At 43.0% G+C, this 116,356-nt stretch overlaps 4 protein-coding genes across 6 annotated transcripts; 3 read left to right on the forward strand and 1 right to left on the reverse strand.

The window, feature by feature from the left end:
* Positions 1-11,802: 11,802 nt before the first annotated feature.
* On the forward strand, positions 11,803-48,180 carry Efcab14 (EF-hand calcium binding domain 14). The gene is made up of 11 exons (XM_090334917.1): positions 11,803-12,877; positions 14,657-14,805; positions 21,083-21,228; positions 32,518-32,616; positions 35,192-35,302; positions 35,642-35,746; positions 37,836-38,027; positions 39,803-39,886; positions 43,044-43,155; positions 44,494-44,619; positions 47,667-48,180. The coding sequence occupies exons 1-11, from the start codon at positions 12,693-12,695 to the stop codon at positions 47,840-47,842; spliced, it is 1,485 nt and encodes a 494-aa protein (XP_090191043.1). The 5' UTR covers positions 11,803-12,692; the 3' UTR covers positions 47,843-48,180.
* A 3,825-nt stretch (positions 48,181-52,005) lies between these two features.
* Positions 52,006-54,396, reverse strand: Tex38 (testis expressed 38). 2 transcript variants are annotated; one of them, XM_090333759.1, is made up of 2 exons: positions 54,326-54,396; positions 52,006-52,741 (listed from the first exon to the last, which is right to left on the reverse strand). In XM_090333759.1, exon 2 carries the CDS (start codon positions 52,614-52,616, stop codon positions 52,140-52,142), a length of 477 nt encoding a protein of 158 aa, XP_090189885.1. In that variant the 5' UTR covers positions 52,617-52,741; positions 54,326-54,396; the 3' UTR covers positions 52,006-52,139. The 2 variants fall into 2 exon arrangements, with proteins under 2 accessions (XP_090189885.1, XP_090189884.1); XM_090333758.1 differs by lacking the exon at positions 54,326-54,396 and adding an exon at positions 53,194-53,381.
* A 2,109-nt stretch (positions 54,397-56,505) lies between these two features.
* Positions 56,506-82,793, forward strand: Atpaf1 (ATP synthase mitochondrial F1 complex assembly factor 1). 2 transcript variants are annotated; one of them, XM_090334918.1, is made up of 9 exons: positions 56,511-57,121; positions 59,897-60,005; positions 63,292-63,342; positions 65,530-65,592; positions 68,480-68,530; positions 70,923-70,970; positions 73,432-73,527; positions 76,126-76,233; positions 81,859-82,793. In XM_090334918.1, the coding sequence occupies exons 1-9, from the start codon at positions 56,793-56,795 to the stop codon at positions 82,051-82,053; spliced, it is 1,050 nt and encodes a 349-aa protein (XP_090191044.1). In that variant the 5' UTR covers positions 56,511-56,792; the 3' UTR covers positions 82,054-82,793. The 2 variants fall into 2 exon arrangements, with proteins under 2 accessions (XP_090191045.1, XP_090191044.1); XM_090334919.1 differs by lacking the exon at positions 68,480-68,530 and having other exon boundaries at positions 56,506-57,121.
* A 14,578-nt stretch (positions 82,794-97,371) lies between these two features.
* Positions 97,372-103,304, forward strand: Mob3c (MOB kinase activator 3C). The gene is made up of 4 exons (XM_090333994.1): positions 97,372-97,505; positions 100,690-101,158; positions 102,762-102,997; positions 103,275-103,304. The coding sequence occupies exons 2-4, from the start codon at positions 100,741-100,743 to the stop codon at positions 103,302-103,304; spliced, it is 684 nt and encodes a 227-aa protein (XP_090190120.1). The 5' UTR covers positions 97,372-97,505; positions 100,690-100,740.
* The last annotated feature ends 13,052 nt before the right edge of the window (positions 103,305-116,356 follow it).

Genomic DNA, 116,356 nt, shown 5'->3' on the forward strand with positions numbered 1-116,356 from the left:
GTGCCTACAAACAATCCTTAGAAAGCAGAAAACCTGGTTCAAACACCAGGAAAACCATTTACCAAATCCATGGCCTCAGGCAAATGACTTAATCTCTGAGACAGTTTCCATCTGGAAATGGTGCCAATCACCCAGCCATGCAAAGTTAAAGTCTAAAATAATACACACTATAATTATTCAGTATGAAATAGGTGTTTGGTAAACAGCTACCATTGTTATTTGTCCAGAACTCAGTTGAAGCTCTGATCATGTCTGGTAAGGATGAGCATAAACCAGACCTAAGCTTTACAAGTTTCTGTATTTCAGTGCTTCCCTCTACTGGCCAAAAGGGGTCAATGTCACTGGCAAAAAACGATGCCAGACTAGGAATCATCCTCATACCCAGACTAGGAATTCACAGGCGCGGGCGCGCGCGCACGCGCGCGCGCGCACACACACACACACACACACACACACGCACACTGAGAGTATGTGCAGAGTACCACTCAACAACAGTATGAAACTACAAACAATTCTTCACATCTCTGAGCCTGTTTCCTTGATGATAATCCCTGCCATTTTTCCCAGACTCCCTGTGAAGCCTGAATGAGATTATACTTACAGAGTATCATGGAAAAATCTGAATGGTACCCCACAAATGTTAGTGACCAAACACTTTTGATTTCCTTTGCCCACCATTCTGGGTATTAAGTACCCCAGGAAAAACTAAGGAGCTGGCTCTGCCCTGAGGAATTCCAAGGACAGTCACACTTGAGGTGGGTGTGTGTCCTCGGGGGAGCAATGGAGAGGCCTGATGTTTGTCATCCTGTTCTAATGTTTCATCTTTCAGTGTTTCACCTCTCAAAGGCCCTTCATGCTTCAGCTCTAAAGGTCAGATGACAAGTCTTAAAAGGACCTGGTGGTCTCCAATCTCTTTTGAGGAACCTTTTCTGCTCCTCAAACACATCACCTCCAAAGCAGGAAATGGAAATGTGGAAAATGGTAGCTAGAGCAAACCAGGTGAAACCACAGTTGGCCACAAATACACACAGCATCCGATTTGGGTGAGTTTCTCTAAACTCTGTTGTACTTTATCCTAAGACTGGATTTTCTGAGCCAACTCCTATTGGCCTTCCCAATTACCCTCACCTCCAAAGCTTTACGTTATTTAACTTCACTAAATTTAATAGATCACCACAGATGGATTTCAAACAGGAGAACTTTTCCTGGAGGCCTAGCCTCAGGGGCCATGGAGCCCCAAACTTGCCAAAGCCTCTGTGCACATGGACATTGACAGAGAATCCAAAGGTTCAAACAGACAGGCAGGAACAAACTTTCAGGGCGGGGAGGGGAATTATATACTTAGATCTTCCTTTGAAGTTATGATCAAGAAAATGTCTGATGAGGTAAACTATACGAATATTTTCCGAAACACCAGTTTCTTAGATGGGCATGGTGGTACACACCTATAATCCCAGCTGCTTGGGAGACTGAGGCAGAACGGTTACAATTTCAAGGCTAAACAGAAAGTTTGAGATGGACTTGGGCAATTTAGCAAGACCTTGTCTCCAAACAGACTTTTTTTTAAGCTCGGGGCCTGAGCACTGTCCTTGGACTTTCTCAGGGCTAGCCACCTCTTGAGCCTCAGCACCACTTCTGGCTTTTTTTTTCTACGAATGTGGTACCGAGGAATCGAACCCAGGTCTTCATGCATGCTAGGCAAGCACTCTACCACTAGGCCAAACTCCCAGCCCCGAAACAGACTTTTTTAAGGACTAGAGATATAGTTCAATAATATAGTACTTGCCTAGCATGCATAGGGCCCTAGGTTCAATTGCTAGGGCCACCAAAAAAATGATATTTTTTGAAAGATATATTCTTGGAGAAATGAGCTCCATAATGAAACTTAGAGAACTGGATATTTAAAAAATTGAGTTTTGCTGAACAATATCTCAGAGCCTTCATTATCTCACATCATTATGAATCTTCAGATAGGGTAGATTATAATATATGCAGCGTTCACCAGTTTTACTTAACAAAGGAATTGGAAATTCAAGTCACTCTTATTTACAATGCCTTATGGGACTCAATGAGTTTCATGAAATGAAGTTCTGATAGCCACAGTAACCATTTGTTTTGTTTTGTTGTTTTGCTTTTCACTTCTAGGGCAAATGAGTATTACTATAATGCTTATGAGGTATCTAGCTTAGGTATGAAATGTAATTATCTCCCCCGCCCCAGAAATATTTCAGAACTTCTGAAATGAATTTTAGCTGTCCTTCCATAGCAGTAGAGAACAATGTTGCCATAGATGAGGAAACATTTCTTCTTACCCCTGATATACCCCTGAGGCTCTAGACCAGACTCACTAATCCTAGGTGGGGCTAGTCTCTGTCATGGCCCTGAAGCTAGGCGCCTAGGGCTCATCCTTAAGGAATTGCCTCCTGAGAATAAGTAGGCTGAAGGTTTATAGGCCTCTGCTGCCAAGTCTGTAACTGAGGCAGTAGGAACCATTTGATCCATGAATACTCAACTCCCTGTCACTCCTTGAACCTAAGCAAATAGCCTAGCTCACCTCTTAAACTGCCTGAATAGGTAATAGCTGTCCTAGGATAGCAGCCTCTATGTTGACCCTAGTATAACACAGCTGTCAAGGACATCTGGGGAACAGGAAATGTAAAGTGGACCTTGCCTTGTTGACAGGGAGACTTCTACCATATCCTGGAATAACCAGAATCACTCTCCTGTGATCACACTTATCAGAAAAAAAAAAGAGATCTTCTTAAGTGTTGCATGGTGGGAGATCAAAGTTGAAGAAATAAGAAAGGAGACAGAGGATAAGAAAGTGGGGTACCAGGGGGTCCAGCAATCACTGGCCTCTGAACCCAAGCTCCCATAAGTGAGTTTATTTACTCAGGTCAGTACAGGGAAGGTTACTATAGGTTACATTCTGAAAACAAGGTGTCAACCTATCTTGTGGTTACAATCATTAACATAAGACATAATTTGTGTCCATAATAATAACTCCCTATAGCTAGGGAGCAGTGAGAAATAGCAGCTGTAATGCATTCATATTATTCCCATTGTCTCAAGTGTCATAGGAGCCAATCAACGGTGACTTAGAAATCATTGAGTATAGTTAGTTATAACTTGTACATTTATCTTGCCTTGCCTGTCTTTACATTTCCAGGTTCCAGTTCTCAGCCTTCTGAGTACTGAGGAGGTGGTGTTACAACCTCTTAACCCTTTTCTGGCAGCTCCAGCCTCATAGAAACTGAGGGAAATACTCTAATCCTTCTTCACACCAATTCACTCATCCTTTCATTGGAGAAGCAATGAAGAATAGTAATTAAAAGAAAACATTAGGAATTAAATCTGAGTTCAACTCCAACTCTGCCTCCTTCTGAAGTGGGGAAGCTGAATCTAAGTAATTTCCCATAGCCATGGACTCAAAGGAGACCATTACATAGATTTGGGGAGCTCTTTTTTTATTGTTAATATCTTTTTTATATCTAGTATTCATTTCCAAAAGTTCTAGTGTCTCAGTTTTCCAGATGCCAATGTCTATCTTCAACACAAGAGATCCCTCTGACGCAGGAGCCAATGGCTCAAGCCTGTAATTCTGGCTACTCAGGAGACTGAGATTTAAAGATCAAGATCACAGTTGGAAGCCAGCCTGGACAGGAAAGTTTGTGAGACTCTTGTCTTCCAAAACACTGGAAGTAGCAGAGTGCGAGCCTTCAGCAAAAGGAGCTCAGGGACAGTGCCCAGGACCAGAATTCAAACCCCAGGATGGACAAACAGAAAAAAGAAAAATATCCCTGTGCGGGAGCAGGGTATGATAGCCCACATTTGTAGTCCTAGCTACTCAGGAGATGAGATCTGAGGATCAAGGCACTAAAGAACATGAGACTCTTATCTCCAATAAGTAGAGAAGTCATGCTGAGACTCTAGGGGTAGGGCATAGGGCGGTAGCCTTGAGCTGGGGACAGGACCCAGGCCCAGAGTTCAAGCCCCATGACCCCCCCCCCCAAAATTATATATATGTCCCCGTTCAGATAGGCCAGAAAGTTCCTTCAGGCAGAAAGCTTAAGTGATCAAGGGCTGCAAGGTAGCTGCAAGGTAGCTCAGTGGCAAAGTGCTTGCCTAGCAAGTGTAACTAGGTTTGATTCCCCAGTACCAAAGAAACATCCCCACAATACTCCCTGGCCTGCTTCATTCTTTCCCTTCTTTCCCTTAATATTTATATCAATTGTGTGTCTCTTACTTATTATTTCCCTTCATTTTAGAATGTATGAAAGCAGGCAGGGTATCTGTGTCCAATTCTTCTCTTCTGTAGCTCCAAAAAGATTAGGATACAGAATACATTAGGTGCTGAATAAATAAATGAATACAGGATTTTTAGTAAAAGACAATCACCATTTGAAAACTTCTCTAATGCCATCTATATCTTTTCTACATTTTGCATCATGACATTGAACATTCTTATTGTTCTCTTTAACTACATGCACACGCATGCACACACACACACACATACACAATCAGAAAAAATATGATGCTGTCTATCTCTGCTGTACAGAGCTCAGATATGAGTGATCATTGAGTGAATTACAGTCCCTAAGAAGTGCTGCTGCTCAGGAAACCAGAAGAGGGCAGTGCATGGCTAAACCTGTCTCTCCCTACCCCATTTTATTCTTCCCTGGTAAAGAGGCTGAAATCATACAGAACAGCAGTTACCTAAGACACACAACTCTTTTTCCACAAGAGAAGAACTCAAGAATCCCAGGTAGTCTTACTTAGGGTTGTTCTCATGGCCTAATCCATTCTGATTCCAGGCTTGTTGCACACACACACACACACACACACACACACACACACACACACACCTATGTACTCCCTCTAGTAGAAAAGCCCTCTTTTTGGGATCTAATGGATCTAATCTCCTTCCCAGCCTGTGCTGTTTTCTTTTCAAATGGGATTTCTCTGAGGTCTGTTTCCTGGTCTCCCAGTCTACAGTAAGGCACTTAGCAATCCTCTAGAAACACTGTAATGCCTATCATTTAAGTCCTTGCCACAGGCACAGCCAGAGTGTGAACATTGTTAGTTCTAACCTAGAGGCAGAAACAAGCTCAGAGGAAAGAATAATTTGCCTTAAGATCACACAGATGTTGAGTGAAGAGCGCTGCTGCCCCAGGGCTTTTTCTTGGCCATTTATAGCCTCCTTTCTAGCTCAGGAGCAGGAGTTGAGGGCACAAACTGAGAACAGTGCAGGTAGGTTGGGGGCCCCGTTATAGGTTTTTTGCTCTAAGGATTATTATTCTTGTCCTAAAATAAAGCCTGGTCACTACTGGCCTACTCCCTATCCCCACCTGCAGCTGTATACCTGTGGTACTCACCTGGAGGTGGCGGGGCTGGCATTGTCTGCTTCCTGGGAGTGTTTACAGGGCAGGGTCTGAGTATTACTGGTATACTTGGGACAGCACACAGGGATTCATTCACAAACAAGTATAGACTCACTCAGGATTAACAGACCAATGGGACCACCAAGATGAAGAAAAATGCCTATAAAAACTCTTTAGAGGGCCAGGAGTGTGGCCTAGTGGTAGAGTGCTTGCCTAGCATGCATGAAGCCTTGGGTTCAATTCCTTGGTACCACATATACAGAAAAAGCCAGAAGTAGTGCTGTGGCTCAAGTGGTAGAGCTCTAGCCTTGAGAAAGCTCAAGGACAGTGTCCGGGCCCTGAGTTCAAACCCCAGGCCTGGCACATATACATCTGATATGTAAGTGTTAAAACATATTTAGTTCTGTCCCTTCCTCCTCCTTCAAATATAGCAAAATATTGAAAGGTAAAGTCAAAGAGGAATCTCATAGCAAATGGAAGCAGCGTGTGTGTGTGTGTGTGTGTGTGTGTGTGTGTGTGTGTGTGTACTGGAGTTTGAACTCAGGACCTTTCACTCAAGACTAGTGCTCCACCACTTAAGCCATGCTCTATTTCTGACTTTGCTGATAGAGTCTCACAGACTTTTCTGCCCAGACTGGCTTCGAACCACAACCCTCAGATCTCGTCTTCTACTTATTTATTTATTTATTTATTTAGCCAATCCTGGGGCTTGAATGCAGGGCCAGAGCGCTGTCCTTGAATTTTCTCAAGGCTAGCACTCTACCACTTAAGCCACAGCACAAGTTCCAGCTTTTCTGTGTATGTGGGACCAAGGAATTGAACCCAGAACTTCTTGTATGCTAGGTGAGCACTTTACCACTAGGCCACATTCCAGGGCTAGATCAGTCTTTGAGGATTACAGGGATGAGTCATCAGCTTTTGGCTTGGAAGCTATCTATACTTCCTATTAAGTAAACGGATGTCAAAATCACATTTAATAAATGTATAAGAAGTCATAGTAATAATTTATTATCACAGTAGCAAGTAGTTGATATTTATTGAGCACTTACTACTTTGTTTTTGTACAGCTAGGTTCTATCAGGACTAGCTTGACAGGTATGTGACAGCACAGATGCACACAGACTCCTGCTCAGATGAACACTCCACACTTGAGGTTTAGTGTTCCATACTATTCATCTCAAAAATCTGAGATCTGGGCTGGGAAGGTGGCCTAGTGGCAGAGTGCTTGTCTTGCATACATGAAGCCCTGATTTCAATTCCTCAGTACCACATACAAAAAAAAGCTGAAAGTGGTGCTGTGGCTCAAGTGGTAGAATGCTAGCCTTGAGAAAGCTCAAGGACAGTGCCCAGGCCCTGAGTTCAACACCCAGGACTGGTTTTTAAAAAAAGTCTGAATAACTGTATCTCTGAATTTGTGTTTTACATGATATGTCTCATGGAACAACAGAACATACAGTGGATATTCGGAGCCTCAGCTGGCACATGGTCCTGCCTCTTGTCACCTCCCACCTCTCCTCTCTGAAGTAGGCTCTGAGATGCCTGTTGTTCTCCTCCCCAGGAGGCAGGAGCCCTCTGGTTTTGGGTCTAGATGCAGGCACATGGAGAAGGGACAGGGTTCTACACCCCTGCAATAGTGTGAACTCAGGACTGCCAGGCCCAAAGAAGCACAACATTGATGAAGGAATAAACAACATGATAGGGAAGGGAAGTTAGGTCACTTCAGCTAGGAAAAAGATGGCAATGGAAACTAGTTCCTACAGATTGGGGAGAGTGGCTGAGAAAGATGCACAGGAGATAAGGGAACCAATCATGGAGAAACTCCCTGCAACACATGTCTACCCCTCAACCAATCAGACCAAGAGCGTGCCCTAAGTGCAAAGAGGCAAGGGACTATGTATATATATATAGAGAGAGGCCAAGGGAGTGAGACTGCTGGCTCCTGGACTGACTCCTTGTACAAGGAGAGTCTCTCTCTCTCTCTCTCTCTCTCTCTCTCTCTCTCTCTCTCTCTCTCTCTCTCTCTCTCTCTCTCTCTCTCTCTCTCTCTCTCGGTACCGAGGAATCAAACCTGGATCATTGTGCATGCTAGGCAAGTACTCTACCACTAAGCCAAACTCCTGACCCTCACTGTCTTTTTTGCTGCTCCTTTGGCTATTTCTTTTCTTAAAAATAATCACAGAAGAAATGAAAATAGAAAAGTCTCTTCCTGGTTTTTGAACTTGTCTCCATAAATTGGATAGCCACTACTGACTACCACTTTACAAAAGCAAACACTGAGCTCCAAACCGCTTAGTAATCTACCCACAATCATACAGCTACCAAGTACAACATTTGAAGTCCAGAAAAAGGATTCCAAGATATTAATGAGCTTCAGCCCATATATTAGGACACCTGCATCCAACTTCTGGCCATGACCAACCCTGAAGGAGGGAGAGGGAAGAGGCAAAAAGAGAAGGACACTACAGATCGGGAGAGACTGAAGCCCAGTGGAGATAATGCCCCTCCTCTTCCTGGGAGATTCTGGGGAATGGAGATAAGCCCTGAAAGAAGCAATGCCCCTGACCCTGGAACAGACTCCAGGACACAGGCACACTTCCCCTTGGTACTAAGTGGGCAGTGACCCAACAAGGTGCCTGAACAGCTGAGACTAGCTCAGAAGGGTTTTAAAAGGGAGATCTCATGAACACTACACCAGACTACTGATTTTCAAACCCCACTTCTCACCCTCTTACACTGAGAAATCTGGACCCTCGAGTCTCCCCTCTTCCCCCTTCTTCTCTCCTCCCTCCTCTTCTCCTCCCCTATCCTCAGTTCTCCCTCACACTCCTTCTTGGGTGATGGGACCAACATGTCAGTAGCTGAGGCCTTCCTCTGTTTTCCTGGCTTTACCCACTTTCAAATAAACTTTGCCCCTGCTCCCCCTTTTCCTCTTCATAATTATTTGGTGGAGGAAAAAAAAGACCTAAGGTATCTAGACAGTGTCAGCCCTGGGATAGCTACACACCCGGTGTCTCCTTTTTCCCACATGAATGCACTACGTAGAGTCTCCTTATGTAGCTCAGATCTCAAAATTTGGCTTTGCCATTCACACCAGATGTTATTCTGAGCACAATGAAATCACCTTTGCCCTTCCTTCACCCAGCATGCCAGAAGCATTCAGGAGATGATAATCACCTACTCTGCAACATACATCATGACATATATGGCATTTTCGTGCCACTCCTTCTCCCAGACAACACTGAGCAGAAGGCCAGCCAAAGAATGTTATATATCCCCATTTTACAGACAGGAGAGCAGCATACCTCTCAGAAGAGGAGCTCTGGTGTGGGTGGCTGGGGAGTATTAATCTCATCCCTGGCCTTGAGAGCCCTGGTTTGAGGGAAGAAAACAGAGAGGTAAGTAACCAAAAGCTCACAATAGAAAAGAAATAGAGGGCAGTAATATTCAAACGGTGACTCAGAATCCTGAGGGATGTTTACCCAACCTAGGAGGGGCATGTTTTCCAGAACAGAGACCAATAGGCAGAGAGATTCAGAGATAAACCCAACAGAAGCAGCAACCCTCTAACCAGTCACTACCTGCAGAAAGGGCAGCGTCTGGCTAACCAGAAGTCATTGCCACTAGATGGCACATCCTTGGCCCTTCCTCACACCTCTGGGGCCCTCAGTCTTAGGTGCCCTTGATAAGGATGTACCACGAAGGAGGGTCACCCACCTTGACCAGCCACCTCTCTGGCTTGCAGCTTTTGGGGCCACAGCATGTGTCTGTGAAATGGTCCTTGAAATCAGGAACCTCACTTGTCCATTCCCAGTCCTCCAGAGAAGCACTAGTTCAGAGCCGTCCAGTAAAACCAGCTGTGAAAGTGGGATTGTATTATTCTGTGCTGCCAGGCAGCCACTCTTCATCTATGACTGCTTGGAAAGGAGCCGTTGATACTGAGGGGAGGATTTGTATCTCATTTTAATGACGCCAAATAGAAATGTTGAATGTAACTCTATGTTGGCAATGGAGCTAATGGCTACTCTATTTGGGTAACACAACTCTACAAACACAAAGGAACAACAAAATGGAACAACCTTGCCACACTATGACTTGAAGCATCAATCATCTGTCACGATCATCTCATTTGTATTATGAAGTGGGTGCTCACTCCCCTCCCCCATTGAACAGAGAGGGAAAATTAGAACTCAGGAAATCAGCTTCGGCAGAGATAGAGCTGGTCTTAGAGGTATGTGTTAATACCACGTCTCTTGATTCCAAAACTCACCCACACAGCTCTATGTAGTACTGACCACTTACATAGTTGTTACATATTTATTGGGTCAGTCATTATTATTAGGTTCATACTTGTGAGCTAAACATTTAAAAACAAATCAGACGTAGGCCCTGACTTCAGGTAAGAATACCTGATGGAGGCAATAGAATTAATACAATAAGAATGTGGAATATAAAAAAATTTGAAGTGACTTTCTTCCAGGTTACTCGATATACTTTGCTTCACTCATATCTGATAACTCCACAGTTTATATCTTAGGCCCCAGTCTCCACCCAGAAGTCCTAAGAGGTAAACCAAGCAGCCTATTAGATATCATCAAGTGAATATTAAATTGGCTTCTCAAACTTGCTCCCAAATTTCCTCCTCTCAGTAAATGACAACGTTCTGCTTGTTCCACCCCCAAGTCTCTGGGTCATCCATAGCTCCTCTCCTCTTAGTTCTTGTGCCTTTTACTAATCCGCCAACAATATTATTAGTTCTGTCTTCAAGAAGCATCCAGAAAAGTGAATAATATCAAAATACATTGTGTCAATGTATGGAAAAGGTGTAAGAAGACTCAGAGAAAGCCGTTAAACAATAAATAGAGCATGAGGAAAGAGATAGCAATAGAGGGGATTTTTCTAATTTATACAGGTATGAAATACCATAGTGTAATCCCTTAGTACAATTAGTTTATAAGACAAAGATGAATGACAAGAGAATAAAACAGACTCTGTTGGTGGGATGACAGGAGCGGAGAGGATAAATGGAGATAGTGAACAAGGGTGACTATGCTCTTAGTAAATTGTATGCATGCATGAAACTAGAACAATGAAATATGTTGAAATGGTTTTAAACAGGGGGAGAGGATATGGGAAAATGACAGAGGGATAGAGGTTGAGGAAGTGCATTGAATACATGTATGGAATGTCACAGTGAAAAACTGCTCCGACAACTAATATATGCTAATTAAAAATCTTGAAGAACAAGAACAAGAATGCAGAACATTTGCCCACCCCACTGCTGCCACCCTGGCCTGTCATCATCATCATCATCATCATCATCATCATCATCATCATCATCTCTAGCTGGCCTGGAACAGACAAGCCTTGGTGTTCTTCACTTTTCCTTATTCTTTTTTTCCACGCAGTAGGCAAGTGATGATGTTTTTTAAAACTAAGAATTTGAAGTATTCTCTTCACTTAAAGCCCCCAGTGATTTTCCAGTTTACTTAAGACCCTACAAGATCTGGCCTCAGATGACTCTGACCTCATTTCCACTCTTTGCTTTTTAAGCTCAGCCTCAGCTCTTGTTGATTGGGCCTTCCTGAAGCCATAGCTCTCTCTGCTCATGCTTCATGCCATCAGGAACTCTGATCCAAGGTGCCCTAATCACAGAAGCCTTCTCCTTACATTTTATCCTCTTTCAATTTTCCTCATCACCACATTGCCTTCCCACATTTAGTATGTTTGTGGGTTGCTCTTTCACTGGAGTGCAAGCAGGTAGATGAAACCCAACTAAAGTTGAATTTCAGAGAAACAATGAACGACTACCCAGAGGTTGCCAGGGAGCCACTTAAAATAAGTTGCAGTTTATCTGAAATTCAAACTTGACTGCCATCCTCTATTTCTATTTACTAAATAAAAATTACTCTTCAGGAAGGCAAGACAGTGATTATTGTTGGTTGCTCTGGTCTCCTGAAATGCTACCTTCAATATCACGTACTGAGTAAATGAATGAATAAATGAATGAATGTGTTCAGCCGTGTCATAAATTTAAAACGCGCCTAAACTTTTAATAAAGAGCCTACAAAAGTGAGAGAGGCGGAGCCTCTAGGCTGGTTGACAGCGGGTCCAGGCAGCAGTCGAGTTTTCCGAGCAGATCGAGCAGCTCTGCAAATAAAATTTCATTCCCCTCCCCGCCCCGCCCCGCCCCGCCCCGCCCCTTTCTTCCAAGAGCTGCCAATCTTCGGCGGCTCTGCTGGGGGCGGGGCCTCCCAAGCACGGAGGCGGAGCCCAGCCCTCAGCAGAGTCTGGGTCCCTTTAACGCCCCGCCTCCCCGGCGCCTCTCGCACTCCCTCGCCATGACGTCGCCCAACGGCCGACCAATAAGGACGCGGCTTACTGGCAGGCGGTGCCGGTGGCCGCAGCCAAAGGGGAAGTGAGCTGCCGCCGGAGCGATGGCTCGGGTCCGGATCCCGCGGCCGCCGCTGCCGCCACCCTCGCGTCGAGAGCAGCCGCGGCCGGAGCTGGGGCCAGAGTCGCGGCTGGAGAGGGAGCGGCGCGCGTGAGTTGCCGAAATTGCCGGAACACCTCACACTCGGCTGGAGCGCTCCGGGCGCGCTGAGCGGCGGCCGCCCCTTCAGCGCCGCACCCCCCCACCGCCGGCCCAGACCGCAGGGCTGGCGTTTACCCCGGCACTGGACCGGCTCCGAACCAGGCTCCCTTCAAACTCAGGACGGGAGCCGGAGAACGCCATCATCCCAAGCTCCAGCCGCTTCCCTGACCTCAGCGTTCTCCTGGCGTCCAGGCCCCCTCAGGCCGCCACCTCTGGCCAAGGACCAGCGAGTTCCCACTGTGCTCTGCGTCTCCTCCTGTCCTCCCGTTCACGAACAAGTTTCTTTTCGCTTTCCATTGCGAATCCCGTCCCGGAGATCCACAGTCCTGCTCTGTGTGCCCTTCCCCAGCTCCTACAAATACTGGCCGCTTATCAGGGGTAACTGGCTTAACGCTTAGTTTCTCTTTAGAAAATAAAAGTTGCCCCCTTTCACCCTAAACTGACACTCCATGCCCAGCGTTTTATCCATTTGGATCACCAGCTCCTTGACCAATCTCTATGTGACTTCCCCTACCCATCTGAGTTCCAATTTCTTTTGGGCTCCCATTCTCCAGTCCCCAGCGGATCTGGTCAGTCCCACCTCTGGGTGGGAGTGATCAGAGGCCTCGGGCCCAGGATTTCCCACCCTGGAAGGCAGCTCCAAGGTAGCGAGAGAATTGGGGGTCGGGTACGAACCTGGCAGCTCAGGAGTGGGTGCTCCACTCACCCCACACAAGAAGATGAAAAAGCGCAAAGAGCTCAATGCACTGATCGGCTTGGCCGCGGACAGCCGCAAAAAGAAACCCAAGAAAGGCCCAAGCAGCCACCGTTTGCTTCGCACTGAGCCTCCTGATTCCGACTCAGAGTCCAGCTCAGAAGAGGAAGAGGAATTTGGTGTAGTTGGAAGTCGTTCTCGCTTTGTCAAGTAAGTGATGCAGCGGTGGAGGTCAAAGATAGCTTACACTTCATAGGGGAATAGATGGTAAAGAGGAGGGAAGTCCTTAGGAAGAAAAAAGGACGTAAAACTTGGAAGTCAAAAAGAGAAAGGTGTTATAAGTTGAACAGTTCAGATCCTGAGTAAAAAGCAAAGATTTTAAGAGGTCAGTCTTTAGGTACAGAAAGAATAACTCGGTGAAGGGTGAACACAGGTCTGGGGGTTGTCTCAGGAGCCCCGGGAGTAATAAGTCTTAAGAATAGAGACAGAAGTACAGACCTTGTGACTAGGCACATATGTATGTGTGTGAGCACATGTGCCTGTATATGTCCATGTATAGATAGATTATATATATATATATATATATATGTCTCTATATAGTATGAACTTGGAAAAGCTAGGCGGTAAGGAGCAAAACGGGCAACATTTTCCCAAACTTTTTACTTGGAATAACCACTAAACAAATCAAGTAGTGAGCTTTTCTCGTGTTGAGAAAGAGCCAAAGGAAATCTCAGGATGCCCTGTAAGAACACACTAAAAGAGGAAAGTGTTCTGCTGAGGATGGGGAAACTAGGATGTAGCAGAACATTGGTGTGCTCAAAGATTTTTATATCCTTTGTGTATTTATGTGTTTAAAATGCTTGAATGTGTCCTTTTTTTGTTAAAGAAGAGTCTGATTGGGTAGTTAACAAGGAATCTTGTATTTGAGGTATGAAAGATGAAGTTTCAATTCTGAAATAGTTAACCCTCCTAAATTAGTTTAGACCTTAAAGACTGGGTGGAGTTTAATGTGAAATCTAGCTTGCTTCTCTTTCCTTCCTTCTGAACCAGTAAGTTAGAGTGCACTGAAATTCTTCAAATCTACAGATCGTATTTCTTTTATTCCATTTAGAATAAAATATACTGAAAAGTTTATAAAGTTTCAGTAAACTGAAATGTGGTCTTTAGAGGGAGCAAATATTTGATAGAGACAAGTAGGTAAAAAGAAGGCAGTTATAGGCCGGGAGTCTGGCCTAGTGGTTAAAGTGCTTGCCTAGCATGCATGAAGACCCGGGTTCGATTCCTTGGTACCACATACATACAAAAAAAAAAAAAAAAAAAAAAGCCAGAAGTGGTGCTGAGGCTCAAGTGGTAGAGCCTTGAGAAAGTCCAAGGACAGTGCTCAGGCCCTGAGCTCAAGCCAAAAAAAAAAAAAAAGAAGGCAGTTATAGAGTTACACAGAACCACTTTTTTGTACATTTTTTTTTTCTCTGTAATACTGGGACTTGAATAGTGTCTAATGCTAAGCTAATACTCTACCACTTAGTGAATTTCCCCAACCTGTTAATTTTTTTCTTTTACTTTTATTTTGAGACAGCATGTAGGTAGATTGCCTCAGCCTCCCAAGTAGCTAGGATCATAAGCATGCACTGTTGCATCTGGCTTGATTTTTATACTTCCTAACTGAGCTTCTCTCCAAGGACCACCTCCTGAAATTATTAGGATGGCAGTGATCTGTAGCTCTCATAGGAGTTTGTCATCAAACATAGGAACTTCCTGGGTTTTTGCAATTTGAAAACTTTGTAACCAATAGAAAGACTTTTTATAGGTCTTTTTTTATTTAGTAATTTTCATCCTGTTACTCTTTAAATATAAGTTCTGTCTCCCCTGGTAAATTCACTGTCTATTCATTCACAAAGATAATTGCAGTACAGGGAACATGTACTATTTCTCATAAAACTGCCTTAGTAATCACTTTCCCACTTATGGTTGAGTTTGTTCTTCTGACAGAGGAGACTACTTACGCTGCTGCAAGATCTGTTATCCCCTCTGTGCTTTTGTCATCCTCGCGGCCTGTGTGGTGGCCTGTGTTGGCTTGGTGTGGATGCAAGTTGCTCTCAAGGAGGATCTCGATGCCCTCAAGGAAAAGTTTAGAACAAGTAAGTGGTCACCCTTTTCAGGGCATTATCTTGGACCTTTTCCAGATTTTAGGACAAATTGGCCTATGCAGAACTAGGAGTTCACCCATGAGTGAAGCAATTGTACATTCCATTCAGCTTTTTTATGCTCTTATCTGAGAGGTATAAACTTGAATGGTGTTAACGCTTATTTTTAAACCAATAAACAAAATTCAGACCTTATGTACCAAGACAACAGCTAGAATCTGAAAAGTGATACTTCAGTAAACAGTTAGATTTCAGAAAAGGAGAGCTACATTTCAGAAGTCTAGAGCCTAAACCTTTCCCAAGTATAAAGTGACAACAGCAGTGCTGGGCTGTTTCCCCCTGTCTCACAGGGCCAGTTAAGAAAGAATGTCTATTAAAAGATTTCTTGAGAAACACACAGGAACATAGGAACAGGCAATAATAATAGTGATGACCAATATTTATGGATATGTTCCAAGTCACCAATCATTCCCAAAGCATCCCTCTGAGATGAATATTATTTTTGATATGTATATTTACATATCTATATAAAACATATATTTTTTTGCACTACTGGGAGAGGAGTAGGTATTATTTTTGTGCTCCTAAAAAAGAAAAAAAATGGGAAGCTTAAGGCTGGGTGTGGTAGATCATGTGTGTAATCCTAGCTACTTGGGAAGTAGAGATTGGGAGGGTCAAGGTTCAAGACCAGTTCAGGCAAAAAGTACAAGACACCTTATCTCAACCAATAGAAATTGAGAATGATGGCATGCTCTTGTCGTCTCAGCTGTATGGGAAACATAAATCAGAGGGTTATAGTCCAGGCTGTCCTTGGCATAAACAAAGTAAAGTGCCTGCCTAACAAGCACAGGCACTGAGTTCAAACCAAAGCACTTTAAAACAACAACAAAAACAGAATTATAAAAAGATTCTATAATTTATTCAGATTCTGTTTGTGTTTACAACCACTTTCCATATTGCATCAGTATTTCCAGTGCCCAAGGAAGCCTATGTACATTGTTCCAAGTGGTCAGAACTTTCTTTGGTATCAGTGTGGGTCAGTATTCTGAAGCTTGGTGAAAGTTTCAGAAGAGCTGTAGTTGCTTTGTTTGCTTGTTTGTCTGTTTATCAGTGTTTAAGCATAGAGCAAGAAATAATAGATTTCTTTCCTATCTTTAATTTTGCTTGTTTATCAGTCTGTTTTAATGGGAAAACTTTTAAATCCTATTGATGTTGTCATTTTAATAGAAAACTTTTGTGATTTCTAGGGTAACCTGCATATTATGAAGGATTTGTAATTATCCAAACAGTGCCTACCTTGAACATAGTACAAATGACAGAAGTACTTTGTCTCATGAGTGAAGTTTATTGTTTAAGGGACTATTTTTGGATGAAAAGGTGTGTTTTACAGCAATCTGATTGGATTTAACTAATTTTTTTCCTTTTCTAGCAACAGTGACTTTTTTATTTTTTTTTTTTTGGCAGTAATGGGACTTGATCTCTGGGCCTGGGCACTGTCCCTGAACTTTTCATTTTCAGCTCTAACCCTTGAGCCACAGCGCCACTTCTGGTTTTCTGATGGGTAATTGGAGATAAGAATCTCATGGACTTTAGTGCCCAGGCTGGCTTTGAACCACCATCCTCAGATCTCATCCTCCTGAGTAGCTAGGATTGTAGGGTACGAGCCACCTTACTTTGCTAACAGTGACATTTTTGTCTCTAGGTTTCAAGAGTTAATTATTTAATTAATTTTTTGTGTGTACCAGTCTTAGAGCTAGAACTCAGGGCCTGAGCACTGTCCTTGGGCTTTCCTCAAGGCTAGTGCTCTACCACTTAAACCACAGCACCACTTCCATCTTTTCTGTGTATGTGGTACCGAGGAATTGAACCCGGGTCTTTGTACATGCTAGGCAAGCACTCTACCACTGGGCCAAACTCCTGGCCTCAGATATCCTAATCTTAATAGCATTAGTATATCAGAAAACTAACCATAAGCTTTCTCAAGGTTGTAAAGAGTTATGTCTCCGGAACTAGAATAAGAGTTCTTACTTTCCATCTGAAGCCTAGAAGATCACAACATTCTACCTTTCCTTCCCAGCTCTCCTCTTGGCTGCCTGCATTATTCAGGTCCTAAACCTGATCTAGGGACAACTAATCCTCATTGTGTTGATAATATCTCTCTAGTACTTGGAAAAAAAGGTAGTTGAAATGCTCACTTTGGTTTTCTTTTAGTTTCTGGATTTAGAAAATGGGATTGGGTAAGCCACAATTCTTCCAGAATCATCCTGACCTGCATGTTACTTCAAATGGTTGAATCAGAATAGTACAAGGAAGAATGAGATTCGTAGCCTACTTTTTTTTCTGCTAGTTGTCTTTGTAGTATTATAGGGTGTCTGAAAGGCCAGAAGTTTCTTTTCATGTAAGTAATAATGGTAATTGGAAAAGAGGTCTCAGAATAATATTTACCCATAAATAACCATTGAACATACCTGTCTGTGCGATCGACTTTCCCTAATTAGTTGGTCTTCCTAGGTTTATGTCACACCTTGATGTGATCACATATAACAATTGTATATACATTTAAAAACATGGCTCAGTTTTCCCATTTATGGGGTCCTTTTGCCAGCCATTCTGTGCCAATTTTATGGGATACCAGATAATTTATACCTTGGCTAATTGTCATGGAATTTCTTGGTTCGGAAGATGTAGAATATGTAGCAGGCCTGACAGCCAGTCAATGAATATTTTTGAGCACTTAATGCCAGTCTCTACACTGAATATATTCAGGAGATGGCAGGGGTTAGACCCTAAACAAGGAGGCCAACTTTCAATCACTGAGCATCATCCTACCTTGGTTAGCCAGCTAAATGAAGCAGGTTTGGAGTTGTCATTCTAGTTTTCCTTTTGGATTTGCCACCAAAATATTTTGGGCGTTTCTGTGGTTTTGTTTGTTTTTGTGGGTCATGGGGCTTGAACTTGGCCTGGGCGCTGTCCCTGAGCTCTTCAGCTCAAGGCTACCACCCTACCCCTGGGCATGTCCCTGTGCTCTTCAGCTCAAGGCTACCACCCTACCCTTGAGCCAGGCTCAAGATAGGAGTTTCAGGTCTTTCTGTGCCCAGGCTGGCTTTGAACCTTGATCCTCAAACCTCAGAGCTCAGCTTTCTGAGTAGCTAGGATTACAAGTGTGAGCCACTGCGCACGCGGCTTGGGCATTTCTGTGTTCTAACATTGGACCACGCGGCTTGGGCATTTCTGTGTTCTAACATTGGACACACTGTATATTACTGTGACTACACCTCACTTCTACTCTAGACTAAGAGCTGCAGAGTCTTTGGGGTACACTGGTACTCAGTACAGGACTGGCACTCAGTAGGGGTTAAATAATATTTATATAAGTTTATTAGAAATTATAAAGATACTATATAGATATGAAGAATTGCCATTGTCATTATATATGTTGTATTTGAAGACTATGCAAGAAATTACCATTTTTCTAACCTTAAAGAAAAATCAAAAGAGCTAGAGAAATTCTTTTAAGAGTTAACGTATTAAATTTTCAGTGAGTTGGTTTCCATGTTGAAAGAAGATGAATTAGAAACTATAAGTTGTTTCTTTGCTACACTTCCTCTCATTTATATAATAAAAGTGCCTCTATTTGACTTGTCTCTCCTAAAAAGCCCAAATCAGATAATGATTATAATCCCCTCTTGGCTCATAAACTCCTCAGCATCCAGAGTGTTCTCTGAGCTTGTCAGTTTTATTATATTTACTAGTTAATAATTCTAACCCAGGTTATTTATGTGTTTGTCCTATTTCCTTTCCTACTTCTACCTTCTTCTTCATGCATACAGATTTCAAGAAAATAAGAGACCATCTACCACCACCCCTTGGGAGGTTTGACTACCTTAGTATAGCACGCATTCCAGCAGTTTTCTTTACAACCCAACTGAAAATGTATAAGGAAATTTCATACATATTGCATTAGTTTAGACTGAATAGTATAGGTCTTGCTGTCAGATATGGATAAAAAACTATGTATGCCAGGTGTGGTGGCTCCCACCTATAATCCTAGCTACTCAGGAGGCAAGATCGGAGGATCTGTTCAAAGTCTGCCCAGCACTAAAGACCATGAGACTCTTATCTCCAATTAACCACTAGAAAATGGGAGGTGGGGCTATGGCTCCAGGATAGCGCTATAGCCTTGAGCTAAAGAGCTCTGGGACAGCGCCCAGGCCCAGAGTTCAAGCCTATGACCCCCCCCCCCAAAAAAATATATACAATTTCAAAAAAGAAAAACCATGTATAGCTCAAAAGTTATACTAAAGCCCTTAGGAAAGTGTTGTTTATAATGAAATCCATTGGCAAATATTTTTAAACAATGAATAAAAGTAACATTTCTTTTTATTATTTAAAAAATTTTATATAATAGGCTTGCTAGACCACCCTCAATTTCTGGGCTTGTATGTATCTTATCTGTTGAGTTTTCTTTGCTGGATTGAAGAGAAAGGTAAAGTGATAAAAAGCATGATAGACGGGTACCAAAAAGCCGGATTCATTCATGTAACACTTGTTGAGCATCTATATCAGGTATATTATAAGAGCAGATCATACAGAACTGAGCTAAACCAAGTCTGGGAGCTTATATTTTAATAAACTGTTTTATATTATTCTTTTTGCTTTTAAAGGAAGTGCATAATAGCTAATCATGTACTCTATGACTTGTGGGTGGGATGATGATGTAGGTATTTTTTTGTTGTTATTTCCTCCAGGAGAATCAGCCATTATCCATATCTTGTTTCCTTTTTTTTTTTCGTCATGGGGCTTGAACAGGAAAAATACTTTTAAAGAAAGAAAGAAAGTACCCTTTCAGGCCTCTACCTTCTGACCGACAACCTCTAAGCCATTCAGAAGTACTGTTTCCCAGAGCAAAGGCCAAACCGCACCTAGCATATTTCTTTGTCTTCTATTTAACCTTGTTTGGGGTTAAGAAAATACAGATCAGAGCTGGAGTTTGGCCTAGTGGTAGAGTGCTTGCCTAGCATGCACAAAGACTTGGATTCAATTCCTTGTTATCACATACATAGAAAAAGCCGAAAGTGGTACTATGGCTCAAGTGGTAAAGTATTATAAGCCACTTAATGAATAATCAAAAGTCCCTTAAGTTAGCTGGTCAATACCTGATATTTATTTGTCATTTATTATATGTCTGGCCAGCTGTGTTCTTTCTTCTTCTTCCTTCTTCCTTCTTCCTCCTTCTCCTTCTCCTCCTTCATCTTTGTCTTCGTCTTCTTCTTTTTTCATTGTCCATGGGGCTTGAATTTAGGGGCTGTCCCTGAGCTTTTCTGCTCAAGGCTAACACTCTACTGCTTTTAATCATAGCTCTACTTCCAGATTTCTGGTGGTGAATTAGAGATAAGAGTCTCACAGTCTTTGAACTGCAATCCTCAGATCTCAGCCTCCTGAGTATCTAAGATTACAGGCATGAGCCAACAGAATCCAGTCTATGATAAGTTCATTACAGTTATTTTCTCACTTAACTCTAACACTCCTGGGAAGTATAGTTTAGCATTACAAAATAGTGGGGCTGGGAGTTTGGCTTAGTGGTAGAGTGCTTGCCTAGCATGCACGAAGACCCGGGTTCGATTCCCAGGTACCACATACATAGGAAAAAAGAGCCAGAAGTGGTGCTGAGGCTTCAAGGACAGTGCTCAGGCCTTGAGTTCAAGCCCAGGACTGGCAAAAAAAAAAAAAAAGCATTACAAAATAGTTTAGTATTAAAAGTAAAGCACTACAGTAGTGCTAAAGTAGCTTAGCACTAAAATAGTTATATTACAAATATGGAAATTGAGTTAGAAGAATTTGAATAAGTTGCCCCCAAGTCATAGTTGTAGAACTGAAATTTACACCCAACTCTTTCTGCTCATGTTCTTTATTAAGAATTCTTAATCGTCTGCTTTTTTGTTGTTATTTTCTGGTGTTGTAGGAATTAAACTCAGCTCCTTGTTTATGTTAAAGCAGGATTCTGCACTAAAGTCATTCTGTAACCTATCACTTGACTTTTAAGTTTCATTGCCAGTAGTGAAATAGTTTCAGTAAAAAAAGTGGTTTAGTGTTGAAGATGTATATTTACATAAATAAATGAATAACATAGGTGGTAAGTGTGGATAATATTATCATCTTAGAATTAACTTTTAAGACTCCATCCTATTTTGTAGCTAATAATCACTTTTTCATTTGGGGACGATGAGGGAAACTTACATCTATTTATAATTGTTCTTATTTTTGCTTTTAGTGGAATCTAATCAGAAAAGCTCATTCCAAGAAATTCCCAGACTTAATGAAGACCTACTCAGCAAACAGAAACAGCTTGAGAAGATTGAATCTGGGGAGCTAGGCTTGAACAAAGTCTGGATCAATATCACAGAAATGAATAAGCAGGTAGCAAAAATACGCTTTTATTTCTATTGAAGTTATAAGTAATTTATGAGTTTATAAGTACTGCAAATTCACTTCAGGTAGTTTGACTTTTTATATTGCTGTTTTTGCATATGTAAGGTCTCAGTGTGTTAAAATAATGGTTTTTACCAAAATTTAAAGTGCACTTACCAATGGGAGTTCTTATGTACCTCAGAATCTATACGTCTATCTACTCAGGAAATTGAGATCTGAGAATCAAAGTTTGAAGTTAACTCAGACAGACAAATCCTAAAGATGCTTATCATCCAGTTTACCAGCAAAAAGTTTGAACTGAAGTCACGACCTGTGAACTCACCACTTAGGAGCCAAAAAGCTAGCAAGAATTCAAAGCCCTGAGTTCAAGTCCTAATGGTAACACAAAATATACTTACCAAATATTTTAAATGCTAAATCTTTCTGCAAATGAACAATTTTCTATCAAGTTAGAAGTTAGAAATTCTTTAGTCAGTTTTCCAAGGCCCAGAAAAATAGATACTCTATTGTTACTAGATAATGAGGTTTATTTTGTTAAAGAATTTACAAACTGCTGAGTGCTAGCAGCTCACACCTATAATCCTAACTACTTAGGAGAGTGAGATCTGAGGATCATAGTTCAAAACCAGCCCAGGCAGAAAAGTCTGTGATAATTTTGTTGTTGTTTTGTTGTTATTTTGTCAATCAACGCCTTTGTTGAAGTCAGGACCTTGGTGCTGTCCCTGAGTTCTTTCACTCACTTCTGGTTTTCTGGTGGTTAATTAGAGATAAGAGTTTCATGGACTTTCCTGCTCCTTTAGACTTTGAATCTCACTCTTCAGATATCAGTCTTCTGAGTAGCTAGGATTACATACATGAACCACTGCACCTGGCCCTGTGAGATTCATCTCCAGTTAACCACCAGAAAACTAGAATTGGAGCTGTGTCTTAAAGTGGTGGAACACTAGCCTTGAGCAGAAGAGCTCAGGAATAGCACCCAGGCCTTGATATGTAGTTCTGTACACTCTGCTAAAAACAAATCTGGAAACCATCAATGGGTATAGTAGTTATTTAAGAATAGCTTAGAACCAAGTGGAAGAGTTAGTTAAGTACCTTGGCCAGGCAAAAAAACATGGAGCATAAACTTTTCCAGTCCCTATATTGTCAAGAGCCCTGTAAACTTTGTTTCCAAAGGAAAGAATATACTGGAGAAAAGAAGCTATTCTAAGGATGTTGATGAAGCATTTTGTAGATAAAAGGGGATATAGTTACCCCTGTATTCAGCTATAGACCCTGTCTACCGCAATAGACCCTGTCTACCGCAATAGACCCTGTCTACCGCAATAGACCCTGTCCTCAGTTTGTTTCAGTTTAGTTGAAAGATAAGGTCATTGGAAAGACTAAATGAATGATGTAAACACAAACTACTTGAAAACAGCCAAGTTATCTATTCTCTTCAGAACAGAGTTAGAAAATTGAGAATAACCAGTAAGAGGGAGAACTGTGCTAGAAGAAAGTGCTTGCAAATATTTCTGAAGCTACCCCTTTCAGTAATGATCTAGAGTGGGGCATTCAGTACCCCACTCATACTTCTTTTTTTTTTTTTTTTGGCCAGTCCTGTGCTTGAGCTCAGGGCCTGAGCACTGTCCTTGAACTTTCTCAAGGCTAGAGCTCTACCACTTGAGCTGCAACACCACTTCTGATTTTTTTTCTAGGTATGTGGTGCCAAGGAAACAAACCCAGATGTTCATGCATGCTAGGCAAGCACTCTACCACTAGACCAAACTCCCAGCCCCAGACTCACACTTTTAATCCTAGCTGCTTAGGAGACTGAGATCTGAGGATCGTGGTCTGAAGCCAGCCCAGGCACAAAAGTTTGTAAGATTCTTTTATCTCCAGTTAACCAGTCCCTGAATGGTGTGGCTCAAGTGGTAGAGTGCCAGCCTTGAGTAAAAAAGCTAAGAGAGATCATGAAGCCCCAAGTTTAAGCCCTAGTACGCACAGACACTCACATATACACATGCGTGCATATGTAAGCATTCACCAAAGATTAATGGACAAGGAAAGTGGCTTTCAAACTTTTGCCCAGAACAGTGAGGAATGTTTTGCCTAGAACAGAAAAGAATGTTTTACATCATTATCCAGTAAACATGTATGGTATAGTTTAAATGTGTCCTCCAGTTTAAGTCTTAGAAATTTAGTTGCAGACTCATATGTTAATTGTATTTGGAGATGGAGCCTTTAGGAAATAGAATTAAAGGAGGTCCTGTAGGTCAAGTCCTCTTGATGCTACAAAGAGAAGGACAGACTGGAGCCTGCACATTTGTTCTATCTTATCACATGTACACGTTGCCCTCTGATATATTATGATAAAGCAGAAATGTTTTCAGCACATACTGGTACCAACCAGGCTCTTGGACTTCCCTGCCTATGGAACCTTGAGCTAAGTTAACTCATCCTTTGATATTCAATTATAACAACATGAAATAAACAAAGACATGATATGTAACTAAAAAGTTTCTAAAATCAGTGGCTCATTGGAAGTGGCGCTGTGGCTCCAGGGGCAGGGCGGTAGGTAGCCTTGAGCTGAAGAGCTCAGGGATAATGCCCAGGTTCAGAGTTCAAGTCCCACAACCAACAACAACAAAAAAAAAAAACCATGGCTCACCTCTAAAATATATTCATTTCTTTTTTTTTTTTTTTTCTAAACCAGTCCTGGGGCTTGAACTCAGAGCTTGGGCCCTTGTCCTTGAGTACTTTTGCTCAAGGCTAGCACTCTGCTACTGAGCCACAGCACTGCTTCCAACATTTTCTGATATGTGGAACTGAGGAATCAAACCCAGGGCTTCATGCATGCTAGGCAAGCACTCTTGTCACTAGACCACACTCCTAACTTCTCATTTGTATTTTTTTCCATATATTTTTTATTGTAATTAATAGAAGGGTTACATTACATTCGCCAGATGGAAGGTGCATTACTTCACATCATTTGTATTTTTTTTAATCATACATGAAATAACTGATAGGTTTTTACCACCTAGTATTTATTTGTTGTCATGTATCCTTATACTCTGAACAATTAGGGAAAAACAGATATGCATTCACTTTGTGCAAAAATAATAAGATAAATCGTAGCCTTGCTTACATTCACACAGCAAATGAGTAATTTGGCCAGCAATTATAGCGGGATGGGGAAAAATAGATCACACTGAAGTGCTGAAAGATAATTAACATCTCTCCTGGAGCGATCTAACCCTTCTGTGACAAAGATAAGATTGTTTAGTATGAAGAGGCAAAATTACCTATTTCCCATTTCTCTCTGTCTCTCTCTCTTTTTATTTTGTCAGTTATGGGGCTTAAACTCTGGGCCTGGGCACTGTCCCTGAACTCTTCAGCTCAATGCTATCACTATCCCTTGAACCACAGCGCCATTTCTGGTTTTCTGGTGGTTAATTGGAGATAAGAATCTCACACCTTTAGTGTCCAGAATGGCTTTGAACCTCAATCCTCAGATCTTAGCCTCCTGAGTAGCTAGGATTATAGGCTTGAGCCATTGTGCCCGGCTCCCATTTATCTTTTTAAAAACATAGGAAGAGCCAAAGAAGAAATGGTACTTGAAGACACATACATTTTCACATCTTTGGTTTTGGTTCCTGAGTTCTCTTAACTAGAAATCTAGACACCAAAGAGTAATTTTGTTCTTTGCCTGCCCATTGATTTTAATGTAAGATGTACTTCAGTAGGCATGTACATAGGGAACTTTACTTCACTCCTTGGGCTTTATGTATAAAGGATGGTTGAACTGAATTGCTTTCCATTTAGCTTTAATATAGCTTCAGAGATTGTAGGAGTAACTTAAAAAGATAACCTAATACAGAGGAATTCTTGCTGGTCTGGGCCCAAAGATAGGCAGTGGTGAGGCAGAGCTCATGTGGTTTACAAAGGGATTTGCTCAGCTCTCTGTCTAAGTGGTTTTTTAAAATTAATGCTACACAACCTTGTCATTTCAAGTCAGAAGTATCTGTACTGAACCAAAATAGCTATAAAAGTAAAATTAATATTTAACTATGTTTCTATATCTATAAGTAACTTTAAGATGCTTTTAGTGGCATTTTAAAAGCAATTCAGAACAGCTTAACCAACAAGAAAATGTATTAATCACATCACTTAATAAGAACTTGTCCTCATCTCAAAGTGAGTTGAAGTTAAGCATTTGGGGGAGGTAGGCAGGGGAAACCATCAATCTGTTTAAGAAAATTAAAATAAATTTTGCTTTGAAAAAATCTTCACTAGTTAAAACCTCATTTGTATTTTGTATCTTATACATAAAATCTCTGATACTGTACCCATTCCCTCTTGATCATTTAGGGAGTCTTTCCCATTCTTTGAAGATTTTAATTCAACAAATGTTTATTGAGCTGCTTTGAAATATGTCTTAGTCCATCAGGCTGTTAGAACAAACAGCCTTATACTAGGTAACAAACAACAGAAGTTGATTGCTCACAGTTGTGGAGGCTAGATTCCAAGATGAAGGTGCCAGTGGATTTAGTAGCTGACAAAGGCCGATTCTCTGCTTCATACACTGTGCTTTCTTACCATATCTTCATGTAGCAGAAAAGGCAAAAGAGTTTCCTTGGACTTCCTTTACAAATCTCCTAGTTCCACTCATGACAGTATTGTCTTTGAAAATCACGCCTGAAAGGCTTTGTCTCTTCTTTTAGTGTATGTATTGCTGAGGTTTGAACTCAAGACCTGGTACTTGCTGGACAGGTGCTATATCACTTGAACTACAATCCTAGCCCTTTTTACTGTTGTTAATTTTTGGATAGGGTTTTACTTTTTTAGGGCCTTGCTCCTAACATGTATGCTTTCCACATACGTGGAATGATAGGCACCCTCCACTGTACCAAGCTTTGTATTGGTTGAGATGGGATCTCAGGACTGTTTTGCCCAGGATATCCTTCAGTGACAGTCCTCCCATCCTCAGCCTCAGAAGTAGCTATGATTACCACATCCAACTAAATCTATATTTCTCTTTTCTTTCCTTTTGGCTTTACTGATATTTGGATTCAGGGCCTCTTGAAGACTGTCTCATAATGACACAACTTTCGGACTTAGGTTTCAGCATGTAAATTTTAGGGAGATAAGAACATTCAGGGGCCGGGAGTTTGGCCTAGTGGTTAAAGTGCTTGCCTAGCATGCATGGAGACCCGGGCTCGATTCCTCAGTACCACATATAGAAAAAAGCCGGAAGTAGTGCTGAGGCTCAAGTGGTAGAGCTCTAGCCTTGAGAAAGTCCAAGGACAGTGCTCAGGCCCTGAGCTCAAGCCCAGGACTGGCAAAAAAAAAAAAAAAAAAGAACATTCAGACCGTAGTAGATTTCAAATCAAATTATTCCTCAAGAATTTTCAGACAAATGAAAGAGATGAGAAAGTAAATAACTGGCAGTAACTTGACAGTCAATAAACAGTATGTAAGTAGGAGGGCATACTTCCATACATAGCTAACCCAGGCTGGAGTCAAGGGAGATGTCCCAGAGATGCTGAGTCCTGGAGAGAAAATAAGACTTGGCCAAGTGAATTCTGTAGCAAATAAGAAGGTATCTAGGTAACCAGAGGTGGAGCTACCCATACAATTTGGTAGTTACATGTTTGCAAATTTACCTACTTGCTAAGATTTATGATCCCATAATCTACATTTGAGAGGCTTTTGCATTTATTCACTGACATGCAGAGCTGCAAAAAAAAAATGAGTTTCATCTAATTGTTTGAGATCTTGAACTACAAACAAGTATCATTTTGTGGTATATTTAGTGTCACATTGTTCACATGTTTATCCTTTTTGTGGATGATTTCTCTGTTTAAATGTTCCCAAGCATCATGCTAAGTACTGTCTAGTGCTCTAAATGCAGGGAGACTGATGTTCTCCCAAAGAAAATACATATATCAGGTAGACTTCCTGTAGGCACGACTTGTAGTGCTGTTGGCTATGAGTTTGATGCTAATGAATTAACAATATACATTTAATAACAAACGCACATAACAAGGTTATATATTATATTGATAGATTAATAAAAAATGTTGTGACTAGAAGGCTCACCAAATCCTAACTCTGTTTCCCCTAGGAGCAATAGTTTAGCATTCACTAATTCAAAGTGCCTTTTACACAGTAATTACCTAATCAGAAAATATGGACTATAAAAGAATAGATGAAGAATATACATTGTGGTCCAGTGATTTTAGTCCTTCCTTTTAAGCTCTGATTTTGGGAATAAAGAGACTAGATTTAAAGTCAACAAGAGCCATTCTGAAGAAAGACCATCACTTTGTAGGCAACTCGGTCCAGATAACTTTGTGATTTTTTTTTTCCTTTTCTTTAATGTTTTTGCCTATGCATCTAAATCACCAGAAAGTTGTACTGTGCTGATGATGACAAAAATGGCGATTGTAGTGCCATTTAGCACTTGCTAAATGTTTTCTTTGTGCAGGCCACTGTTAGATGCACATGTGTGGTATCCTTTGTTTCTATAGCTGTGTGAAGTAGGAAGTGGCATCTCCATTTTACAGATAAGAAAATGGAGCCTTGATAAGTTAGCATAGTTTGTCCAAATTCACACAGCTACCATGGAAATTTTCAAGTCTTGGGAGCCTATTTTCTTTCCAGGTTCCCATTCTGTCTCCCACCATTATATCTCTTTCAGGATTCACTTGGTAATCCTCAAAGATTACATTGTTGGGGGCCAGAAGTGTGGCCTAGTGGTAGAGTGCTTGCCTAGCATGCATGAAGCTCTGGGTTCAATTCCTTGGTACCACACATACAGAAAAAGCCAGAAGTAGTATTGTAACTCAAGTGGTAGAGTGCAACCCTTGAAAAAGCTCAGACAGTGCCCAGGCCACGAGTTCAAGCCCCAGGACTGGCAAAGAAGAGAAAAGAAAAAAAGATTATACTGTTGGGTCCCTGCTAGAGGGAGGGGTCCCTACTTGTGATTATTCACCAGTGATGATTGTTTTAGTAAGTCTTATTATTTAAAGAACACTCAATTTTATCCCCAAAACAAAAAGTAACATTTCTCATTTTATAGTATTAAATGATGTATTAAGCAAATGGTCTCCAGTAGCTATTTTTAATAAAGAATCATGTGAATGAATGAAAGTCATGTCTCATCTTTTGGCTGAAATATGATTTTTTTCTTAATGGTTTCTAGACTCTTCAGATCTCAAAATATGACTTTTAATGATAAGTTCTGTAATACTTAAATCTAATCTGACATTCTATAACGTGCCTGCTTGAGGCCAGAGCAGTTTTAGAAACAGTAATGGGAAGATGCCCCTCAGCTCTTCCATCTCACTACATAGTAGCTGTCTTGTAGTTTTCCACAGATTTGGGCATTATGCTACTGTGAAGATGGGAATCTAGTTTTATAATTTACAAGAATATGCCTACATCCTGGTCACCAGATTTGTGATCCAGGTCTTCAAAGTGAGCAAAATGCCCTAAGTGTGTTAGGTAACTGCAGAATTGATGGTTACCTCTCCAGAGCATCCTCTTTTAGTTATCCCAACTAAAACCCTACAACTAGAGTATTTTGTAACACAAAGGGAAGGTGAATTGGTACCTACTTTACCTATTCCTGCTTCCATTTCTTCTCTGATTTGGAGTGAAATAAAAGCTTGTCAGCTAGGCACCAGTGGCTCACACCTGTAATCCTAGCTACTCAGGATGCTGATATCCGAGGATTGTGATTCAGAGCCAGCCCAGGCAGAAAAGTCTATGGAACCTTTATCTCCAATTAATGGCAGAAAAAGCTGGATGTAATACTGTGACACAAGTAGTACAATGCTAGCCTTGAGCAAAAGGAGCTCAGGGACAGTGCTCAGGTCCTGAATTCAAGCTATAGGACTAGCAGACACACACACACACACACACACACACACACACACACACACACACACACACACACACACACACACACACACACACACACACACACACACACACACACACACACACACACACACACACACACACACACACACACACAGCTGCCATACCAGCCACACTGGCCTTTTACAAGGTCATTGCCATTCCTGAGATACTTCATATTAGCTCTGCCATGGCCTCAGAATTCTACCTGGTAGAATAGGCTACCCAGTGCTTGTTGTTCCTTTTGGTGCTGGCCAGTTATTATCAGTAGGAATTCAGTGTCCAGGCTGAAAGGTAAACCACATAATTGAAAGGGTCTGTGGAGTAACTATATCGTCCATTAAATTGGCTTTGGGCCTATTGGGTACATATTATGTAACTGTGCAAAAATATACCTGGCACAAAGGAACTCCCTTCCAGCCTCTTTATCATTAGATATGCTCTGATGGTTATGGAAGGCCTAGTGGAGGACATAAAAGAAAGGGGGAGTCAAGGAAATCTTTCCAACCTTTTCCCAAGTTACGTGATATTGTTTTCCTATGTGTGTATATTTTTGTCACTTTGATCTTAAAAATTTGAAGCTGGGTGCCAGTTGCTCACAGCTATAATCCTAGCTACTCAAGAAGCTGAGATCTGAGAATCACGGTTCAAAGCCAGCCGAGGCATGAAAGTCTCTAAGACTCTTATCTCCATTTAATCACCAGAAAACTGGAAGTAGTGCTGTGGCTTAAGTGGTAAGAGTGCTAGTCTTGAGCTGAAGAGTTCAGGGACAATACCCAGGCCCAGAATTCAAGCCCCTTGACCAACCAAAAATTTAAAATAAATTGATGTGAATAAAATATTTAAATAATAAAACATACAGAGCATTATAGGACATAGAGAACATGTAGAAATCCTATTCAGATTTACCTTTCATCCTCATATAATTTTATTCACACATACATACATGCACACACTTGTGTTTCAGTCTCCATAGTTATTTAGTGTTTTTAAATAGATGAGGACATTGAATATGTGTTGTCCTGCACCTTGCTTTTTTGTTTTTGCTTTTGTAAATTTTTCTAGACTCCAACTGTGCTTGTTTTAATTAAAACTGAGTTTTTATATCATATTTCAGATATGTTCTACAACAAGTATTCAAGAAAAATATGCAATAATTGGCACATAAATTTAAAAACAAAATTAAGCTGAATCTTTGTCATAGATACATATCAATCTATATAATATATCAATATATGTCTATAGAATATATATGCTATCATAGACCTATATATCTACATTGATATGTTTATATCTCCAAATTCATGTCAGTGACCTGGAATACCGAGTATTGAGTCATCGCTCTTGTATTGTTTAGATCTCAGACCCACATATCATTCCTTTGGTCTTGGCTCATCTCACTCAACATGATTTGCTCTAGTTCCATTCACTTCCCAGCCAATGCCATTATTTTATCTTGTCGGGGGGCTATGTAGAACTTCATTATATATATGTACCACATTTTTGTACACATTGATCTATTTGGGGGCTTCTGGGTTTTGTTTCCATCTTTTGGCTATTGCGGAAGAGTGCAGCAATGAACATGACTGCAGGTGCCCTTACCGTACCTTGGGTTATTAGCTCAGGGTAGATGCTTAGTATGGCTGGGTCATAAGGAAGGTCGATTTTTTGGGGGGAGGGGGCTCTTGGGGCTTGAACTCTGGGCCTAGGCACTGCCCCTGAGCTCTTCAGCTCAAAGTTACCATCTTACCCCTTGAGCCTCAGCCCCACTTCCCATTTTCTAGTGATTAATTGGAGATAAGAGTCTCATGTTCTTTAGTGCCCGGGCTGGCTTTGAACTGCAATCCTCAGATTTCAGCTTCCTGAATAGCTAGGATTACAGGCATGATCCACTGTACCTGGCCTGTCTGATATTTTTCTTGTATCAAAATGTCTGGTTCAAAGCCAACCTGAGTACAAAAGTCCTTGTAAGACTCTTATCTCCAATTAACCACTCAAAAAATATAAGTGGAACAGTGGCTCAAAGTGAGCATTGAGCAAAAGAGCTCAGGGATAGCACCCAGACCCTAATTCAAGCTCCACAATGAGGGGCTGGGGGGGCGGGGAGAATCCGCTTACACTGAAATATAAGCACCGTAGTGTTGACATTAGTGGAATTCACCAGTGGTCTATGATAGACTAAGTAAATATTTGTTACATTAATAAATAAATAAAATGGCCTTAAACCTCTGACTTATGCCTCCTAACAAGAAAAAAATAATTTTCTGTGTTCATAGTTCCTCACTGGATTCTTGTCTAGATGAAGCTGCTCCTCACTCCAACAGTTCTGTTTAAATTCTGTCCCCTTTTAGGGTGTATATTCCATGAGAACACAATCCTGTATCCCTGTTTGCCCTGACTCTACAGTGCCTACTAGAGAGAATTCCAAACACTTGGTAAAAGAATGCTAGGAAATCCTATTCTGCTTTCTCTGATACCCTCCTACTGACTCTCACAGTGCTCAGCCTGTAGTAAGTGCCCAGAAACTTTGCTGATTACTCTTTGAAGCCATTCTTAATGGGGCTGCTGTTGGTACCTCCTAGAATTTTAATAGGAAAGCAGTTTGGAATCAAGGCTCTTTGAAGAGTGGTTTGAGTCATACCGCAAGCCTTGTTAGAATATGATCTCTGCATTTTGAAATGGAATGTTACACAGATTCCTCTGTTCTCTATTTAAGATAGAAGTCCAAGTATTTAGAATTCTGTTCCTAAGTAGTTGATGGAAAGCCACATTTTATTTTTATTTACTTATTTTTCATACCTTTGTTGCATTAGTCAGTGAGTCAGTGGGTATTTATTGAACCCCTTCAGGGTACAAAATAATGCTTTGGTTGAGCTATTGTGTTTGAAATATTAATCACATTATTAAACCAAATCCCCAAGTAGTTGAAAGTACTATTCATGTTGTTGGGGTACAGTTCCTGTAGACTGTATTTTGTGATGATGGGCTTTTACTTTATAATGTATGTTCCCACCTGGACAGGAACAAAAGTTCAGTTAAATAACTGAGGCGATATATTTTACCAAAATGAAGCATGAAGTGGTCCTTGATTATTAGCTTTTTTCCTGTCCAACTGTTGAAAGATTTGTGATGATCACTGCATCTTTTGGACCTTGCAGCTTGCCAGGACTAGGGTAAAGAACAACATTCACCTTTTCCTCTTTGGCATTAGTTTAAATTGGACAGGGTTATATCGCTGATTCCTGAATCTTAACCTTATCCAAGGTACTCCTGTGAGCTGACAGATGCTTTTGACATCTCAACCACAGAACTTAGGAAGGAAGCATCCACTTCATGTTCTGTGTTTTCATTTATTTTTACTCTTTTTCCTTTCAGATTTCTATGTTAACTTCTGCGGTAAATCACCTCAAAGCCAATGTTAAGTCAGCTGCAGACCTAATTAGCCTGCCTACCACGATAGAGGGACTTCAGAAGGTATGTGCTCAGTATGGGTCCTGAGATTAATGTACTGATAGGATTCTAGCTCCTTACAAGTTTTGTTTGAAAGCTTACCCTTCCCAGGGGTCAAGTAAGAAAAGGGCAGGCCTTTGTGGCCTTCAGTACCTAAACAACTCTGACAATATTTCTTTAGAAAAGGAAATTGATCTGTCTTTGCATTCATTAATTGAATAAACATTTGTAGAGCTTCCTCCAGTGTGTACCAGGCACTTTGCAGATAGTGAGATTAGTTTCAGGATCTCATTGCCGAATTTACATGGCTCTGTCAGCTGCTGCTTTAAAAAAACAATTCCTGAACAAGAGCTCACTATCTTGGTGCTGTTCTAATGGGCTCATACATCCAGCAAGTGAGAATTCTCTAACAGTAGGTGTCTGTGAGTGCTTGTAGCTTTTGTAACAACAGAGCTTGCACAGCATCCCAGCTTAGAAACTTCTACCCTGTACATTGTCTCTTAGCAAAACCTCATATTAATAATGCTGGGCACTACTTTTTATGGCTTACAGTTAAGTATTGAAGTAGCAAATCAGACCAGATATCTAACCTCAATGTATGTCATTTTTTTTCTTAATACTGAAAATGTTACCTCTTGTTCTCTTGGATTCTTAAATATCAGAAAAGAAAAAATTACCTTGGTTAAAAATAATAATATGAGGGCCAGGAGTTTGGCCTAGTGGTAGAGTGCTTGCCTAGCATGCACGAAGACACGGGTTCAATTCCTCGATACCACATACATAGAAAAGCCGGAAGTAATGCTGTGGCTCAAGTGGTAGAGCGCTAGCCTTGAGGAAAAAGCCAAGGAGAATGCTCAGGCCCTGAATTCAAGCCCCAGGACTGGCATCATCATCATCATCATAATGTGATGCTGTAAATTATTAGCATATCTCAATAAAAGGCAACAACCCATGGGACCAGGAGTTTGGTCTAGTGGTAGAGTGCTTGCCTAGCATGACGAAGACCCAGGTTAGATTCCTTGGCACCACATATATAGAAAAAGCTGTAAGTTTGTTGTGGCTCAAGTAGTTAAATGCTAGCCTTGAGGAAAGCCCAAGGACAGTGCTCAGGTCCTGAGTTCAAGGCCCAGGACTGGCAAAAAAAAAGAAGGCTGCAACCCATCATATAGTAGCACTCATTTGGATGTTCTTTAGGACAGAACTTTAATAAATGACTTCTCAGTGCACTTGGATTTCTTAGGTCTAACAAAAGCAAAGTAAATTATTCCTCTGCTATCTAATTCTGCCCAGTAATTGCTGACAGAATTCTAGAGTAGAGAAATTACTGCCAAGTAGAATTTGTTCTTAATCTCTGTAATACTGAGTTTCCTAGAGTCAATATTTGTTACCTTATTTTGGTCAAAAGTCGTCATTCAGCCTGGTGCCAGTGGCTTACACCTGTAGTCCTAGCTACTCAGGCAGCTGAGATCTGAGGGTCACAGTTGGGGCAGGAAAGTCCCTAAGACTCTTATCTCCAATTACCACCAGAAAACCAGATGTGGTGCTGTGGCTCAAAGTGGTAGAGTGCTAGCCTTGAGCAGAAGAGCTTAGGGGATGGTGCCTAGGCCCTGAGTTCAAGCCCCACGACCAATAAGAAAAGAAGTCATCATTTTTTTTTTTTGCTCCTCACCCAATAAGCAGTCTACAGACTTGGCTCTGGCTATCTGTGTTTCCTGCAGGACTTGACAGAAGTAGTTTAAGGGGAAACTTTTATCTATAGGTTCTAAATTTATGACCTTTCTTTAGGAAGGATTTTGTTTTCTTCTGGGAAAAATCATTTAAACCCAGAAGATAGCTTGGATTTTTACATATAGTGAACTAACTATACAAGTGGAAAATGTGTGTTTCCTATTCCCACTCAAATGGACATGCTGACCAACACCTATGAGCCTAGCTACTTAGAAAACAAAGGCAGATCACAAATTCAAGGCCAACATGAACATAAGTACATGTATAAAAATATCACAATGAAACCCCTTTGCACAAATAATTACAATAGTAAAAATAAAAGCACAGGAAGGCTGGAGATATTTTCTCAAATGAGAGAGCACTTGAAGGCCGGGGTTCAATCCCTAGTATCAAAAAAATAATAGTAATTAGAAACACTGATTAGATGAATGTGTACATTAAAATTATAGGATAGCAGTACACTTTACTAGACCAGTATTAGTGAATATAAAACATTAATGAATCTCAGTTGTACTGAGTGAAAGCAAAGAAAGAAAGAGTGGGAGTCGGGGAAGGAAGAGAGCGAGGGAGGAAGAAAGGAAGGAAATTGTCAGTCATTGATTGTATTTAAGTTCTAGAAAATGAAAACTGACACCTAAGTGACAGAAAGTGGATTAGGGTTGCTTGGGGTCAGAAAGAAAGGAATTAGAAGGAGTGTGAGGAGATTTCTAGAAGTGACAGATGCTTGTTGCCTTGGTTGTCATAACAGTGTCACATGTATGTTTGACAAATAATCACATGGTACAATGAATGTGAAGTTCAGTGCATGTCTGTCGTATCTTAATAAAGCTGCTACAAAGGGAGGAATTGACATTCCTATATATGTCTGCAGAGTGTAGCTTCCATTGGCAATACGTTAAACAGTGTCCATCTTGCTGTGGAGGCAATGCAGGAAACTGTGGATGCGCACAAGAAAACCCTGGAATTACTGCAGAATGATATGGTAAGGAGATCTGCAAATGCTACTTAAAAGTGGATACTCCTTCTTGCACTTTTCTATATGAGAGAATTGGTACCACCTGCTTAAGAAACATATGCCAAGTGTTGTATAATCCATAAATTAAACAGTAGATACAACTGAAAGCTGAGTGTTTTGCAAGCATGAAAACATGGTACTAGAGGAGACACTGATAAAACAGTTTCTGAGGGTGGAATGAATAAGAAGGAAAATGGAAAAGGAAAGACAGAATTATCTTGCTTGCACCCTGGGAGAGGGGCCACTCCAGATGGTTAAGTAGATCTAGCAATTATTACCTACATCACCCTCTATTTGTATTAACAGAATCAGCATTTCCTAAAGGAAATCAATGGAAGCAACCAGATTGTTCCATCACCATCAGCTTCATCAGAACTTGACAATAAAACTCACAGTGAGAATTTGAAAAAGGTACTTTTTATCTCTGATCCATGGTGGACAATAGAAGCAGCCTGAGGCTTTTCACTTAGTGTTACGCTACCTCAATTAGCACCTGTGTATCTGTTCACCTACTGAAAGCTGGCAGAAAAGGATGTGTGCTGGTATCTGAGGAATCGAAAATGCTGTCCTGTGTTATCTTTCCCACGTTGCTTTTCCTCTGCATGTCAGTCAGTTAGGTAAATTCCTTTCACATCTTGTTTTGTTTTGTTTTGTTTTGTGCCAGTCCTGGGGCTTGAACTCAGGGCCTGGGCACTGTCCTTGGACACTTTTTGCTCAAGGCTAGCGCTTGAGCTGCAGCCCCACTTCCAGCTTTTTCCTTGTGTATGGTACCGAGGAATTAAACCCAGGGCTTTGTGCATGCTAGCCAAGCATTGTACCACCAGGGCACATTTGAAAGACATAAAATGATTGTTTTCCTGATCTATGGGAAAAAAAAAAAAAAAACGCAAAAAACACCCCATTCTTGGCCTGGAGCTGAACCTCCATTATAGAGCACATGCTTTGAATGTGTGAAGTGTCCTGCACTGCCAAAAAGAAACCAAAAATAGAAAAATAATAGTACTATAGGCAAGTCAAAAATGAATGGATAAGCCAGGTGTGGTGGCTCACACCTGTAATCCTAGCTACTCAGGAAGCAGAGATCTGAGGATCAAGGTTCAGAGTCAGCCTGGGCACTAAAGTCTGTGAGACTCTTATCTCCAATTAATCACTAAAAAATGGGAAGTAGGGCTGTGGCTCAAGAGGTAGGGAGGTAGCCTTGAGCTGAAGAACTCAGGAACAACGCCCAGGCCTTATGATCCACACACACACACACAAAGAATGGATAGATTAATCTAGAGAGATGATTATTTTGAGCTATAGTATCTTCAAAGAACATTAGGAAGCATTCATTTCTCTTTTTTTTTTTTGTCAGTTGTGGGGCTTGAACTCTGACCTCTGACCTGGGTACTGTCCCTGAGCTCTTCAGCTTAAGGCTACCGCCCTGTCCCTTGGGCCACCGAGCTGCTCCTGGTTTTCTGGTGGTTAATTGGAGATAAGAGTCTCATGGTCTTCAGTCCCTGGGCTGGCTTTGAACCTCGATCCTCAGATCTCAGCCTCCTGAGTAGCTAGGACTACAGGCATGAGCCACCGTGCCCTGCTCTCCTTTTTTTCTTTCTTGTGCAGCTACTAGAGCTTGAACTCAGGGTTTCTCACTCTTCAGCTGTTTTTCTCACAGTTGGCATTCTTCCACTAAAGCTATGCCTTGAGTTTCAGCTTTTGGCCAAATGGAAATAAGAGTCTCTAGGGTTTATCTTCTTAGGCTGGCTTTGAACCTCAATCCTCAGATGTCAGCCTCCTGAGTAGCTAGAATTATAAACACAAGCAGCCAGTGCCCAGCAGGAGGCATTTTATTGAAAATTGGAATTTTCTTAAATCTAAAGACAAAAGTCAAGGAGGGAGTTAACAAGAATACTGAGTTCAGAATCACATTAACCAAAATGAAGGAAATCTTCACTGAAAAGACTTTCTGTCCTGAGTTTAATGCCCTTTGAAACCTATAGGCATCATTTCTTTTTAAATGGCAATCAGTACTAGCAAATGTCAATAAAAATAATTGAATCTTGTACTAAATAATGCACTCCTTGTTATGGTTTTGTTACATGAACCAATTTTAGTCATTGGTATTGTTCCTAAGGTAGTTTTGTTCTGACAAATTAAGTTAATGGGATTTTAAGTTAATAACCCAGCCAGCCTTCCTGCCAGCAGGTGAGGTAAACACTGGAAAATCAATTCACAAACTCTGCCTTCTGGAATCACGGGGGGAATCACATAGGTTTTCTTCTTCCCTCTTCCCCTTCTGTCCAGCGGAGGTCATACCATTTTACGGGGAGTAAATTAGGAACAATTTCGAGTTGGGGGAAGGACAAGGCAGGGACAGAGGTGGATGGTTACAACTGGGGAAAGGAGTATACTGTTACTTCAATAATTTGGTGTAGAAATAGTTGTTCCATGTCTGTGGCCTGCTTGTCTAATAGCAGTCTTTAGCTGCATTTTGCAACTTGATTTATTTCTACTCTAGGATATCCTGTACCTTCACAAGTCTTTAGAGGAGGTAAACAGTACCATAGTGGAGTACCAGAGACAGAATGATCTTAAACTCCAGGGGATGAATGAGACACTCAGTAATCTTACACAGAAAGTCAACCTGATAGAAAGTGATGTGGTTGCTTTCAGCAAAGTAGAAAAGAAAAGAAACCTGACCACCAGCATGGTAAGCATTTTTTCAGATCTTATGTGACTTGGTCTCTGTTGCAGTGTATTTTGTCTGTGTGTAGATATGATTCCACCTCCTTTTGAGAACAGACCTGTGCCTGTTTTTGAGCACATTTGTATTGTGCTTAATCCCTGCCTCCTTTAGTCCTTCCAGCTTTGTGATGCGAATAGCAGAGGCTATGCTAGTCCATTTGGAAAGGGAGTTGTGGCCACATTAACTTGTTTTCCAAGGCCTTACCACCACAAGTTGTTGGCAGAAATTACAAGTTTCCTGTTCAGTTACAGTGACCTGTCTGGTATGGATGCTTTAAGCACCTATTTCCTTCCGAAGGAGGTCTTCCTGATCTTTTCCAAGATCTTAAACCTAGGGATGATGACAGTTACCAAGTAGCTTTTGCCATTTCTTTAAGCCTGGCTTTAGCTTTCTTCCCTGGGCATATCAAGGGGAACCCTTTGCAAATAATGTCAAGAGAACCATTTAAAAATAAACCAATTCAGGCCAGGAGTTTGGCCTAGTGGTTGCCTGGCATGTATGAAGACCCTAGCCTTGACAAAGTCCAAGGACAGTGCTCAGGCCCTGAGCTCAAGCCCCAGGACTGGTAAAAAACAAAATAAAAATAAAAAAGAATAAAAGAGTAAACTAATTCAATACATAAGGCCAGTGACTCTGACCCCTCATAAGAAACTGAGTTGCCTGTGATGCTGGCCAACCCTCCTGTTTATAAATACTTTCATATGGACTTTTTAAAATCACCTTTTACCTATGCATCGTCCACATGGATTATTCTCTAACTGTTACAGACCTTAAAGGTGTCATACAGCAAAGACACAGGCATCTAAAAAAGTGGAAACCAGACACAGGAAATTGTACTATAAATTTCAAGTAACCCCTAAAGCAGGAAGCAAGCTGACAAAGTTGAACTCTGGCACAAGGCAAGAGCATTTGAAATGCTTTGCCATGGGGGAGCCTTGGCAGGTTGCCCAGACATGGCTTTAAAGGGTAGAGTCAAAGACCTATCCCCCTCTACCAGCGCCTCCTGATTTAGAGGAGTATGTAATTTAGTACAAAGCTGTGAAAATTAAAGGAGCCCTAGTTTTTAAAGCCCTTTTGAACTTAGCTAAGTAGACATCTTGGGGTATTTTGATGAATATAGTAAACCCGGAAGGTTTTCAAGGCTTATTGTAAAAACTTAACACCCTTGATCTCTCCCCACTGTCCCTGCCCTCTCCTACTTTTTTTTGGGGGGGGAGGGTGCTCAGTCATGGGGGTTGAACAGCCTGGGCATTGTCACTGAGCTCTTCATCTCAAGGCTATCACCTTACTATCCCTGGTAGGTTTTCTAGTGGTTAATTGGAGATAAGAGTCTCACAGTCTTTAGTGCCCACCCAAGCTGGCTTTGAACCAAGACCCTCAGATCTCAGCCTCCTGAGTAGCTAGGATTACAGATGTGAGCCACCTCACCAGTGGTGAAAATCAGTAATAATATCCATATGCCCTACTGTTTCTCCCAGCAGCATCATACCCAATCTGGATCTGGAGAAGAGTTCTCTCACTTTTCATGCTTCACAGTTTTCAAGTTTGTAAAGTCCCCAGCTTCTACTTTGACTCCCCATTGCCTTGCTCCCTTTCCATTCTGCTGCCACTCTGGTATTCCTGTTGCAAGCAGTGCAAGATCCTTTAAATAAGCTTCAGTTTGTTTTGAAATGCTAAGTGTTGCCCAAGTTTTAAGGTTTGTCTTCAGTCTTTTCCTCTTGTCCTTTTTGCCCACCAAGATGGGGAACACTGCCACTCTGAAAAGAAAATCTGTGGATCCAGAGACCAACACAACCGTTATCATGAAAACCCAAAATGTAAAGGTAAATGGTCTGGGAGTTTGGTCTAGTGGTAGAGTGCTTGCCTAGCATGCATGAAGACCTTGGTTCAATTCTTTGGTACCACATACAAAAAGCCATAAGTGGTGCTGTGGCACAAGTGATACAACTCTCTAGCCATGAGGAAAGGCCAAGGACAGTGCTCAGGCCCTGTGTTCAAGTCACAGGACTAGCCAAAAAAAAAAAAAAAAAGGTAAATAACAGGGTGTACCCAAGGTAAAAATAAATTCATCCACATTCGTCTGCCTCCTTCTCAAAAAGAGCAGTTTGGTTTCATGTGCTAAAGCTTCTCTACCATTTAAGCCATGTTTCCAACCCTTTTTGCATTAGAAAGGGTTTTGTTTATGCTTGGGTCAGCCTGGACCATAATAATTATATTTATACTTCCCACACAGCTGGGATGACAAGATTTTTATTGACAGAGATAGAGATAGGTCTCACTGACTTTTTTTTTTTTTTTTTTTTTTTTGGTGGGTCATGGGGCTTGAACTCTGGGCCTGGGCGCTGTCCCTGAGCTCTTCAGCTCAAGGCTACCACCCTAACCCTTGAACCAAGCCCCACTACCCTTTTTTTTTAGAGGTTAATTGGAGATAAGAGTCTCAGGTCCTTTTGTGCCTGGGCTTTCTTTTTTTTCTTTTTTTTTTTCTTTTTTTTTGTTGTTGGTGGTGGTCATGGGGCTTGTACTCAGTCTGGGTGTTGTCCCTGAGCTCTTCAGCTCAAGGCTACCACCCTACCCTTGAGCCACACCCTACTTCCGTTTTCTAAAGGTTAATTGGAGATAAGACTCTCAGGTCCTTTTGTGCCCAGGCTGGCTTTGAACCTTGATCCTCAGAGCTCAACCTCCTGAGTAGCTAGGATTATAGGTGAAAGCCACTGCACCCAGCTTTTTCCTTGGCTGGGCTCAAACCATGATTCTTTTACTCTCCATCTCCTGGGTAACTGGGATTTCCAGTTGTGATCCCTTAGTGCCAGAGTGATAGAATGCTTTCTATCTTTATTTTTCATCCTTCGCAATTTTGTGTTAGAAAGTCACATATATTTAAGGTTTTGCTATATTATAACTTGGGCTTTTATTAGTTTTTTGAATTGCTTCTGCAAAAATTGTTTTAAACCTTAGAAAGTAAAAAAAAATGTAAGAGCCAGATATAAGCATTATGTACAAAAAAAAACAGGCTGGGAGTGTAGCCTAGTAGTAGAGTCCTCACCTAGCATGAAAGAAGCCCTGGGTTTGATTCCTGGGTACCATATAATCAGAAAAGGCCGGAAGTGGCATTGTGGCTCAAGTGGCAAAGCACTAGCCTTGAGCAAAAAGTGTCAGTGCTCAGAAAGGACAGTGCTCAGGCCCTGAGTTCAGGCCCCAGGACTGGCAAAAATAAATACATAAATAAATAAGTAAATAAGTAATAACAGAAGTCGGCAGGTGGCGTAAGCGACCTAGCTACTCAGGAGACTGAGATCTGAAGATCAAAGTTCAAAGCCAGCCTAGGCACAAAAGTCTGTGAGACTCATCTCCAGTTAACCACCAGCAAACCAGAAGTGGCACTGTGGCTCTAGCGGTAGGGAAGTAGCCTTGAGCTGAAGAGCTTGGGGACAATGCCCAGGCCCAGAGTTCAAGTCCCACAACCAACAAATAATAATTATAATAGCAGATTGTTACTATTAGAAAGTGATAGTGACCAGATGCCAGTGGCTCATGCCCATAATCCTAACAGTTCTGAAGGTTTGTGGTTCAAGGCTAACCATCCATAAGACTTTGTTTCCAAAGTAACTAGCACAAAACAGGCATGGCTTAAGTGGTACAGCAGAAGCCAAGCAAGTATGAGGCCCTGAGTTCAAACTTTCAATACAACTAGAAAAAGAAGAAAGTGGTAGTGATGTCTCAGAGGTAAGAGAACATGCCTGGCAAGTGCTAGGCCCCGAGTTCAAACTCTAATACCAAAAAAAAAAAGAAAAGAAAAGAAAAAAGAGGAGAAGGAGAGAGCAAATGAGATTTCATCAGGACAATATATCTGTATACAGTTGTACCCAAATTTCTTGACTTTACTTTCAGACTCCTTTCCTATTTCATCAAAACATCCTAACCACACATAATTTCTCCTTACAGTAAGCATTTCATACCTATTTTTTGTTAGATGTGTCCATGTTGGAGCTCCTTAAGTAAACTAAATAGCCAGCTGTATAGTAATATCAGAATAGAAGTAAAAGTAGGCAGGTAAAAAAGTGTTAAAAGAAATATGAGATTTCTTGCTATTCTAATAGACATAGGATCAGGCCATTTCACATTACCAGGAGCAGTTAATTACACTGATTTGGACTTGCCATTTTCACTCATCCTGGGAATGAGGTGTAGTATAAGGGAGGAACTGTAGCTCCTTGTTCCTGATGATTTTCCCTCCCATTTGAGTCATCACCATAGCAGGATGGGTGGGGGGAGTACTTCCACTTTGAGTTTAGCTGCTTTAAATAAATGGGGGTGGGGGGCGGCAGGGAGCACCAGTAGCATGGCTCACACCTGCAGTATTATATACTCAGGAGGTTGAATCTGAGGATTCTGATTCAGAGCCAGTCTAGGCAGACAAATCTTTACCTCCAGTTAACCTGCAGAAAGCTGGAAGTAGAGGTATGGCTCAAGTGGTAGAACATCAACTTTGAGAGGAAGAAACTAAGAACAAGAGGTCCTGAATTCAAATCCCAGTTTCAGCACAAGAAATAAAAATCCTGTGCCTCAAGTGGGCTGGTCACAGGTGATATGATATAGTCCAGACAATTATTTAGTTAGTGTGAAATAGCATCCCAAAACACTATCCTCATTTAGGCAATGGGTGTTGCACAGGCACCTGAGCAAATGGTACATTTCCTCTACGGCTGATGCTTGCGTGCCTTCCTCCATCAGCCAAATAGTCACAGTGAGTCAGTGAATGGAGCATAATGTTTCCTTAATAGTCCAGCCTCAAGTCCAGTTGGAGACTCATCAGCACTGAGCAACAAAGGTATGTCCAGTGTTCATCCATTCATTGACAAATGGCTTTTATGGGAAATCTAGTAAGGGTCCAGCATTGCATGCTACATGTGCTATAGACGATAGTGGAAGCTCAGTTGAGGCCTCCTTCCTTAAACTTCCTGTGATCTTTGTTTTGAGCAGAAAGAAGATAGCCAAAATTCTCAGGTATCCAAACTACGAGAGAAATTGCAGCTGATCAGTGCTCTCACAAACAAACCTGAAAGCAACGGGCCTCCAGAGACTGCAGATGACGGTGGGTACAGAGCTGGCTTCTTGAATATTTCACGCAGGCTTGGGCAGTTTGCCTCCCACACAGAGTGGGAAAGGTGTTCCAGCAGCACTGATCGAACCGAGTGAGTAATGCCTGAGCGCACTGAGATGAAGCTGATGCACTTTGCTTTCATTTAGTAAAAGCCCATTTTGTACATGATTTGTACTCTAGTCTATTAAGGGAAGAATGGGTAATGTTTAGCTGGAAATAGACTTCTCCATGCTGTCTGCATCCAATTATAGGCAAAAATGTTACTGTTGTAGTGAATTCTAAACTAGGCCTAAATGTTGTTCATGAGGCTTTCCGTTTTGTAAGTGCATAAAACTTACTTAAAAATAAATATTAGCCCTTTGGAAAATCATTAGCATACAGTGATGGAACTATCGGGATGGGAGGGCACTTGGCTTGAGGTAGAGATACAATTAATCAATATTAGCAAATGCATTAATTAACCTTTACTAATTTAGGCCCTTGGAGGAAATTATGGAAGGATTGTTCTGCATCCTATAAGCATTTTTTGGAAAAATTAGCTTTGGAAGAGCAGTATATTCCCCCTTTGGATTCTCACAAGTAGGAAGCAGAGCCACCATAGAGGCCTCACAACACCATGCTACATAATCTTATAGTACAGGTCTTCATACCAGCCCAGCTGATAGCACATACTCCAACACCAGGCTTATTGCACATCTCCTAGGAAGTCAGATCATCCTTAATATGTAGCCAATGGGTTGTCTTACCATCTAATGGTGTTTTGCTATCTGCCTTAGCCTCCAAAGGTGTATAATACTAAACTGTACTACCACTTGAATATTTTATCTGAAAATTTTGAGACCTCGAATATTTCCGATTTCAGATTTTTTCAAATTTTGGAATACTTGCATATACATAATGATATAGTACTTGTCTGAAAATGGAACTCGTGTTTCAGCTACACCTTAAATACATAGCATGATGGCAATTTTGATTGTGACCTAGCACATACTACACATGGACTTGTCCAGTTATGTCAGCACTCCAGGATGTTTGGGTTTTAGAGCATTATAGATTTTAGATTCTCAAATTAGGAGATATTTAACCTTCATAGCATCTTTCAAGGTACTGTTGCTTTAAACCTTCCTGTAATATAACACTAATTCATCTTCACTTTCCCACCAACATATCTCACTCTCTCTAAGCTTTTAACATGACATAATCACTTGTACTTAATTTTCAGTTGTTTCAAATGAAGTACATATGGAATTTCCCTAAGTGGTGACCATCAATGCTGGTTTAATTTGCTGTTGGAATTGAGTATACTAAACATGTGTATATTTGTTACAGATCAAGTACAGAATTTTACATCAAAGCCACCAGCATTGCCAAATTTTTCACAGTTTCTTGAAGACAAAGTTGAGAAATCTGCCCAATTAAAACCTATCTCCCTACCAGGAATTTCTAGGATCGAAGGTAAATTTCTATACTGTGAGGTAATGTGGATTTTCAATGTCATAATTTTTTTTGTATGGTGTTGAAGTTTGAACTCATGGCCTCAAGATTTCTAGACTCTTGAGCCACACCTCCAACCCTTCTTTTTTCTGGTTATTTTGGAGATGAAGTCCAGCAATCTTTTATGCCCAGGCTAGCCTCAAACCGTGATCCTCCAGATCTTAGCCTCCTGAATAACTAGGATTACAGATAGGAACCACCTGAACCCAGCCAAAGTCATAACTTTGGTTTTGCAAATTGTATTTTAAAAAAAGCTGGGCACCAGTGGCTCACATCTGTAATCCTAGCTACTCAGGAGGCTGAGATCTGAGGATCGTGGTTCAAAGCCAGCCCAGGCATGAAAGTCCATGAGATTCTTATCTCCAGTTAACTGCCAGAAAACCAAAAGTGGTGGTATGGCTCAAGTGGTAGAGTGCTAGTCTTGAGCTGAAGAGCTCTGGACAACACCCAGGCCCACAATTCAAGCCCCACGACTAAGCAAAAAAAATTAAATCTAACACTTCTTGAGTACTTACAGGCCACATTATTTGCATCACCATCTTGTGAACATAAGTCTGGGTATTCATTAAGTGGTTGAAGCAGAATTCAAACTTAATGAAAACAAAGCTAGCACTCTTTTTTTTTTCTTTTTTTTCTTTTTTTTTTTTTTTTTTTTTTTGCTGGTCCTGGGACTTGGACTCAGGGCTGAGCACTGTCCTTGGACATTCCACAAGGCTAAGCACTCTACCACTTGAGTGACAGCACCACTTCTGGCATTTTCTGTGTATGTGGTACCAAGAAATTGACCCCGAGTCTTCATGTATGCTAGGCTAGAACCAGGGATTTTGATGTTAACTATCAGTGATTTATTTGTTCACTCTACCACTAGGCCATGCTCTCTGCCCCAAAGCTTGGAATCTTAAGCAGTGAATGAAGACAGTACTGTGAGGTTAGCAAAATGATGACCCACCAAAAATGAGAAGCCCTTTGCTGAAATCAGCAAGAGAAACATTATAGGAAGATATGATTCACAAAGAAAGCATATTTGCTTTCCAATAGTGTGTTCTGCTCTTTATTGTGATATCAAGACCTCCTGGCATTTGCTAACTACCTGGAAAATCACCCATTTCTCTTCACTTACCTTTCTCTGACCTTTTCCTTTAGTTTAAATACTATGTCACCAGGAAGTATTATATCCCAACAGACATTTTAAATCTGCATACTGCTAGCAAGAACATAGCATGAGGTATGAGTTGCATAAATTATCACACACACACACACAAAACACACACACATATGCACACATGAGCTTGAAATCTAGCACTTGGTGATAGACATCTGGATAAAGTTTCCCACCTATTTTTCTGGCTCTCAAAGAGCTTTTAAGGTATTATTAGCTGCATCACCCAGCCTGTGACAGACTAGAGCCCTATTTAGAAACCTACAAGAATTCTTAGATTCACTTCCCCAATCCATTTTCTTTCCTTTTTCACTCTTCTTGAGTACCAGACAGTACTCCCATTAAATCTAAGTGTGGCATTGAAGAAAGGAAAAATAATTTTAGATTGTTTTTAAAGAAACGTCATCCCTATTGACCTTCTTCAGCATTAGAATCTAAATCATTCAGTTGATTATGGGAACACAATCAAGTTTCTTTTTTGTAAATCTCCTGAGTTTAGGCATAAGCCATCTGTACCCAGGTGTCACCAACACTTTTTGATGATGGCCATGCTAGTGATTATGAAGTGGCAGCTCACTGTAATATTCGTGTTTTGTTTTGTTTTTTTAATTGTGTTTGCCAGTCTTGAGGCTTGAATTCAGAGCCTGGGCACTGTCCTTGAGCTTTCTCAAAGCTAGTGCTTTACCACTTGAGCCATACACCATTTCTGGCTTTTTCTCTGCGAGTAGTACCAAGGACTCAAACCCAGGGCTACCACTAGGCCATGTTCTTGGCCCCAGTTCACTACAATCTTGAATCCCTGGTTCTTAAGATGACACCTAGTAGAAAGAGCACCAGACTACGTAATGATAAAACATTTCTAAGACTCTTGCAATCTTAGGCAAGTTACTTTCACTTTTGAGCTTTGGTTTTTCTATCAGAACTGAGTTTTGATCAACTCATAGACTCCTAAAACATCCCTCCACTCAGCCATCCAGGAGAAATCTCACAGCCAGGCGCAGTGGTTCATGCCTCTGATCCTGGCTACTCAGGAGGCTGAGATCTGAGAATCGAGGTCCAAAGCCAGCCCAGGCACTAAAGTCTGTTAGACTCTTATCTCCAATTAACCACTAAGAAAATCCGAAGTGGCGCTGTGGCGCAAGGGGTAGGAAGATAGCCTTGAGCTGAAGAGCTCAGGGACAATGCCCATGTCCAGGGGTAGGGAGATAGCCTTGAGTTGAAGAGCTCAGGGACAGCACCCAGGCCCACATTTCAAGCCCCACAACTGACCCCCCCCCAAAAAAAATCTCACAATATGCCATGGTCTGCTTTACAGAACTACTTCCTATTAAATAAGACTCTGTGTTTTTGTCCCTCCCTTCAATGTAAAGGGAAAGAAATCTAAAGGGAAGGCCCTGGCTAGGGAGAAAGTCAGGCCATGCATTTCTCGAGCATGTCATTGTGGGAGGATAGTGCCATATGGTATTCATCTTGTTTTAAAAGATTGAAAGTTAGTCTTTATCATTCAGTGAGATCCTGAACATTGGTTTTTTGAAATAATATCTTCAAAGTAGCTTTTCTTTTATTGCTTTAAAGTCATTTGAGGTTACTACTCTTTTCCTGGCACTGGGGCTTGAACCCAGGGTCTTGTGCTTGCTTGCTCATTGCTGATTCTCTACCACTTGAGCCATGCCATCGGCCTGGCTTTTGAAGGATTAATTGGAGATGGAGTCACACAGACTTTTGAACCATAATCCTCCAGGTCTCATCCTCCTAAGTATGAACTACTGGCTTGCCTGGCTTGAAGCTGCTTTTAGCTAAACTTAGTTGTATGCCTGAACATACACATTTTTGCAATTTCTTTTGACAGATCTTCAAAATTTGTTCCACAAGACTGGCCAGGATATGAATGGGAAGTTGACCTACCAAGAAATCTGGAATCTCCTAGGCTCTTCCATGCCAGAACAAGAAAGCATGAGAGCATTTGATTCCAATGCGGATGGAAGATACTCATTTCTGGAGTTAAGAGTAGCTCTAGGTGTCTAGCTTCATCAAGCATACTTGGAAATGGACATAGACCTTAAACTATCTGAAATCTACTTACCCAACTAAAAAACAACCCTTTTTCCTACCCAACTGCCCCTCATGTCCTCCAAACTACTGTAGCAGACACATTGCCACCTTTTAACTTGTTGAAAAAAGCTATATAAAAAGTATTTTTTTAAAGAAGAAAACATATTACTTATATGATAGTCAGAAATCTATGGTTTCTTGAAACCAGTAAGCTCTCTTACATTTTAAAATTACCAAGAAAAAAAATAATAAAACCCTCTGTCTCTGTCTCTTTCTCTCTCTCCCCTCCTTCCTCTTTCTCTCTCTCTCTCTCTCTCTCTGTCTATCTCTCTCTCTCTCCTTTTTTTAAAGTGAGGAAACCTTATCTTTTAAAACTGGAAAGTGTATATAGAAAGAGAATAGCCACCTTTTATATTTCATATAAATTTGCCTTAAATTAGCTGCACTTTATAGACTCAGAAACTGTCTTTTCTTTAAAAGATAGACCTTTTCTGCCTGTAAATATTTAAAATGAAAGATTGTGCATATTGTGTGGAAAGTAGGAAGATTTTGAACAGGATGTGAACAAATGACTTATTAAAGATGTTAATCTCATCTGCATAGCAGTTAAAACTGTGTCCACATCTCCTTAAGGTATCCCTCAGCCCAGGTGCTGCCATGGGGTTTGGCCTGGGAGCTGGGGGCATTGATTCAGGGAATGGACATGGAGACAGCCTAGCTCCAAGCTCAGGAAAGTCAGATTCTGGGTCTTTGTTCTTGTTCTCTCAGTTAACCCCAACCTGGGAACCAGAAAAGCCCTATTAAGGATCTTTCTCATTTTTAATCCTCTGTTAGCGTTTTTGAGTATAAAAATTTATCCAGTTGGGGATCTTTATTTTCCTCCCTAGTAAGCTAGGTTATCTCTCCCTACCCACCACTCAAGTCTGTCTTAAAGCTATCACTAATTGGCTTCTACCTTTAGGGTGCCCTCTATTCTTTATTATGGCAGAGTCCAAGTCCCTGGTCACTGTCACAAACTGACCACCAGAATATTGGAAGAAAGCTATGCTTCTGGTTTTAACCCCAGAAGCTATACCCCCTTAATCTAGGGGCTAACTGAGAACATGATAAACTTCTTGGTAGGATGCCTAATGCAAAAGGTATGAAATGAAGACATGTGAAAATATTACTCATCAGCTCAGAACTTGTTAAAGGGTCTCTGCTCAGAAGATGCTAAACTATAGCCAGCAGGCCTGGAGCAGGAGCCTTCACAAGATGGTAGAAGCCCTTCCTTAAGTGCTTTTGTGGACCTGCCACAGAAGGTCCCTGGGCTAGAAGGATGATACCTATTGAATGATACTGAGTTAGACTTATGAGTTGGTGGTGTTCCTGGAAGCAGTCTTCTAGCATTGCTAAAGGAAAATCTAACTTTACCAAATTTAATTTTGCTGTAGCCAAGTCAGGAAGACACTAGAGAAGCTTTCTTAGTAGAGAAAGAACATTTCCATTTAACTTGTCCAAATTGCTGTGAAGCCATGGATGCAATCCAGCACCTTAAATATTTAAAGGTTAGGTTTTTTTTCTTTGCATGATAGTCACCTTTGAGTTGGCTAACTTTTTTTTCAAGAAATATTAAAGTTTAATTAAAGTGAGACAAAGTCTTTCCATGAATATACTTATATCATTATGATTTATGTTTTTTCCTTTTTTAAGTTTTTTTTCCCTTTAACATTTTCCTTGCCTATTTATGCTATTTCCTTTTCTTGGAAAGGGTAATATATAGTTTAAAAGTAACCTGGCACTTTAGGTAACTTGAAGATGACTCTTGGTTTAATAGCTGCCTTCCCTGCTTTCTCCCACACATACTTTTTTTTAATATATACACTCTTACAAATTTTGTAATAACCAAATAAATTTCTAGCAATAAATTGAATTATACTGCTATATTTGTATACATTGTACCATAAATAGTGTGTCTGTACCTGGAAGGTATTTGTTTGAGAACTGATTTATATGAAATATATTGAGGGTAATGTAGCTTGTCCTTTTTAGTTTGACTTTTTATTCATAGGCAGATACTTTCAGGGCACCTTAACTCTTTGTGGTGTGTGTACTTTTGTTTTGCATCTCCTAGCTATCCATATGGAAAAGTTTTTTTAGTTTTCCTTCTTCCCAGCTGGAGCTTGTCTTCCTGCATCACCCCTGAGCCATGTGTAGTGCCATCCCCTCCCCTTCCAAGTCAGCAGAGTATCCGTACTACACTCGGCCCCATAATACCCTTGTCATTTGACCCTGGCAGAGGTAGGTATCTTGACACTACTTTGTTCAAAGTTGAACACTCACTGGCTTAAGAACCACAAAAGCCTATCATACAATGTTGATTTGAGATGTTATTTATATGTTGTTCTAACTTACCAGCCTGTGCCTGCATTGAGCTATAGTGAAGCCTCACCTGCCACATCTCAGCTTGGAGAAAAAGATGGGGCAACAGTGAGTTTGCCTTTGGTTTCAAATCCTTTTTATCTTCAGAGTCTAGTGATTCCAAGTTCTTCTCTCCTAAATTTCAAAACACTCACTTATTGAGACTCATACTTTCTGGAGTATTGTTTACTTAAAGAACTTCCTCAAGTCCAATAGGGTGGCTCACACCTGTGATTCTTGCTCTGGGGAGGCTGTGGCAGGAGGATTGAACGTTCAAGACCAGTCTGAACTCATTGAAAATCAGACAAGTCATGTGGAAGGGGAACCAAAGGAAGAGAGCCCCTTGCTTCATAAGATGGCTTCAGTGTTGTGTGACAGCAGAGAGGTGCCTGGCTCTCAGGAATGGGTCCTGTGCAACAAAGCTAAGTAGTAGGTACCTCGCCCTGCTTCTGCGTTCTCCCTTCCTTGTGGTTTCCTTTCTTTGCCTTTGCTGGACATAGCTCCTCAGCGCCCAGCCTGCCAGTAACCGTGGAAGGTTTTGATTATGATGGGCTCCTGTTCACAATGCCTGTTTTTAGTGACAGCTTTTGCTTGCTACACACCTCATTGGCTTGCTTGCCAACACCAGCTAGATTCGGGTCCTTTCATATCCAAACCAGAACACGTTTGAACATTCCTGTGACTTGATAGAGCATGTATTTGTAAATGAATCTAACCTACCTTTGTTTTCTCTTTGTTTTCTCGTGTTAAGAAATGTAAATCTGCTTTTGTTTGGGGAGATCCATTTTGGAAATGTGTAAATGACTTTGGTTCTGATTAGGGAGTGAATCAAGGTTTTCATGACTTGAGCTTTGCTTATTTCATATCAGTTATAACATCATTTTAATGTATCTAAATAAAATATTTCCTTTCTCTCAATTGTGTTTTACTAAAGAGGCTTCCCCATCCCCTTATTTAAAAAAAAATGGTTTGATCCTAGTTTTATGAACTTCCTCTTGAAATCAAATACTAATAGATGGTAGAAACAAAGCAATGTTCAAAAATCTACCTTAAGAATTACAGCGTTTAGTTGGCTGAGAATGTGGCTTAGTGCTAGAGTGCTTTCCTAGTGTACACGGAGAAAGTAGAGAGTGGCACTGGGGCTCAAGTGATAGAGGACTAGCCTTAAACAAAAGTAGTTCGGGGAAAGTGCCCAGGCCAAATTCAAGCCCTGGGACTGACCAAAAAAAAAAAAAATAGTTGCAACATTTGGCCTCAGGCAGTGAGCAGAGCTCAGGCTTTCATCACATGCAGAATGGCATGGGGCAAGGTGATGCTCATTGTGAGAGGCTCAAACATTTACGTCTTTCGTATTTTGAGATTCAATATAAAAGGCAGACTTCCCAGGCAGATTCCACCACGTAAGGAGCAAATAAAGATTTAATGCCCATTGCTAAAGAGAGGTGATACAGATGGGCTTGGGGTTTTCTACAAACCTCCACTTATTTACTAGGGTCTGGGAATACATACATGGTCAGTGACCTTTCCCCTTGAGGAAATCCATGCATAAAGCTTAGTTTGAAAATAATGCATTTATAAATATGGCCATAACGAAGGAATATTGAGTCTGTCCACAAGTACTAGCACATCGTGCCTCCCCATAGCCAGCCTCCACTTCCTGTTTTGACCAAGTTGTTTGCAGAGTGTTCCCACCCAACAGGAAAGGAATTGCCCTCAAATGAGCAAAGGAGACACAGAAGAGTTTTAGACTTTGTAATTTTTCATACAGTGACAGCCAGATGGGCTCTGACCTCTGTCAATACCACCTTGAGGTTCCTTCCATTTTCTGCTCCATCCCTTGGTCCCAAAGCTCCAGCCTCAATGGAGGAAGCTACAGCTCTGAAGCAAAAGGCTTGGTGTTGAAGCAGTTCCCCCTATGGGCCAATGTGGGTAAGGAATGGAAGCGGACATTCCTTTCAGGACAGTTGGCCAAAGGGTAGGACACAGAGTGGTTCAGCATAGGAGGTAGGTTGCAGAGCGATAGGGCAAAAGGCACCTCCTGAAAGATGGGAACTGGGAGGGGGGAGCTGGTCTGGGGCTGCAGTGGAGAAGAAAGGGGCTGCTGTGGGGCCACAAGAACAGGTTGTGGGGGACCAGGAGCCTCGCCCCTGGGGCTGCTGTCTGGGACAGCATGGGCTCTGCCTTCAGAGATTTCCGTCTCCCACAGAGGATCTGGATTCTGGGCTTCAGTCTCCATCTTGGTGGCAGCAGGAGGAGGGCCCATATTAATGGCTGTATTCATGCCATAGTGACGTCGCTTGTTTATCCAGTACAGCAGTGGGCTGTAGGTAAACGTGGCAGCTCTCATCACCTCCACCCACTGCTGGGCACGCTCTTCCCGCCGCAGGTTCTTCTTCCAGTGAAGAAAGAGAATGCAGCTGCCCGTGACCACCGAGCACAGCCCCAGGAAACCAAAGTACAGCAAGACCCACACTAAGGAAGAGAAAAATACAAGGAGGCAGGCTAGCTGATGATGCTGTAGGTCGGGATCTGAGTTGTTCCTCATCTATCTCCTCGAACCACTCATTAATCAACCCTTCTCATGAGACCTTCCCTCCCTCCTCCTAGGTTTGTGTCATCATTCTCTAATTCAGACAGGAAATTCTAAGGAACTTAAGGACGATAAGGAACACTAGGTCTAGAAGAGGCATAATCTTGGTCAGGTTGTCAAGCTGTGGCTCCCAGCCCAGGAACCCATCCAATCCACTGGACTGAGAAATCTCATCAAGGACAAGACTATTAGAGAAATGAATCCAGCAGTGGACAGGGACGTCCTTAGTTTTCTAGAAGAGACTGTTTCCTCTTAGCACCCCATTCATGCAAAGTCTTGTTTGGCCCCACACCTAAGGATACAAAGTGAAGGGCAGAACTGGAGATATACTTACTGCCAGGGAGGCTCAGGTCCTGTTGGGAATCCATAGGGATGTGCATTGGTACCCAGTCTACTGCTCTGGGGTGAGGAAACTCATCCACTAATCTGCCCACCAATGGGAGTCCTCAGAAGGCCTAGGATCTCATTGTTGCCTAAGGGAGAGGTCACCAAGTTCTGACCACTGAGCATTCCAGGGGGCAGTGCTTATGAAGTAGTCTTGAGATCATGCAACAAAGGGACTCCATCCACTGGTATCTCATGAGCCCAGTGTGTCCCATTACTTTTACCCGAGACCAGTCCCTCCCTCCCCGCCCCGTTGTGGTGAATCCATACAGCAGCCCCCAGGCTAGGGCCTCACACTCTCAAGGTGAGAGTGACCCATGTTGGTCACTAGGAAACCATGGCCAGATACCTCTGCAGTGGGAGGGGGGGTGGAGGAGCACATAGTGTTCCCAGGAGAAAATCTGCTCAAGAGAATGCCTACTCAGTGGTCAATGCTTCCCTCTTTGGCTCCTATAATCTCTCTTCTGTTTCATTCTCTTCCTTCCAATAAATGCTGGCAAAGGTTTCCAGGACATCGAGCCCTGTGGGATTTACCCTTTATCTGGTCCTGTATCTCTAGCCTTCCGTTTCCAATCATCATACTCCTTTCCCTCTGGCCATCTTAGGCTCCTCAGCAGACTCCTTTTTATTCACCTTTCTGGAGTCTTGCTCCAGCTGTTTCTTCAAGAGTGGCTCTTCACTGAATACTTGATTAGCCTAGCCTCACAGGTTCAGCTCAAATGCCTGTTTTGTGGCAAACAATTCTTGCTATTGTCTTCCCAGAATCACATTATCTTTAATAGAAGAAACTAGAAAAGTGTGGAATCCAACTGACATCAGACACTTAAAGTCCTGGGGGGCAGAGGCGGGAGCAGGGGTAGAGGGAGGCAGATCCTTCTTTTTCAACCAATCCCTAGGACTCAAGTCAGAGACATGCTTAACATCTCCCAGTGAAGCTTGAGCCATTTACTAAACAGCTTAGGCCTTTCTAAAACTCCTGGACCTAGCTTGGTTTCTGAACATTGTTTATTCTTTTCCTGCTAGTTCCCCAATGAGGGACTCGAGGCACTCTTCACACGGAATTCTCCCCAGGGTCCACTTACCCCTGCTTGTTAGTATTCTTTGATGGCTAACCTCATTTCCCCTGGTGTCGGCAAGCTCCCAGGCTCTCGGGCTCCATCTTGAATTCTATCTACATTCAGCACCCAAGTTATCTCTAACACAACTTGCAACGTTATGTCTCCAGCCTAGGACATACCTCAGACCTTGAGACTCATACCCAACAGCCTAGATGGCATCCTCTTTTCTGGTCAATTATGTCTCAAACAAACACCTGATCATTCTTCCTCCTATCTACCTTTCTTCCCCTCTGTAAACAGAAACTCTTATTTCTAGTAATTCCGATTCAAACCCTGTAAGTCACCTTGACTCCTTTCACGCTATCATATCTGTTTGTGCAGCTTTAGGCTTTTCTTTCAAAGATATACCTGAAATCTGACCACTTTTTCCCTCCCATCATTTTAGTCCAAGTACTTCTCTCAGTTAAATCACTGGTTTGACTAAAGGGGTGTCTAGGACATGACACTTTAAATACGAAAACCAAGAGAATTCTGGGTAAAACAATAAGTCACCCTTGTGGGCATTTCAATCTTTGCTGCCACGTATCCTAAATTTCAGCGGCATCTGTGTGTGTGTGTGTGTGTGTGTGTGTGTGTGTGTGTGTGTGTGTGTACATATATGGCAGTACTGGAGTTTGCACTCAAGGCCTCACATTTGCTCAATGTGCTTGCTTAGCTGGCACTCATTCAGCCTAGCTCTTTAAAAGTTATTTGGAGATCGAGATCTCAGACTCTTCTGCCTATACTGGCTTCAAATCAGAATGTTCCAGATCTCAGCTTCTTGAGTAGCTAGTATTATACAGGCATCACCACCAGTGCCTGGCTCTGAATGATCCTTTTTGAAGAGCTGATCATGTCAGTCCTCTGTTCAAAATCTATAGCAACTTAGCAACTTCCCATCTCATATTAAAAACCACAGTCCTTAAGGCAGGCAAAGCCCTGACTAGAGCCAACACCCCCCTCCCCCCCATGCCTTCTTAGTCTCATTTCAGCTGCTGTTTCCTCACTTTGAGATGCAGTAGCCTCCTTGCTCTTCCCAAAGTATTCTCCTGTATCAGGGCCTTTGTATTGCTATTCTTACTACCTGAAAAAAAAAAAGAGAGAGAATAAATTTCCTTCATTGCTTGAATGTTTCCTGAGCTCTATCTCTTGGCTTGCTGTCTGTCTGCATATGTATATTTGTTGCCTGTCTCTCTAGAACGTAAGTCACAGGAATTAAGGTAAACAAGTGTCTGCGAATTGCAGATATCTCCTGCGAAGGGAGTAAAATAAAGGGGCATAATAGGATTTTAAATAAACAGACCATAAAAGGATGCTGAGGTTCATTTTAAAAGATTAAAAGAGATCCATTTATGTTTGAGGTATTGACACCTGAACTGAACCCTATGTGATGACGAATACACGCTGACTGCTCAAGGAGAAGAGCAACTGCAAGAATCCCAACCAGCACATTAGCAATTAGCAATCTCCCACCACATGCCCCCCCCTGTGTGGGCAGGACTGACCTCCATGAAAGAAGGTGGCATGGAGTAGAACTGAAGGCTCCGTCCCTGCCACAGGTCAGACTTCTATAGGGTAAGACACAAGCAGACAAGAACTCCATGCCAAAGACGACCTGATACCACTGGGCACCATGTTGAAAATGAACTTTACAACTTGTGGGTGAGGATGGGAGGAAAAAACTGGGAGAGAGCGAGGAAGGGGTGACACTCTCCAAAAAGAAATGAACGCTTTACCTGACATGTAACTGTAACCCCTCTGAACATGACCTTTATAACAACTAAAAAAAAAAAAATTAAAGGCAAACGATTGCCTGCCCTCACCGAGGGGTCGTCCATGTGGGGAGCAGCTGAGACCCTGGGCTTACACCTTGTTCAGGTGAGGAAGTTGGTGACACTGGGGTTGAGAAAGAAGGAGACTAGCCCAAGGATCATGACCCAGAACACTTGTTCCTTTGTGTACGGCTACGCTCTGCCGGGGCCGCCTCTCCGCCCTCTCCTGGGGGAGGAGGGTGGGCGGTGCACTTCAGCGGGAGCTCCGGCTCCATGCAGGGCGGTGGAGGGCAGACAGGGCTTGGGAGGGAGCCCTGGGAGCGGCTCGCGGGTGCAGACCTCCGTGGGAACTCTGCAGCTGCGCCGCCGGGACCGGGTCTAGCGGGACGCACAGCTGGGAATCAGCTGGGTGACTTTCACCGGGGAGACTTGGCGCGCAAAGGCTGCCGGTCCCGAGAGGGACGGCGGGTGGGAGGGAGTAAATCCCGGCAGGCTCCCGGGAGGAGGCGGGCCGCGGGAGGTGCCGGGGCGGTAGCGAGAGCGCTCAGGCAAGGGCTCCGCGGCCGGGTCCCCTCCCCTCCCAGGCTCCCGTCCCCCTTGGGGGCTTCTCTCCAGAGTCCGGAACTTTGGGCGTGCGGAACGTCGGTGGCGGAGCGCGGGTGCCGAGGACCCGGAGGGAAATGGAGAGTGCGCGCGGCCCGGAGGCCGAGGCCGCAACGCCTGCGGAGGAGGAGGAGGAGGCGGGCGAGACCATGGCGGCGGTGGTGTCCGCGGCGGGCGGCGCGGGCCCGGCGGTCCTGCAGGTGGCCGGCCTCTACCGAGGTCTGTGCGCGGTGCGCAGCCGCACGCTGGGCCTGGGGTTCGTGTCGCCCGCACAGCTGCGCGTGTTCCCGGTGCGCCGGGACTCGGGCGGACCCTCCGGGGGCGCGGGCCGCAGAGGGGTGGGGTCGGAGCTCGAGGCCAACCCCTACTACGACCGCTACCGGGACAAGATCCAGCAGCTGCGCAGGTGCGGCCCGCGCGGCTGGCGGGGGGGGGGGGGGGCGGGCACCGGGCGGGGGGCGGCGTCCACAGCTCAGGTCCCCGGTGCTGCCCCGCCGTGCGCACGGCGCAGAGGGGCTCGGGGAGTCCAGGCCCTGGCCTGAGATCTCGCAGCCAAGGCCCCCCCTCCACGGTTTCCTCTGCGCCGTGCTCCTCAGGAGACCCAGGCGGGCTCGTGGAACGCAGCCCCACACGACTGGACCCAGCGGAGCCATGGGCGCACGGAAGCTTTCAGGGAAGGGAAGTCGACTGGCCTCAAGGTCACCTTCAAGAGCGTTCCAGCGGGAGTCTGGCTGAAGACCTGTCCAGGACAGGTTCTCTCTGCAAGATTTCCATCCCCCAGACGAGCCCGTGGAAACCTGGTCCGGAACTCAGGGGAGAAGGAGCGGGCACACTCCTCGCTCTGCACCCTGGCAGCAAGCAAAGGAGCTGGGAAGTGAGGTCGGAGACCCGACTCTCTCGTCAAGATCAGAAAACGGAGGACCTGAAAGAAGAGACTTGCCAGAGGACTCGCACGCGCACCGTGGTTGGAATTTGTCAGGTCGAATCCGGAATTCCTAATTTGACCTGTATGCGTTCTGTCTCATCTCTGGTTCCATCACTGTAGTTTATTCTGTCTTCTTCACCTGGATAACTGCTGAACGAGATTCAGAGTGAAAGGAGGCCGGTGGAGAATATGGGAAAATAAGGCCTGTCTTAGGAAAGGAAACCAAAACTTGGGGGCTGTAAATTCTTTGCATTCTGTCTCATCTCTGATTCCACTGCAGTAATTTATTTCTTCATCTTCACCAGGACTACTGTGATTATTCTCTAATGCTGCCCCCGCCCCCCATGGAGGGGTCTATTCTTGGACCTTTTCATCCCAATGCATCTCACTGAAATTAGAGATCTTCCCCACCTTTCACAGCCATGATGGAATAAATAAGTACTTAATTTTTTTCCAGTTCCTTTTCCTGCAAATATTTTTTTTTATTCTTATGGCTAAATAATAAGTACTCCATTGTGTGCGTACACCACATTTTCTTTATTCAGGACAGGGAAACCTGTTCTGGTCCTGTAGTTTGACTATTGTGAATAGTGTTGCTAGAAACATGGCTGTGTTGGTGTCTCTATTGTATACAGACTTAGAATAAGTAACTACTTCTGTCTTCCCAACAGTATTTAGATATTCTTAAGTATCTGTCTTGTTTGTTTTGTTTTGGTTTTTTGCCAGTCCTGGGCTTGGGCTTAGGGACCTGAGCACTGTCCTTGGGCTTTCTCAAGGCTAGAGCTCTGCCACTAGAGCCACAACACCACTTCCGGCTTTTTCTGTGTATGTGGTACCAAGGAATTGAACCGGGGTCTTCATGCATGCTAGGCAAGCACTCTACCACTAGGCCAAACTCTCGGCCTGAGTATTTGTCATTTTTAAAACCTTTATTTGAATTTCCTTCCATTCTTTTCTCTTGGTTCCTTTTCACACACAACCATCTCCAAAGTGTTTCCTTCCTTGCTCTGAATGCCTCCCAGCTCCTGTTGATTCTTACTCATGTCTTATTTCAAGGTGCCCCGCTGACTTACAGACAACATCCAACTTCTTTGGTATTCTGCATAAGACCCTCCCACTCTACTTCCTGCCAGTCCTTGTTGCTTGAGCTTTTTCTAATTTTGGGTAGCACACACAGAGAAAACTGGAGGAGAGGGGTGAAATGTTCAAGTGAAGGAAACAGCCACAAATAGGTACAAAGACAGGAAATCACCTCCATCTTTTGAGAATGTTGGGGCATTTATCGTAGTACCTCTAGCATTCTCGTGCACATGTCTGTCTTTCCTGCTAGATAATCTAGTAAATGGCTTTAAGTAGGTCCTCTGTCTTACTTATTTCTCTATCTCCAGAGCTGAACTCTCCTGGCCTATCTGTGCACTCACCAAGTGTAACTGTGACCACAAGCAGGGCTGTCCCAGTCCTAGAGGAAGAAAGGATGGTCAGCCCATCTACATAGCAGTGAGGGGCCTGGTATTTGATGTCCCCTCCAAAGGAGTTTATGGAACAGCCCCCCCTCCTTAGTGCCTTGGTTAAAAAATGAAGGCTAAACAAGATGTCCCCTGGTTATACAGAGTTTGCTATGATACTGTGGTGTCATAGCCACGAGATTAGAATTCCTACATGATACATTACCGAAACATACAAAATCAAATGTCCTGTGGTCACCTACAAGGCCTAAAACAAGAACTTTAACAAGGACTTCAGTTATTCTGCAGTTAAAACATGACAGATGAATTCTAATGTTCCACCTTCTGGTTTTGTTTGTTGGTTTTTGTTTTTTTAAGGTTAGATCAAGCAAAGCTGGCTATTTGAAGCCTACACATGATCAGGACTCTGAATAAAACTTAACTGGACATTGCTTGACAGCTACTGAAGAGGTGACCCAGCAAGATGACTTAAAGCATCCTTTAAACATTGAGGTTTCTAGGGACCTGAGGCCAACTCCTGTGTCAACTGAAGTGGTAGCCTACAAGAGGAAAATATGACACCATCCCTGGAGCATGAACAATAGTTCATTCAAACAGTTCAAAGCAAACAGTCTTTGTTTTCCACTTCCTTGACTTTGCAGCCTGTCCTTAATCCTCATAAACTGAAGGCAGGGCTTTCAGCCTGTCTGAATGCCCATGTCTTTCTCTTTGGGGGTAGAACATGATGATTTATCACTTCAAAATCCAAAAAGGGCCCAGGTGGTTTACTCTTTGATTTACCTTCAATCAGGTCTGATCCAGCTGCTTTTGAGTCCCGCCTGGAGAAGCGCAGCGAATTTCAGAAGCAGCCTGTGGGCCACTCCAGGCAAGGTGATTTTATCAAGTGTGTGGAGCAGAAGGTAAGAGCTGTGCCATTTTGTGTTACTGTTCATGAGAACTCCCAACTCTTTTTTTTTTCTTAATTTTTTAAGTATGTTTTTTATTGTAATTAGTAGACTCCCAACCCTTAAACCTTGAAGATTTGTTGATGGACCAACTAGATGAACACAGCATCTGCACTCTGTCTCCAACCATAAATATGACCTACCGTTTCAGGGCAAACTTCTGTGCTTATGGTAGAGATGCAGAGAGATAAAGAGTCCCCTGCTCATGAAGGGTACAATCTAGGGGTCAAGGGCTGCGGGGATCAGAGATTTCTTAACGGAAGTAGAATCTGGAAAAAAGTCTGATGGGGCTTAAATTAGACAAGAAGGAGGTACCACATACATAGAAAAAAACCAGAAGTGGTACTGAGGCTCAAGTGGTGGAGCTCTAGCCTTGAGAAAGTCCAAGGACAGTGCTCAGGCCCTGAGCTCAAGCCCAGGACTGGCCAAAAAAAAAGTACAAAGCTTAGACCAGAAGGAGTAGTAATTTGTATAGAACAGGGCTCATCAAACTTGTAACTGACCAGACAGTAAATATTTTAGGCTTTGTGCAACTACATAGCATCATTATAGTGTGAAAGCAGACACAGACAGATATTAAGTAACTGAATGGATGTGGTTGTGTGCCAGTAAAACTTTGCTTACAAAAAGAGCTGGAATACTGACTTTAATTTTCTGACAACCAATCCCAACACCTAGAGCCCAACAACATCTCTGCTACCTAGCATGTTCCTGACCTGTAAGAACAGATATGCAAAGAGAAATATCAAGGCTAAAGAAGTACATCAGACATTAACTTCCAGGCTGAGGAAGTTGGGTGTGAGGAGTGGTAGCAGGATAACTTCATTGCAGAGAGAGGTGGGCTCTAGAGCCAAAGGCCAGGAATTGAATCAGCTTTTCCACCTACCAGCTGAGTGACTCCAGGGGAATTGCATCTCCATGCCTCAGTTTGTCTGTCTGAACCAGGAATAATAACAATACGTACTTCCTGGAGTTGTGTTGAAGAATGAATATGATAATGCCATGCAAAATTCTAGTATGATCCTGAACATATGATAAATACTTAATTTTTTTTTTTTTGCCAGTCCTGGGCTTGAGCGCAGGCCCTGAGCGCTGTCCTTGGACTTTCTCAAGGCTAGAGCTCTACCACTTGAGCCTCAGCACCACTTCTGGCTTTTTTTTTTTTGGGGTATGTATGTGGTACCAAGGAATCCAACCCGGGTCTTCGTGCATGCTAGGCAAGCACTTTAACCACTAGGCCAAACTCCCGGCCCTCAATACTTAATTTATTAGTTATTATCTTTAGGAATCAAAGCTGGAGAAAAGTATGCAGAAAACTGTATCGGAAGACTAATGCGGTGTTTTTCAAACTTTTTTTTAAAAAATTGGTCATAGGGCTTGAACTTGGGGGCCTAGGTACCATCCCTACGCACTCTTTGCTAGAGGCTAGCACTTTGCCACTTTGAGCACAGCTCTACTTCCGGTTTTCTGGTGGTTTGTTAGAAATAAAGTTTTGTGGACTTTCCTGGCTGGGCTGGCTTTGAAGCGTAATTTTCAGATCTCAGCCTCCTAAGTAGCTAGGATTACCATATGTGCCTCTAGTGCCTGGCTTTTTTCAAATTTTTGACCATTACCCACAGTAAGAAATATATTTTGCATTACAACTTTCTACTGAATACATGTTACCCTATCCCTAACTCTATGTTATATAGCAATCAAGTTTTAATACAAAATATTGTTTCTGCTATGTTGCATGCCATTCTTGTTTTTTTTTTTTATCTTTTTGAAAACTTAAACTGTACTAAATTGGTTTTACCACCTACTATTTGAAGAGAGTTTGGAACTAGTGAGAATATACAGTCATTTAGATGTGCAGTGGTTTCTATTGCAGCCACCTGAAAAGAAGGTGGGAAATTGGATTCTACATTCTGTTCTAAGGTCAAATTGGTAATCTTTTTATTTGCTTGGATTTTATTTATTTATTTATTTTGCATTAGAAGATAGCCTAAAAAGAGAAGGTATCATACACTGAGGGAATCATACATGTGCATTCTAGGCCACCTTATGCATAAAAAAATTCATGAGATTCCATCTGATTCAATGGTGGGACACAGTAGTACATGTCTCTTATACCGAGAAACACCAAAAAGTTCATGGTCTTGAACTTAGAAAATGAGTGGCAGACTATTAACTATCAAACACAACTCGAAATAGATCATCTAGGCTGTGGCTTCAATCAGAAAAAGTAAGCTAGGAAAGAAAATAATTTCTTGGCTTTTTTTTTTTTTTTTTGTCAGTCATGGGGCTTTAACTCTAGGCCTGGGCACTGTCCCTGAGCTCTTCAGCTCAAGGCTACAGCCCTTCCCTTGAGCCACAGCCCCTCTTCTTGTGTTCTAATGGTTAATTGGAGATAAGAGTATCAAGGTCTTCAGTGCCAAGCTGACTTTGTACCTTGATCCTCAGATCTCAGCCTCCTAAGTAGCTAGGATTACAGGTGTGAGCCACCACGCTCGGCTTTTTTTTTTTTTTTTTTTTTTTTGAGAAGCAGTCTAGGAGTACTAAGACAACACTGAATACTCAAAAAGACCCTAATATACTAAAAACTACAGTTAGAAGTGCTGTGAGATAACGTAATCTTAGAACACATACCTTTCCATTTCTTACCTCTTCCATGGCTCAGTGAGGAGCAAGTCAGAGAGCCACTTGTAGGAAACCCAAGCAAATTAAATTCTTGAATAGAATCCTTCCTATTGTTTGTGGCCAGTATAGAATGTCCTAGCAGATGGTGGTACTAACAAATCTCCTTCATCTCTGCATCTCATAAACTTTTGTTTTGTTTTGTTTTTCAGTCATTTGTGGGGTTTGAACTTGGGGCATGGGAACTGTCCCTAAACTTTTCCTCAAGGCTAGTGCTGTATCACTTTGAGCCATAGTGCCACTTCTGGTTTTCTGGTAGTTAGTTGGAGATAAGATCCTCATGAACTTTTCTGCCCAGGCTGGCTTTGAACCACAGTCCTCAGATTTCAGCCTTCTAAGTAGCTAAAATTATAAGCATGAGCCACCAGTGCCTGCTGCACCTCATAATCAGGGAGGGCAATTTTATCCCATAAGCAGTAAGTCTTAGAACAATGTATACTCTTGTTATAAAGAGGTGAGTTTTCCTACAGAATTATGTAATGAGACGGGGCACTTCAGCTGGCTTGATTGTCTTTTTTTTCTGTAAGTAAGCTGAATTAATATCCTGTGTCACCATATATTACAGACAGATGCCTTGGGGAAACAGTCTTTGAGTAAAGGATTCACCAAGGACAAGGTAAGCCTTAATTAAATCTAGAAATCTAAGTCTGAGGTTATTTGGGATATCTATAACAAGAGGCTGCAAATTTGAATGAATTTACTTTGATTCATTGTTTTGTTTTGTTTTTTTTTGAATGGTTCATGGGGCTTGAACTCTGGGCCTGGCTGTTGTCCCTGAGCTCTTCAGCTCAAGGCTACTGCCCTACCCCTTGAACCACAGTGCCACTTTGGTCTTCTAGGGATTCATTAGAGATAAGAGTCTCACAGATTTTAGTATTAGTGCCCCTGGGCCTGGTTGTTGTCCCTGAGCTCTTCAGCTCAAGGCTACCGCCCTACCCCTGAAACCACAGTGCCACTTTAGTCTTCTAGGGGTTAATTGGAGATAAGAGTCTCACAGACTTTAGTATTAGTGCTGACTTTGAACCATGATCCTCAGATCTAAGCCTCCTGAGTAGCCAGACTGATGTATGTATGTATGTATGTATGTATGTATGTATGTATGTATTTATTTATTTATTTATTTTTTGTCACGGGGCTTGAACTCTGGGCCTGGGCGTTATCCCTGAGCTCTTCTGCTCAAGGCTACTGCCCTACCCCTTGAGCTGAAAACCATTCTGATTTTCTAGTGATTAATTGGAGATAAGAGTCTTACATTCTTTAGTGCCGGAGCTGGCTTTGAACCGGCTGGGATCCTCAAATCTCAGCCTTCTGAGTAGCTAGGATTACAGGCATGAGCCACCACACCTGGCCATAGATTTTTTTTAAAGGTGTATTGATTGATTTTTTTCCAGCTGTAAAGATGAGAAATATTTCTGAGGGTCCTTAACATGACCTCTAGTTTAAGTGTGAATCATGTGGGTCCTGGAAGAAGTCTATAAGAAATGTGTAGTACTTGTCCTTTTCCTAGGTATTAGTTACTTTATTGTGATTGTTGAGTTTGTGGGAGAGGAAATTTTTTTTTAGTAATAGAGATTGAACACAGGCTTCACTCTTGCTAGACAGGTGCTCTGCCACCTAATCCAGGCTTCCAGCCATCTTCCTGTTTGATTCCCATTGTCCCTGGGGATGACAGGTATGTACCACCAATGCTTCGTTGAGTTTTTCATGCCTAGGCTGACCTCAGACTGGAATTCCTCATTTCCATATCCCAAGTGGTTAGGTTACAGGCTTGAGCCACTGCACCTGGCTAGGAAGTAGTTTTTGTTTTATTTTTGTTTTTGCCAGTCCTAGGCTTGATCTCAGGGCTTGAGCACTGTCCCTGGACCACTTGAGCTGCAGCATCACTCTGGCTTTTTTCTGTGTATGTGGTGCTGGGGAAATCGAACCCCGGTCTTTGGGCATGCTAGGCAAGCACTCTACTACTAAGCCAAAACCCCCAGCCCCAGGAAATAGTTTTAAAGATAAAAAATACTGGGCGGGGAGTTTGGCCTAGTGGTAGAGTACTTGCCCAGCATGCACAAACACTGGGGTTTGATTCCTCAGTACCACATACATAGAAAAGCCAGGAGTAATACTGTGGCTTAAGTGGCAGAGCACTTGCCTTGGGGAAAAAAATCCCAAGGACAGTGCTCAGGCCCTGAGTTGAACTGGCAAAAACAAAAATAATAAATAAAAAAATAATTTAAAAAAATGCTGAGTGACTGCTATTTGTTCACACCTGGCTGAGATCTTAGGATCCAAGCCAACCCAGGCAGACAAATCTGTGTGACACAGATTTGAACTACAAGTGGAGCTGTAGTTCAGGTGGTAGAGCATCAGTCTGGAGCAAAGGAGCTAAGCAGGAGTGTGAGGCCCTGAGTTCAAACCCCAGTACCAGTATACACATACGCCATCCACACCCCACACACACAAATCAAAAATGTATTTAATTTGTTACTTAATTGGCAAATAGCCTCGTCTGTAGAATGCCAGTGAAATTGAAAATGACATCCAAGCTTTCTCCTTTTAAAATGCAGAGTGCCACATGACTCACTGTGTAGGGGAAGCTTTTAGGAAGTACATACTGTTCAGGATTAGAAATGAAAATGCCGTTGTGGACTTGGGGACTCACTTTGTCTGAGCATGCAGGGGTTCTTGTGCTATTCTGTACTTACTGAAGATTAACCTCACTGTTCTGACATTTTTCTCCACAAGCCTTAGAAAACCTAGGGTGGTTGTTGTTTTAAATTGTAGGTTGTAATTGTTTTTTATTTTCTCTTTCAAGACTCTCAGTTCAATCTTTAACATTGAGATGGTGAAAGACAAAACTGGAGAAGAAATAAAACAGGTAATAAATGAGAATGAGTTGGAATACTCCATGAATAATTGTGCTCTCCTAACCAAATCTAAGAGTAGTGAGGGGAATACATTCTGACACTATTTTGTAACCCAAATGAAAAGTGATTTTTTTTTTCTTTTGCCAGTCCCAGGGCTTGAACTCGGGGCCTGAACACTGTCCTTGGTTTTTTTCAAGGCTACAGCTCTACCACTTGAGCCACAGCACCACTTCCGGCATTTTTCTTTTTTTTTTTTTTTTTTTGCCAGTCCTGGGGCTTGAACTCAGGGCCTGAGCACTGTCCTTGGACTTTCTCAAGGCTAGAGCTCTACCACTTGAGCCTCAGCACCACTTCCGGCTTTTTTCTATGTATGTGGTACCGAGGAATTGAACCCGGGTCTTCATGCATGCTAGGCAAGCACTTTAACCACTAGGCCAAACTCCCGGCCCCTTCCGGCATATTTCTATATGTGTGGTACCAAGGAACTGAACCCAGGGCTTCGTGCATGCTAGGCAAGCACTTTACCACTAGGCCAACTCCCTAAGATTACTCCTGGAAAGTAATCTTAAGCAACAAAAGTGATGAATTACATGAACAACAGTAGATGAGAAAATTTGTCTTCCTTGCTCACTTTGTGTAACCAATTTATATTCCTCTTTTATTTTTTCATTCCTGTTGCCCATATCTTATTTAAAATTTTAGACATGGTAGCACATGTCTATAATCTCATCATAGAGGAGGCAAGGTAGAAAAATCAGGAATTCAAGGTCAGCCTGCCACCATCAATGTGAAGGATTCCTTCCCAGAATTTAGCTTTTTTAGGTCTCCTTTGCTTATCCCTTTGATCTGTTCCACAGAGGAGGTAAAAAATGGGAAGCTATGTTTGAGACCCTGTATTAAAAAAAAAAAAAGATAGGGGATAGATGGATGGATGGTGGGGGGAAGGGAGAGAAGAAGGAAAGAAGGAGGGAGAGAAGGAGGAAATATTTTTCCAGATAGATTTTCTTGCTCCCATTTATTTCAGTCTACTTCAACATGTCCTTACCAACTGAAACGCATACTGTATTGGTTAAAATATATGATATAATCGAGCTGCCAATTTAAAGCCACAGTTCTGCCACTTTTCCAAACTATCTGATTTGAACAAGTTAGTTAACTTCTTAAAGCCTTTGTTTTCTACTGTAAAATGGAGATACTAACAGTACTTATTTCATTCATAGAGTTATTTGAGAATTATATGAGCTTACCATTTGTAAAACACTCAGAAAATAATGTCTGGCTCAGAATAAATGCTATAATTGTTTTTAAATAAATGAATGAATAAAAACACATACTATTTGCCAAACGGTATTTGGTTGGCTCCTAGCTACTCAAGCGGCTGAGATCAGAGGATCACATTCAAAGCTAGCTCAGACTGGAAAGTCCATGAGACTCTTATCTCCAGTTGTATGTCTCAAAGTAGTAGGGCACTAGCCTTAAGCAGGAAAGACTGTACACAGGCCTTGAGTTCAAGCCTCAGAAATGACACAAAGAAAAAAAGAAAGAGGCGGAAGGGAGGGAGGGGAGAAAGAGAAAGAGAAGGAAGGAAGGAAAAAGAGAAAGAAAAGAGTTTGTGCAACTCTATCTCTAACTAACCATCAACTAACCATTATATATAAACCATGTCCATATATATTATAAAAGAAAAATTATATTCCTAAGATGTATTAGAAACAGATAATCAAGAAAACAGCAATGATTGTAATAGTATAAACACTTTTTTCCTTTTTCTGATTTCCTAATTTTGTAATTTTATTGTATAAATTTTTAATCCCTACTTTCTGGTATTTCAAGAAGATCAGCTATGCCCTCCTTGTTCTCTGATGTCTGGCAGAGGAGGAACTCCTGACTGATACTTACCACCATCAGACCTAGCAGCATCTGCTCCTCATATGGAAGACTTTTCAGAAGCAACAATAAATAAAAGCTTACAATAAGCCGAGAGTGTGACATAGTGGTAGAGTCCGTGCCTAGCATACATGAAGCCCTGGGCTTGATTCCTCAGTACCACATACACTGAAAAAGCCAGAAGTGATACTGTGGCTCAAGTGGTAGAGCACTAGCCTTACATTATTTTTAGTGCTTACTCTGTGCCAAACACAAAGCTATATTTGCCCAGTTTTCACAACAGTCCTGTGAGATTGATGTTATTGCTAATTTATTGCTGTTACTTAGCAATTTGCAGTGATTTGCCAAAGATAGCTAGTAAATGCAGAGCTAGAGTTTATATCCAGGTCCACCTAACCCACACTGGGCTGGGGAGGTGTGAATGTAGGAGGGAGAAAGCAGAGTGGGAGAAAGGGGTTGTCTGTCATGTACAGGTTTGTCTTTAGAGGAAGGATCTTAAACATCATAGAATCAGATATTATGACAGAACTTGTTGTTAACGAGTTGTAGGTATAGGTGCAGTGGTTCATGCCTATAATCCTAGCTATTCAGGAGGCTGAAATCTGAGGATCGCAGTTCAAAGCCAGCCTGCGCACTAAAGTCTGTGAGACTTATCTCCAGTTAACCACCAGAAAACTGGAAGTGGCGCTGTAACTCACAGGAAGAAGAAGAAGGAGGAGGAGGAGGAGGAGGAGGAAGAGGAGAGGGTTCAATTCCTTGGCACCATATACTCAGAAACAGCTGGAAATGGCACTGTGGCTCAAGTGGCAGAGTGCTGGCTATGAGCAAAAAGTGTATCAAATCTCTTGTAATCATATACTAATTATAAAAGCACTACGTTAGTTTTCTTTTTCTCCCTGTTAGCAAACAGCATAATATCCTGAGCAATGGAAGCTAACACAATTTCTTGCACAGGTTGAAAAGATTACACAGATGTCACTTACCCACTCCTTTTTTTTTCTTTTAACATAGATTTGGCAACAGTATTTTGCAGCAAGAGATACAGTCTATGCAGTTATTCCTGTAAGTAGTTGGAGGGAAATGAAAGTGGTTCAGCATGAAGGTCAGTGTTCTAACCTTCACAGGCATTGCCTTTACTTTTCTTGTGTTGTTTATGGCCTCTTGAGAACTTAACATTTTACAGCCTTGAGGTTTTTTATTACACCCTAAGCACCAAAGATTGGAAGCTCTGTATGGTATATTTATGGTTTCTGTTCTCCCTCTTTCTGGTTTAGAAATGTCTCTGAGTTAAGTCTCTGACTAGGGAACATGGTATAGGCTTGTGCTGCTGAGTTTCCAGATGTCTTTTATTTCTTTTTGGGTTTTCCAACCAAGCTACTAGAATTTAAGACAGGGGCTCTAGCCTGGCTTTTTCCTCTTGTAAACAGCATAGAAGCAAGCTGACTTGGGTGCTCTTCTTACTCTTTCTCTGGCATTTCCCCTCCACAAGTGGCATTTTTCTTGGTTTTTCCCTTCTTGAAACTGGAGATGTTCACTGGCTGCATTAAGGCCTGTGACTGGGAAGGTAATGCTGCTGTCTTTTCTGGTTTTAAGGTCCTTCTGCCATTATAGGAAAATACTGAAATACTGGGTTATCAATTAGTTCTTCAGTTGTTCTTTTTCTTTTCTAAGAAGGAAAAGGCTAGGATTCCTCAAGCATGCAAAGATCAAGATATACATAAATAAGTTTAACAAAACGTTTAAGCATGTCTGGGAGTTTGGCCTAGTAGTAAAGTGCTTGCCTAGCATGCACGAAGACCTGGGTTTAATTCCTTAGTGCCACATACATAGAAAAAGCCAGAAATGGTGCTGTCGCTGAAGTGATAGAGCTGTAGCCTTAAAAAAAACCCAAGGACAGTGCTCAGGCCGTGAGTCCAAGCCCCAGGACTGGCAAAAAAAATTTTTTTTTTTTTTTATTTTAAGCAGAAGTATCATGCCAGACCTTTTCATTGTTATGAAAATATCCTTATCTTGACCAAAAAACACAACAAATCAGAGAAAGTCTGGATAAGTGGCAAAGCTTCTATATGGCAAAGGACATAGCAAATTAACTTGAAAGCCTACAGAGTGGGAGATCTTCACTAACCATACAATAGACAAAGGCCTCATATCTAAAATATATCAACATCTCAAAAAATTGAATTACTTCAAAACTAATCTCCAAAGAAACAACCATCCCATTAAAAGATGGGCCAAAGACTTAAAGGGAATCTTCTCTGAAGAAATAAGAATGGCCTATAGACACATGAAGAAATGCTCAACGTCTCTGGCAAATCAAAACAACTCCTAAGATTCCACCTCACTCCAGTTAGAATGGCCATGATCAAGATATGTAATAACAACAGATGCTGGAGGTGATATAGCCAGGAGGGATCACTACTACCCTGTTGGTGGGAGTGCAAACTCATTCAACCACTATGGAAAGCAGTATGGCAGTTCCTCAAAAGACTAAACATAGAACTCCCCTATGACCCAGTAATTCCACTACTAGGCATTTACCCAACCATCCAGAAACAAGGACTTACTAAAACCACTAGCACAAGGATGTTCATTGCAGCATTATTTACCATAGCAAAGATATGGAACCAACCCAGATGCCCCTCAGTTGATGAATGGATCAACAAGATGTGGTGTTTATGCACAATGGAATTCTATGCTGCTGTCAGAAAGAACGACATTGCCCCGTTTGTAAGGAAACGGAAAGGCTTAGAAAAAAAATCATATTAAGTGAAGTAAGCCAAATTCAAAGGAACATAGGCTCAATGGTTTCCCTCATTTGTCATTATCAGTAGAAACCTTGGGCTCTCCTAGCAGAGATTTACAATAGAACAAAACCTAGATACATAAGGCCATGTAGTATGACACTAAATGAAAGGACCTCCAGTATATAGAAACAAAAGAAAACAAATGAGTGATTGTTGTCCTTAATGTTCTATTATCTCTCATTTCTTTTGCTGTCCCTTGGTTTTCTCATATTGTTACAGTATTTCACCTTGTTATCTGATATATTGGATATATGCGTATTTGGTTATTTGAAATCTGATAGGGAAGGGGGAAAACAAGATGAGGGGTGGGGGTGGGGGGAGGGAAATGGGGACTAAGACATGAGAAAGGTTATCAATGTATGTGAAGTAATGCATCTTCTATCTGGTAAATATAATGTAACCCTTCTATTGATTACAATTAAAAAGTATATAAAAAAAAGAAAATATGCTTATCCTTTTTTTTTCAACTTCTTAATACATATAAATGCTTACCTTTTATGAGTTTAACAGCCCAGAGAGCACTTTCCTTACATTTTTAGGCCATTTTTGTTGTAGTGTATTTCTAGAATTCAGTCTTGGTGAATGTAATTGTAATTATGTGGTCTTTTGTTTCTTATTGTGAATTAATTTTATTCTTTTTCAATTTACAGAAAGAGAAGTTTGATTTGATTTGGAACAGGGCTCAGACTTGTCCAACAGTAAGTTCTAGTGCTATGCAAAGATTGCTTTCATGGCTTCCAGACAAGGATGTTTTCTACATGATCCCATTCTAGTCCATACGTTCAGATGTAAATTGTTCTAATGAATGATATTTCCAACCTTATGAGAGCATTTGTGTTTGACCAATGAACTTGAGATTTTTTTAGCTCTCCATTGTATCTCAGATCTTTCTAGTATGAATATTAATTTAACAGGAAAAAGTGCATATTGGAAGAGGCTTAAGTCCTTAATCTTTGCAATCTCCTTCACAATTGTGTTTACTGATACTCCTCTTTGCAGTTTGGGCCATGCTATTCTGGAAATTAAAGGTACAGGAAATTATTTTCTGAACAATACTCCAATAGCACAGAAAGTAAGAATAGAAATTAACAAATGGGGCTAAATCAAATTAAGAAGTTTCTACCTGCAAAAAAAAAAAAGAAAAAGAAAAAAGAAAATTTACCAGAACCAAGAAACAACCTACAGACTGGGAGAAAAATCTTTGCTAGCTATTAAACAGATAAAGGATTAATATCCAAAATATACAGTGAACTTAAAAAAATTAAATAGTGAAAGAACAATTAGTCCAATTAATAAATGGGCAAGTAAACTGACAGTTCTCAGAAGAAAACATACAAAGGACTAATAGATATATGAAGAAATATTTAACATCCTTAGCCATACAGAAATGCAAATCAAAAACTACACTAAGAATCTATCTCATCCCAGTCAAATAACAACACAATGCTGGCAAGGATGCAGGGGAAAAGGAATTTTCATACACTGCTGTGGAAATGTAAGCTAGTACAACCACTATGGGAACCACTATGGAAGTTCTGCAAAAAATTAAAAGTAGACCTAGTTTATGACCCCACCATATCACTACTGGGCATATATCCAAAAGGGCAGAAATTAAACACAGCGTGGTGCACAAAACCCACGCTGTTCAGCTAACCATGGCGCTCCTCAGCAGATGAATGGATAAACATGACATAACAGCCATGAAGAAAAATGAAGTTACGTCACGTGCAGGGAAATGGATGGAAATAGAATGAGATAAGTCAAGCTTAAAAAGGCACTGGGGTTGTCTCATCTAATAATAAATCAGAGCCTGAGTGGTTGGCAACGAGAAGAAACTCCAAGATGTATATTAGGCTTTGTTTTGTTGTGGCATCATTTTCTTTTTTTTCCAGTCATCCCCAATTCTAAACATAAAACTAACCACTCAATAATTTTAGTCTGTAGCCATTTGCCAGAGCTGATCTTAGTTAATAAAATAGATCATAATTTAATAATGAGAATAAAATTAAAATTAATTCAGCACTAAATAGTTAAGAAATCAAAAACACCCAGATAGTCAACCAGATAAAAATAGATAAGTTATAACCAATTCCTATAGTCAACTTCCATACCAGATTGGTAATTTGGGCCGGGAGTTTGGCCTAGTGGTAGAGTGCTTGCCTAACATGCACGAAGGCCCGGGTTCAATTCCTCAGTACCACATACATAGAAAAAAGCCGGAAGTGATGCTGAGGCTCAAGTGATAGAGCTCTAGCCTTGAGAAAGTCCAAGGACAGTGCTCAGGCCCTGATCTCAAGCCCAGGACTGGCAAAAAAATAAGAAAGAAAACAAGGAAAGGAAGGAGGGAAAGGAAAGAAAGAAAGAAAGAAAGAAAGAAAGAAAGAAAGAAAGAAAGAAAGAAAGAAAGAAAGAAAGATAGATAGATGAGGGGAGGGAAATGGGGACAAAAGCATGAGAAGGGGTATCGTGTGTGAAGTAATGCACCTACTATTAATTACAATAAAAATATTTTTAAAAAAGAAAGGTTATGTGCATATAGTTTGATAAGATTCAAGTTTTTTCTTTGTTTGTTTTGGTTTGGCTTTTTTTTTTTTTTTGTCATGGGGCTTGAACTCTGGGCCTAGACGCTCTCCCTTAGCTCTTCAGCTCAAGGCTACCATCCTACCCTTGATCCACAGCCCCACTTCCCGTTTTCCAGTGACTAATTGGAGACAAGAGTCTCACAGCTTAATAGTGCCCAGGCTAGCTTTGAACCTCAGTCCTCAGATCTCAGCCTCCTGAGTAGCTAGCATTACAGGCATAAGCCACTGTGCCTGGCCAAGATTCAAGTTTTTAAGCATGCAAACAATATGTCCTATTAATGGATATACCTATACATTAAAATATATATAAAGATAGAAGGCACAAACTGCTAATAGATGTTAAATCTAGAATGGGATTGAAAGGATGTAGAAGTATTCTCAAATTATATCTCTATTGCTTGTTTTCTTATGAGTTGAGAAGTACGTGAATGTTCACTATACTATTACATGCATTATATGGTTTGAAAGGAAGTGTTTTAAAAATCAAGCACTGAGGAAGATAGAGGGATTGAAACATGGTTGGTCATGTAGCAAATGACTATTTATTCATCCATCTCCTTATGTATCTTTCCCACAGTTTCTGTGTGCACTGCCAAGAAGGGAAGGTTATGAGTTTTTTGTAGGACAATGGACAGGTACAGAACTCCACTTCACTGCACTTATAAATATTCAGGTAAGTGGCTTCTTCCCTAACAAAGGTAGAAGAAAGAAGCCTGTCATTTAATGGGCTTGGGCCCTTTCCTGAGCCCAGCAGTACTTCCAGTGGCACTGCTGAACTGTCATACTGTCAAAGATAGGCTACTTTTTTAGACTCCACTTAATATCCAGAAATTAAAATATCCCAGAACCTTCTCTGATACATTTGGCTCTCTTTTGTCTCTAAACTAGACCTCTGTAGCACTAGTGCCTTGTGTAACAAAGTTGGAATGTTATTCATTCATTCATTCATTCATTCATTTATTTATTTATTTTGCCAGTCCTAGAGCTTGAACTCAAGGACTAGGCACTGTCCCTGGGCCTCTTTTGCTCAAGGCTATAGCATTCTACCACTTAAGCCACACCTCAACTTCCAGCATTTTCGGTGGTTAGAGATAAGAGTCTCGTAGTCTTCCTGCCTGAACTGGCTTTAAACTGGAATCCTCCTCACCTCTTAGCTGCCTAAGTAGCTAGGATTATTGGCGTGAGCCACCAGTACCTAGCCAGGATGTTAACTTTTTTTTTTTTTTTGCTAGTCCTGAGATTTGAACTCAGAGCCTGGACACTTGTTCCTGGGCTTTCTTTTGCTCAAGGCTAATACTCTACCACTTGAGCCACAGAGTCACTTCTGGCTTTTTCTGCATTTGTGGTACTAAGGAATCAAATCCAGGACTTCATGCATGCTAGGCAAGCACTCTACCACTAAGCCACATTCCTAGCCCAGGATGTTTACTTTTTAAGCCAAGCTACAAACCTATTGAGGAAGGTTCCATGTCTTATCTGTCTTTTTTTTTTAACCAACTCAGCCCTTTTCATGTTGCTAGATACATCATTTCCTTTTAATAAGTGGTACTCTATTTGTTTGCTCTTTTCTTCTGTTTTATTCCCAAATGTTAGATTTTTTTTTTTTTTGCCAGTCCTGGGGCTTGAACTCAGGACCTGGGCACTGCCCTTGGTCTTTCTCCACTTGAGCCACAGTACCGCTTCTGGCCTTTTCTGTACCGAAGAATTGAACCCAGGGCTTTGTGTATGCTAGGCAAGCACTCTACCACTAAGCTATGCTCCCGGCCCCCAAATATTAGATTTTTTTTTAAAGTTAGATTTGAAGCTTTTAAAATAAAACATTTTAAATCACAATCACTAGGATTAACATTTTTATTTGGAGGCTACACCTAGTAAAAGCAAGCGTGTATTGTATTATATTATCTTTAAAAAGCTGAGGCAGAGAGAGTGTAAACTAGAATAAGGGACAAGCTGTTCAATTATTTTATAATTCATCCAGCATTTTTGAGTACAAACTAATAGCCAACATTTGATATACTTATTATAAATCATATATTTTATATACATGCAATTTATTCCTCACAAATACACCTCAAAATGGTTTACTGTTACTTTTTTCTGTTTATAGAGAGAAAAGTAGATTTGAACTAGTTAATTTATAATGCTAAGTAACAGAGGTGCGTTTAAATCTAGGTTATCTGAATCTAGAGTCTATGAATTTGACCATTATGGTATTGTATTGGGAATTGTTCTAGAACCTGGAGATCTATGAGATAGGGACTCTGCCCTTATATCCAAGAAAAATGATCCAGAAATATGATTATGACCAAAACTATTAGCACACTATTAGAAGTCAAATTAGAAGTGTTTAATAGAACTAAGAATTACTAAGAGTAACCAACAGTAGGTAGATATCCTATTAAAAGGACTCTCTTTTTGAGTGTAATAATATAAATACTCTGGAAAGGCTTAAGTTTTAAATTCACACCTTTCTTCCTAGTCTAGATTTGGGATCAGGCAACACTGTACTGACCTTTTATTTTTTGTCAGTCTTGGGGCTTGAACTCTGGGCCTGGACACTGTCCCTGAGCTCTTCAGCTCAAGGCCACCAACCTACCCCTTGAGCCACATGCCATTTCCGGTTTTCTAGTAGTTAATTGGAAATAAGAGTCTCATGGACTTTAGTGCCAGGTTGACTTTGAACTTCATTCCTCAGATCTCAGCCTCCTGAGTAGTTAAGATTACAGGTGTGAGCCACTGTGCCCAGCCCTGCTGACCATTTTTTATGGTTAGTCTATTCCTATTCTCTCTTCTGCCCCAACCAGATAATGTTTTAAAACTATACACTAGGCCCCCATGTGCAAACTCTCCAGCTCTTGCTATAGCTTAAAAGAGCTAGAGCCAGCCAAAGGGAGTCAATTTCCACTATGAAATGCTCTAGTTCATAAAAGTGGCAATTACACGGGCACACTGCTTTCTTTAGAACTTGATTTGGTAGCTGTTCATGCCATTTTGTTTTTAAATGTATGGCCATAATGAAGGATTCACTGCCTTCTATAAACATTTTCTGGGAAAAAAGCCAAACCTTTTCCAATTGAAGACACAAATAACACTGTACAAATTGTCAGTTTCACCATGCCTTTGCAGGCCTGACCTTGCTCCCACATACCAGTCCTCCAACTCACTAGCCGCCCAAAGGGCTGTTAAGAGCCAGAATTTCCTCCAGGCTCTCTATTGCTTTGAAATTGCAGCTTGGGGTGGTGGTGGCCCTGATAAGTGTTCCTCCTTACAGACCCGAGGGGATGCTGCAGCCAGCCAGCTGATTTTATATCACTACCCTGAACTTAAAGAAGAAAAAGGCATAGTGCTGATGACAGCTGAAATGGATTCCACATTTCTGGTAAGAATCAACATTTACCACTTTGGATTTACTTATAGGCCCAAAAGGCATTACTCATCTTATAGCTCATGAGAGGTCAAATTGCAGAGACCTATATGACCTTAGCTGCTTACAAAGTTGAAAATAATTTGTCTTGTTCATGTTTTTCCAAGTTGAAATTAGTATACACAGATCTTTAATCACTTCAATTTTGAAATCCATAAGCTCTAAAAATAGTTTTTTATAACTTTCTTGATCTTAAACCTTACCTGACTTAAGCTTACTTTGAAGCTGAATCCTTAGTTAAACCATATGAGGCCATGTAAAATAATTTCACTTGGTATGCAATGTTATGTAGTTTATTAGGGAAATATTACTAAGTTTGATTATAAGGAGTTGCTTAATGTGTAATTATTTATTATCTTCATCTGTACCTTTAGCTTAATATGTAATTATTTATTATCTTCATCTGTACCTTTCTAAAATCCAATAATTCTGGGCCCAAGATACATGTGGCCCAGGGATTTCAATTAAGAGGTTGAAAAGAACATAGCTACTTCATGTAGGTATGAGCTCAGTCTAGAATAGTTCTTAGACTTTTTTTTCCAGTCCTGGGCTTGAGCTCAGGGCCTGAGCACTGTCCTTGGACTTTCTCAAGGCTAGAGCTCTACCACTTGAGCCTCAGCACCACTTCCGGCTTTTTTCTATGTATGTGGTACTGAGGAATTGAACCGGGGTCTTCGTGCATGCTAGGCAAGCACTCTTTCACTAGGCCAAACTCCTAGCCCAGTTCTTAGACTTTTATCCCCTGCCACACTGTTCGTATGTATACAACTTTCACCATCCCTAGTGATTTCCTTTTCTCCTTTCCCATTCCCAGTTGAGAGTCCCTGGGCTGCAGCATCAACCACATGCCCTTAGCTAATGGTGCTCATTGTGTTCTCCCTCCACATCCAGGTGCCACCAGCAGATGTGTGACTACTAGACTGCCTCTTTGTCTAGTTCTTGGTTGTTTCCATTTCGTTTATCTGACAGAGATAGTTTACAGTGCTTTCAAAATACTGGAAGGGAGGCCAGAAGTTTGGCCATGTGGTACAGATTCATGGTACAGGTCTGGCAGGTCCAGTAACCTGTTGTTCAAGTCTCCGCCCCTTCCTCTAGGAATTCAGGCACACCATCACATGGAGGTGGGATTTTTACCTCCATCCATCAAGATGCCAAGATGACACCAGTTAGACCCAGTATCCGTATTTCATGTTTGCCTTGTAGAAACAACTTGGCTATAAGTTCCGATATTGTGCACCGTTAGACATGTTAGAATTGGTGCAGAGATATAGAAAGGGAAACCTAAAGATGTAATATGAACATGTGATCTCCTGCATGCTCAGATATAAAATGGGAACTTTGGGCACAGTATTTTTAGCTGTAATAAAGCAAATGAATAGAAATTTGTGACCTACCCCTCTTTACCTTCTCTGCCCTGAGAGCAGCAATCCTGCCACATGCCCTCACCCCAGAAGATATAAGTCTGCTCTAAGTTGTGTCCACCCCATCCTTGGTCAGGAACACTTGTCCACCACTGAGTCAACAGTTCAGTGGTACTGAACCGACCAGTGACACTATGGATGAGAGCCATGGCAGCTTAGCAGGTCCACATGACGAGCTGCGGATTCTAAACAAGGAACATGAACATAGCAGCGGCTAAGTTCATCGGGCTTACAGCTGTCACAGTTGGGGTGGCTGGCTCTGGGGCTGGAGTGGGTGCTATGTTTGGGAGCCTTATCACTGGTTATGCCAGGAACCCTTCTCTGAAGCGGCTGATCTATTATGCCATTTGGGGCTTTACCCTCAGAGGCCATGGGCCTGACAGTGGCTTTCCTCAGTCCTCTTCACAGTGTGAAGGAGCCGTCTCCTCCTCCCATAGTGTTTTCTCCATGCCTTGTCTGCCCTGTATGTTTCTTTTTCTGTACCTCTCCAGGAGTTACAGAAGTAGTTGGCTCAGGGTTTGATAGAGAGAAGACTAAATACTGTATTAATAAGACAAAAAAGAAATTTGTGGAAACCAGAGATTTCTTCTGAATTAACTAAGATTCAGGCTAAAAAGTTAATGGCACACCAGACACAAAACAAAAAACAATCTGTCCATACTTGACTCCACATCTGTATCAACAGATGATTTCAATAGAGTATAGGTGGTGCAAGGACAGGATTTTGGTGGGGGAGAAGGGAGGACACCTAGGTTTAATGTTCCAAGACAAGCAGGAGTCTGACCAGTTCACTACTTTGAGGAAGGAAGCACAGAACAGGAAGACTTTTCAGTTGAGGGAATAGCATCAGTAAATGTCAAAAGACATAAAATGACTGGGTTGTTACAAATGGTTTTGTGTTACTCGTGTATAAAACAAAGGAAGTTTGGTGGGTGTGTTTAGAGGTGGGCTTTATTATAAAGATGTGAAAGAATCATTAAAGGATTTAAACAGGGATTAACACATAAAGAACTAGATTTTTAGTACTATAAACCTTAATTATTTGCACCCTAACCATTCTGTACTTCTACTCTGGTCAGTGTAGTTATTTAGAAGACAGGTGCTTCACCCACATCTGAGCAAGAAGTGATAAAGACTTGAACCTAGAGCACTGATAGTAGAGAACAGAGAATGACCCAAGAAAAGTGGAGGGAATAAAGTACAGAGGACTTACAGTTATATAAATCAGGTAAAGAGTACATTCCTTTCTTTTTTTTTTTTTTTTTTTATTTTTTGCCAGTCCTGGGCCATGAACTCGAGGCCTGAACACTGTCCTTGGGCTTTCTCAAGGCTAGATCTGTACCACTGGAGCCATAGCACCATGTCCAGCTTTTTTTCTATATATGTGGTATCAAGGAATCAAAACTGGGTCTTTGTGCACACTAGGCAAGCACTCTACCACTAGGCCAAACTACCAGCCAAAGAGTACATTTCTTGTCAGACAGTGTCACCCTTTCCTTCCCAGTTTTCCCTCCCATCCCCCATTCGTTAATATACTTCATCAAGCCACACAGAGTTAGTACATTTATGTTCTTGGGTCTTAGAAAGTGAGGAGGCTGCTGCTTTATACCAAGAATCAAGAGAACAAAAAATGTAGTTAGTAAGGAGGGAAGAAGCACTTCCTACAGTGCTTCCACACACAGATGTGCATCTCTCCATATCTCACCTCTCAACTCACCACACTAGTTGCCTTCACGGGCCTGGAGTTTGGCCTAGTGGTAGAGTGCTTGCCTAGCATGCACAAAGACCTGGGTTTGATTCCTCGGTACCACATACATAGAAAAAAGCTGGAAATGGTGCTGAGGCTCAAGTGGTAGAGCTCTAGCCTTGACAAAGCCCAGGGACAGTGCTCAGGCCCTGTATTCAAGGCCCAGGACTGGCAAAAAAAGTAAAAAAAAAAAAAAAAAAAAAAAGTAAAAACCATACTAGTTGCCTTCAGACTTTCAATAGTAGGAGGAGCCTTTAGCCAAACAAAATCATGTAAAATTCCACAGCATGACAAATGAAACTCAGTGAAAGGGTCCTGAAGTGCCTACACAGAATGCCCAAACTGCAGCATTCTTATAGAGTGAGCACATCTGAGCTTACCCGCCCCTCACCATTTAAATCTTAGATACAAGCCGTGGCACCAGTGGCTCATATCTATAATCCTAGAAACTTAAGAGGCTGAGGATCTCGGTTCAAAGCCAGCCTGGGCACAAAATCTGTGAAACTCCAATTAACTACTAGAAAACCAGAAGTGGTGCTGTGGCTCAACTGGTAGAGCGCTAGCCTGGAACTGAAGAGTTCAGGGACAACTGTTAGGTCCAGAGTTCAAGCCCCACAACTGATTAAAAAAAAATAAGTAAATAAATAAAAATAAATCTCAGATTCAGATTGACGTCAAGACCCTACTGCTACACAGCCCAGAAATGGGTGGGGTCTGTCTCCAATTATTACAATGCACTTGCTTTAGGGAAGATTTGCTCTTGAGGCATGCTTGAGTTTAAGAAAGGTAAAATTGACTGAAGTAGAGCTAGTGAGCACAGTCAATTATCAGAAACAGTAGCAAGAGGAGTGGAGAGAATGCCAGTCTCACAGTCTTGAAATCCGACACTGGCCAGCCTACTGACGTTGGGCTCATCCCTGAACTTTATCTGCTTTGGTTTCCTGGCCTACTAAATGAGAACTAGAAAGCTCCTACTCTAACATTCTTTTAAAGTATCCAGGTTAAGGGGAAAAGGCTTTTGATTGAAGATCCAGTCTGAGATTAGTGCCTGATTATGAGAAATGACTTGAAAGTCCCATGGATAAATAGAGGTGAAGCACAGCCTATGGTATTTATAAACCCATCTTCATCATTCTGTAGCTAGACAGAGCATACTCTGGGCAGTTTTTAATGGGAATTCTGTAGTATCTTCTGGGGCTAATTTTGGCTATACGTACACAGTGATCATGGTTAAGTGCTTCTGGCCATCCAGAACTGTAGAAAGTGTAGGGGAAAAAAAAGCCAGAGTTATTTGCAATAATTCTTTCATGAAGTTGTGTGGGTCTAGCCTATGCATTTCCCCCACCCACCCACTCACCCCACTCCTAACCCACCCATCTCACAGGGTACTCTGCTCTGTACCTTTCTCTGCACTAGACATTAGAAAAGCTGGCCCTGTCTCTACCTGGGGATTGGCTAAAATGGTTGCACAGCAAGTTACTCTAAAACTTAGTGGTTTGAAACAAGTATTTATTACCTCACCGTTGTTGCAGGGAGGAGTTTGGAGTAACTTAGCTGGGAAATCCTGGCTCTGTTTGATAGAGTTGCTGTCAAGAGGTTGGCTACAGTCACCTGAAGGTGGGTTGGCCTTAAGGACTCACTTTCAGTCCCACTTCCATGGCTCATTTCTTACCACACTGTTTTCTCCATGAGGCTACAAGAGTGTCCTCTTGAAATGACAGGTTTTGCCCAGAACCAGTAATTTCTTCTGCCCCCAAAGCAGAAGTCCTTTCCTATCATTTCCTCATAGTCTTTCTCTTAAAAAACAAGTCACTAAGTAGAGCCTTACTCCAGAAAAGGGATACAACATCACTAAAGGGAGGGGGTCCATGGAATTTGTGGAGAATGTTTTAAGCCATTCCAGCTGGCTTCAGCTGAGATGGTATCAGAAAAAAATTTTATTGAAGGTTATGTCCAGAGCTTAGTAAAGAGATTAGTACTCCCAAACTCCTTCTTGGGACTAGCTAACTCTTCCTTCTGAGCACACACAACCCCACCCCATCCCCAGAGATATATTTAATGGTTATTTTGGACTGAATGAAGAGCGGGGTTGTGAACAAATTCATTAATTTATTCACACATTCACCAGATGTCACGGTGTATAGGAGCAGAAAACAAGCCAAGGTTTATATCCTTGAGGAATTTTACTTAGGGAAGACAGGCAGGAAACAAAAGGACAAGTACAAGACAGTTCATACATGCGATGACAGGGGTTTCTTAGAAAGGGACACCTAACCAACACTTGGAAAGTCATAGAGCATGGGGAACTTTCTAGAAGCAGTGACTCCAGGGTGAGTCCCCCCACTACAGCACTCAAACACAGAGCTTTGACCTTGTGTAGGGAGGAACCTCACTTCTCTTTGTGTCTTACAGAATGTTGCTGAGGCACAGTGCATCGCCAACCAAGTTCAGCTCTTCTATGCCACTGATCGGAAAGAGACCTATGGTTTAGTGGAGACCTTTAACTTCAGGCCAAATGAATTCAAATATATGTCTGTTATTGCTGAATTGGAGCAAAGTGGACTTGGAGCAGGACTGAAATGTGCCCAGAACCAGGATAAGACTTAGAGGTGTGAGCACTGGCCTTGCACAGAGTCGGCTCAGCTTTGGATAGTCTAGAGCCTACCTGCCCCCTCCAGCCGCAGAGTTCAACAAGCAGTGTGTAACGAATTGTCCTGTATGCCTATTAAAAGACGTGATGATGGAGATGAGCCCTAAGACTTGAACTTCAGGAACAAAGGAATAGTCTGATCATTTCCTCTCGGTACTTAAGGTTTGCTTTTAAGTGTTTCTATTTATTTAAGCAAGAAATAGGCAGAAATCTGCACAATGGTTGGTTTGATTTACAGTGTGGCTGTGCACTTGCATTCTAACTAGTTTGACCTCATAACTTCCAGTTCTGTGTTTTTATGAGTTTATGACAGGGTAATAAGCTTGAAGACCATAGTATGAAGTGAGCGATGCATCCTCTTCCCATGCACCAGTGAGCTTGCCCAAATCTGCGTCATCCAGATATCCAGTTTAAAACTCTTAAAACCAACTAGAGAGATTCCTATCAGGATAAAAACTTTATCTTGATTCCCACCCCCACTCCAATAGTTAACCTTTAGTGTAGCTGGTTTGAGGTGTCAGTAAATTTAAGGTAGAATTAGATAAACAGTGCCTGACCATCGTTAAACTATAGATTGCACCTGCTTCTCTACCTCTGCCTGTTTGAAGCAGATGAATCAGTGTAGTGTAAATAAAACATTGTTGCAAGAAGATCATTCCAGGTTTGCATGATTTTTTTACATTTTTAATTTGAAATTTTATTGCTTTTTTTTTTTTTTTTTTTTTTTTTTTGCCGGTCCTGGGCTTGAGCTCAGGGCCTGAGCACTGTCCTTGGACTTTCTCAAGGCTAGAGCTCTACCACTTAAGCCTCAGCACCACTTCCAGCTTTTTCTTTTTGTATGTATGTGGTACCAAGGAATCAAACCCGGGTCTTCATGCATGCTAAGCAAGCACTTTAACCACTAGGCCAAACTCCCGGCCCTTGAAATTTTATTGTAAAGGTGATGTACACAGGGTTGCAGTTAGTGATTCAGGTAATAAATACATTTCCTTTTCAACATTGTCACCCCCTCCCTCATTCTCTCCAAGTTTTTCCCCTCCTGACTCCCCTCCCCCATGACTGATTTAAAATTTAAAACATAGCAACTCTAAGCATTATATGAAAAAGTAGGTGGACACAAATGTCCCCAGATTGAAGGATGGGAAAGATACAGCAACAAAATAAAGTCTTGCTTTTAGTCTTTTTTATACAAAATAGTAAACTCTAGACTGTATGATGTGCATAGCATCGGTGCTGTGGCCTGATGTCTTTTCAAAACTCATCTTGGAACTCAGCAATCTTAGAATGCCAGAAATAAGAGTGTTGTTCTTTAACATTGTAAACTCATGTGGTTGGTAGCTCAGAAATAGAAAGGGGTGGTGCTTACACCCCAACTTTCTGAACTCAAGGCCTCAGGGGCCCCTAGCATTGTTGGCTCCCAGATCTATATATTTTATTTATCTAAAATGCTGCATTGGCCACTGCTCCTACTTAATAATCTGATTGGAGGCCATCAAAATGATGACTAGAAGCTGACAAAGTATTGCTGTGTGTGTGTCTATGTTCTTTGTCTCTGTGTGTTTTCTTCCTTATGGAAGATTTTTATAGAGCCGGCTCGTCTTCCAAGCCTTTTACATAGGCTTGGTCCTCCCATCATTTTCTGAGCTATGGTGGTCTTCTGAGTCAGGGTATAGAAAGATAATGTTTATTTTCCAGTTTCTCTAAAGATTGAGAACAGTTTTTCTAATGTAGAATTTGGACCTGTCTCTGGTCCTGACTGGTCATCTTCTGAGAAACACCTTGCCATTTTCCTTAAATGCCCTCCAACCTTCTGGATGTTTTATATGCCAAAAATCTTTGACATCACATGGGTTTGCTTTTGTGTCTCTTCAACTATATTTTCTTTTTCCTCTAGATAGACCCAAGTCTTGGCCATTGTATATTTTCATAATAGCTCTAGCAGAGGGCAAGGTGACAGAAAAAGAAATGACAAATGTCCACTCCCTTTGGGTTCATCCTGCTTTATCCTCCACAACTTGCCAAGGAAGGATGTATCCATGGGTAATTACATTGAATTTGACTGTTATTTATCTTGGATAGTATAAAGAAATCTAACTTCTAATCCATAAATCTTCCCCCTGGTACCAGCATTATGGGATAGGAAGTTGGCAGACTGTAGAAGTAAATTTGAGCTCACGTCAGTGTTGCTACTCTTTAGCTGCTAGTTAATGTTAAATTGCTTAAACTGTCTCATTTTTGCTTTTTCATATGTAAATAGGGGTTATAATATCTACCTCATCGGATTATTATGAAAATCAAGTTAACATACACAGACTACAGTAGAATTTAATAAATGTCAATCTGCTTCCTCATCTCTACTTCCCCATCCCCTCATTAAATGCCAAGATAGATTAGCATTTAAGATGTAAAGAATACATCCTATCTCACTGGTTCTCAGACTTTAAGATGCTTTGGAATCAACCAGAGTGCTTTAAAATTCAGATTCCTAGGCCCCAGACCTGCTGGATCAGAATATGTGAAAACACTAGGTCTCTACATTTTAATATATTCTCCAGAATATTCTGATGGAGATAATGAGCTTACCTTTGAGAAAGATGTCTCATTTTTTTTGCCTGAAGAAACACTCATTAGCCATGTCTTTTCTTTCATGTACACATTAGCTATAGGTTTTAGGTTCTTCTGCTCTTTGTTTTCTACAGTAATTCCCTTTGTGTACTGTAGTTGTACTATATTATTTTCTTGTCTTTTTTCCCTCTTAGATTGTAAGCTCCTTGAGGGCCAGGATTTATCTCTATTCTCAGCTTTAAGAACATGGCCTGAAGATACTCATGTGTTTGTTGAGTAATAAATTATGTGGATTTTAGCCAAAACATAATCTTACTGGTTTTGTGTGTGCTTCTTTTTTTTTTAGTCATGGGTCTTGAACTCTGGGCCTGGGCACTGTCCCTAAGCTCTTCTGCTCAAGACAAGTGCTCTACCACTTGAGCCAAAGCAAATCTTGATACTTGCAAATCAAAACACCAAATTACACACAAAGTCTCTGTCTCACCTAATCATTGTTCTCGAGCTCTGTGTCAGCCACCTGCTCTCTCCTCCCTCTGAGTCTGAGCCTGGTTACAGTTTGCCTTGTTTTGTGCTCAGGATGTTCATAGCCACATGCTCTGGTTTTTGCATCCTCCATAAGCCATTCTCTATGACTGGTTCAGTCTTAAAGAAGAGGTATTACTGTGCTTATTTAACTTAGCATTGCTTAGCAGTTATTTGTATTTTTAAATATCATATACCAAGCAGTTACAGAGAATTGGCAAATACAACTGTGAGCACGACAAAAAAGGCCTGTGTACTGGCCTTGTCTTCCTATGGAGAAGACAAGCCAGTAAAACGATCTCAAATACTGTCAGTGCTACAAAACTAAAATAATAATAGTAATAAACAATGTGATAGACTGAGAGGTAGAGGCAATAAACTAACAGTGAAGAAAATAATTTCTGCATAGGTTACTAATAAATGAGCTAGGCTGAGTGTGCCAGGTAAAGAGAACAGAGGCAAAGGCTTTGGAACAGTGCTAAAGCTAAGCATGCTGATTTCTGAGCACCACAGATTTAAAGGTTTAATCATTGCCCTTGAGGATCTAGCAATTTAGGCAATAGACATAAATTATAATACCACAAGGCAAACTGATCACCACCATCTCAGGAGAGAGGCAAGGAGAGCTACGGCATCCTGGGCACTACAGAACATGCAAAGCTTGCCAATATGGTCCCTGCCCTGGAAATGGTTTATAGACTAATAGAAAATAACTTGCAGGGTTTTTTTTGTTGTTGGGAGGGGGGAGGTTATTTTTGTTTACGGTCAGTCGTGGGGCTTGAACGTGGGGCCTGGGTGCTGTCCCTGATCTCTTTTTGCTCAGGGCTACCCACGATTCCACTTGTATTGTCTCGTGATTAATTCAAGATAAGAGTCTCACAGACTTTCCGGGTTAGGCTGGCTTTGAACCACTATTCTCAGAGCTCAGCCTTCTTTCTTAGTATTTACGATAACAGGCCTGAGACACCAGTCCTCTGCGTAGCACGTAGATGATTAAAGTTTCAAAAGGTATGTTTTGCTCAAGAAACAGGCCACCCAGTGGGTCTAGAACTGGACTCACAGTATACATACATATATATATATATATATATATATATATATACACACACACACACACACACACACACACACACATACATACTAACATTTTTCTGAGCACTTACCAGGTACAAGGGATTGGACGAAGTCCTTTTCATGGGCTGTCTTAATCCTACCAACAATCAATCCTATGAGGTTATCAGGAACCCAGTGGCGGGTGGCATGTTCTGCCTCTATCCTTTTATCCTCCTGCCCTCCTCCTCCAGCTCAAAAGAGGGCAACCCCACAGTCATGTCTAAACCCAACTCCCACAGAAAACTGGTCTCAAGAAGATGCTGGTGATGATGGAACTAGCCCAGAGAAACATGCTTGCCAGTTTTCCTGCTGTTAGTGAAAGAAAAATGCAAGCATTATGTGTTTCTTACTCCTTCAGACTATTTTGAAAGACATTGTATTCTAATTAGGAAAAACCTTTCTGGTGTTCTGTTTTTGGGTTCATGAAGCCCTTTGGTCATCCAGTGCTGCTTTTATCCCTGTCTGCTACATAGGAAACTGGGGGCACAGAAGGGAGAGAGATGACTTGAAGGTTGCCCACATCAGGAACCAAGCCTGGAATAGAAGCAACTCCAGGCTTAATGGTATCATTTGTAATGTCTACTGAACAGGGTCATTTCTCATATCCATTCAAACAGCTACTTGGGAGCTCTTTAGGCCTCAGGAACTAGAAATCTGTAAGAAAAATTGTTTCATAGAACAAGAATCCTTCCAGTCTCCTAAAACATTCAGGATAAAGTCCCTTCGGTTCAGCTCATAGTTGCTTCGGTACCTGGTACCTGAATGACGCCTCCAGGCTCATCTTTTCCTAAGACCCTTCTCACTCTTTAGCTCCAGCCATTCAACAGACTGGCAGCTGTCTGATCACAGGTTCTTCTGTTCTGAAAAAAAAAAAATTCAACTATCTTTGCCCATAGTCCTTTAAAGGACTATGTTTTTATTTATTCTCATTTTTTTTAATTAAGTGGTTGAACAAAAGGATTTCAATGCCAGAAGTCAGATGAGTACAATGTACCATGAACAATGTTACCCCTCACTTGTTTTTCAAAGCTCCATGGAGGCTTTCTGCCAGAGCCATCTCCACCCCTGCACCTGCATTCTCCCCACCTACACCACATGCTGCTCCTCCTTCCTGTCCTCCCAGCATTTTGTACTCAGGCTTTGCAAGTCTGTCTCTCCCACTAAACTGGATAGCCCTTGGAAATGGGCGTCATATCTTACTAGACATTATATTCCTAGGTTCAGCATGACATCTTGAACGCAGAGACCTTGTGGAACCTAAATTCCTTTTGGATAACCATTAAACTCAAGCCAGGTGAGTCTTCAAGCATCTCTTGCACAATAAGAGCCAGTCCTGGAAAACACAGCATGGCAGCCAAGCCTAGAGTTGGTAAACAGAAAGACCTGAGTTTATAGGCATGAGCCATCACACCTCAGCCCATCACATCCATGACCTGAATAGTCCCTGTTGTTCTGAACCTACATCCCTGCCAATGGATGTAATACTCCCCTTTCCTTGGTCCTATGCTACATCTGTTGTGGCAGTCATCATAGGTGAATGGGGTCCCTCAAGCTCCCATTTCTTCAAACCATTTCAACTGTTTCTGGTGAGATGGGAAATACCAGACACATCTGAAATTTTCAAGAGAAGAGAACGAACAAAAGGTACACATGCTGAGATTCATTTGGGATATGAGTCCCAGCAGACTCTTAATACGTTTGTTTTTCCACTACCTAAGTTTCCTTGAAGCAATACCATGAAGGTAATATTCCCATTGTCTGGATGAGGACACTGGGAAAACTGCATTGTAAATGTTGACATAGTTCTTAAAATCCCAGCTGTACTTCTGATTAGCTGTCTTGCTTTGGACAAGTTTATCAATCTGAGCCTTTGTGTTCTTATCCTCAAACAAAATAATAGTCCTATCTCCAAAGTTAAGAAAGGATAACACATAATCATATTAAGTGAAGTAAGCCAGACTCAAAAGAACACAGGCTCAATGGTTTCCCTCATTTGTCATAATCAGTAGAAACCTTGGGCTCTCCTAGCAAAGATTTACAATAGAACAAAACCTAGATACATAAGGCCATATAGTATGAAGTTAAATGAAAGGACCTCCAGGATATAGAAACAAAAGCCATATAAATATGAGTGTTGTCCTTAATGTTCTATGTTGTCTCTCATCTCTTTTGCTGTCCCTTGGTTATCTCATATTGTTACAGTATTTCACCTTGTTATCTGATATATTGGATATATGCATATTTGGTTATTTGAAATTGGATAGGGAAGGGAGGAAAACAACATGAGCAGCGGGGGGTGGGGGGAAGGAAATGGGGACCGTGACATGAGAAAGGGTATCAATGTTTGTGAAGTAATGCACCTTCTATCTGGTGAATATAATGTAACCCTTCTATTAATTACAATAAAAAATATATGAAAAAAAGAAAGGATAACACAGAACAGTGTACCCAGAGTGCACTATGCTCCACACATAATAGTGCAAGATAGTAGCTGTTAGAGGAAGTACCAGAGCTCAAGGAAAATGGCTCTACAGAGGACATGTATGGTACCTTCCACTTCTAGAACATAAATCTTCTAGAATATAGGCCTTTGATTTCAGGATATCTGTATCGTGATATTTTCTTCCTACAACACATTACCATTTTCATAAATCCTTTTCCAGGAATTTGGAGAGACTAGAACAGTAGGCATTGTACCAATCTAGCGGCAGGTGTTGGGAGTCTGGAAGGCTAGAGGCTGGATTTAAAAGTTGAAGGATAGGGGCCGGGAGTTTGGCCTAGTGGTAGAGTGTTTGCCTAGCATGCATGAAGACCCAGGTTCGATTCCTCGGTACCCCACATACATAGCAAAAGGCCGGAAGCGGTGCTGAGGCTCAAGTGGTAGAGTGCTAGCCTTGAGAAAGTCCAAGGACAGTGCTCAAGCCCTGAGCCCAAACCCAGGACTGGCAAAAAAAAAAAAAAAGTTGAAGGATAGGAGCAAAGAAGGAAAGGCACAGTTAGGCCCAGATCAGATCACAAAGATTAGAATAGACACCAATTACCAATCATTAATCACCAGCTGGTAGGCCCAGTGCCTATCTTTCATAGAAACTAATATGGAGCTAAGAGAGTAAGAAGTGAGCAGGTAAGCAGCCCAAGATTCTGTGTGTTAAACCAGAGTCAAGAGCCATAAGTATTAGCCCAAGCTATAGGCCTGTATCATTTATGGATGCCTCATCAGAGACAGTTGCTTCTGTTTACAAGCCTCTATCTAATTCTTTGTTCACTCATTAGATATAATTGCTCAGTTTCAAGAAATCAAATCCATCTAAGTTTGTCATTTTCCTGCTGGTTGGACATCAGAAATACCTGAAGAACTGATTGAGGCCTTAGAAAGCATCCTCTTTTTCTCCCTCACTGTTTTCCTCTCTCCCAATTCTCCAGCTAATCCTCATATTTTTAGGAGAAGCTCTTGCAATAAAATTCTGACTATGTTTATATTTTATAGCTGACAAAGGCTCCAAACTCCATGGAGTAACATTCACGGGACATATAACCTTCTGTCGCTTCAGTCAAAATTTTCTTTGTACTTTGGTCCCAATCCAACTGAATCAATTCTGAAAGAAGCAAGGATTTGACAGTTATCTGCTTCTAGTAAAGGTTCCAGGGATGAAACTGATTGTTCCCAGCATGTCTTAGGTGAGGACCTCAATAGGGCATAAGAGGAAAGCAGAGACTTTTCCAACCTCGTTGGGGTACAGATACTTTTCTGGTTTGATTTTGAGAGCCAAGACTTTCCCAGGTTCAAAGGAGCCAAATGTAGATTAGCTGCTGCCCTGGATTATCTGGGGCTGACTTCTGTGGCTACATGGAGAATTGTGGGTTGCCTGTGCAGGCTACAGTTCTCCATCCATCCTGTGTATGTTTATTCTCGCCTGTGGTGAGCGAGCAGAGAGCCCCATGATATATGGAAAGCCAGACAGGCAATGGAGGGAGTAGTGAAGGGATTGATGGGAAGTCAGCTAAGAGCTCATTTGGAGACTCACACCCCATTGGAGCTGGGATTGATTGGCTAGAACTTTCTCACCCTTCTCAGTTTGACTCAGAAAGGGAATTGCTCTCAAAGTAAGAAAAGTTCTGGGTCTTTCAGTGGTGATCCACCTTCAGCTTCATCCTTCTCCTTTAAAAAAAAGAAATGTGTGTGTGTGTGTGTGTGTGTGTGTGTGTGTGTGTGTGTGTGTGTGTGTTGGTACTGGGGCTTGAACTCAGGGCCAAGGTACTCAGATTTTTTTCTCTCTCAAAGGTAGCACTCTACCACTTGGGCTTGGGCTCCCTCCTGTCACTGTCTCCTTTGTCCTTCTGGCTTTCACTAACTCTTCCTCGAGTGCTGTCTGGAATGTGTTGACCTGCCCTGGCAGATTTTATCAAATGAGTGAGGAATCTAGGTGGTTACAAAGAATGATTGATGTAGTTGATGCTGTTAATTACTTTAACATGGATCCAGGCAGAAATGTGTGTAATGTTATCTACTTTTCCAGGAGAACATTTTTAGAAAAGTGTCTAGCTCCCTTTCCAATGGATTCTTTTTCTAACTTGCTGCGGTATCATATAAGATAGCTTTCAAATAGTATTTGCTAAGTTACTCAAGTGAGAGTAGGGTAGAAGAGTAGGGCTAGTTAGAAGATCTGGGTTTAAATCCCAGTTCTTCCATTTCAGGATGTGCTTTCTGACTAAGATATCATATCTTTTGGAGTCAAAATTTACACACACACACACACACACACACACACACACACACACTAGATTTCTGGCTGAATGTGACCAAAAAAGTAATTGCACTCCAGAAGCCAGAAAGATCCTTACAACTGTCAGTTGTTGCTACAGGGTTCTGTGGGAGGACGGAAAGGGACTTCCAGTCCAAAGGGAATGACAAAGTCTCCATGAACTTAACCAAGGAACACATCTGCAAAACACTGAGAACTTCCTGTGCTATGGGCTTCCCTTAGGAGGCTGGTTCTAGGCAGCTGGGATTGACCCAGAAGCCTGGAAATAGAAGCACACACCCTTGGTCCACTCAGCTCTGGGGAAAGTGGAGCTTCCCCAGCTGCTTCTTGGAAAAGCCTCTGATGCAACCTGAAGACAAACTAGATAACAATTGTGGGAAGTCACGAGCTGTGCTTGTGTGGCATCCAGGCTCCTCGGGTCACAGAGAGTCTCCACCAAGAACTGAACTCCACCCACCTCCTGAACTGCTTGCTCCCCTGCCAGCACAATGTTCCCACGCCCAGAAGTAAAGGCAGGATGGGATCCAGAGTGAACAGCTAGGTCAAGTTTGCAGTTTGATTCTGAAATGTCCACTTCTTGCTCCCCACTTGGATTTTCTTTCTCAGCCCTTATTTGCAGAGGTGAGAAACCCTTTTGCTACCCAGGATCCTTTGGAAATGCATATCATTACAGGCCATACAAAATTACCAATACAGGCTGACAAGAGAAACATGGGAAGCAAATGTCTGTCTTGTCCTGTACCAAATGATTTTGCCTTCTATGGCACACTCAGAACATTACCCACCTCTGAAGGAAAGACCACTTTAAAGCTGTAGAAATATAAACCTCCCAAGGATGGCTGATAGGGAGAAATTTGAATATACATTACTGAATGGTTTTTGTTATGAGTTAGCACTGGGCACATCCCTGGCTCCCTGGGCCTCTGTTTTCCTTAGGAGGTTGGACTAAGTGATATCTAAGCTTTCCCCTTCCCTGATCTGTTGCTTTCTAATGCTTTTCTGTTGCCTCAGTCTTCTGAGCTAGAAAATGGGACACATGAATGAATGGAAGCTGAAGCCTTTGTCATTCCCGACAAAGTAAGGACAAAGTCTGCTCCTGGCCTAAATATAGTGTCTGACACCTACTAGATCCTCATTAATAGTTATCAAATGAGTAGATAAATGAATGAATGAACAAATGAAAAATAATTGTATAGTTTGTACTTCTTTATACTGTGTAAGATGTTGTAACTGTACTAATTTCCTAGTCTTAATACTGAAAGATACCGTGCAGCCCTCCTAGGGTTGAGGGTGGCCTATGTGCCGATGCTCTTAGTTGATTTAACATGGATCCAGACTCAAATGCCTGCATTATTGACTGTGCCAGGAGCTCATGCCTGTAATTCTAGCTACAAAGGAGGTTGATATCTGAGGGTCGTGGTTCCAAGCCAGCCCAGGCAGGAAAATCCATGACACTCTTGAATCTCCAGTGAACTACTAAAAAAAGCTGGAAGTGGTTGTATGGATTTGTTTTTCATCCTCCATCCCTCTGGGCAACTCTGAGGCAGTTGATACACTTAGAGAAAGGAAGCTTCTGAAGGGGAAGAAAGTGCCATGGGGTGGGGTCTGGTGCAGTTGGAGAAGATTTCCTCTAAGAGAAGGGTTTTGAGCCAGGCAGGTGGTTCTAGATGTTGACATTGTGTCAAAGGAGAGAATAAGGTTGGATAGAACTTTCTATACCAGCCTTCATGGTGGGTTCCTAGGAAGGCTGTGCCCAGGACTCTGTTGAAACTCACTTCCCAATTACCATCTCCATTCCTTGGGTGCTTCCAAGCTGGGAACTAACTCAAGTTATTCGATAGGACATGTTAGGAGTCAGAATTTTACAGTCTCTTCCTCAAGATAGACACTCTGAGCCTAGGGAGGTAGGGACAAAGTCTCCAAATCAAAGAGGAAGCAGGAAGATTTAGGAGCCAAGAACATGAGAGTCTGAGAGGCAAAGGGTTCCTCAGAGTGACTAAAGCCCCTGAGCTCCTTGTCACAGCTTCCATTGTCTCCCCATCCTGATCTGAGTTCCTGCCACTGTCCACCAGGATCCCCAGAATAATCATAATCCCTCTTCTACATAAATGCCTGCTTGAGTGTGTGAAGGCAGCATCCCTGAAACAGACCAGCCATTGCCTTCTGTTGGCCACAGGGGTAGTTATATTTGATCATCATGGCTCCTCAATGGGATAGATGTTTCTATTTTAGAAAAGGGGAAATTGGCTCAGAGAGAATGATTGTTTTGTCCTAAGGTGATACTAAATCTTAATGTACATCCTTGTCAACTTTGTCTTCTTCTCCTGTCACATTCCCTTGAACTTTGTCTTTTTCGGGCTAAAGAAGTCTCACATCATTTCCTCTTGTTGCCACACTTTGTCTTCAATGGACCAGGCTGAGAGATCCTGCCTCCCAAGTAGAGAAAGGCAGAAAATGAAACAGGAACATTCTTGGGTGAATCAGGCAGCCCTAAAAGGCCATCATAGCTGGTAACATCAGAAGCTTAGTAACATGTATTTGGGGTGCAGTAGATCATTCCACATGCAGTATAGGGATGGGGATCTCTTTTTTTGGGGGGGGGGGAGAACTCACATTTATTTGTTGATTGAAATAGGGAAGGGAAGGGGAAAAAGATGACTGGGGGGGTTAGGGGAGGGAAAGGGGGACAGAAACATGGGAAGGGGTATCAGTATTCTAGAAGTAATGGACCCACCACCTGACAAATGTAACTGTAACCCCTTTATACATCATCTTGACAATAAAATACAATTTTTAAAAATTGGGGACCTCTTTTTTAACATGTATTTTATTTATTTATTTATTGCAATTCCTGGGGTTTGCACTCAGGGCCTGGGCACTGACTTTGTGCTTTCCTCAAGGCTAGCACTCTGCTACAGCACCACTTCTGGCTTTTTCTGTGTGTGTGACACTGAGGAATTGAACCCAGGGCTTCGTGCATGCTAGGCAAGCACTCTACCACTAGGCCATGCACCTGACCTGGGGAACCTCTTTTGACATGGGAGGAGATGGAGAGTCCCAAGAGAGGGGCCACTGTGTACTATAGAGTTCCTGGATAACAGCTTGTAGAGGGAAAGGAACAGGAAGCGAGTTCTGATAAGGCACTTGGCATGGCTAGCAAATGCTTCCGTGATGCAAGTGAGGAAACTACAGTTCAAAGAGAGGCTGGGACTTCCCCAGACCCACACACAGAGCAGCAGCAGAGCCAGAGCAGCAGGTCTCCTGGTCCTGGACATACCAATGCTGCCACCGGGAGCTCCCATCAAACTGTAGAAAGGAAGTTTTTTTGGGCCCTCTGAAGCCATTAGCACACGGAGTGGCAGAGTAGGCACAGTGGACACAGTGGCAGAGAACAGTGCCTGTCCTATGCAGTGCTAGAGTAACAGTGTGTGATCACACAAGGCAGAACTAGCCTAAGTTCATACAGAAAAGATGTGGTAAAGCGAGGTCTTGGGACCTTGTTCTCAGCTCCAATAGGGCCTCCTAGCCCCGATGGAGAGAAACAGACTCAGGTGCTTGAGGGATCTGGCCTATTTCTGGCTTCTCCAACCCTACCCTGCCCTATGAGCATTCAGAACTCTGCAGGTGAGCTGGGAACTGCTGAAATTCCTTCAGAATGGATCAGCTACGTTGTGAGATTGCGTGCTTTTCACTCTTTACCAAACTATTGTAGAAAACCCAGCTCAGAGGCACAGAAAATGACCATGTACAAAGCCACAGAGGAAGTCACATTAAATTCCAAAGCATCTCACTGACCATGATCTCAAACCACAGTGCGATACAAGAAGTCAACAAGACACGCAGAAAACCTCCCACAGGTTGAGAAACTAAAAATAGACTTTGAAGTCACCCAAGAGTGACAGAGGAAATCACAATGACACCGGTGAAATGTTTAGAACTGAAGGATAGGAAAAGCACAATGTATTTTTTAAGTCATTTCCTCTGCTGTTCCTTTAGATGACACTCTAGCCCCCACCCAGCTCTGAGCTTCTGATAGGATTCATCGAGTGTAGAACCTTGGCCAGAGATGAGAGGAAGGGTGTGGGGAACTGAGGCCTTTACCCTTCTCATCTTTCCCCCAGATGATTGCTATATGCTGTATGTGCCATTGTGTTTCCTGCATAGCTGGACACATTAGGCCTAGTGCCTGTCATTGTCCCCTCCTCATAACACTCACTGCTAGAACCCCCCCACCCCGCCCCCGAGCCTAGGGTTGACAGCAACCCACTGCCCATACCAGTCCTTTGGTAATATACTCTCTACATGATTGCTCTCCACCTGACTACATCTATAAAGAGTGTTGTGGGAGGCACGGTTCAGTTGGTAGAGCACCATCCAATGAATGAAAGTGTCAGGTCCTGAGTTCAAGTCTCAGTCTTAGACTGAGAAATAACCAGCCCGTTTTTAAAAAAAGAGAGAAAGTGCCAGGCCAGGAGTGTGGCCTATTGGGAGAGTGTTTGCCTAGCATGCACAAAGCCCTGGATTCAATTCGTTGGTACCACATACACAGAAAAAAAGCTGGATGTGATGATGTGGCTCAAAGTAGTAGAGAGCACTGGTTTCATCACTTAATCCCGGATCTCAGTGCACAGGCATCCTCATTAAAAGGCATTGATTAGGACAGCAAAAGTTGTGATAGGCATCCTTCCATATGTAAATGATTTGTCTATAGGGGATTCTAGTCTAGCCAAATTAAGATTTAGACATGAAAGTACAAAGAAATTAAGGCTAAAGCAAAAATAAGGTCCCAGCAAAAGAACAGGTCCACAGTTTTGAGCTGGAGCTTTTCTTTGGGGCAGTATTGTAGCTTGAACTCAGGGTATGGTGCTTTATGTTCAGGCTTAGCTGGACTATGGTCTTCCTAGCTGTGCATCATCAAGTCTAGCTATGGTGCTTCCCCCATAACTGACCCTGTCCAGCCACTGGTCAAGATGGAGACTCACGAGCTTTTTTTTTTTTTTCTTTGCTTAATTGGCCAATCCTAAGTAGCTAGGATTATTATAAGCTTGGGCTACCCTGCTCAGCTCTATGATCTGCAATTCTTTATTTTTCTTTATTTTTTATTTGTATTTGTATTTTATTTTTTTTGCCAGTCTTGGAGCTTAAACTCAAGGCCTGGTTACTGAAGGTTAGCACTCTACCATTGGACAGTCAGAAGACTTTTTCTGTTTATGAGGTACTGAGGAATAGAACCCAGGGTTTCATGCTAGGCAAGTACTCTGCCCCTAAGCCACATTTTCAGCCCTGAGCTGCAATTCTTATTTTTGTCCTGTCTTTCTTTTTTTTTTCTTTCTTCCTTTTTTTTTTTTTTTTTTGGTGGGTCTTGGGGCCTGAACTCGGCCTGGGCACTGTCCCTGAGCTCTTCAGCTCAAGGCTACACCCCTACCCTTGAGCCAAGCCCCACTTTCCGTTTTCTAGAGGTTAATTGGAGATAAGAGCCTCAGGCCCTTTCATGCCGGGGGCCTCACATCTCAGCCTCCTGAGTAGCTAGGATTACAGGCATGAGCCACTACGCCCGGTCGGAGCTGCAATTCTTAAGGAACTGATGTTCTCCTGCCATTGAGCAAGCAGGACAAGAACCAAAGACAGCCCACTAAGGTTATCATCTGTGCCTAGGAGCCACTTGTGGTGACAGCTCTCCCCTAGGCCCACCTGTTCTACCAGCTGTCAGTCTAGCCTTTCTAGTCTATGTAGACAAAGCCCTCCAACAGATCCCTGGGCAGAGCAGAGCTGGCATTTGGCCGGAAGGATGGAAGGGAAGAGTATTTTCTAAAGAGTGGATAGCTCGGGCCGATTTGAGCGGAGGAGGCCTGAGGCTCCAGCAGGCGTGGGGCGATCAGCGTGAGGAGGCTCCCTTGATGACCCCCCTGCGTTCATTTCTTCATTCATGTGAACGGTTTGGAGAGCCCGGTGTGCGCGGAAGTCGAGGGGATGGACAGGCAGTCCTGATTATTGCGCGCGCGGGACAGGTGACAGGGGAGACACCGGCGAGTCCAGGAGGGCGAAGAACCGCCATGTGTTTCAGCAGCTCTGTTGTTCCTGCTCCGAACAGAAGCTGGCTGGTCCCCATTTTATAGCCTAGAAACCTGAGGCGACCCCCCTGGGGAAGGGAAGACCCACGGAGGAGACGCCGGATGGCAGGGACGCGGCCCTCTGCAGACGCAGAGGAATGGAGCCCGAGATGGACTTCCCGGAAAGTGGGGGGACCCACCCCTTGCCCCGCCCCGCCCCGCCCCGTGGCCGCGGCGTGGCTGGGCCCGGGGCGGAGCTGGCGTCCCGGGCGGGTCGGAGGGCGGCGGCGGCGGCGGCCGGGCGGACGGACGGACCGGACAGGACAGCCGGCCCAGCGGGGCGGACGGCGGCCCCGCGGCCCGCGGAGGACTCGAGCTCTCCGCGCTGCCCACCTGGTGAGTGAACCCTCGCGGCCCCGCCCGGCACAGCCAGGCCTCGCCCCCACTTTCATTTCCTCCGTGGTCCGGCCGGGCCCCGAGGCACCGTCCGGAAGCGACCCCGACCCCGAGCAGTCCGGACGCAGCCTGAGCGCACCCGGCCGAGGGCCGGGGCTGGCAGCGGCGGGGAAAGCCCGCGCGCCCCCGGGCGAGCCCCGGGTGGGGGGCGTGTCTTCGGAGCGGAAACGTCAGGCCGGCTCCTCCGGGACCGGCGACCCGCTGGGCCCTGACAGCTGGTTGTAGGAGGGGGATCCTGGGGGTGGTCTGGGGCGGAGCACTTGGATCTGAGTTCCCGCAGGGACCAGCTCTAGGCTCTAGGAGGGGCGCGTGTGGCCCGGGGCAGGGAGACTGGGAATGTTACACACCGGCTGGGGGCCTGTCGTCTTCGTTTGGGAAGCTCCGATGTCAGCTAGACAGTGAGCTAGCCACTGGGAAGGAAAAAAGAAACAAAAAACGGGGCGGGGGGACAGTGGCTCAGAGAAGGGGACAAAAGGGAGGTGGTACCCACCTTCAATCTGGAGCAAGTCCCAGACTTGGAAGTTTTATGGCCAGAAAGCCAACTCTACCTCCATGCCCAGGACACCCAAATCACTGAGGGGTGGGGTCAGTGTGTTGCTGCAGGAAGCAAGTTGGTCTGATTGGTGGAGAAGAATTCTGTGCCTTCCCTCTCCCTTCCTCTCCTCCTATTGCCACCAGGCCAGCCACCGGCCAGTGCAGGCAAAAGATCCTTTGCTGCTTGCCATGGGTTGAGCTCCTCCTTTACCCAGTCCTCACTTCTGTCTGTAACTTGCTCTGTGAAGTCTTCTCTCTGGGTCTCAATTTCCCCATCTGTACAAGTAGGTTGGGTCAGTTGATTTCTCAGAGCTATTTCAAACGTAAGACTCTTGAGTCTAAGTTTCTCATAAAACTCAGCCACCAACATTGTGTCAGGTCTTGACCTATGATGGCAATGGGGTGGGGACAGCAGTGGCCAAGGAGCATCCTCTGTGTATCACGGGGACAGCTGGACCCAATAAAGAGGGGCCACCTGAGAAGCCTGACAGAGTGTGGAAAGCAGCTGGCAGGGACCAACTGAAGAAAACAAGCAGGAGAGTTTGGGTATGTTCAGGGATCAAGAAGAAGCATGGGATGGTTGGTGAAGGGAAGGTGGGAAGGGTGAGAAAGGTAGGGTATGGAGTTGAAAGGTAGGATGAGGGACTGCAACTGTCAGTAAAGGGCAAGACAAAGCTTGACTGATTGCAGTGTGACTTGGGAGGCACCTGGCCCATGCAGTTTCAAATGGAGAGAGCAAGGGATGTGCGGAGATCTCTTCTTGCACAATGTTCAGCTTGCACCCTGGCACTTCTTTGGGAAGTGGATGAGGGGCAGGGATAGGTGACAGGGCCTTCCACATCTTCAAGTTCCTGCTGGGAGGCCTCTCTCTTCTCTTTTCCTTATTGTCCCTTTCCAGCCTGCCTGTTGTGCATAGAAGAAAAAAAAAGGATCTTTGTCCAAACATCTCCTCTACTGGTTTGATTTGTTGCCAGAAGTAACATCACCCCCCATATATGCTAATTTTTTGTTACACCCAATTGCCACCTTGTTCCCACCCTTATCCCCAGTCCTGTCCTGGTGTTATCAGAGTGCTATGAGGAAAGGAAGTTCTTTTACTGTCGGTCTCTGTGGATGTGTTCAAGCCTCAGTGTATGAGGCTAGAGTCAGGGCTCAAAATGACAAGGGTCAGGGACAAGTCAGTGTTCAGCATGGAACCTACTTCCAGTGCTTAGACTTAGTGCTCATTCTGGGGTCAAGGTCACTGCTCGGAATGTGGCTAAATTCCAGTCTCAGCAATGAGTCTGCATTTCCCAATATCCCACATGATCACTGGAAAGGTGAGATGTTAGAAACCTGGTTGTGTCAGAGTGACCCAGCGTTTGCATGAGCCAAATTCATGGTACCACAAGAATAAGCCAGCAAGCCAGTGATAGAGCAGGGACAAGAAGTCAAGACACCTGGTTCTTTGTGTGGGGCTTTGATTACTGCCCTCCTTCACCTCCAACTGAGTTGGAATTGTTCAGGTTTTTGTTGTTGTTGTTGTTGTTTTGTCAAGTCCTGGGCTTAAATTCAGGGCTTGGATACTGTCCCTGAGCATTTTTTTTTTTTTTTTTTTTTTGCTGAAGGCTAAGCTAGCACTCTACCACTTGAGCCACAACTCCATTTCCCCATTTTTTAAATTTTATTTTGTACTTATGGGGGATAAGAGTCTCTTGGGCTTTCCTGCCACTGCTGGCTTTAAATTGCAGTCCTCAGAACTCAGCCTCCTGAGTAGCTAGAATTACAGATTGGGAGCCTCTGGCACCCAACTGGATCTTTCAGTTCTAAGAGGCAAAGCAGGCATCTCTGAGCTCTAGATGGGTCTAGCTGGGTAGTCTGGCTGCACTCCAGTACCCCAATGCAGTAGGTGTGCTGGAAATCTATGTAGTGTCAGGTACAGTGGCTAGAAGAGGCCAGCACAAAAAAGGGATCTCCAGCCTTGACAGAGGAAGTAGCACTTTCAAAGACTTGCACCCACCCTCCCCCAGCGCCTACAGCCACACTCAGATCACCCAGCTGGCCAAGTAAAGGCCTTTTTCTCTTTCAGGGCAAAGAAAAAGGAAAGGACATGTTTAGTAGAAAAGTCCCTCCTGCTCCCTGGGAATCCCCGGTGGCAGGATGGACATTGGGATATCCCAGAGGAAGCTGAAGGCTAAGGCCCTCCCTCTTCCCCTGCACAATGAAAGCAAAGCTCTCTCCCACACTGCACAGCTGGCCTGTGGGGCTCCCTGAGGCCATTTGTACAGGCTCCTGTCTCCAGGTGGGCCTGTAAGGGCCTCTGCCATCTCGGTCATGATCAATGGCCAGTCCGATGAGCACTTGTGTAAAGCCCACACCATACCCCCTGTAAGGGATTCACTGTAATGAACATGGAAGGCTTGTGGGGATGCAATGCAGGTGTTACAATAGCCTGGAAAGAAGGTGAGGCACTGAGCCTAGAGGATGAGGATTTTGATTCCAGTAAAGGATGCGGAAGTTGCCTCAAGGCTGACAGATAAGAGGGAAATGAGGCATTGCAAATCCAAGTTTAGTTGATGAGGCTCTGTCCACCTGCTTTTATCCTTGGCAGGGCATCTTCAGGCCCCTGCTCCTGGACACTCAGCTCAGCCGGGCACTGGCCATGGCGCTGTGCTTAAAGCAGGTGTTTGCGAAGGATAAGACATTCCGGCCAAGGAAGCGCTTTGAGCCAGGCACACAACGCTTTGAGCTGTATAAGAAAGCCCAAGCATCACTCAAGTCTGGACTGGACCTGCGCAGTGTGGTGAGGCTGCCGCCCGGGGAGAACATTGATGACTGGATTGCTGTGCACGTAGTGGACTTCTTCAACCGCATCAACCTCATCTATGGGACCATGGCTGAGCACTGCAATGAGATCAGCTGCCCAGTCATGGCTGGAGGGCCCCGGTATGAGTACCGCTGGCAGGATGAGCGCCAGTACCGGAGGCCGGCCAAGCTCTCAGCACCGCACTATATGGCATTGCTTATGGACTGGATTGAGGGCCTCATCAATGATGAGGATGTCTTTCCTACCCGTGTTGGTAAGCACCACCTGGCCAGAAGGTCAGCCTGACCAGAGAGGGTGGGAGCCACCGGGAACTCAATCCACAGAAAGGGCATTTAGTCTAATACAAGGACCTTGGGCAATAGAAGATTTGTTATCCTCATTTAGTAGAAGTGGAAGTGGGTTTAGGCAGGTTAATTATCTTTTTAAGGTGAAACATTTAACTATAACTGCCTGACTCCTCCTTGGGGCTCTTGTTATCCAAAGCATGAGTGTCCCGTTCCAATAGGACCAAAACAAAACTATGATTCTGGGAACCTTCCAAAACAAGTGCCTCAAGGCTTCTTCTGCTCCTGCTATTTCCAGTCTCTTGGGAGTTATCTCTGGATCCTGGCCCCAGGAAAGGGAATTAGCTAAGGGTTGGGTGGGCCCCCACAGATATCTTTTCCTCAGTCTAGGGCTCAGAAAACAGGCTCAGACCATAAGGCCTTTTCTTATCTCAACTGGGTAGTGGAGGGTGGGGAGATGAGTGATGTCATTCTGACCCAGGAGCAGAGCAGGCTTGAAGTTGTGTTCATCAGAGAAGCCCCACTGGTACCCTGGGTCCCCCTCCCCCCCCCCCCCCCCCCCCCCGCCCAGGTTATAGAACTCAGATCGGGTGGAGCAGATGGCAAAGCCCAGAGGGGAGAAGTCTGAATGCAGAAGGAAGCTTGGGCACTGAGTCACAATTCAATGCCCATGGCTCCTCCCCAGTGGTGGCTGCCTGTACTTTCATGCTCAAGAAACATTTTATATAAGAGGAAACTGAGGCCACAAGAGAAAGCTCAGATCTTAGGGTAACTAGCACTCAATGTCTAGATGGCCAGGATAAGAGTGCAAGGCTGAAGCTGGGCCTGGAAGAGTGCCCAGGGAGGCAGCTCTCTCACTCCTAAGAGCAGTGAGGAGGGAAGGCGTCGGTAGAGCTGAGTGGCCAGGCAGGGACCCCATCCTGTACACTTACTTCCTTTTAGTCTATATCCCTGGGCTTGTGAGCCCAGCTCTTCATAGCTTTCATTAGCTGACTGGATGGTTCTGCAGAAAAGCTGGGCCTCTTGGAGCAGAGTCTTTATCATTTCCCTTTCAGGGTGCTGCAGTGCAGAGCAAAGCGTATTTGAAGCCTGCCTCCAGTTTATACTGATTAATAATTACATGGCTTTGGGCAAACGGCTCACATTTACATAACTAGAATGACTATCAGACCTAGCTGCCAAACTGGAAGAATTAGAGGCCAGAGGTACAAAGGGTTTAGCTCAGGGCTGGGCTCCCAAGTGGAAGGTTCTCTGTGTTATTATTTGAAAGAATGTACGTTTTTGGAAGGAGTTCTTGAAGAAAAAAATGATTTTCCACATGGAGAGGGGGGATGTAAAGAGGAGGACCTTAGGGTGAGGCCAGAGAGGAAGGTCAAGATCACAAAAGACCTAGCCCAGGAATCATGGGCTTATAGCCCATTTGTGGTTTGGTTTGGTTTTCTAAATCATTAAGTAGTTGTACAAAGAGGTTGCAGTTCCATAAGTTGGGCTGCCTGTGTAGGCAAGGACAGAATTGGGCAAGATCTTGTCCTCAGAATGTTGATCTCCCCTCTGCCCACCTCTACCACCTAGGTGTTCCCTTCCCCAAGAACTTCCAGCAGGTCTGCACCAAGATCCTGACCCGCCTCTTCCGAGTCTTTGTGCATGTCTACATCCACCACTTTGACAGCATCCTCAGCATGGGGGCGGAGGCACACGTCAACACCTGCTACAAGCACTTCTACTACTTCATCCAAGAGTTCAGCCTGGTGGACCAACGGGAGCTAGAGCCACTGGTGAGACCAGGCCTCCACTTCCCTCTCCCACAAGTCTATTCTCTTGGGAGTTTTCACATCCAAAGGTCACTTGCTCTAAGAAACTCTTAATACCCATGTGGATAAATTAGGGGAGGAAATTAATTCGTTGAGCAATGGATCCTATACTTTGAGAGCTCATTCAAGTGTCACTTTACCAACTCAGATCAACAGCCTAAAATTGGGGCTGAGGGAGGGAACGAGAAACAAGGCTGTTCACCCTGTGGTTTGGGAAGGGGCTGCCTGGCAGACTGAGCTCAGACTGACCCCTCCCTGCCTTATGTCTCTACAGAAGGAGATGACAGAGCGTATTTGTCACTGAGCCCAAGCCTGGATGTTGCTGCCAGTCAGATGGACCATCTGAACATAACATGGCTGGGAGAGGGCACCCTCTGGAGTCTGGTGGTAGAGAAATGTGAAGGCCCATAGGACCCCTCCACACACCAAATGCCTCAGAAGTTTACCCATGTGTCTTCCTGAGTGCATGGGAAAGGGAGGATTCAAGGGGGAAACCAAAGAAAGGGGGAGTTAAATCCCTAGTGTGGGTCACCAGGGTAGGTTACCAGATTGCTTCTCTGATACTTGACCCTTCCATGGTGATTCCCAGCTTATCTGGGAAATATGGATGGTAGCTGAGGTGATGGCAGGAAAGATGCAGGAGAGTGAGTGCTATGTGTGTCAGTATGAGTGGGAATGTGTGTGCACACACACAAAGATCCCAGTATGAGAGTATGTGAGAGAGTGAGTATATGTGGAGCAGTTTTGACTGTGTGATGTGTTTTGAGAGTATATCCTTGACACACAGTAAACTCCACAGATGATGGATGGATGGTTGCTTGGATGGATGGATGGATGGATGGATGGGAACCATCAGACTATAACCACTGTAGGAGTACTGACAGCTAAGTGTCACCACTCAGGATGTCTGACCAACGTGTGTAAGTGCACAAAATATGGCCATAGATGTAGATCCACAACTGAATCTTCCAGTTTGTCATCTTCCATTAGCATGAGTTCTAGAGAGCTGGGTAGAGGTTGGAAGAGGAACTCTTCCACTGAGTTTCTTGAACTCCTGACCCACCACACTTGTGGTTTTGATTTGCTAAGCCAGCATGCCACTGAGTTGTCATCTCACTTATCTCCCTTCGTCCAGAAGGGCCTGGTAGTAGACTCCTGGGATCTGGGGGATGATACCATATGTCCACAAAGGTCCCTTGGCTTTTTAACTGTGAATGGTATATACCAATCTAGAATCTATAGACCTTATTTCCAGCCCAGCATGAAACAATCATCTAGCCTAAGGACACAGTGAGATGGATTAGAAAATGTGGAGTCTTGTTTCTTATTCCAGCACATTGATGGGATCATGTAGCTGGTGGAAAGCCCCTATCCTAAAAGAACCTGCCTCATTCCCAGCCAACCCTGAGACATTCCAGCTAGCTGGATTTCCAGAGAGTCTGAGCTGTTCCTTCAGCATCCCCTGACTTAGTACCTCCAGGCCCAGCCTTGTGCCCAGACCCACAGGTACGGAAACTGAGCCAAGAAACTGCTTCTGCTCTCCCAGATTCTCTGTTTTAGGAAGCCAGAGTAGAGAATTAGAAGGATCTGAGATTCTTGTTCTCTTAATGTGCAAAGGAAGAAACTGAAACCAGAAGAAAAAAACTGGCCGACACTTAAGTGAGTGTTTCATGGAGCTGGATTAAAAAAATAAGAGATCTTGACCCCCAACTTAAGACCCATTTCTTGCTATACAGAGATGCATATGGAGAGACTTTCTTCCAGGACACAACTGTTCCTGCTATGAGCAAAGATTTCTAGTCTGATGCCAGAGAGCCCCACCGCCCTTTGTTTGGCTGGGGTTGGCTTCTGAGCTAGGCTTCCAAAACGTACCCCATTTAATGGCCTAGAAACTGCCTGCCCTCTGGGAAAACAGATGGGAATCTCAGGCCAGCCATCTGGGCTTGGGCCTTCTGCCTCTGCTGCTTCCAGGAAGTTCCCAGGGGAAACTTGCTGAACTGGTGGGGAGTGGACGTTGTCCCCAGAGTAGACTGCCTACAGCTAACACAATGAATTCTAGGCTGTGGCAAGAACTGATTGTAGGAAGGGATGGGGAGGGGAAAATCTATTTTTGTGAAACATAAGGAAAACTTTATTGTTGTTATTTTTGGTAAAAAATAAAAGAGGCAAACTGAAGCAATCATGGGCGGGAAGCTGTGGTCTGGGTGCCACATGGTTCTTGGTGGACTGTGGGAGGAGCTAGGCCAGATGGAGCATGGAGAGCTTTATACCCTGTGCTCCTGGCCTATGTCGAGGGCGGGCATGGTCATGTTTCACCTAGCTCTCCAGGATGGGGATACCAAGGTTCTCTTACGGGTCCGAGGATTCTACATGGGGTGAAGCTTGGATCCTTGGGGAAGAGGACTGGCCCTTGTCTTTATAGAACCCAGTCTGATAGGGAGCCTTTCCCTGTTTCCTATCAGGCTGCCTGCCATTGGCTCCATCTGGGTGGTTTGGGGGGTGGGAGAATGGTTAATGGGCTGCTGTGCTGGCAGCTCAGGCCTGTAATCCTAGCTACTCAGGAGGCTTCGCTCTGAGGACTGCAGTTTGAAGTCATCCTGGGCACCACGAATTAACCATTCAAAAACTGGAAATGGAGCTGCAGCTTGGCTCAAAGTGTTAGAGCACTAGCCTTTAACAAAAGAGCTCAGGACTAGCACTTAGGCCCTGAGTTCAAATCCCACAAACTGATGAAAAAAACATACAAATTGAAAAAGAAAAACAGCCCAACTCTAATTATGGAAGACGGTGCCATTCTTAGATTATATTTCTGGCTGAGGCCTGAAAAGGTGTGTGTGTGTGTGTGTGTGTGTGTGTGTGTGTGTGTGTGTGTGTGTATTAGGACATAGTACTCACTTCAGAGCTTATGCCTCAGGAGACACCTGAAGTTCTTGGCTCAGGTCTTGTTGTCATTCCTCTGCCTCTATCCCACAAGCCATGTAGATAGGAATTAAACACAATTTGATACTTAAGAATCAGCAAAGGCCTGTTTGGAGCTCCCCACTATCTGCAAAGGAGCAAGCCTGCCCCCAAAGTTTCATGGCAAGTCCATTACCAGTCTAAACTTTGAATGACTATCTGTTTTTTAATCAGAAGTAGGAATGAATGATTAATTGACCTCTGAGCTCCTTTATTATTCAGTATCAGTAATAGTAACGGTTAATTCTCACTGTGTCTCTGGTATAGTTGTTAAGTGCTTGCCATATAATAGCTTATGAAATCAAGTTTGTTTTTAGCTGGGATTCTTTTCTATCTGATACCATTCCCTTCTTTCTTTTTTTCTCCTTTCAGGTCTGAAATGACCTTTTTCTGCTGCTTCTTTTTCTAGCTCACCAAGGGCCTGAAGCTCAGCATTCTAAAAGGTTGCTCACTGTAGTCATTATACAACTCATACTGTTGGAAAGTCAACGCTTTGGACTCATGGTCATTTTGAAATATACCATGGAAGAAAGGTTTCATGTGTGTATTCCAACACACCCCTACACGTGAATGTCTTAAACACATTAGAAAGAATTCTCTCTCTCTCTCTCTCTCTCTCTCTCTCTCTCTCTCTCTCTCTCTCTCTCTCTCTCTCTCTCTCTCTCTCTCTCTCTCTCTCTTCTCTCTCTCTCTCTCACACACACACACTTGCCTTGAGAGAAAGAGAAGAGAGAACCAGGACCTCAACAATGAGAAAAAAAGAGTCTCCCCACCTAGGTCAAAACCTAGCAAGAGAGGCAATGTCTTGTAAGTACAGCCATCCCTTGCTATATTGCGGTTTGCTATTGTGGCTTCATTGTATTGAGTTTTTTTTTTTTTTAAGAAAAAACATAAATAGGGATCCCTCACCTCTCATGGAAGTTACGCTGCAGAGACCACCACCCCCCCACACACAAGGTGAAAATCTACCAAGTAGCAGTAAGTGAACCATGATATAACAAGGGATGACTATTTAATGCTTCTGCTTGTTGGATTTTCACCTATTGCTGGAGTCGCTGGAACGTAACTCCCGCGATAGGTGAGGGATCACTGTACAGTAGCAGCTTGACTGGGAAGCCAAGTTTTCCTATTGGCTCGAGATCCTTAATGATCTTTGGAGCAGGGGACAAGTGAATAAGCCATCCTATCTATCCCAGGGCAGCACATTTCTCTGCTGAATAAAGAATGACTGACCACACTTGGCTTCCATGAACACTGCAACCTCTTGGAGGTTCCCTGCCACCATTCAATACAAGGAACTGTGGACTGCGCAGTGAGATAAGCCACAAGTGTGTCTGGAATTTTTCCTGCTTTGGAGGAGCTGTCCTTCCCTTGAGTCCCCAGGGTCTTCCTCCAGTGTTAACTAACCTTGTTTTCCATGTGTGACTGAATAAGCAATTTGGGAGTAACTGGATTAGGGCACAGGCCTGCATGACTCAGGACCTGCTGGCTATTGAGATAGTTGGAAATGAGGCTCACCAGGCCTGCGTGCAGTTGGTAGATGTAGAAGGTGATAGGTGGGATAGGAAGGGATATGCAGCCTTCAGGTTGGGTGCAAGGATTCTAGAAGGGGTTTAACCAAGAAGCTTAGTGGGGAAACTCTCCTGTCTGGCTTTCATCAGGGTTGGAAAATCTAGCCAAGTCTTAAATGATCCCAAATGTTCCCACACCTCCTACCATCACACAGGTGAGGAGGCAGCCCAGAAGGGGAATGGAAAGAAACCCTTGCCAGGGGGGTGATGGGATGTGCATGCAGCTCTTTAATTAGCAATGTTTACAGACCTCCACAACAATCATGAGTCAGGCATAGGAGGGATGTTTACTTCCATATCAAAAGAAGAAAGCATACTCATCCATCTGAATCTGAATTAAAGCCAAGTCAGTATTCATCCTCCCCTCTAGTGGCACCTGCAGCCTAGGGAAGTAGGAAGTGCAGGCTCTTTAACAATTGCTTTTCCTCCATGAAAAGAGCTTTTTTAAGTTTGTTATTGTTTTTGCCTTGTTTGGCATTGAACCAAGTCAGGGCCTCCAAAAATTTAAAGAAAGTTTCCAGAATTGGGTCTGGTGGTACATGCTTGCAATCCCAGCACCTGGGAGGCTGACTCAGGATGATTGTGCGTTTGAAGCCAGCTTGAGCTACCACAGTGAGATAGGTAGGAAGGAAGGGAAGAAGGAAGGAAGGGAGGGAGGGAGGGAGGGAGGGAAGGAGGGGAGAGGATTTGAGAGAGGGGAGAGAAGTTTAAACAGAATTTGTCTCCATTTTATTTATTTTTTTAAATTTTTTTCCTGTCCAGTGGCTTGAACTCAGGGTCTGGGCACTGTCCCTGAGCCTCCTTGCCCTCAAAGCTAGCACTCTACCACTCTGAGTGACAGCGCCACTTCCAGCTTTTTACTGAGTATTGGAGGTAAGAGTATCACAGACTTTCCTGCCCAGGCTGGCTTCGAACTGCAATCCTCAGGTCTCAGCCGCTGAGTAGCTAGGATTACCGGCGTGAGCCACCGGCGACGGACTATTCTCAATTTTAGAAACACATAGTAGCATGTAAAATGTCCTAACTAGCGTGCAGAAGCGCTTGCCTCCGGCTCTACCTGGGAAAAATGGACTGGAGCTAAGCCCCACCCTCCAGCCCGCAATCTCCCGCCCCTCTCCTGCTACGCCTGCGCAGTTTGCTCAGCCCGGCCTCCTCGTGTAGCACCAGGGCGCAGGCGCGGCACCGCCCTCGCCCGCCTCTGTGTGCTCGGGCCCGCCCCCTGCCGTAGCACCGCCTCTTCCGCGTTCCCGGCTCGCAGATCCGCGGGTGGGGGTGCGCGCCGCCGCTCCCGGTGGTCAGCCCAGGTAAAGCCAGACAGCACGGTATTGCCCCCGCCACCCCCGACCTGAGGAAAATGCGGGCGGGGGGGTGGGTCGTGTTCCCGGGAGGAGGTAGTTGAGGGCCTTCAGAGCGACTCCGGGTCACCACCCGAGTCTGCTGCAGAGGGACTGCCGAGGGGACGGTTTCTTAGGAGTGCCCTCAGGGGTTTGTCTGTGACCTGTCGGGCCTCCTGGGCAGAGACCCGGGCAGAGACCTATCCCGGTCTCCTCCTGTTGCCTAGGGTCGGGGCATGGGTGGTGACAGACCATGACCGGGTTGGTGCTCCAGGTCGGAGCTCAGCCTGTGCCAGGTGTGAGCCTCAGACCTACCCGGGGATTCGGGCAAGGCTGTGGCCCGAGCTCAAGGCCCAGAGAGCCCAGGGTCGTGGATAGTGTTTTGCATAAGGGCTTTAGGAAATGTGTTGTTAAAGAGTTAGTGGCTCTCATTTCTTGCTTAGTAGCGGTAATAAAAGTTCCTGTCATGTTGCAGGTGGTGTCAGTGGGGAGAGTCAGGAGTGTCCGTTCAGTTTCTCTCCTTGGCCTTGGGGCTGTCGGTAGAAGATCACTGAGGCCAGAACAGATCATAGGAAGGAAGTGCTTGACTTTGGGGTCAGGTAGCCCTGGTCTCACATTTCACCACTGCTCTGTGTCCTCTGGCAAGTCATTTCCCCTCCCTTTCTGTAGGGTCATGTGAAGGCAGAATAGGGTTCTAGTAAGTCATGATTGCTGGTGGCTTCTATGAACTAACAAAGTCTAGTTTGGGAACTTTTGAGATGTCCTGGGAAAAAGAGTATGGGACCTCACCTTGAAGTCTCTTACTAGAAGACTTACAGATGCAGCTGATCTTGCAGGATGATCAAGGGAACGAAAGCTATTGGCTGTTGCCTATGTGTCAAGCACCAGCTGGAGTTGGTGCATACAGGCTCACTGGATCCTCAGTCATCAGCCAGGTGTTCTTAGCCTACTGTCCTTAGCATCTGCCATTCCAGAGGGGGCCAGGCTAGGAGTGCTGGAAAGAAGAGATCCAGGGTTGGATTTTTTTTTTTTTTTGGTGGGGGGAGAGTCAGTCATGGGGCTTGAACTCTGGGCCTGGATGCTGTCCCTGAGCTCTTCAGGTCAAGACTAGCTCTCTACCACTTTAAGCCACAGCTCCACTTCTGGTATTCTGGTGGTTAATTGGAGATAAAGTCTCCCAGAATTTTGTGCCTGTGTTGGCTTTGAACTGCAATCCTCAGATCTCAGCTTCCTGAGTAGCTAGGATTACAGGGATGAGCCACCAGGGCCCAGCACAGGGTTGGATTTTTATATGGAATTGAGCCAAGGAGGGACTTTGATGCCCTTCCTTTGACCTGCTTCCACCTCAGCCTTTTCTCTTTCTGTAATACAGAGAGTTGACTAGGATCTTGACTTTGGCTGGTAGTCCAACTCTAGAGTAACAACTCTAGAGCTTTAGCAGATTTTGATGGAAGGTCTGGCAACTCAGATTTCATGAAGGCAACGGTGGAGAAACAAAGCTCTGTGGACAGAAGCTGGCAGACTGCAGCATGTGCTTAGCTAAGATTGCACGGTCTCCATCCCGTAGTAGTTCAGTAATATAGTTCCTTTGGCATGCTCTTCATGAGTGCCCATGTGATCTTCTTGAGGCTCTTCCCTTCATGTTACATCTCTGCTCAGAAGCCTGTGCAGACTTCATTGCCTGCTATATATTTTGGTCTTCAGCTTCATCAATGAATCCTTAATCTATTCCCAACTCTTTTTTTTCCTTCACTTCTTTTTGTTTCCCCAAACCTGAACCGTAGTCAGAATAAACCAGTCTCTGTTCCTCAAATATTCCCAGCATGTTCCTGCTCCAGGAACATGCTTGTATTTAATACTCATCTTTTTTTTGGTGGGGGGTGGCACTGTCCTTTGGCTTTCTCAAGACTAGAGTGCTACCACTTGAGCCACAGCACCACTTCCGGCTTTTTCTATGTATGTGGTACCGAGGCATCGAACCCAGGTCTTCGTGCATGGTAGGCAAGCACTCTACCACTAGGCCAAACTCCCAGCCCTAGTACTCATCTTTGTGTCTGTGTGTGTCTCTGTCTGTCTGTCTTGTCTATGGGGGCTTGAATTTAGAGCCTTATGCTCTTACTCTATTACTTAAACTACCCCTGCACTTCCAGCTCTTTGCTAGATGATTCTCCAATCATTAAATTATCTCAGATTTGTCTACCTGGACTGGCTTTGAACCTCAATCCTCAGATCTCAGTTTTCTAAGTAGCTAGGATTATAGGCTTAAGCCACTAGTGCTTAGCTTCTTCATCTTTTATGAGGCCTTTTTGGCTTCTCTTCCTCCTGCTAAGATGCTTACTGGATCAATTACTCCTCTTCTCTGTAGCAGAGCCCAAACCCTTACTAGAGCTCTGATGATGGTCTGTCTTAGGTAGATCACCCCCTATGTACTCTGAGTGTATGAGTAGCAAGGGACTGTGTCTTTTATTCTTTTATTCCTCTTGCTCCTGTCATATAGCTAGCCATACAGTAGTCCTCTGCAATGTTTGTGGTTAAATGACTCAATGACTTTTTTTTTTAATTTACTTTGTTTTATGAGCTGTCAGGTTTTAAAGGGGGACTCTGGTGTTCTTTCTCTTTGTAGCTGAGGAAGGCCCTGCTAGTGACCTAATGATAGGCCACAATGACCTAATGATAGGTATACAAGTGCAGCAATTCTACCCAAGCATATATATATGTATATGTATATATGTGTGTATGTATATATATATATATATATATATATATATATAGAGAGAGAGAGAGAGAGAGAGAGAGAGAGAGAGAGAGAGAGAGAGAGAGTCAGTCAGTCATGGGGCTTGAACTTTGAGCTTGAGCTCTTCAGCTCAAAGTTAGCACTCCACCACTTTGAGCGACTTCTAGTTTTCTGGTGGTTAATTGGAAATAAATCTTACAGACTTTTGTGCCTGGGCTGGCTTTGAACCAAAATACTCAGATCTCAACTTCCTGAGTAGCTAAGATTACAGGCATGAGCCACCTGCACCCAGTATAAGACAACATTCTTTATTACTGCTGTTATTTTCATGCCCTTGTCTCCCCTTGGTTGTGAGTTTCACTGGGAGGGAAGTTGTGCTCTGTTCAGGGATCTACACAGTCTGTGTCACACTTCATGCAAGAGAAAGCTCACAGGTGGCTGACTGATCAGTTACTCTGCTTTTGGTCTCAGGCAACAGTAGTCCCTCCCATCTAGGATCAGCAGCTAAAAATTCAAATTTTTCCTTGCCAATAGCTCCAACATATGGAAGAGGAAGTTATCAATCATAGAAAAAATATCCATTTTGAAGGTAGAAGGAATTGGGTAACCATCTAGTTCTATTGAAGGGAAAGGACTTGATGGAGATTATACAAGGAATTAGAGTAGAGATAGCTCTGCAAGTCCTAACTCTGGTTGTTGTTGGGTTTTTGTGTGTGTGTGTTTGTTTGTTTTGCTTTGTTTCCCCCAGTTTACTAATATAATTTCAGAAATTTAGCTATTTAAATGTTTTGAGGTGGAGTCTCCCTGTGTTGTCCAGACTGGCCTCCATTGACTGAGCTCAAGCAGTGCTCTTTCCTAAGCCTCTCAAGTAGCTGAGACTAGAGCTGCCCACCCCTATACACAGTTGAAAATTAATAATAGAAAGTCTAACATTTAGTGAGTGCTTACTGTGTGCCACGTATTGTTTTAAGTACTTTAAACTTTTATAGACTCAGAAACAAAGCCAAATAGAAATTATTAAAATCTGTTTTCAAATCTCCCAAATCTGATTTTCAGTATGGCTTTAATGTCATCCTCTCCTAATCAGTGTAGTGGAACTGTTCTCCAAAGATCTTGCTCTTAGACCCTCTGTGAGTGAGACCCATCCTGCATGCTGGAGAGATGTCCCAAGAGAATGAAGCATAACTACATGGAATATTGGTAGATCTGTTTAGGAATATGAGTATACTTCATAACTTGCCTGCTGGGCTAGAGCTATAGCTTAGTGGTAGAATACTTACCTAGCATGCAGCACCACAAAAATTGCCTGTTTATTGTCAGGCAGCAAATGCATAGTTTCAGAAAAAAACTCAGTCCTGGATCTTTCCATCAAAATTCCCAGTCTAAGGTAGAAAGATTCAATTCAATAAGCACATTATTGAGCTTGTGCTATGTACAGGCCTCTGGTACTGAGAAATACACACAGAGGACAACATCACATTTCCTGCTCTCCTATAAGTAATTGTCTTCTTCCAAGCCTTCTCCCTCCAGTGTCGTTGGGAAGACAGATAAGTACATAAATAACTGAAATCAGACTGACCCTGGTAAATGTAGTAAGGAATGTAAACAAAGTGGGAGTTTGGGAGAAGAAGAAATCAATCCAGCCTGGCCAGAGAATTCCTGATGGCAGGGATTTATGCTTGGCCTCTGGAGGGAGTTTGTTCCTGGGAGAAGTAGCTGTCTGAGTCCCAGTCTGGAGGCAGAAATGCAGGGTGTGTGTGTGTGTTCACCTGTGTACACTCTACTGGAGGGAAGAAGAGTTTGTAGGAAGGAAAACAAGCTAAAATGGCGGGTTGTGGTAAACACCAGCATTTAACAGATGTATGCTTTGTAATTTGCAACAGACACTATGATTTGTTTAATCCTAACAGTCTCTAATATACAAATTATATAACTCCCGGTGTGTGTGTGTGTGTGTGTGTGTGTGTGTGTGTGTGTGTGTGTGTGTGTCTGTGTCTGTGTCTGTGTCTGTGTCTGTGTCTGTGTCTGTGTCTGTGTGATTGGTGCCAGGGCTAGAACTCAGGCACTCAAAGCAGATGCTCTACCACTTAAACCGTAGCTCTCCTTCCAATTTTGTTTTGTTATTGTGCAGGTCTCAGGACTTAAACTCGGGCACTAGGCACTGCCTCTGAGCTTTTGTGTTCAAGGCTAACATTCTACCACTTGAGCCACAAGTCTCCTTTAAATTCGGGGTAGTTAACTGGGCATGAGAGTTTCACAGACTTTCCTACTGGGCTGGCTTCAAACTTTGATTCTCAAATCTCAACCTCCTCACTTCTGAGGCTGCCTGTCATCTGCGACTTTACTTTTCTTGGTTTGTGTAGTCTAAGGGAGTGGCAGAGAAAATGAATTTGGAGTCAGTCAGCAACTTCTTACTATTTAGGGAGACAGTAGTTAAGCTATGACTCTAGAGTTAGACTGTCTAGGTTGGAGTCCTGCCACTATCCTTCCCTTGGCTAGCTGGGTGCCTCACCTTATTTCCATCATCTGTAAAATGGGTATATGTATATTACCTACCTCTTGAAGTTATTAGGGAAACCGAGTTAACTTATTGAACAGCACAATGCCTGGCATGTAGTAGGTGTTCGATGTTAGCTTCAATAGCAATATTAGCAATGTCGTGAATGCCCCATTTAGCACAATTTTTATAGTATATTCATTAGAGCCATTTTCCACTGTCTTCCTCTGACCTTATTGTCTTTTCTCATTCCATGCCCCAGCAGGAAGCTTGGAAATGCTAGATTACTCCATCACAAGATTGCAAAGCATGACACCACAAAGAAAGTGCCCTCAGGAACAAGGTCTATGAAAAGCCAGTGGCTTGATAGAAGAATTGGACTTGTATCTTCCCTGACCTTCCTCCACAGTGAACAGATCCAGTGCAGTGTATCTCATTTCCTTCCCTGCAGCCTTCAGCAGAAGTGCTAAGCAAGACCCCTCCAGTTCACTTGCCAAAAAAAACAACAGTGCACTATCTCTGGATAAGTGCCTAGTTTGGCTCTTCTTTCTCTTCAGCTTAAATCCCTCTGGCCTTCACATAAGCCAGTTCTTTATTGTTCCATTTTCCATGAATATGGAAAAGTTTCTTCTGATTATAAAGGGAGGATGAGATCAAGATTTTCTCATGAGAACCTTTTCTGTACTTAAAGCCAGAATCCATTTAGGCCTCATCTTCTCTTCTCCAGGCAAAACAGCCTGGGCTGCTTTCACTTCACCCACAAAACCTATTTTCCATTGCTTGGATCACATTGGCTATGCTTCTTTTCTTTCTCTTCGGTTTTTCTCCTTCCTGGCAGGAACCCAGACTGCTTAGTCTGCTAATAAGAGTCCCACTAAAACATTTTAAGGGGAGCATAACTTGAGAGGTTTCATTCATTTATTAGCATTTATGAAGCATCTGCCTTAGGTCAGCTGTGTGCTGGGTATAGGGGGTCAGAGCTGACTCAGACTACCCTACCCTCCGACTCCATCCTAACCCTAATTCAGTCCAAGGAGAAGTGACATAAAATACCAGGGGCACTGGAATTGAATCATATGCAAGTGTAAGAAGCTGGAAATTGTGCAGGCAATCAGCTGGAAGCAGCCCCTAGCTTCCAGCTTTTGGAAGGGAAGGATAAGCATAGTATGAGGGGAGGTCGGACCTGGTGACTACACAAAAGCTACATTGTTCTAGAACCAGTGACACTTGTTAAAGGTTTAGCCCAAAGAAAAGACAGGCTCAGGACTGGCTTTTTGAACCAAGGCTAGAAATACCAGAGGCTTTTGTCTTTTTCTCTGCCCCACTATATTTTGTGTCTTGAAAATAATATGATAGAGCCCTTGTTTATATATTTGTTTTTGTTGTTTGTTTCCTCTAAATATTCTAGAGCAAGTCTAGTTCTTGTGCTCTAGAAGAAGAAAAAAATTCCATCCCTTTGTAGCAGGAAATTCATGAAAACTTAAGAGAAAAATCAGGTGCCTAGCCAGGCCTAGCTTATGTAAGGTGATGAAATATCTAGATTGAAAAGATATATCCCTGCTTTGAGGAGCTCATAACCTGATGAGAGGACCACACACGCAAGCATGGATGCAATATGAATCGTATATACAATGCTATGTTATAATGAAAGGCTGAATGAAATAGAAAAATCAAGAGTGCTTTTGGAATTTACAGGGCTGCTTACGGTAATTTGCCATGGTTCTTGAAGGATGAACTGGAGTTACTTTTCAAGAAGCTGTATAGCGACTAAGAGAAAGCCTGACAGTGTAATGATGGAAAGCTTATATAGATTGAGGAGAAAGACATACTGGAAATGTGTGACTGGTCAGATGAGGTAATCTGACAGAGAAGAAATCAAGAGGAAGGAAGCCAAGGGTAGGAGTTGGAGACAAGTCCAGTTTCAGACATGTGGTTTGAGCTAATGTTGAAACACATCCAGCTTTCAGTTAGAACCCTTTCTTAGAAACTTTGGCACAAAGGCCCAGAACTCAGATTCAAGCATTTTTAGGGCTTTTCCCCTGGGAAAAAGGGCAAGTGTCTATTTATTCCATAGAGAAGTTAACAAGCAATGTGTCATTTTGACACATGATAGCTCAGAGACACAGGATTAAAAATAGCAGTGGGCCTACAGAAAATAAAATCATCACCTTGGAAGCTAGCAATAAGTATGCATTTGGCACAAAACTGTATTTGCATCTGTGCCACCTACTGCTCTTAGGATCTACTTTTCTTTCTGGTACT

This window comes from Megascapheus bottae, chromosome 6, assembly GCF_031878675.1.
Source record: "Megascapheus bottae isolate mThoBot1 chromosome 6, mThoBot2.hap1, whole genome shotgun sequence".
Taxonomy (NCBI): Eukaryota; Metazoa; Chordata; class Mammalia; order Rodentia; family Geomyidae; genus Megascapheus; species Megascapheus bottae.

What these genes read in the sequence shown, in the direction of transcription:
- Mob3c (XM_090333994.1), top strand. Translation starts at nt 100,741, where the DNA reads ATGGCGCTGTGCTTAAAGCAGGTGTTTGCGAAGGATAAGACATTCCGG. An exon ending in TGTCTTTCCTACCCGTGTTG is followed by an intron (nt 101,159 to 102,761) that starts GTAAGCACCACC and finishes TCTACCACCTAG; the next exon opens with GTGTTCCCTTCCCCAAGAAC. An exon ending in TCCACTTCCCTCTCCCACAA is followed by an intron (nt 102,998 to 103,274) that starts GTCTATTCTCTT and finishes ATGTCTCTACAG; the next exon opens with AAGGAGATGACAGAGCGTAT.
- Tex38 (XM_090333758.1), bottom strand. Translation starts at nt 53,239, where the DNA reads ATGCACATCCCTATGGATTCCCAACAGGACCTGAGCCTCCCTGGCA. An exon ending in GGACCTGAGCCTCCCTGGCA is followed by an intron (nt 52,742 to 53,193) that starts GTAAGTATATCT and finishes TCTCTTCCTTAG; the next exon opens with TGTGGGTCTTGCTGTACTTT.
- Efcab14 (XM_090334917.1), top strand. Translation starts at nt 12,693, where the DNA reads ATGAAAAAGCGCAAAGAGCTCAATGCACTGATCGGCTTGGCCGCGGAC. An exon ending in AGTCGTTCTCGCTTTGTCAA is followed by an intron (nt 12,878 to 14,656) that starts GTAAGTGATGCA and finishes TTCTTCTGACAG; the next exon opens with AGGAGACTACTTACGCTGCT. An exon ending in ACAGTGAGAATTTGAAAAAG is followed by an intron (nt 35,747 to 37,835) that starts GTACTTTTTATC and finishes TTTCTACTCTAG; the next exon opens with GATATCCTGTACCTTCACAA.
- Atpaf1 (XM_090334918.1), top strand. Translation starts at nt 56,793, where the DNA reads ATGGAGAGTGCGCGCGGCCCGGAGGCCGAGGCCGCAACGCCTGCGGAG. An exon ending in TCAAGTGTGTGGAGCAGAAG is followed by an intron (nt 60,006 to 63,291) that starts GTAAGAGCTGTG and finishes CATATATTACAG; the next exon opens with ACAGATGCCTTGGGGAAACA. An exon ending in GGGCTCAGACTTGTCCAACA is followed by an intron (nt 70,971 to 73,431) that starts GTAAGTTCTAGT and finishes TCTTTCCCACAG; the next exon opens with TTTCTGTGTGCACTGCCAAG.